Source organism: Narcine bancroftii, chromosome 7, assembly GCF_036971445.1.
Source record: "Narcine bancroftii isolate sNarBan1 chromosome 7, sNarBan1.hap1, whole genome shotgun sequence".
Taxonomy (NCBI): domain Eukaryota; kingdom Metazoa; phylum Chordata; class Chondrichthyes; order Torpediniformes; family Narcinidae; genus Narcine; species Narcine bancroftii.
Window position 1 is genome coordinate 75,102,019 of NC_091475.1, and position 144,179 is coordinate 75,246,197.

At 42.5% G+C, this 144,179-nt stretch overlaps 1 protein-coding gene across 2 annotated transcripts; it reads right to left on the bottom strand.

The window, feature by feature from the left end:
* Positions 1-3,844: 3,844 nt before the first annotated feature.
* On the bottom strand, positions 3,845-62,127 carry LOC138739015 (dTDP-D-glucose 4,6-dehydratase-like). 2 transcript variants are annotated; one of them, XM_069890345.1, is made up of 12 exons: positions 61,800-62,127; positions 58,248-58,314; positions 57,113-57,181; positions 54,353-54,443; positions 46,585-46,727; positions 42,054-42,152; positions 37,874-37,933; positions 30,428-30,471; positions 28,319-28,484; positions 18,867-18,925; positions 17,577-17,674; positions 3,845-7,816 (listed from the first exon to the last, which is right to left on the bottom strand). In XM_069890345.1, exons 1-12 carry the CDS (start codon positions 61,838-61,840, stop codon positions 7,716-7,718), a joined length of 1,038 nt encoding a protein of 345 aa, XP_069746446.1. In that variant the 5' UTR covers positions 61,841-62,127; the 3' UTR covers positions 3,845-7,715. The 2 variants fall into 2 exon arrangements, with proteins under 2 accessions (XP_069746446.1, XP_069746445.1); XM_069890344.1 differs by having other exon boundaries at positions 61,626-62,127.
* Between the last annotated feature and the right edge of the window lie 82,052 nt (positions 62,128-144,179).

A 144,179-nucleotide genomic window follows, 5' to 3' on the forward strand; every position in this document is an offset into this window, starting at 1 on the left:
GGATGGGGTAGACAGAGTGCCAAAGAGGGCATTTGGCTTCATTAGGTGAAACACAAAAGTCTGCAGACTCTGTGATTGTAGTAACAGGGCACTGAAATGCTGGAGGAGCTCAGCTGGTCTTTAGGGAGACAAAGCTATATTGCTGACATTTCGAACCTGAGCCCTTATTCAAGAGCCCTCCTCTCCTAGGAGAAGAGCTCAGGCCTGAAATGTGGGCAATATACTGTATCTTTCTCTCCTGTAGAATACATCAGCTGAGCTCCTCCAGCATTTCAGTGTGTTTTTATATTTGCCTTCATTAATCAGGGTACTGAGTAGAAGAGTTGAGATGTCATGTGACAATTGTTCTAGATGTTGATGTAAAGGTTTAAAAAGCATGTGTTTTTGATTTTTTTAAATTTTGTGCTTATCCCTTTAAGAAAAAAATGTTGTTTGTAGTGTTACCATAGTTACTATGATATCTTATGTCATAATATCTGTGTACGGAGAGTTTGCATCTAATTTTTTGAAGAATCATGACAGAGTTGTGAACTTGAGATACTTTTCTTTGAATTCATCTTAATTTGTCTTATTTTGTCTATTTTTTCTTACTTCTGTTTAAAGTTGAATATCATTATGAAAATCTCAATGCAAAGTTATGCAAAATGTTTATTCATTTTATCAATGTAATAAAGCTACTTAAAGCTTCATCTACAAAGTTTGATTTATTGGATTAAGATAGTCATTCGGAATATCATTGCTTACGTTTCCTAGATGACATGTTTTGAAATTGGGAAATACTAGAACTTGGAAAGTGTCGTCTATAGTTGGTGAGACTACATGTGGAGTTCTGGTCATTAAGCTGGGAAGGTTACAGAAAAGGTTCACAAGGTTGTTAGAGGGTGGAGGACTGAATAGGGTGGGATCTTTTGCTCCAGAGATTAAGAGTAATATTATAAAAGTTATAAAATCATGAGGGGGGTAGATAAGTTGTATGTCTTTTGCTAAGACACAATTAAAACTAAAAGTTTTAAAGAGGGGAAGGAATTAAAGGGGCCAGAGTGGCAATTTTTTTCACATTGAACGTGATGTGTACATGGAATGGGCAATGAGAGGAAGTAGTTGAGGTGGGGACAATTAAAACATTTAAAAAGTATATAAAAGGACATGTGTTAGGGTTAGAGGGATGCAAATCAAATTCAGGCAAATGAGACAGGCTATGATAAACAACTTTACAAAAAGATAATATTAAAGATGATTTGGGTGAGGGGTCTCCAAGGTGGTCAATACTGACCCCTGGGGGTTGATGGGACTATCCAAAGGGTCAAAAAATGCCTCAAAAGGTGGGGGGGGGGGTCAATTGAACTTTTGGGGTTGAAAGAATTGTAGAGCCCAAGACCCCACTCCTGTCTGGGAGCCTGAGATCCCCACTCCTGCTGGGAGCCCAAGATCCTCGCTCCTGAAGGGAGCCCAAGGACCCTGCTCCTGCTGGGAGCCCAAGGTGACTTCTTCAATGTGGATGGCACCATACCCAATGTTGAAAATGGAGTTGCCGATGCTGAAGACTTGGAATGAGCTCCGTTCGGCATCTTCCCTGCCAGAAGCAAAGTTTTTTTTTAACTGTTATTGTAATCAATTGCTTGGTTGATTTACAGATTTGTTAATTGGTGACTGGGGTGTTGTAACAAAGTTTGGGTTGTTGCCGGGAGTCCCGGACAACAAGCACATGATATGCCATTTCCCTCACTAATGCTTATGGAAACGGCATGTCTATTTATTTATTTATTGCACATGCCTGGGGGTCTATGAGAGAAGAAGGATTCCATGAAGGGGTCCTCTGATTTGGGCTGAAGGGTCGGCTTCCATGCTGTGTGACAAAACACTTGGTCTGTGTAATGTGTTGAGAATAGTGGGCCTGCCTCATAGTCCAATGGAACTGCAGAAGATGCAGCTTTACTGGCCCATTACACCTTCCCATCCCATCATTGCTCAACATTGAAGCAACAATCACTTGAAATTCTTCCATTCCAGTGTTTACGATGTGGCCTCCTCTACATTTTTGAAAACAAATGCAGATTCAATTATTGTTTTGTCGAACACACTGATTTTTCAAGAATGAACCTGAACCACTTTGTCTTCCACTTTCATTCACCCCTCTCACTCTGATTTCCTGTTTTCCAGCCTGCTTTCATTCACTGCTACAATGAAGCTCAACACCAAGGAGCACCTCGTCTTCTAACTGGGCACAGCACAGACTTCCCGCCTCAGTATTGAATTCTACATCTTTGGATAATGCATTCTTTCCTCCTTTCTCTACAAGAACTATTTGTACCTGCTATCCTTCTCCCTTTTCCTTTCTATTTCCAGTAGGATAGAGCCACAATATAAACTTAATACACATCTATTGCATTATGCCAATCTGCCATATGTCCATTCAATGAGATAAATTTCCTTTGTTCCCTCCAGCTTTATTCCAATCGAGACTAATTTGTTTCTCTCCAACACTCCATTTCCTTACATATCCCAAATTCAGACTGGGCAATAGATCAATAAGTAGCTGGCTGATAGCAGAATCAGAGTGTATGAGAAATAAATTTACAGGGGAAATGGGATTAATGAGGTTGTTCTGTAAATTGGCAGAACTTCAAGGGGCGGAATGACCTCCTTGTGGTAAAGAAACAGTTTTTTTTGTCTTGAAAAGAAAATTACCACTTGCAGAGAGATATGAGGAAGAGAATAAATGAAGAAATTTTTGACATACCATAAATACAAAGTATAGATGCGCTGCAGATCCTACGATGGATTCTCAGAAACTTAAAGCACATTAACAATCAAGTATAATTAAAACTAAAGAAAATAAAAGATAATAAGCAGAAAAAATAATGCATTTTCATGGTTGACCAGTTGTGCAAAAAATGTGCTGTCTCAGTAGTGCACAGATCTTTGGTGGTCCCAGAGTAGTTAATGGTTAAGGTTAGGGTATAATAGGAAGGTTCAAGAGCCTGACAGCTGTTGGAAAAAAAATGTTCTTGAACTTAGAAGTGTCAGAGATTTCAGGTTTCTTTTACCTTCTGCCCGAAGGTAGCAATGAGAGTAAGGCAAAGGGGATGGGATCTTTTACAAATTTGGGACTGTCTCACGTAAATATCTTCAGTGGAACGGATTCCTGAGCACTTGAGTTTCAAAACCAGGATGTGAGGCAACCGGTGTATTTTCCATAGTACACCCGTACTTCGCTGAATCTCTTCAAACAGAATGTAGATGTATTAATGTGGGGATGGTGTGGCTTTTTCACAATTGCCTCATCATGTTGGCGTCAGGAGACGTCCTCCGACTTGTGAATGCCCTGGAACTGGAAGCTACTAACCCTCTCCTCCACCATCCTATCAATGGAGAGATGTGCATGGTTCCTCTGCCTCCCCTACCCAAACTCCACAATTAGCCCGTTGGTCTTACTGCTGTTGAAAGCAAGAATGTTGTTCTGGCACCACACAACCTGATTCTTGAACTGCATCCCACATTCAGATTCATGGATTCCCGTTACTCAGCCAACAATGGTAGTGCCGTTGGTGAATTTATAGATTGTGTTGGAACCAATCTTGGCTGTGCATCATGAATATAGAAGACAATGAGCCTGTATTCATGGTCAATGATGAAATAGTGTGAAAGTATCTTCATTGAAGGAAGATGTTTGGCAAAAAAAGTCAAACATGAGGCAACATTCTGACCTCACAACTAGCCAAGGTCTCATCTGCAGTGAGGATAGTAGGGCTGCAGGTCCATGAGGGGCAATGGCATGCAGGGAACTGGCACAAACTAGATTGCACCTTCAGTGCCAGTAAGAAATCAGAGTGCACCACCCTCCTTCAGTGTTGGCAGCAGATGCACCTTTTATTAATATATTAATATTAATAATATTAATATATTACTGAAACTATTTGTATTAGCTGAGATTTAAAAAACCATTACATTTATCAAAACAATCGATCAACTAAATAAACCAGTATACTTTAATGTACAAGCAAAGACATTGATCTAAAGTTTGTCAAAAAAGCTCAGCTACAGATGTAAGCTTAAGCTGGGGAGATCCATGACAAATGAGAGATGCATAATATTCTGGTCTGGCAAACTTTCTCCTCCTCACTTGATATTAAAGCAAGTAAAAGAAAATCTGATGACCCTTTCTCAAGCAGTTAAAAAACTGAACATGGTGTTTTCTCCATCACCCAGTCCACATCAAAGTTTGGAACTGGGTACCAAATATACCTTCTGGTTTTAGATGGGTATTGTGACCAATTGAGTGCTATCAGCTCCCAGTAGATCAGAGGGAAATGCTACTTCATTTCCTGACTACTCAGAAATTGATCCAGATGTGAAATTTGATGCATCTCCTCATTGCAACAATGGAGATGCTTCATTAATTCACAAGCTCTGGACACATGTCAGAGTCTTGATAAAACTTTCTCTGCACTTTTTAAAGTTAGTTTTAAACCTAAGCTCTTATCTGCTTTATTTGGTATTGTTGGAGAGAGTGACATAACTTTAACAGCATCTGATCTGCATGTATTAGTTTTTATTTCACTTATGGCTAGGCAGGCGGTATTGCTCAAATGGAGGGACGTTAACCCGCCTAATCACGTTCAATGGCTACGCAATGTCATGTCATGTTTAAATTTAGGGAAGATTAGATGCTCAATTTCCAATTTGAATTCAAATTCAAATTGAATTCACACCGTGGGGACCCTTTTTGAGTTACTTTTATAATCTTTGATTTGTTATGAAGGTAGAACTGTTGACTAATGAGGTCATTTATCACTCTGATAGGAATTCTGTCTTCCTTTTTTTTATCTTGGCCAAATGGCTTCTTTCTAGGTAGTGGGTTTATATTTTCCTTTTTTTAAATAATAAAATAAAATAGAAAAACAATTTGTTTGATTGAAAATGTGGGTGAAATTATATGATTTAAGTGTAATGTATCTTTTTGACTTTTAACATATATCCTTATATACTCTGTATTTTTTGATGTGAAATTAAAATGTTAATAAAAATATTGAAAAAGAAAACGATGTGAAATTTGAACAACACAATGCCCTCAAGTTCTGGGTGCTTTGCCACATTTATATAACAAACAAAAACATTAATTGTGGACTGAATTATGCTTCCACATGCTTGGGTACACTAATCCATGGGTGTCTGGATCACACTCGGATTCGTACTCAATGGCATGGAATGTTCTCTGGCTGAATTCCTTTGAATAGAGCCCTTTAAAAATGTGACCATTGAAATATTACAGGTTTGAATTTGCTGAAGAACAGAATTCTCGTCGTTAAGAATTCCTTCAGTGCAGCTTTGCAGTAGAAAAATTGTGATCCTGACTCTGCCAGCGATAGAGCAGTGGAAAAGAAGAATAAATTCATTTTTAAAAAATCTGTCAGCCACCTCCCAGGAAGTCCATTTGGGAATTAACACATTACTAAAACATTGGAATGATAGGAGACTATGTACGCTAGAATGTGGAACAACAAACAATCCATTCAGTGGGTTAGGCAGCATCGTGGTTGGGGGGGGGTGGTGGTGGGAAGAGAAAGAATGGTCAATAATTTATGCCAGAACTATTCATTGTGGAAGTAATAGGAAAAGAAAGATTGGTTTGATTACTTTAGACATTAAAAATGTTTAACAGCTTTTACTAACAAAGTTAAGTAAATAGAATGGCTTCTGCAACGGGGATTAAGAGAATTGCCTGATGCTGCAAATCTAAAATAAAAACAGAAAATGCTGTTCATGCTCAGGGTTTCAGGCAGCATCTAAGGAAATAGAAACAGAATCATATTAGAGTTTTGGCAAAGTTCTTCAACCTAAAACCCTTTCTCTTTCTGGTACCGTAATTTCTGTTATTATTCTGTAGAGGGATAAATTGTTCAGAGTTACATTTGACAACATAAGAAGCCAAGTTTCAGTTATGCTTTCTTACATTTGGACATCAATCAGGTGCATGCCAAGTCACTACAGAAGAATCTCATTTATCTGATTTGTCATCTCCATTCCCCCTTGGCTCAAGATTGGATTCTCTCTCACATATCCAATACCAGCGCTGTCCTTTTGTCATTTCCCTGCAACAGGGAATAATTGAAAGCACATCTTTGAAATATGAGGAAAGAGGAACATCTACAAGAAACGTACCTGGTCGTGGACAGAAATGGCAAAATCACATCCAAAGCACCCAAAATCAACATTAAATACGGGTCCCTGGATCTTCAAGGCAGTTGTATTGACCATTGTCCACTGTGCCATTCATTGTTGAACCCTTATTACCCAGTTACAAGAAGAAGGTATGGGTAAAAGAGAACAATGACAAATACCAGCATATTTTATTCACTAATAAAGAAGTAAACACTATAATCTAAAAATTTAGTCAGTGAATAAAAAAAATAGTCTAACAATACATAGTATCACAGTGCCTTTCTTTGACAAGGTACATTTTCTCATGCTCAACGGTGACAAATCTGGCATGTTTACAACAGGCTGTTCCTTGTGGCATTCCCAGTTGGAATGATTGAAGGCCAGATGTAAGCAGAGGATATGAAAATTTTACCCACACATTTTGATATTAGGGAGAGAACAATTCTTTAAAAATTACTGGATTATTATCTTTAAAATATTGCACAGTTAGCACAGCAGTTTGGTGCAACACTATTACAGAATCAGTGACCCGCTATCAAATTCACTGCTGTCAGCAAGAGATTTTTACATTCTCCCCGTGACTACACGGTTTCCTCTGGGTGTTCCAGTTTCCTCCCATATTCCAAAGATGTACGGGGTTAGTAGGCTAACTGTTCATGTGGGTGTAATTGGGCAGTGAGAGCTCACTGTACTGTATCTCTAAATGGCAACAAAAATTAATAATGCTGTAACGCATCAAACATTAAACATGCATGTTACATTATCCTTGTCCAAAAATAATGCAACTAAAACTGTTACATAATTATATTTAGATGAAAGATGACATCCAGCATTTAAATGTTCTCTTCAAAAATTGAACAGGGGCATCACTAACCAGACTGTCATTCCTTGCCGAAGTTGATGCATGGAGTTGGACTAGTTATTGTGGTGCTGCACAGCTCCTGGAACTCAGGTTTGGGTCTGACCCCACCCCCACCAATGTTGTGTGAAATTTGCACATTCTCCCCATGATCACATGCATAACCTACCCACCAAAGACTGGTGGGTAGGTTAATTTGCTCTTTGTGGATGGCAAAAGATTTGATGAAAGCAAGAGATCAGGTTGTCAGAAAACAAGTGGTGGAAGGTTTGAGAGCTGGGATCAGGTCAATGGGCTGTATGGTCTCCTATATAGTAAGAAAAATATAATATGAAATATGTTGCATGCATATTTTCTGTTCAAAGGCATTAATATTCAACAATGCAATGGGACTGGCTCAACATAAGAGTTCATATACTGATAGGTAGTTTGCTTCCTTTGGTGAAGAACATAATTTAACTAAATTACATGATTATTTTAACTGTTGTCAACCCTCAAATCAGCAGATTATTAATGGTATGATTTGAACACTCAACCATCATTACACATTAAATCTATCCACATATCTGAAAAGGTGAATTAACCATATGCAAAGCAGATTCCTTTGCCACTAGCCAATTCTTTGCTGTGACAAAATAAATGATCCACTCGAATGATGGTAGTGAGGTAGAATTGCTGTCTTCCAAGTAAAGTATTACAGTTGTTGGCCTCCTTCGTGAAGTGGTGACGATGGAAAGGGAGCCAATGCGTTTTCTGCGTCTGACCAGTTGTGGAAGTTTGTTTCATACCATTTGACTGAAGAGAAAAATAGAAGAGTTATTGAACTGTGTAAAAAATTTGTACATGCATCTGCCAGAATACTTGGGTAAATTTTATAGCAAAGACCAAAACTGAATGGGGGTGGGGGGTGGAGGGGGGAACAAAGGGCAAGAAAGGATTTTTATTTTAAAAAAGCAACCTTGACAAATTTTCTCAGAGATCAAGTAAACTTGGTCATTTTTTCTCTCTTAAAAGAATATCTCATATGATAACAAATCTGCTGATAAATCTCAGTAATATCCACATCAAAAAACCAATCACTTCACGGTCTGCAAAGCACAGTGGGAGGGACAGTAAAGAAAAACTTGCCCTTTCTTTCATTCTCTGCATCTCAGTGAATAAATAGCAATTTTAAAAAGTGCTATTCACTTATCATTCATCAAAATTTATTTTTTTTCCAATAAATCCAATTTTATCCTTGAACTTTTTTGGTTCCTGGCATGGTTGGCTAGGTATTGCTTATCCTTGGTTAGCCTTGAAATTCTTCGTAGTGTTTTAATATGATAATGTCACTAACTGATCTTCCTTTTCATTGCAACCTTGTGCTTTATAAACTCTGTAAGCTCTTTAGCCAGCGTTGTCTCCGCTCCATCCTCAAAATTCATTGGAGCGACTTCATCCCTAACATCGAAGTACTCGAGATGGCAGAGGCTGACAGCATCGAGTCCACGCTGCTGAAGATCCAGCTGCGCTGGGTGGGTCACGTCTCCAGAATGGAGGACCATTCTGAAGAAGAAGAAGCTCTTTAGCCAGCTGTAGGTTAACCTGTTAGTTTTATTTGGAAAAGAACCTTTCTTACTATCCAAGCAATTTTGTGGAAAATACTTATATTTTATATAAGTTTTATATTCAATATTTTAATAAATAATCTCTACTATGTTTTTTTTAACATTTTGGTTGTTTTTTTTCCTTTTGGTAGTCCAGAGAAATAATATGATGAGACAGATTCAAAACCTAATGGAGTATCCATATTTCTCTAGCTTAGTAGGAGTGAATATTTGGAAGATGCTTTTGAAGTACCTACAATGAATCTTGAGATGAAACATACTTCTTCCACTGAATTGAATGATGGAGGGCATGAATGAATGTTAGTTGATGAGGTAACAGTTACAGTACGTGAACTACATTGTTCTGGATGGTGTCATGCTTCTTGTATGTTGTTGGAAAGTTGCACTCATTCACAATCATGGAGACTATTTTATCATTCTCCTGACTAATGCTTTGTAGATTTTGGAAGGCTCTGGGATAGAAGATGGGTTTAGTTTGACTCGTCCTTGCAGTCAACTACTTGAATAGCTGGGTAAATTGAGCTTCTGCTCAATGGCAATCCTCTTCAGTGTGAAAGGTAGCAGAAGTAGGATGACACAGTTAGCGTATCGGTATTACAGTGCCAACAACCCAGGTTCGAATCCACTGCTGTCTGCAAGGGGTTTGTACTTTCTCTCCGCTCCGTGACCATGAGGATTTCCTCAGATTCTCCGGTTTCTTCCCACTTTACAAAGATGTATGGAGTTAGTAGGTTCTTTGGTCGCATGGGGTATTTGGGCTCATGGGCCAGATGGTTCTGTTATTGCATTCGATCTTTAAATTAAAATGAAACATTAAAGTAGATCACTCAAGCATTCCCCATTTTTCATTATCTTAGGTCACGCCTTCTCTTCTGTGCTAACTCCCATATACTTCAGTTCGCTATCTTGCAAAAAAAATTATTTACTTCCTCTTTGACTATTCCCACTGATCCAACCTCTACAATCCTTTGGGCCAGAGAATTCTTAAGATGTTCCTATGTACCACAATTCTAAATGTCAGCCTCCTAATTTGGTATCGATGTTCCCTCATTCAAGCTTTTCCTAGTAGTTGAAATATCCTAACTCCCACTCTGAAATACCCCAAAGGATCTTAAATATTTTATTAATACAGTTAGTATTTCAGTGGCAACAATCCTGATCAAACTTCCAACAGTTTCCTTAGCTGCTTTATATGGTAAGCCTCCTATCTGGTTTTAATTTAATTCTTAATGAACTCCATTATTTTTTTCACTGCAAAGATTCTAATTGTATTTGAAGATGGCCAAATGATGATTTATTAATTTTCCAATCTAGTTCATTTAAAACAAATTCTTACTCATCATTCAACTTTGTTTCCCTCCAACCCCCTTATCCTCCTTCATAGTCAATCTTTGGTGCTTCACTACCACTATTTATTTTTCACCCGCTGACTCTAAACTTTCAATTGTTTTGGTATATACATATATTAAAAAAAACACACTATTAATCTGTAGTTGATAAGAGGTCAGAAGTATCGGAGAGAATAATTCTTTATTTGATAATTGGAATAGTAAAGGTATACAGAGAATAAAAGTTTGTTTCTTAAGGATTTTTTTTCTTAACTTTTGATCAATTAAAAGATAAAATATATAATAATACAAATTTTGCATATTATCGATTAAATATATATTTGAAAAAGAGACTGGGAGCAGATTTGAGACTCCCTAAACAAACTCAAAATGAAGGTATAATAACAGATACATTTGTTGTTAAGAAATTTATTACTAATATGTATATAAAATTACAAGGGACTGTAAAGAAAAAAGATTTATATAAATCAAAAATGTGATGGGAGAAAGATTTAAATATACAAATCCAGGAGGAGATTTGGTAAAAACTATGTTATGAAAGTGTTACGAATACTGTAAATGTTAGATATCAAATGGTTCAATATAATTTTCTTCATCAATAGTATTATACTCCATATAAGTTAAATGGACTTAATCCTAATTATTCAAATAAATGTTTTTGATGTGCATAAGAAATAGGGACTTTTTGGCATTCAGTGTGGTCTTGTGAAAAAGTGGAAAGATTTTGGAATGAACTAAGTTTTATTATTAGGGCAAATTGTGAAGATAAAGATACCGAAGGATCCAAGAATATTTTTACTTGGAGATATTTATGAAAAGGATATAAAATTGAAATTGGACAAAAACCAAGAAAATTTTTTAAGTATTGCAATAGCTACTGCAAAGAAATGTCTAGCGATAACATGGAAAGATGATGGAGAAGTGTTATTAAGTAGATGGTATAATGCGATGCTTCACTTCAAGCCAAAGCCCAGGAACAGTAAAGCGGTTGAAAGAGGTTCAATGTTGGAAACCTGCAGTCAGACGAAGTGAGAGGAAACTTCCAGGCAAACCTCAAAGCAAAGCTTGACGATACAATCCGCCTCACGGACCCGTCCCCTGAAACCCTCTGGGATCAGTTCAAGACTACCATACTGCAATCCACTGAAGAGGTACTGGGCTTCTCCTCCAGGAGAAACAAGGATAGCTCGACGAAAACAGCCAGGAAATCCAGGAGCTGCTGGCAAAGAAGCGAGCTGCCCACCAGGCTCACCTTACAAAGCCATCCTGTCCAAAGAAGAAACAAGCCTTCCGTCGCACATGCAGCCATCTTCAGCGCAAACTCCGGGAGATCCAAAATGAGTGGTGGACTAGCCTCGCCAAGCGAACCCAGCTCAGCGCGGACATTGGCGACTTCAGGGGTTTCTACGAGGCTCTAAAGGCTGTGTACGGCCCCTCAACCCAAGTCCAAAGCCCGCTGCGCAGCTCAGACGGCAAAGTCCTCCTCAGCGATAAGATCTCCATCCTCAACCGATGGTCAGAACACTTCCAATCTCTTTTCAGTGCCAACCGCTCAGTCCAAGATTCCGCCCTGCTCCAGCTCCCTCAACAGCCCCTAAGGCTAGAGCTGGATGAGGTCCTCACCCAGGATGAGACATATAAGGCAATCGAACAACTGAAAAGTGGCAAAGCAGCAGGTATGGATGGAATCCCCCCCAGAGGTCTGGAAGGCTGGTGGCAAAACTCTGCATGTCAAACTGCATGAGTTTTTCAAGCTTTGTTGGGACCAAGGAAAACTGCCTCAGGACCTTCATGATGCCACCATCATCACCCTGTACAAAAACAAAGGCGAGAAATCAGACTGCTCAAACTACAGGGGAATCACGCTGCTCTCCATTGCAGGCAAAATCTTCCCTAGGATTCTCCTAAATAGAATAATACCTAGTGACGCCGAGAATATTCTCCCAGAATCACAGTGCGGCTTTCACGCAAACAGAGGAACTACTGACATGGTCATTGCAGAGAACAAAACAAAGGACTCTACATCACCTTTGTTGACCTCACCAAAGCCTTCGACACCGTGAGCAGGAAAGGGCTTTGGCAAATACTAGAGCGCATCGGATGCCCCCCAAAGTTCCTCAACATGATTATCCAACTGCACGAAAACCAACAAGGTTGGGTCAGATACAGCAATGAGCTCTCTGAACCCTTCTCCATTAACAATGGCGTGAAGCAAGGCCATTGTGAAGATAAAGATACCAACCCTCTTTTCAATCTTCTTCAGCATGATGCTGAACCAAGCCATGAAAGACCTCAACAATGAAGACGCTGTTTACATCCGGTACCGCACGGATGGCAGTCTCTTCAATCTGAGGCGCCTGCAAGCTCACACCAAGACACAAGAGAAACTTGTCCGTGAACTACTCTTTGCAGACGATGCCGCTTTAGTTGCCCATTCAGAGCCAGCTCTTCAGCGCTTGACGTCCTGTTTTGCAGAAACTGCCAAAATGTTTGGCCTGGAAGTCAGCCTGAAGAAAACTGAGGTCCTCCATCAGCCAGCTCCCCACCATGACTATCAGCCCCCCCACATCTCCATCGGGCAAACAAAACTCAAAACGGTCAACCAGTTTACCTATCTCGGCTGCACCATTTCATCAGATGCAAGGATCGACAATGAAATAGACAACAGACTCGCCAAGGCAAATAGCGCCTTTGGAAGACTACACAAAAGAGTCTGGAAAAACAACCAACTGAAAAACCTCACAAAGATAAGCGTATACAGAGCCGTTGTCATACCCACACTCCTGTTTGGCTCCGAATCATGGGTCCTCTACCGGCATCACCTACGGCTCCTAGAACGCTTCCACCAGCGTTGTCTCCGTTCCATCCTCAACATTCATCGGAGCGCTTTCATCCCTAACCTCGAAGTACTCGAGATGGCAGAGGTCGACAGCATCGAGTCCACGCTGCTGAAGATCCAGCTGCGCTGGGTGGGTCACGTCTCCAGAATGGAGGACCATCGCCTTCCCAAGATCGTGTTATATGGTGAGCTCTCCACTGGCCACCGTGACAGAGGTGCACCAAAGAAAAGGTACAAGGACTGCCTAAAGAAATCTCTTGGTGCCTGCCACATTGACCACCGCCAGTGGGCTGATATCGCCTCAAACCGTGCATCTTGGCGCCTCACAGTTTGGCGGGCAGCAACCTCCTTTGAAGAAGACCGCAGAGCCCACCTCACTGACAAAAGGCAAAGGAGGAAAAACCCAACACCCAACCCCAGCCAACCAATTTTCCCCTGCATCCGCTGCAACCGTGTCTGCCTGTCCCGCATTGGACTTGTCAGCCACAAACGAGCCTGCAGCTGACGTGGACATTTACCACCCCATAAATCTTCGTCCATGAAGCCAAGCCAAAGAAAAAAGATAATGCGATGCAAAATTGTACACCTTGGGAAAAATTATGTAGAGTTTAAGGAATTGAGGTGAAAATTTTTATATCATTTGGAAACCTTATATGGATTTTATGGACAAATTTTCATCCACCCCTTCTATCTTATCCACTCCTCTTAATTAATATTTTTTTTATAACAATTAATGATTGTCTATGCTAATATTATTGTATATTAAATGGTAGGTGTTTCCTTACTTTTGGGAGGGAGGGGGCTGGGGAGAAAAATATAAAAGTTTTCTGTATCATTGGCGATGGATATTTGATTAATGTTTTATTCATTTTTTTCCCCTGTAATGATGCAATTAAATAATTTTTAAAAAGTATCGGGGAGAGCTGAGAATCACATGGATGGCATTATCTATGTGTGATCACAATCTGGTGTCAACTGTTCTGTGATCAAATTCAAAGATCCTGCCTGACTTCTATAAACGTGAACATTATTCTAGCAATAACACAGTGGAAAAAATAATCAAGAACAATTTCCAATTTTCCGTTTGCCTGTGTTTGGCCCTTCCCAATCAATGTTCCAGCCCAAATGTCTTTTAAACATTGACATTGTAACTGGCTCTACAGCTTTCTCCGGCAGCTTGGTCCAGATACACCACTACAAACAGTTGTTCCTCAGAACACTTTTCAATCTTTCTCCTCTCACAAGGTAGGGAATCAGAATCTAGTTCCCAAGGTGAAAACCTCATATACTATAAAACACATTGTTTAAAGTGAGGGTGGGGGAATTTTATTTTACTAGAGTGCTGCCAAGGGTAACAGTGGAGCAAATACGATAACTCATTTAGGAAGCTTCTAAATGGACACAAACATATGCAGGGAAGAGAGGGTCACGTGCAAGGGTCAGAGTTTTCAGTTTAAATTGGACATCATGAGTGCAGACACATGGGCAGAGGGCCTGTTTCTAGATGCCCTCTAATTTTAGACCCCAGTCCTGGGGAAATTACTAATTATTCATCTTATCTATGGTCCTCATGATTTTGTATATCTCTTTATGGTCATCCTCAATCTCCTCTGCTTCAGGGAAAAAGTCCCAACCTATCTAATGAAATAAGGAAGTCTGCAGATGTTGTGATTGCAGTTGATACACAATAGTGGCAGAAAAACTCAGCAGGACTTGCAGCGTCCATAGGAAGCAGAGGGATATAACCAATATTTTGTGGTTCACTTGCAGGGGTCATCTACTGCAGTTTGTTTTCAGTTGTGGCCTCCTCTACATTGGACAGACTGGATGGCCGACTGAGAGATGGCTTCGTTGAGGACCTTCGCTCTGTCTGCTGAAATAGTGGAGAATCTCCCAGCGGCCACTCATTTCAATTCCCCATCCTACTCCCATGTTGACATTTCTGTCCATGATCTCTAACATTGCCAAACTGAGGCCACCCAGAAATTGGATGAACAACATCTTATATTCTGTCTGGGCATCCTTCAATCAGATGACATTCACATATTCATTTCCAGTTTTTGTTTAGGCCTTCTCTATCTTTCTCTTTCCCCAATCACTATAATTCCTTTGCTCCAGTTGTTCTCTCTCTCCCTCCCTATCCATCTGTCTCCTTTACTCCAGTTCTACATTCATAGAGCTACCACCCTATCCCAATTAATTCTCAACTTTTCTCTCCTACCCTGCTATCCTTGTCCACTCGTGTCATTTTGCCTGTTGGCCTGTGTTACTCCCCTGGCTCCTTCTTCCCTCCTCCCTTACCTTTTTTTTCAGGTACCTGCCTGCTTTTTGTTCATACCTTGAAGGGTTCAGGCCCAAAAGTTGGTTATATATTGTTGCCTCCTATGAACGCTGTGGGACCTGCTGTGTATTTCCAGCACTCTTGTGTATTAACCAGCCTATCCAGTCTCTGCTGATAACTCAAGCCCTCCAGTCCTCGAAAAATCCTTTCTTGATCTCCTCTTTTAAATCATGTGTGCATACAGTGAAAAGCTGTGGGCCCAGCACCTGTGACACTCCACTCACCACAGATTCAGATCCAGAAACGGTGCCAACCTGTGTAAATTTACTTCACACTGCACCTTAAGTAAAGTATCCAAAATCCACCCGTTCTCCTCTATTCACTGCACTTGCGACATCCTAGAAGAACTGCAATGAATTGGTGGACATAGTGTCTGGATCGATTCCTATCCAGATGTCTCGCTATCTCTTCCTCCATGATAGCTTCAAATGTTTTTCCAAATACCACTAACTGGCCTATTAAAACCTGCCATTTGCCAACATTTTATTTTGAACAGTGGTGTTTCATTTGCTGTCTTCTAATTACCAAGACCTGTTCAGACTCCAGAGCATTTTGATAAATGACCACAAACGCCTCTACTATATTTTACATCATTTCTTTCAGTACCCTGAGATGCATTCCATCAGGACCAGGGGACTTATCTACCTTTAGACCCACTCGTTTCCTCAGCAATACTTTTGTGATATAATGGCGATATGAAAGTCCTCACCTCCTTTAACATAAATCTTTGGCCAGTTACCCGTGGCTTCCACTGTGAAGTCAGTCACAAAATACCCATTCAAAGGCTCGGCCATTCCACATTACCCATTATCAATGCCCATCACATCTTCTGGTTGGGAATAGGTCCTTCAGCTATCATCCTCGGATTTATTTACTCATTTTAAATTTACTGATTTTTATATACTGTGCTAATTTACTTTCAAAATCTATCTATCTTTCCTCTCTTCATTATTTGTTTAGTAGTCTTTTGTTGCTTTTAAAGTTTTCACAATTTTCTAGCTTCTCACTACTCTTGGCAGTAGCTTTTATTGTAATGCCTTCCTTTATTTCCTTAGTTATCCACAGCTCTCTAACCATTCCCTTACTGCCCTGTTTTTAACTGGAACATACTTTTGTTGAGCACTGTACAAAATCTCTTTGGAATTAGTCCACTGTTCCTCAACTGTCCCACCATACACCCTGCGCTCCCCATCAGCCAACTCCTCCCACATCCCTCTGTAGTCTCCTTTATTAAAGACACTGGTTTTAAATCTTACATTCCCTTTCTCAATCAGTATTAGAAGTTCAAGTGATTACTCCTTCAGAGCAGATCCCTAACCATGAGATCTATAATTTTACCTGCCTCATTAACATGACCTGATCTAAGATAGTATGGTCCCATATAGGTTTCATAACATGCTGCTCGAGAGACTACTGTGATGCATTCCGTTAATCCTCCTCAAGTCTGCCTTGACCAACTTGATTTGAAGAATTAATGCATAGGTTAAAGTCCCCCATTAGAACTACAGTTCAATTCTTCATTCCATTCAGCTATTTCTTTATTGCCTATGGCAATGGCATTTTTATTATTTTAGTGGCCTGGAAACAAACCCCATTTTTCCCCCCAACTGTTTCTAATTTCCACCCAGATCAATTCAACGTTTTGCTTCTTAAGAGTTTATATCATTTCATCAGTGTCTGATGTCATCGTTATGTAAGGGCACTATCCCACCTCTCAAACCTTACTGCTTATCCATCTGAATGATCTCATACCCCTTGATATTTACTTCCCTACCATCTCCACCCTGCAAACACAGTTCTGTAATGGCCACTGAATCATACCTATTTGCACTCATTTGGGCCAACAGCTCATTTAACCTTGTTTCAAATGCCATAGGCATTCAGATAAACTGCCCTTACACTGGTGGTTTTCTTTCGAGCTTAGTTGCAATGTGGCCCTCTTGGTTTTGAATTTCCTGTCCTCCATTTTTATTTTTTTTTTCCTAATATTTGCTTCTGTCTCCCTCTTTCCACAGAGATTTTCGTCCCCCTGTCAAGTTAGTTTTAACGATTCCCAACAGCACTGGCAAACAACACCCCCCCCCCCCCCAACAACATTGAATCTGGTCCTGCCCAGGAATAGGTGACTCTTTTCACCACTCTCCACTTGTGTCACCACTTTTAGGGAATACAGTATGGAGCTACTGTTATCCCTCAGTCTCTCAACTCTCTATGTTTTTGGATAAAGGGGGAAAAATGATGCATTATAGGATTGCTTACCTTTTGATATCCATCAAACCATCCACCATTAATAATAGAAGTAGGTTCTCCAAGTGCATTAGCCAAAATAAGGGATATAAAATACCAAACATGCTGTACTAATTACTTGATATTTGGTTTTAAAAAAAATTGGGCTTGTTAAAATATATTAAAATCATACTTGTTTTTCTAATTCCCTCTTCCCAAGGCACTTTGGGTTCCCATCCAAGTCTGTGCAATTTTTTTGAACTCATTGGATATGCCAAGTCATTGGAAGGCCTAGAGGACAACAAGAAATATAAACATAGTAAGGAGATGTAATTAGTCCACCGAGCTTTCCATTACTCACAAGTAGATAACCTGATATTGCAGGAGGGCTGGGGAAACACAGCAGGTCACGCAGCATCAAAAGGAAGCAAAGGATATCCAACATTTTAGGCCAGAGCCCTTCGTTAAGAATATGAGCAAAAAGCAGGCAGGTGCCAGAATAAAAAGGAGGAAGTTGGATCCATATCAACCCATACCTGACAGCCTGCACCTTCCCCTGTCCCTTCCTCAGTACAAGCGCAAGGTCAGCAAACAAGGAAACAATTTTGATGGAGGGCTCACCCAAAGCAGCGACCATTCTCTTTCTCCCACGAATTTAGGTGTTTTGGCCCTCTAGATTTCCTTCTCATATTTTCTTGCATGTTCTCTTCTCCTTCAGTACTTCCTTTGTCCCCTTCTGTCCATACCTGTGGTGCACCTCCTTCTCCTCAACCAGGACTCCAATATCTTTCAAAAACTAAGGTTCCCCATACCTTTAATTCTGACGGGAACGGACAAATGCTGCCCTCTCAAAATTTCCACCTTCGAAGATCTCCAAGTGCACCTTCGCCAGGAAGCAACCAGTCCCAATCCACACTTGCAGATCTTTTCAGATACAATCAAAATGGGCCTTTCATCAATTTAGAATTTCAACCCAAGGACCAGACTTATCAATTTCCATTATTATCTTGAAACTGATAGGATTATGATCACTGAACCCAAAGTGCTCCCTTACACACGCTTCCATTGGTCCATAATATTAGATCCAGAATTTCACTTTATCTAGTTGATTTAGGAAACCATCCTGAACACATTTAACAAACTCTAACCTATTCAGACCTTTTACTGTATGGAAGTTAAAACCATCTGCTATGACAACTTTACATTTCTGGTAACTGTCTGTAATCTCTGTACCAATATGCTCCTCCAATTCACACTGATAGTTGGGTGGTCTATAATATAACCCATTAACATTTTGTCATTTCCACCCATTTCGCCTCTGTCGACAGTGTGACTACTCCTTTTCAGGTCTAGATCCCCCCCTCACGCAGCAATATCCTCTCTGAAAACTGCTGTGGTGTGCTGACTTTCCTTGAGAAAATTTAAAAAACATCAAATGGTTAGTCGATAAGGAAAATCGTAGGGTTTGATTATCAACACCAACCTGTCACTGACATGATCAATCCAAAGTTTTAGTTCAGATTCTGAAGCAGTTTCTTTAATCTGCAAAATTTAAATCAAGCATAGAGAGAAAGAATGATCAGAAAGCACTAGATTACGTATGACTTACAAGTTAAAAAAAATAAGGACGAACTTGCTGGGAATTTATAGCAGATTCAATTGCATTTGTGGTCAGAATAGCCAAGTTCATACTGTAATTTGGTTGCAAGAATCACATTAAGCATTAGTCATAATCAATGGAACTGCTCAAGGGAAGTAAAGTTTGTTTAGTTAATCTTCAACCAGTTTAGTCCAATTATATAGAAATAAATACTGTTTTATTGTTGACCAATTGTTGCAACTAATCTCTGTAGACTGGAATAGGCTACAACAGATATTGATTGTGGATCGACTAAAATGCTCCACGGCAGGATCTTCAAGAATATTTTCTTTTTACATTGGAAAGTTAGCAGCTTAACCCACGTTATTGTTAATTGTTATATGTTCAAAACTCATCGAGAAAAGGTTAAGACAATGGAGTATAAATGCAGTACACAGAAGTGTTTAGGAAACTCAGCAGCAACATTTTGGGCATGAGCCCTTCATCGAGGCATGAGAAATAGCAGGAATAAAAAGGTGGGGGGGGGAGAAGGGAGGAGAGAAAAAGAGACAGTGGGAGGTCAAAGAGATAGGCCAAAATGCAAGAGGTCAAGGTGGATAAGGGTATGAGGGCAAGAGAAAAGGCTGAGAAGTGATAGCTCTCCGAAGGGAAAGAGTATGGGGCAGGGAACTGGAGGAAATGAGACAAAGAGGGATAGGGAAAGAAAGGAGCTGGGTGAGGGGCCTAAGGGAAACTGGAGAAGTCTATGCTAATGTCACCTGAGTTGAAGAGTGCCCAGATGGAATATTAGGTGTTTTTCTTCCAATTTGCAGGAAGCCTTGGTTTGGGAGTGCATGAGGACATGTCAGAGTGGGAACGCTGTGTGGAATTAAAATGGTTAGCCACTGGGAGTTCCCCATGATTGCAGCAGACAGAGCGATTGTGCTCAACGAAATTATCGCCCAGTCTGCATCCAGTCTCTCCAATGGGAGCACGAGGTGTAGTAGATAACTCCTGCAGATTCACAAGTGAAACAACACTCAGGCTCAAAATGCTGGTTGTAAGGACTCCAAAGCTCTACAATCAATGCAGATGTTCAAGATTCAATTTATTGTCATAGTAATAAAACACTGTCACATTACATGAAACTTCTTGTCCGCACAGCAGACAGATTCACCACTGGTAGGAATTGCCTAAGCGCCTCTTACAGACTGACTTAAAGCCAGAGAGAAAGAAGCAAAAGAGAGTCCCTCAAGAGTCACCAAATGTTCATAGATTTGCTTCCGCAGCCACACAGAGTCCAGTCTAAACCATTGGCAACCCGAGCTCCAGATCTGAACCTCCAACATGGTCAGGGACTCTTCAGCGCCCTCGGTACCTCCTCGCATCCCAGTTTCGATACCTGGTATCCTTCCAGCCAGTTCGAGCCAGTCTCCAGCAGTCATCAGCCCAGTGCGAGTTTCTTGACAGCTGCCTTCAGCAGCGCACAGCTTCAATGGGTTCCTCACCTCAAGTCACCGGCAGTTCACCGCATGCACTGTTCCCTCAGCTGCAAGCCCCCTCAGTGGTTCATCGGGTTGTCTCCTCTGCTTCTCCCTCTCAGACGGTGCGTGATCTTCCTGTCCTCTGGCACCCTGTTCCAGTCTTCCACTTCCCTGGAGTCTGCAGCCTCTTGTGACTGCTACCAATTAATAGAAGCCACCATCTTGGGTACAGACATGTGGTCGCGGGATTTCAACTAAAACCACATCGTCGGCTCCTTTAACGGATTGTTCAAAGTATATGCGGAGCCAACAGCAGTCGACTGGATCCCACAGGAACGCTGCATCTCCGCTCCCTCTCTCCCCGCGGGTCTGCACCAGTGGCAGCGCTGCCACTTTAGTGGCTCTGGTGGTGCCACCATCTTTGTTTATCCTGTTCAGTAAAAATGCAGACAAGCGAGAGACTGCAGACTGTAAGCAAGGCTTTGTTGTGGTGGAAAATCTCATTCAATTAAGGTCCAAACTGGAGTATCAGGCACCAAGTCAATGTAGAGGAACACAAGAACTTCAATGTCCAACTCAGAGATTCACCAGCCCTGGTAGACCCATTGTTTCTGCCTACTCCTGCTTCACCAAACTCATCATCTCATACTTCGACACCATCTTGCCCCACCCCTACCTCATTCAGTCCCTCCCACTGAAATTCAAAACAGCCTGTCTGCTCTTCCCCTCCTAAAGCTTCCAATACTTTGGCCCCCATCACATTATTTTCACCATAGAGGTGCAATCCCAGCGCAGATCTATTCTGCACTCACCTCCACCTCCTTCCATCATTAAATCTTCCTCTACGTCAGTGAGTCCAAACAGATTGGGTAACTACTTTGACAAGCACCTACACACTGTCCCAACCATTTTAATTCCCCCAGACCTTCCCTCAAAGATGTCTGTCCTCGGCCTCCTCTATTACCAGGGTGAAGACAAACTTAAAACTTGAGTAACAAGAAGTCATAAATTTTAATAAATTTTAATTTTAAATTTCGACATACAGCACGGTAACAGGCCATTTCAGCTCACCTGACTGACCTATGCCCCTGGTACGTTTTCGAAGGGTGGGAGGGAGACACGTGGAGAACATACAAACTCCCTACAGACAGCGCAGGATTCGAATCTCGCTCCCGATCGCTGGCACTGTAAAGGCGTTGCACTGACCACTACGCCAAGCATGCTGCCCTAATGTTTCTCCTCTGAGATTAAAATCCAATGACTTCAGCATTGCATTTTCCAAATTTAAGTAACTCTCAACCTTGATTCTGCTCTACTGTTTCCATCTGCCCTTTCCCTGCTCCTGATCTCAAACAGTTTTCCTTCTCTCCTCCCATATTTGTCTCCCGAACTCTCCCACCTTCATTGCATCCTATCATCTCTTGAACCCCTCCCTTCCTGCCTTTTTATGCCCGCCATCTCCACTTCCCACTTGATTAAAGGTCTCAACCAGAAACACTGACTAACCTTTTCTCTCCATGGATTGTTGCCTGACTCACGGAGACCCTCCAGTCTACAAAAGTCATTGTGCATAATTCACATGATTCCTGATTTTCTGGTGTTTAAAGACATCACTCAAAACGTATCCAATGGTGATTTCTATGTCCAATTTCTCTTTTAACTTCTTGCTATGATTGTAATTATCTTGAATTAGCCCCATTGATCTAATATTTAGTTTCATGGTTCCAGTTCTTGAAATCTGAAGTAATGAACTTCAGCTTTACAACAACATCCAAATCAGTTCAAGAACGCATAGACATTGGAACCAGATGAAATGCCACTGCAGGTGAACAGTCAAACCACATACTACTGAGATAAAATGGTTTTAACTCTAAGAGCTTATATATTGGTAGAAAAACCTGAAATGAAAGGTATGAAATGAAAAGTTCAGGTTCAAGTTTGTTCTACTACTGATGGCTTGAACCCAAATTTATGTAAAGTCTTTGCAGTTAAGTATTGCACTGTTATTATTAAACCAACTGTTAATTTCATTTGTAAGCTAATTTCTCATCTCCTCTAGAACCCATCCCTTCCTTCCAGCAAGTTTCACACAAAAAAGGCATTTGTGAAACATTAAAGTGTTCAAAATGATGGCTAGAAATTTTAATGACCAAATACAATCGTTTATGAGTCAAGTTTTAAATATTCAAAATATAAACACCAATTCCAAATGGCCCACTTCTGCTAAGGGTTGGCTGGGCTGCGTGTGTGAAGCTAATCTCCTTGCAGGGGCCAGGTTGCAATTTGTTGTTTATCTGGCAACTTTCAGATATATGATCCATTGCCTGGTGTTTTACTCAATCCAGACAACATCCTGGTAAATCTCCTCTACACCCTCTCCATAGTTTCCACATCCTTCCTATAATGAGGTGAACAGAACTTAATGCAATACTCTACATATGGTCTTACCAGAGATTTATAGCGTTGCAACATGACCTCTCTACTCCTGAACTCAATCCCCATTAATGAAGCCCAGCATCCCATAGGCTTTCTTAACTATCCTAGCAATCTGTAGGATACATGAACCCCAAGGTCCCTCTGTTCATCCACGCTCTTAAGGTTTGTCCTTCCAAAATGCATCACCTCACACTTATCTGGATTGAATTCCATCTGCTACTTTTCTGCCCAACTCTGCATCCAATCTATATCCTCTTGTAACCTTCGACAACCTTCAACTTCATCCATAACTCCTCCAACCTTCGTGTCATCTGCAAACTTACTGACCCATCCTTCCACCTCTTCATCCAGGTCATTTATAAAAATCACAAAGAGATCCCAGAACAGATCCCTGCGGCCCCTCCACTAGTCACCGACCTCTAGGCAGAATACTTTCCTTCTACTACTACTCTGCTTTCTTCCTGCAAGCCAATTTTTTATGCACACAGCCAAGGTTCCACTTTCTGGATGAGTCTTCTCATGGGGGATCTTGACAAATACCTTGCTAAAATCCATGTAAACCACAGCTGCCACCCTACCCTCATCAATTTCTTTTGTTACCTTCTCAAAAAACCCAGTTAGTCTTCTGAGGCACAATTTTCCCTTCACAAATCTATCCTTGAGTAGCCTGTACAAATGATCATAGTTTGCACACCACTGACGCAAGACTCACTGGTTTATAATTCCCAAAATTCTCCCCATTATCTTTTTTTAAACAAGGGGAGCATATTTGCCATTCTCCAATCTTCCGGCACATTTCCTGCAAACAAAGAGAATTCAAAGATCTGCCCAGCTATCTCTTCTCTCAATTCCCACAGCAACCTGCATCTGACTCCGGGGACTTCTCAATCTTGATGTTTTTAATAAGATCCAACACTTCGGCTTCCTTAATCTCTACTTTGTCCAGCACACAGGCTTGTTCAATTTCGATCTCCCCGTGATCAAGGCCATTTTCTCTTGTGAATACTAATGCAAAGTTTTCATTTAGGACCTCCCCAACCTCCTCTGCCTCCAGGCACACATTGCCTCCTTTATCCTTTCCCCACCTTCATTCTCATCTTCTTTCTGTTCTTCACAAATGCATAGAATGCCTTGGGGTTCTCCTTAATCCTACATGCCAAGACCTTCTCATGCCTGTTGAGCTTTCCCAAGTCCTTTCTTAAGTTTCTTTCTGGCTACCATATACTTCTCATGAGCCCTTCCTATTTCCTGCTTCCTATATCTATTGTATGCTTCCTTCTTCCTCGATAAGTTGCCTGACCTTTTTCGTCAGCCCATGAAAAGGTTCCCTTTACCTACCATCTTTTCCTTGTCCCAGTGGGACAAACCTATCTTGAACCTTGCACAAGTGGTCCCTAAACTTCCTCCATGTTACTTCTGTGCTTTCACCCTTAAACATCTGTTTCCAATTTACTTTCGCTAGTACCTACTGCATTCATTCATAATTAGCTCTTCCCAGCACTTTCCCATTTTGACTGTTTTTATCCTTTTCCATAACTTAAGCGAATTGTAGTCACTCTCACCAAAATGCTCCCCCACCTAGAGGTCTGCTATCTGACCAGATCCAGTATAATTCCTCCTCTCAATGGCCGGTCCACATATTGAGTCAGAAATCTTTTTGTACACACATGACAAATTCAGCCCCATCCATTCCCTCTTGCAGTCAGTAGGTGCCAGTCAATATTAGGCAAGTTAAAATGACCCACAACTACAACCCTGTATTTCCCACACCATTCCAAAATCTGCAGCATATTTCTGACTTCCATTCACATCAACTCAGTGGACCCTCCCTCTGCAGTGTCATTTCTTTCTATTAGCTGTGATACTCTCCCTGACCAGTAATGCTACTCCCCCTCCCATTCCTTCTAAACCCTGGTACCTGCATCAGCCAATCCTACCCTTCCACCAACCAAATTTCAGTAACGGCCACATGTGCTCTGTTAATCCCCATTGTTCCTAATATTCCAAGCTTTGAAATAGCCATCATTTCAAACCCTCTAACTGGTTACCTTTATGTCTTGTCCCCCTGCCTGTCCTTCCTCACCAACTCAGAAGACATGGCATCATGCTTTTTTCCTTCTACCCTATTTTCTGCACGTATTCTGATTTCCACCCCCCTGCCAAACTAGTTTAAACCCTCTCCAACAACTCTAGAAAACGTGCCCTCCAGGATATTGGAGTTCACATGCAGCCCATCCTTTTTCTACAGGTCAGACCTGGGCCGAAAAGGCCTGTTACTGAGCAGTATGTCTAAAGAAAACCTGATCCCTTGTTCCCTAACCAACTGTTCAGCCATTCATTCATCTGCCGCAACTTCCTGCTCCCGTGGCACAGACAGCAATCCCAAGATTACCACCCTTGAGCTCCTGCTTTTTAACTTCTTTCCTAACTCCCTATATTCCCTCTTCCCTACTCCTATCTATGTCATTGGTCCCTACAAGAACCATAAGATCTGGCTGTTCGCCCTCCCCCTCCAGAATGCTATGAACTCGATCAGAGATACCCCTGACCTTGGAACCTGGGAGGCAACAAGCCTTGATCTCATTCATCAAACCTCCTCTATGCTCTTCTAACCAATGAGTCCCCAATTACCATCCCACTGCTCTTCCCTATTCCCTTCTGAGCTGGGGGGGCCAGCCTCTGTGCTGGAAACGTGACCACCTTGACTTGTGTCTGATAGATCATTCCCCCCCCAACAGTATCTAATACAGCATACTTGTTGTTGAGGTGAATGGCCACAGGGGTATTCTGCACTGTCTGCCTCTCCCCCTTCTCTCTCCTAACAGTCACCCAGTTTATCTGTCTCCTGCCTTTTAGGGGTGACTGTCTCCCTGAAGCTCCTCTCTATAGCTATTTCTGCCTCCCGAATGATCCAACTCCAGCTTTCGAACACGGTCTCCCAGGAGCTGCAGCTGGATGTACCTCTTGCAGGTGTAGTCATCAGGGACAATTGTGCTGTCCCAGATTTCCCACATCTGAGAGTGGTTTTGTGGTTCTGACACCACCCACACAGGCTCTTAATCTCCATTCTGTATTTTGACTCATCATTATTTGTTGTTTAGCCAACAATGATGGTGGTGCCAGCAAAGTGATAGACTTCATCAGCGCTGAACTTGGTTATGCAATTGTGAATATAGAGGGAATAGAGCAGGGAACTAATCCCACAGCCTTGAAGTGACCCTTGGTTGATGGATAGTGAGGAGGAGGCAATGATGCTGACCCACACTGACTGGGGTCTGCCAAAGAGGAGGTGGAGGATCCAGTTGTCCCAGATCCTTCAATTTGGTCATGGGTTCGGCTGGTATGATGGTATTGAACACCAAGCTGTAGTCACTGAGCAACAGCTGGATGATGGTGTTCCTGTGGTCCAGGTGCTCTAATGCTGAGTGGAGGGCCAGCGAGATCACATCTGCCGTTGACCCATTATGATGATAGATGAACTGAAGTGGATGTAGGTCCTTCCTGAAATGGGAGTTGATCTGCTCCACAACTAATCCCTCAAAGCACTTCATGAGGATAGATACAAGTGACAGCGGCTGATAGTCATTGAAGCAGGTCACCTTGCACCTTTTGGGCACCGTAATAATGGATGCTGTCCTGTTGAAGCAGGTGGAGGACCTCAGAGTGTGGTAGTAAGAGGTTGAAATTGTCATCAAACACTTCAGCCAGTTAGATCATATGGCAAATGACTGTATTTTAAAATTGAAGTACACATCTGCAGATGAGTTAGTAAATACTGATGGGTGAATGGGATTGTGGAAGCTGATGTTTTAGGTGGTTTTGTTTGTGGTTACAAGATCGAGGGTAGGGAAGAAAGGAGTCTATTGGATTGATCACCATCGACACGATATGGAAAAATAATGATGAGTTCTTGTGTTTGTTGACTGCGATCGGGCAGACAAGATCAGGTGATCATGTCCTCACCCAGCTAGATGATGCAATGGATTAGTGTTGGACGATTATGATGTTCTATTGTAGAGGCTGAACGCATTTTAAGAAGATTGAAAAAAGCAAGTTCCCTATTGTGAATCATAATGTTGTGACTTTAATACAAGAGCCATTTTTGAACTGTCTGCACATCAATTTCTACCAGTACCTTGGAGCGTGATGTGGTAAATGAGGAAACAGGTTTGGTAGGTCTCAAAGGCAAGGACTCTGAACACAGTTTTGACAGGGAAGGATTTTATTTACAGAAGGCAAGTGTGGGAAATGGTAACTGATGCAAAAAACACAAACACACACACACTACAGCAGCTGTGGGAAAGAAATAGCGGACAATTAATAACGTACGTGGGAAAAATAGCGTGGGAACAAAATACACATACATACAATGAACTGGGACATACAATGATCAAGGAAAACTCTCTACGATGCCCCACCACCCCTTGACTCAATGCAGACATGGTTCTATGCCACAAGGGACACTAATTAAATGCTCCAACCCTTTTAACAGTGCACATCTTACCAACAGTTTCTCCAACACCCTTCTACATTCTCAGGCCTGGAGGTGAAGCAGGGTGGCCCCAAGCTGGCAAAGTGAGAGAACAAAGCACCTTTATAGTGCTGGAGGGTCCAGTCCAGGTCATTTGCAGGTTCACAATGGCTTGGTGCCAGGAGGGTTAATCCAATTACAACAGTCAATGGCCCAAGGCCAAGTACAGGCAGGCTGGAGAATCCAGTCCAGGTAATTTACATGGATCCAACAGCAAGGTGTGCACTAATGGGTGGGGTGGAACCAAACCTTGATTGGCAGCTGGTGTGTCCTCTGACTAGGTAGGGGGCAGTGATGTCACATGACAGCCACAACCCTTCCCAATACACATGGCAATAATTTTACTGAAAATGACTGATCAATGCTTTAAAACCAATGTTCTAATTTCCTGTGGAATACTCTTCTGTGCATTTTTCCAAAGCCCATACCTGGGTGTTGGAGATGTTAATCTTTTTGAGTGACTTCAATGCCAAGATCAGAATGGTTCAAATAATTTGCAAGCAGAAAAGCTTTAATTTGATTTCGACATCATGTTCAGACACATGGGCCAACAGACCTACTCCTGTACTACATTTCATTTGGTAAGGAGGGACCAAGGACAGATCATTCCAACACAATACATCTCCTGACAGAGTCGCATCAATGCTAAAATTTGAGCACAAGTCCCTTGGGCCAGCTCCACCATTTAATAACATCATGGTTGGTCCCATGACTTGTCATTTTTCAACTAGGTCTTCTCATTCTCCAAGTATCTAATATTCTACACTCAACCACTAAGTATTTAGAGCCGACAGAGGTAGACTAAGTTGGCCAATCACCATCAGATTTAAAAGTAACTACTGGAGTAAATTTGAAGAAATTCATTTCAGAGATTGTCAGGACTAATTGGTATTAATTTAACTCACCAGCCGAACTAACTCCTTGGCAAGCTGGAAAACTGACAACTCAAAGTTGGTGCCCACATTGTACACTTCACCAGGTTCCCCCTTCTCAAGGATTGTGAGGAAAGCTTCTGCAACATCTGTAGCATAGAGGAAATGGCGGGCTTGAATTCCTGTCCCATGAATACAACTAAAAGGTGAACAGAAATAAACACTGGTTTCCAAAAATGAAGTCAATATGTTTATTTCTAAATGTTAATATGTACATCACATCTATAAATAATGAGCATCCTTAAAATATTTCCCTCATTAAATTTAGAAAAAAATTTTCCTGGCAAATTTTCCTTATCTTGTTTCATCAGTTTGTCTTTTGATCACTTAAGGGTCAAAGTTGTACGCCACAGAAACAGGCCCTTCGGCCCACCAAAGCGTAAGTGATGACACACTAACTGGTTTTCTAGTGCCTTATTTTCTCTTTCCCTCTCTCAAATAATTATGGTGCATTAACAACCTTCTGGTTCTTCCCAAGACTATATCAGGATCTATATCAGGAATTTTGGAAGATCTTCGCTCACGCATCACCATCTCAACGGCCACCTCTTTTGGTATGCCAGATGTCCAGGATGTCCTTTAATTGTCACATACTCTTTGCAGATGATGCCGCTTTAGTTGCCCATTCAGAGCCAGCTCTTCAGCGCTTGACGTCCTGCTTTGCGGAAACTGCCAAAATGTTTGGCCTGGAAGTCAGCCTGAAGAAAACTGAGGTCCTCCATCAGCCAGCTCCCCACCATGACTACCAGCCCCCCCACATCTCCATCGGGCACACAAAACTCAAAACGGTCAACCAGTTTACCTATCTCGGCTGCACCATTTCATCAGATGCAAGGATCGACAATGAGATAGACAACAGACTCGCCAAGGCAAATAGCGCCTTTGGAAGACTACACAAAAGAGTCTGGAAAAACAACCAACTGAAAAACCTCACAAAGATAAGCGTATACAGAGCCGTTGTCATACCCACACTCCTGTTCGGCTCCGAATCATGGGTCCTCTACCGGCACCAACTACGGCTCCTAGAACGCTTCCACCAGCGTTGTCTCCGCTCCATCCTCAACATCCATTGGAGCGCTTTCATCCCTAACGTCGAAGTACTCGAGATGGCAGAGGTCGACAGCATCGAGTCCACGCTGCTGAAGATCCAGCTGCGCTGGGTGGGTCACGTCTCCAGAATGGAGGACCATCGCCTTCCCAAAATCGTGTTATATGGCGAGCTCTCCACTGGCCACCGTGACAGAGGTGCACCAAAGAAAAGGTACAAGGACTGCCTAAAGAAATCTCTTGGTGCCTGCCACATTGACCACCGCCAGTGGGCTGATAACGCCTCAAACCGTGCATCTTGGCGCCTCACAGTTTGGCGGGCAGCAACCTCCTTTGAAGAAGACCGCAGAGCCCACCTCACTGACAAAAGGCAAAGGAGGAAAAACCCAACACCCAACCCCAACCAACCAATTTTCCCTTGCAACCGCTGCAATCGTGTCTGCCTGTCCCGCATCGGACTTGTCAGCCACAAACGAGCCTGCAGCTGACGTGGACATTTACCCCCTCCATAAATCTTCGTCCGCGAAGCCAAGCCAAAGATTACCCATGTTTCTCACTGATAAAGACAATTTGTCTCTTTTTGTTTGACCACATTTAGTGCATCTTCTACAGTGAAGGTAGTAGAAAAAATGTTTTTTTCTAAATGTTTCAAGTATTTATTTATTCCCCATCAGAATTTCTCCTCTCTTTGCCTACACACAAAAAAAAAATCACCTACATTTATTCTTGCAACTTCCTTTTCATATTGGTGTAGAAGTTCTTGTAATTTTTATTGTTTTTTCCTATTATCAGCTGAAAATCCCATGGACAGTTTGTAGATTGGGTCCAATCCCAATTTTGTTCCCTCATCTCCCACCTTATCACACAATGAGGATGGCAATTTCTCCAAAATTATGTTGAGACTGATGGACTGTTGGATGCTTTTTCAACTGCTTTTGTTAATATTAAATCCACATGTAATATCAAAACAAAAGGAAAAATTTCAAACTAATGAATGTTTACTTACGTACAGCATTGACTATTAAATTGACTTACCATTTTCTGTTACGTTGTAATAGAGCTATGAATTTTGGAATAACCTAAACAAGATTTAAAGAAACATGGCTTCTATAAGAACTGTTCATCTACAGCCAACATAAGATTGCACATTTTTAACACCAATTGACATAACACATCATACATCAAACATGAAATATTACAGGATCAAGCACTTTGGCTGACCATGATACTAATTCAAATTAATCCCATCTGCCTGTGTAGTCTATATCCCTCCAATTTCTGCCTGTCCACATACCTGTCTAAATGCCTCTGTTGCTATTGTAGCTGGTTTCATCCCCTCCCTGGTAGCATGTTCAGGCACCTCCCATTCTCTGTCCAAAAGCAAAACTTGTCTTGTAAATCTCCTTTAAACATTCCCCCTCTCACCTTAAAGCTACACCCACTAGTATTTGACATTTAGACCCTGGGGGGAAAAGAAACAAATCTATGCCTTTCATAATTTTATACACCACTATCACGATTCCCCTCAGCCTCTGATGCTCCCGAGAAAACAATCCCAAATCTGACCTCTCTTCATAGCTGATATTCTCCCAGCCGGACAACATTCTGCTGACCATCTACTGCACCCTCCCCAAATCCTCCACATTCTTCCTGTAACACAGAAACCAAAGCTGCACAAAATATTCCAATGTGGCCAAACCAAAGTTTTATAAAGTAGTAAAATGAGTTACCAATGTTTATACTCAATGCCCAACCAATGAAGATAAGCATGCCATATGCCCTCTTTATCACTTTCAGTGAGCTATGGACTTGCACCCCAAAGTCCCTCAGTACATCATTACTCCAAATGGCCCTGTTGTTTCCATATCCAGGAAAAGGTGCCAGATGAAGACCTAGAAGTGGGTACAATTACAATGTTCAAAGGTAAATGGACAAATATATGGTAGGAAGGCCTCAGAAAGATATGGGCAAAATGCAGGCAAATGGGACTAGCTCGGAATGCCAACATGGACAAAGTTGGGCTGAAGGGCCTGATCCAAGCTGTATGATTTATTTCCACTTATAGTTGACATCTCAAGAGGCAAGAATGAGAGGACATGAGAATAGGTGAAAGGTGAGCTGTTGAGGGGGAACTTCTTCACACTGAGGATGTGGATCAATCTGCCAGCTGAAGAGGAGAACACATGCTTGATTTTGACAATGAAGAAACATTTGGATAGGTACAGGGATGGGAGGGCCATGGTCTGGATGCAGGTCAATGGGACTAGGCAGAATAGTAGTTTGGTACAGATGAAATGGGACAAAGGCCTGCATCAGGGCTGTAGTGTTCTAAGGTTCAAAGGTGCAACATCTTGCACTCGTCCTGGATAAACTCCATCAGCCATTTCGCTGCACACATTTCAAATTGGTTTATCCTGTTGGTAATTTTCCTCGCTATCCACGACCACTCTGTGGACCACCACTGGATCCATGTGCCTTGATCTTCTGGATTCAGCTTTGAATAAAAAACTTTGTCCAAGGCTTTACCAACATCCATGTGGACAACATCCACTGCCCCATCCACAGCAAACATCTTCAGCACCTCCTACAAAAAACTCAATCAAGTTTGTACCTCGTGACCTCACCTATACAAAGCTATGCTGACAATCCCAAGCAAGACCACATTTATCCTATCCCTGAGAAAGCAACTCCAATAATTTCCCTGCCTCTGAAGTGAGGGCACATGCAGCAAATTAAGTATCTGGGCCACTATTTTTGTATCTCAGTACAAAGAGTATTTCAATCTCCTGCCAGTAAGCTCCTGGAGTGTGACAATGACCCTCAATAGGGATCTCTCCATGGCAGACCAGCATCAACAACAAATGCCACCTGCTCTCTAAATTTAGGTTAAACTACCTGGAACCAACCATTTCAATTACTCCCCATTCCCACCCAAACCATCTGTCCTCAGCTTCATCCTTTCTCAGGGCGAGAGCAAATGTAAACTGGAGGAGTAACATTTCATTTTCCTCCTCGACAGTCTTCAATGCAAAGGCACGAACACTGATTTTTCCACCTTTAAATAATTCAATCTCTGCTGTTACAAGCCCAGAGGAGCCAAAAACCCAGCAGCAATAGTTATTCACCAAGACAATGGTTTCTTAAACAAAAGTTGCTTTTAATTGTCTTAAATCATGAAAAAAAGATCACACTTTAACATCACTATTGATTTAACTAACCTAAATTAACCCCCTTCTAATTCTAAGTGCATGTGTATGTAAAGTGTCTGGAAGTTCAGAAAAGTTCTTTAGTTCACAGTCCAATCTCACTTTTCATTCCTCCAAGTTCACTGGTTGCAGGCAATTCTTAAACTGTGGACAGAATTTAACATTTATAAAGTTCACCAGACTTTGGTCCTTGAAAGGTAAATGGTTACTGCTCAGGAAGGTTCTTGTCAGTTTTCAGAGAGAGATTAGTTGTACGCTGACAACCACTACTGATTCCTTTTTAAATCAGGCACTTCAGTGTCTTGCTGAAGAAACTTTCCGCCTCAGGGTTCTCCAGATGATAACCTCTTTCTTTCAGGTCACCACAGAGATCTTTTTTGTTTTCCTTATTCCAAGATAAACATTAGACAGCCAGTCCTCTCCTCTTGCGTGAACCATAAGGGCTTTGACCAGGCTGAACTAAGCATTCCAAATGGGGTTTTCCACAAGCTTGCCAGCTTGTCCTGTTCCAGTCCCAGCTGCTGCTGCTGACTGTAAAACTATAAAACTGATCTCTCTCTCTCTCTCTATGAGAGAAAGCCTGTTTGACTCTCTTTGTTTGCAAAAAGCACATGACCTTCTAAGAATAGCAAGTTCCACTCCAGACAGAATGCGGCACCGACAAACTCTTTAACCTGTTGGCTTTATGTAAACAACAATCCATTAGTGAAGTCTATTGGGCACTCTCCAAAGCTTTTGCAAAGACTGTTGGCCCCAACATGTCTAGCATGATCAGAGCTCCAGTATTTTAAATATGATCTGTTTTAAAGTGTTTGTATGTTCTTTTTTCTTTGGCTTGGCTTCGCGGACGAAGATTTATGGAGGGGGTAAAAGTCCACGTCAGCTGCAGGCTCGTTTGTGGCTGACAAGTCCGATGCGGGACAGGCAGACACGGTTGCAGCGGCTGCAGGGGAAAATTGTTTGGTTGGGGTTGGGTGTTGGGTTTTTCCTCCTTTGCCTTTTGTCAGTGAGGTGGGCTCTGCGGTCTTCTTCAAAGGAGGTTGCTGCCCGCCAAACTGTGAGGTGCCAAGATGCACGGCTTGAGGTGATATCAGCCCACTGGCGGTGGTCAATGTGGCAGGCACCAAGAGATTTCTTTAGGCAGTCCTTGTACCTTTTCTTTGGTGCACCTCTGTCACGGTGGCCAGTGGAGAGCTCGCCATATAACACGATTTTGGGAAGGCGATGGTCCTCCATTCTGGAGACGTGACCCACCCAGCGCAGCTGGATCTTCAGCAGCGTGGACTCGATGCTGTCGACCTCTGCCATCTCGAGTACTTCGACGTTAGGGATGAAAGCGCTCCAATGGATGTTGAGGATGGAGCGGAGACAACGCTGGTGGAAGCGTTCTAGGAGCCGTAGGTGATGCCAGTAGAGGACCCATGATTCGGAGCCGAACAGGAGTGTGGGTATGACAACAGTTCTGTATACGCTTATCTTTGTGAGGTTTTTCAGTTGGTTGTTTTTCCAGACCCTTTTGTGTAGTCTTCCAAAGGCGCTATTTGCCTTGGCGAGTCTGTTGTCTATCTCATTGTCGATCCTTGCATCTGATGAAATGGTGCAGCCGAGATAGGTAAACTGGTTGACCGTTTTGAGTTTTGTGTGCCCGTTGGAGATGTGGGGGGGCTGGTAGTCATGGTTGGGAGCTGGCTGATGGAGAACCTCAGTTTTCTTCAGGCTGACTTCCAGGCCAAACATTTTGGCAGTTTCCGCAAAGCAGGACGTCAAGCGCTGAAGAGCTGGCTCTGAGTGGGCAACTAAAGCAGCATCGTCTGCAAAGAGTAGTTCACGGACAAGTTTCTCTTGTGTCTTGGTGTGAGCTTGCAGGCGCCTCAGATTGAAGAGACTGCCATCCGTGTGGAACCGGATGTAAACAGCGTCTTCACTATTGAGGTCTTTCATGGCTTGGTTCAGCATCATGCTGAAGAAGATTGAAAAGAGGGTTGGTGCGAGAACACAGCCTTGCTTCACGCCATTGTTAATGGAGAAGGGTTCAGAGAGCTCATTGCTGTATCTGACCCGACCTTGTTGGTTTTCGTGCAGTTGGATAATCATGTTGAGGAACTTTGGGGGACATCCGATGCGCTCTAGTATTTGCCAAAGCCCTTTCCTGCTCACGGTGTCGAAGGCTTTGGTGAGGTCAACAAAGGTGATGTAGAGTCCTTTGTTTTGTTCTCTGCACTTTTCTTGGAGCTGTCTGAGGGCAAAGACCATGTCAGTAGTTCCTCTGTTTGCGCGAAAGCCGCACTGTGATTCTGGGAGAATATTCTCGGCGACACTAGGTATTATTCTATTTAGTAGAATCCTAGCGAAGATTTTGCCTGCAATGGAGAGCAGCGTGATTCCCCTGTAGTTTGAGCAGTCTGATTTCTCGCCTTTGTTTTTGTACAGGGTGATGATGGTGGCATCACGAAGGTCCTGAGGCAGTTTTCCTTGGTCCCAACAAAGCTTGAAAAACTCATGCAGTTTGGCATGCAGAGTTTTGCCGCCAGCCTTCCAGACCTCTGGGGGGATTCCATCCATACCTGCTGCTTTGCCACTTTTCAGTTGTTCGATTGCCTTATATGTCTCATCCTGGGTGAGGATGTAACCTACACTAAAAACCCTGTCCCAATTTATCTCCCATAACATATCTATATTCTGTTACACTGCCTGGTTCCACTCTTTACATATTCCTGCTCTGAAATTTCTCTTGAACTTGCTCCTCTTCCCAGTGTTCTCTCCCTCTATCAGTTTTTCTCCCAAATTCTTTTCAATACCCTATCACTTCTTGACCCCCCACAGTTTCTCACTAACATCACAAATATAATATCACTCCCTTTTTACTTGAGACTCAATAAAGGGCCCAGAAACTTTGACTGACCATTTCTAGCCCCGGATGCTGCTTAATTTGCCGAGTTCCTCCTGCACCTCATTGTTTGCTCAAGGTTCTAGCAAAGAGAGAAGAAACACGGGCGGAAACCAGGACCACGACCTCAGAATGTGACCCTGAAATAGTGGTGGGTGAAACGAGGTCACATGTGACCCAAGAGGCAGGTGGCTACTGCTCAAGGTTGCAAGAGGTAACATCTGCCAAGCCAAGATCAGGCTTGAGAGGTAAGAGAGCCTTCTGCTATTTTACATGCTATGAATGCAGAGTGAAACAAAGAGCATAATGACCCTTTGCAGCATTACTAGAGAGCACCATTGCCCCAAAGTATTCCAGCACATGCTTCCACAGTGACTAGAAATGGATGCAGTATTCCAAACATCTCATCAATTAATTATATTTTATTTATAAATCCCACATGCCTTTCTAATCATACACCTTAATGACACTGAAACTAGCTGCAAAGTGCACACACTCACTCTCCCACTCCCACGCATCCACTCTCTCTCCCACTCCCACGCATCCACTCTCTCTCCCACTCCCACGCATCCACTCTCTCTCCCACTCCCACGCATCCACTCTCTCTCCCACTCCCACGCATCCACTCTCTCTCCCACTCCCACGCATCCACTCTCTCTCCCACTCCCACGCATCCACTCTCTCTCCCACTCCCACGCATCCACTCTCTCTCCCACTCCCACGCATCCACTCTCTCTCCCACTCCCACGCATCCACTCTCTCTCCCACTCCCACGCATCCACTCTCTCTCCCACTCCCACGCATCCACTCTCTCTCCCACTCCCACGCATCCACTCTCTCTCCCACTCCCACGCATCCACTCTCTCTCCCACTCCCACGCATCCACTCTCTCTCCCACTCCCACGCATCCACTCTCTCTCCCACTCCCACGCATCCACTCTCTCTCCCACTCCCACGCATCCACTCTCTCTCCCACTCCCACGCATCCACTCTCTCTCCCACTCCCACGCATCCACTCTCTCTCCCACTCCCACGCATCCACTCTCTCTCCCACTCCCACGCATCCACTCCCTCCCACTCCCACGCATCCACTCCCTCCCACTCCCACGCATCCACTCCCTCACACTCCCACGCATCCACTCCCTCACACTCCCACGCATCCACTCCCTCACACTCCCACGCATCCACTCCCTCACACTCCCACGCATCCACTCCCTCACACTCCCACGCATCCACACTCTCACACTCCCACGCATCCACTCTCTCACACTCCCACGCATCCACTCTCTCACACTCCCACGCATCCACTCTCTCACACTCCCACGCATCCACTCTCTCACACTCCCACGCATCCACTCTCTCACACTCCCACGCATCCACTCTCTCACACTCCCACGCATCCACTCTCTCACACTCCCACGCATCCACTCTCTCACACTCCCACGCATCCACTCTCTCACACTCCCACGCATCCACTCTCTCACACTCCCACGCATCCACTCTCTCACACTCCCACGCATCCACTCTCTCACACTCCCACGCATCCACTCTCTCACACTCCCACGCATCCACTCTCTCACACTCCCACGCATCCACTCTCTCACACTCCCACGCATCCACTCTCTCACACTCCCACGCATCCACTCTCTCACACTCCCACGCATCCACTCTCTCACACTCCCACGCATCCACTCTCTCACACTCCCACGCATCCACTCTCTCACACTCCCACGCATCCACTCTCTCACACTCCCACGCATCCACTCTCTCACACTCCCACGCATCCACTCTCTCACACTCCCACGCATCCACTCTCTCACACTCCCACGCATCCACTCTCTCACACTCCCACGCATCCACTCTCTCACACTCCCACGCATCCACTCTCTCACACTCCCACGCATCCACTCTCTCACACTCCCACGCATCCACTCTCTCACACTCCCACGCATCCACTCTCTCACACTCCCACGCATCCACTTTCTCTCCCACACACACACACACACCCACTCCCTCTCTCCCACACATACTCACTCTCTCTCACACTCACATCCACTCTCTTTCACACACATCCACCCTTTCTCTCACACATGCCCCATCCCTACTCACTTTTATCAACTGAAACACCCACAAAATGTACACCAAAACTTACATCCACACTTATCTCTTCACTCCACACTTTAAAATAAACACAAAATAAGATCTTGTCAAATTTCAGTGTGGGCCTTTTGCAGCACATGTGTACCTCAATCAGGCATAAAACCTAAATACTTAGAATGGAATAAGAGAATTCTACCCACTGTATTTATGATTTTATTGGTGCCAAAAATTTCTCACAAGTATGTGTGTGTGTGACTGAGTGTATAATTACAGAATAATACGACTTACTTTATCTGGATACTGATGGGGCCCATAAACATTACTACTTCTGGTCACAATAACAGGGAACTGTAAAAGAAATAAGAAATAAAAATGGGCATATAAATGTACATATGTGCTCAAAGGGAATACCAATGGATTTACACAGCCCTTGTGTAACCAAGATATAGAGATTGTTTATGAGCAGATCTAGGAAAGCCTCATACAAAAGGGAGAGTACAGTTGGTATAGAACAAAGGCAACATAAATTTTCTAGTGTAGGTTCATTCATGAACCTGAAAATGGCAGGAAAAAAACTGTCCTTAAATCTGATGGTGTGTAATCTCACTCCCGAATCTTCCTATGGGGAGGGGGTGAAGAATGTGTGGCGGGTGGTGGGGTGGTGACTCTTATTATATTTACTGAAGTTAGAGATGGAGTTGGAACAGTGCAGGGGAGATGTGTATGAATGTCTGAGTCATTGGGTACCAAGCCTAAATATTCAACAGAACTCAATGAAGGTCACAGAATAATTCAAATATCTAAATTGATAAGCAAGGCATAGTTAATAATATTGCTAATATCTAACCATATAAACCATGTAACAATTACAGTACAGAAAAAGGCCATCTTGGCCCCCTAGTCTGCACCGATTTAAGTGATCTCCTCTTGTCCCACCTACCTGCTCCCTGCCCATAACCCTCCAATCCCCTCACATCCATGCACTCATCCAATCTTCTCTTAAATTACAAAACTGACCCTGCTGCAACCATCTCTTCCAGAAGGTCATTCCACTCAGCCACCCACTCTCTGAGTGAAGAAGTTTACCCTCATGTTACTTCTAAACTTTTGCCCCCAACCCTTAACTTAAGACCCCTCGTTTCAATCTCACCTACCCTCAAGGGGAAGAGCCTATTCATATCTACTCTGTCTATCCCCCTCATAATTTTATTTATATTTATATATAAATCCCCCCTCAACCTCTATGCTCCAATGAATAAAGACCCAGTCTACTCAATCTTTCTCCGTATTCTAGATTCTGCAATCCAGGCAACATTTTAGTAAATTTTCTCTGCACCCTCTCTATCTTATTGTTATCCTTCCTAAAATATAATGTTGAAACATATCAGCTCTTGTCTGAGCGGCAACATGGATACGTTCCAGTTTGCCTATTGTAGCAACACAATACGGTGGATGCCATCTCATTGTCTCTACACAAGGCCTTGGATACCTGGACAGTAAAGATGCATTCATCAGGATGCTCTTTATCGCCTACAGTTTGCCATTTAACACCATCATCCCCTCAAAACTGATGAGCAAACTCTAAGACCTGGGACTCAACACCGCTGTGTATTATTGGATCATGGATTTCCTCACCTCCAGGCCATAATCAATGAAGATTGGTAAGAACATCTCCTCTACATCTCCATCAGTATCAGAGCACCACAGGGCTGTGTTCTAGCACCCTGCTCACTTTCTACCTACAACTGTGTAGCTTAGTGCAACAATAACACCATCTACTAATTTGCTGACGATACCACGGTTGTGGCTTGTATAAACAAAGGCGATGAGTCAGTGTACAGCAGGGAGAGTGAAAATGTGGCTGAATGGTGCACCAACAGCAACCTTGTTCTCAATATCATCAAAACTAAGGAGCCGATTTCAGGGAGGGAAAATCTGAGGCAGTGATCATTGGGGGATCAGAGTTGGAGGAGGTGAGAAAATTTAAGTCCTTGTCACCATCTTGGAGGATCTTTCCTGGACCCAACACAATAATGGCACCATGAAGAAAGCACATCACCGCCTCCACTTCCTCAGGAGGTTTGCGGAGGTTTGGTATGATAGCCTGGCAAATTTCTACAGAGGTATGATGGAAAGTGTGGTGACTAGCTGCATCATGATCTGGTATGGAAACACCAATACCCTTGAGTGTAAAGTAGTGGACACTGCCTAGAACATTACAGGCAAAACCCTCCCCACTATTAAGAACATCTACAGGGAACACTTCTGTCAGACAGCAGCGGGAATCAAGGATCCACACCACCAGTACATGCTCTGTTCTCACTGCTGCCATCAAAAAAGAGGTCAAGGTGCCATAAGACTCACACCACCAAGTTTAGGAATAGTTGCTACCCTGCCACCATCAGACTTCTCAATGCCAAACTTAATCAATGACTCATTTAAGGACTCTTACTTGTGCACTTTATTGATTTATTTTTATTCTCTCTGTATTGCCGTCAGCTTGTTTACATTAGTTGTCTGTTTACAGTTCCTTATTTGTTTATGTGTATACGCTGTGAATAGTTTTTTTTGCACTACCTATTAGTGGTAATTCTGCCTGGCCAGCAGAAAAAGAATCTCAGGGTTGTATGTGATGCCATGTATGTACTCTGAAAATAAATCTGAAATATACTAAGAATTAGCAAAGAAGCCAAAGACTGCATTAACAATATAATGGTAAGGAAGAGGGAATAACAGTGAACATGAATGTTGGGTCGTAACAACAGACAGGTAAGAATGAAAAGTGCTAACACTGAATTGTGGGATAAAGGCAGGGATCGAAATGATGATGGAAGTAATTGAACAGGATAGACATATATTTAGCAGAGAAGCAGTGATTGCACTTGCCCTAATCCCTTTAAAAAAAAAATCTATGTACACAATATTACCCTTCTGAATCCATTAAGAGCCCACACTGTCCGTCATTAACATATCTAGGTTATTTGTCATTAAGTGACCACTTTGATTTTTTGACCATGAACCTTGGGACTTTTGCATCCATCTTCAAGAGCAATCAGTGCTTTTCTTTAGTGTCTAAAACAATGCCATTGAGAGAGAGTGGAATGGAAATGAAAGTGTGAATTAGGTGTTCAAACTGCCATGAGTAGGAGACAGAAGGACCTGCAGATGTTGGAATTTGGAGCAAAAATAAATCTGCTGGAGAAAATCAGTGGATCGGGTCACACCAGCAGAGGAAAGGAATAATCAACATTTTGAGTTGAGACTAAATTCACCGGGCCTATAGGGCTCAAAGAATTATAGAGGACACTACCCATCCAGCACATCCAGTATCTTTGATCCCCGACCATCAAGGAAGTACAGGAACATCAGAATCATGACAGCCAGGCTAGGAAATAGCTTCTTCCTACTGGCTTTGGAATTGATGAGCAAGTCATCCCAGAATATTTTACATATATTTGAAATTTTGTATTGAAGCTCTGATGTGATTATTATCTGTTGTGCATTGTGTATTTGTGGGCCCCGAGGTCCGGAGAAACACTCAGATAATAATATTAAAGGCGAGAGAAACAAAAGAGAATCCCTTCAGAGATGTCGAGTGACCATGGATCCCACCAGCCCCTCCGATGCCACTTTCTCCTGCGCCTCCGTAACCTCGGTTGCTGCATTGTCCCCTTGTTCAGTCCAGCAGTTAACCTGAGCTCCAGGCATCCTGTGGTTGGGAAACTGTCAGCCCCCGAGGCCTTGAGAACCCTGGCCACCATCGACGCTCTCATGAATTCATATTCCCAGAAGCCGGTCTCCAGCAGTCTGGAGTGAGTCTTTTGTCCGCCGAGTCGCTCGCTAGTCTTCTGCTGTGTTCACCTCCCCTGTAGGGTCCTCTAACCCTCGGAGGATTGTGTTCTCCCACTGATACCCGGCACTGGTCACTGCTCCCTTGGAGATTCCAACGTTCAAGATCTAGGCTGCCGAGCAGGGACGCCACCATCTGCCATGGAAACTCCATGGATTCGGTGAAGAAAACAGCACCAACCCCACTCTACAGGAAGTTCAAACCTGTATGGGACTATCAGACTGGACAGCTGGGCAGTAGGACCCCATGGAAAAGTGCTGAAGGACTTGTCTACGGTTCCCAACCCTTCCTGGCTCTCCACCCTCTTGATTTTTCTCTGACTGTCAGAGATCTTGCTGTTACATGAAGTTTCAAAATACTTTGAGTCAACCATGACAAGCCAAGTCATGACCTGGTAAGTACAGGTGTGGGAAGATTGGCTGTGAGAAGGGAATGTGTCAGCAAGGCATGACCCCATGTATGTAGCAAGTCTGTCAAAGCAGGTCAACCAGAACTCAGAAAACAAAGATCAGTTGAGAATAGTTGGCAGTAAATTGAAAACACCTGACAAAATTATTTGTAAATATAGGAGAAATCCTTGGAGCAAAGTTTGATAAGATAAAATATACGAAAACTTACCCTGTAATTTTCCCAGTAGGACATAACGATACACTCTGATACTGCCTTTGATACTGCATAGGGATTTGTGGGACATCTCGGTGACGTTTCATTGAATTCCTACATCAGAGACCAAGAGACATTTACTGGTATATTACTGATGTTAAAGCAGTTTCCAATTTCATGTTTGTTGATGATTTGCTTAGTTTATTTCAGTGTTAATTATAGGCATTAAAAGCAGATTCCTTCACTACCACACAACTCAATCTTCATTCTCACCCCCACTCAACACTAAATTTTCAATCATTGGCGCTGATATAGTTGTACTTCTGGAAACATCAGACCCAGCCATTTCAAAACAGAGTATTGTATATACAGCAAGCTGCCAGGACTGGAGGGCTTGAGTTCTAGGGAGAGACTGGATAAGCTGGGGCCTCCATATAGACTCTGAACCCCAAGGCTAATGTTATCAGGTCAAACATGGACACAGAAATCTCCTGCTGATTAATAATAGATGGCCACTTTCATCCATTGTCCTGGTTAAATGCGACTTTGAAGAAATGAAGGCTTGGAAGAGCACAGAATATTCTCTGGATGGGGATCAGAACTCAATGTCCATCCATGAAAATAGTTCAGGAAGCATCATGACTGAGCTGATCAAACCCAGAGGGATGTAACTGACAAGTTATACCTAAAATGCTAATAAAACTAATATATAAAGAAAAGTCCATTTGAATTAATTCTAACCACTGGAGATCCCTAAAAGGCAAAGACAGAATGGGTCAGAGTGATCAGTGTCTTTGTATTGAGAATATCCTCTAAAATATTGGGTGGCATTAAGTATCACATGATTATTGCATTAAACCTTTGAAGTTCCCCTTGTTACAATAATCATGGACTGCTCCACCACAAAAAGATTGTCTGCAATATTCTCATCATTTTTTGCACATGGATAAATTAATATTTAGGAAAATAAGAAATAGGAGCCTTCTGGCCCATTAAGCCTGCTCCGACATTCAATAAGATCATGGCTAATCTGACGATTTGCTCATTTCCACTGACCTGCCTTTTCTCCATGTCCCTCAATTCCTGTATTTTGTAAAACTCTATCCAACCATGTCTTACATCTATTTACTGAGGTCACCTCTACTGCTTCAATGGACAGTGAATTCCATAGATTCACCACTCTCTGGGGAAAAAACAGTTCCTCCTCATCTCCGTCCTACATCTACTACCCTGGATCTTGAGGCTACGTCCCCTAGTTCTGGTCTCACCTACCAGTGGAAACAACTTATCTACCTCTATCTTAACTATGCCTTTCATAATTTTCTGAATTCCAGGGAGCATAGTCCCAGATGACACAATCTCTCCTCATAGGCTAACCCCCCTCATCTGTGGAATCAATCTGGTAAACCTCCTCTGCACTGCCTCCAAAGCCAGTCCATCCTTCCTCACAAGACTAGAACTACATACAATAGTCCAGATTCAGCCTCACCAGAACACTGTACAGTTGCTCCATAACCTCCCTGCTCCCAAATTCAAGCCCTCTCGCAATGAAGGGCAACATTCCATTTGCTTTCTTGATAGCCTGCTGCAACTGCAAACCAACCTTTTCAATCCATGCTCAAGCACTCCCAAGTCCTTCTGCACAGCACCATCCTGCAATCACTTCCCATTTAAATAATAATCCGATCTTCCATTTTTCCTTTCGAAGTGGATAACCTCACAATTACCATTATTGTACTCCATCTGTCAGACCCGTGCCCACTCACTTAACCTATCTATCTCTGCAGACTCTCTGTATCTTCTGCACAATTTTCTTTTCCACTCATTTTAATGCCATCAGCAAACCCAGATACACTGCACTATGTTCCCTCCTCCAGATCTGTAATGTTTAGTACATCCTGAAAAGTTTCAGGCCCAGCACCAACCTCTCAGGCACACAGATCACCACTGATTGCCAACCAGAAAAACACCCATATAACCCTACTTTCTATTGGCTATCCAATCCTCTATCCATACTAAAACATCACCCCCCCCCCACCCCCACATCCCTATCCATCCTTGTCTTATGCACAAATCTTTTATCAGACACCTCTGGAATTCCAAGTAAATGAGGTCATCTGTTCCCCTCCATCTACCACACTCATTACATCATCAAATAACTCCAGTAACTTTGTCCAGCAGGACTTGCCTTTGCCAAATTCATGCTGCGTCCGCCTGATGGATCCATTTTGTTCCAGATGCCTTGCTATTTCTTTATAATGATAGTTTCCCAAATACAGACGTTAAACTAACCAGCCGAGACTCATCTGTCTTTTGCCTACATCCTTTTTTTGAACAGTGGTGTGACATTCACCATCTTCTAATCCATCAGGACCTGCCCAGAGTCCAGGGGCTTTTGGTAAATTATCATCAAAACGTCTGCCATTTCATTCAACATGCTGGGATGAATTCCATCAGGACCAGGACACTTGTTTATCTTTAAGCTTACACGTTTGCTCTCCACTGCCTCTTTAGTAATAACTATTGTATCCAGGTCAGCAACTCCCTTTGCATCCATACCTTTGTCCTTGGCACGGTAGACATGTTCAGCACAGTAAGACCGACATAACATAGTCATTCAAAGCCTCAGCCATTTCCTCATTATCTAACCTCATTCTCTTCCAAGGGCCCAGCCTTCACTTTAGTCAGCCTTTTTTACTTTATTTAATTATAAAAACTTTCACAATCCATTTTCATATTTGGTGCTCATATTTTTTTTTCCATAATCTACCTTCCCTTTCTTTCTTGCTCATTTTGTGGTTCTTTGTTGCTTTTTAAAGTTTTCTCAATCTTCCAGTTTCCTACTGACCTTGGCGACTTTGTTCGCAGAGCTTTTAGTTTGATGTCTTCCTTTATTGCCTTAGTTATCCAGGGCTGGCCATCCCTGCCCTCACTGTCCTTGCTTTTAACTGGAATATACTTTAGTTGAGCACTGTGAAAAATCTCTTTGAAAGTCTTCCACAGTTCCTCAACCATCCCTTTGTTCCCAGTCTACACTGGCCAACTCCTCCCTCATCCCCTTGTACTTGCCCTTGTTTAGGTATTATACACTGGTTTTAGACCAAACTATTGTACTTTCCATGTGTATGAGAAACTCAATCATACTGTGATCACTCTTTCCAAGAGGATCCCTAACTACAAGATTGCTCATTTTTTCTGTCTCACTGCACAGGACCAGATCCAACATGGCATGTTCCCTTGTAGGTTCAGTAACATGTTGCTCAAGAAAGCTATCATGGATGGATTCTCTGAAGGCTTCCTCAAGGTTGCCTCGAATAACCTGATTCTTCCACTTGATGTGCATGTTAAAGTCCCTGACGATAACTGCTATACCATCCTTGCATGCCTCCAATATTTATTGGTTTATGCCACTGTAATATTATTATTGAGTGGCCGAAACACACACCAGTGATTTTTTTTTCCCCTTTGCTATTCACTCCATATGCTATCAAAAATCAGTCAAATGGATTGGATAAAGGAAACATTATTGCATCCACAAATATCTCCCTTGCAGTACTGAATGCAGACTTGGTGCAGGATCCAGTCAAACAATTTCGCATGGTCAGTGTTTCTCTTTGAGACCCTGCATCAGAAGTGAGATAGGATAAGGAGGTGGGAGGGAGGACAGAGGCAAGGGCTGATAGGGGGAACCAGGTGAGGGAAAGATAGGCAGATAAAACAAGGTGGGGGAAGTTTTGGGACAGAGGAGGTAGATGACAGGTGCAATCACAAAGGGAAAAAATGGCCAGATGAAGCCAAGTGAGGAATGGAGGTAGATAGGATTAAAAGTGGTAAGCCAATGTATTTGTTTGCGAAACCTTCCACTTCCCATTCCTCATCCCTTCCTTATCACAGTTCACCTCACCTTCTAGTCTCTGTCTTTCCCATCCCATTGTCCTCCTCTCACCCGGCTTTTTTTAATCTCCCACCCTCTCCTCTTTATACCCAGCCATCTGCCCTCTAACATCGGCTATCCTATTTAACCCTCTGATGTCCTCCAGCAGTTTTTTTGTTGCTCAATTCTACAAGCAATTCATCCAGTAGTTCGAGGTTTCACTGAGTGCTCAGCACATATTAGGAGTGTCGTGCTCTCCATTGTCGAGATGAGTGAAACTCCAACGCATCACCCAGGAAAAAAGCATTTGGCATCACTAGCACCTTGTACACCTCCCTGAATACTCACCCCCTCCATCTCTGATACACCATGGGCAAGATAAATGGGCAAGCCTCTGAACTGTACCACAAAGGGACAAGGGGCATGGGAAGTTCCATCTGAAAACTTACACATTTCCCAATTCAGAAACATTATCCCACTTGGAAATATAACTGGTGTGCCTCATTTGTGAAGTCAAGATTATGGAACTCCCTCTTAACAGTGCCAGGAGTTCTCCACCAGAAGGATTTCAAGGTTCAATGCCATGGCTTACCACTGACATTTGAAGGGCAATAATGAATGGACATTAAACATCAATACAGTCCATAGCCTGAGTACAAGAAAAAAAGTTACCTCTTTAATACTTCCTCCATAGACTTCATCAGTGCTAACATGAATGAATTTTTCAACATTAGCCTGATAAGCAGCTTTTACTAGGACTTCTGTACCATAAATATTCACATTTTTGAATTCTGAAGAGCAGCAAAATGATTTATCTAGAAAAGAAGAACAGTAAAGCAAATTAATGTAGTGGCAGCACCAAACTTATTTATTTTTTTTAATTTAGATGTACAGTGCTGCAACAGGCCATTTCAGCCCTCGAGTCCGTGCCACCCAATTTACCCCCAATATGCAACCTACAACCCCTGGAACAGTGGGAGGAAACCAGAGCCCCCAGGTAAAACGTTGCGTTAATCACTTGCCACCTTGATCATGTAACAATTCTAAATGAATGCCTAACCATTGTTTTGTGAACATACCGGTAGCTATCTTTTTTTAAAAAAAATCACATGGTTGAGAACACAAATTCTTATGTTTTTTTTCCACTGTGGACCAAGAACTTCAACATTGTTCTTTCACATAGATTTTATTACTAAATCTACAATTGCAGCAGTGTTCATGGAGACAATATTACACAGTAACATCAAGACAAATTTCAGACTCATGATTAGGAATTTACGAATACTTTCAATACGAATAATGAAAGATCATCTGATTATATCAAAGCATATGAATAAGTTGGCTTCAATATTTCCTGATAAAAAGGACATTTAAAAATTTGGCTATGATGTGGGTAAAGAACAGATAAATGAAATACCAATATATGTGGATAATATTTTCAGAAGACCTGGGCATGAAAAGGTTTTAGGTTCCATGTTAAAAATCTCGGCAAAAGGGGCACAGCTCCGTAGCACCTACTCCAAATGTACCTGTCACTCTGTGACCATGCTACCTTACCTGGAAGCTTCCTGACTATTCACAGTGAAGTCCCAACAGCAGAAGTGGACATCAGCATGACTTGTAAGTCCACATCCTGGTGAAGATGTAACAGAGAACTGCATATCCTATTCCCTTGATGAAGGGTTCAAACCCAAAACATTGTTTCTGCGTTTATCTTTGCTATAGAAAGTGCATTGTTTGACCTGTTGAGTTTCTCCAGCATTGTGTTTATACCCTATCCCCTACAAGTTTATTGTAGCACTCTTACACTATTACTTTTATTTTTGTACATTGTTATTGTTTTATTGTTTCTCGATAGATGTGACAATAAACAATTTGTGGTATGGTGAGTAATCCTGAGATTACTACCCTAGAGATTCTGTCTTTTAATTTTCTGTCAAACTCTGATTTTTTTTGCAGGACCTCATGTTTTCCTTCCTAATGGAAGAAGGCAAACTTTTATGGTGTTGGACAAGAACATGGACAGAATGATTCAGAGAGGCCACTTGTAGGTAGAAGGTGACGAGCAAGTGGGAGGCTTTGAAAATAGAGAAATGGAAAGTTCAGGGAAAGCATACTTCTGTTTGAGTAAATGGCAAGGCTGACAAGATTAGGGAATATTGAATAACCAGAGATATTGGTGATCCTGTTGAGAGTATCCTTTGAAATACCTTTTCAGCAAATAAAGCTCTCTACAGCTGCTTGCAGCAAGACATGGACAATATTCACGTATTGGCTGAGAAGCAGCAAGTTGCATCCACGCGACACAAGCGCGAGGCAACAATATTTTCCAATGAGGGAGAGTCAATGCTCACTTCTGGTAGTTAGGTAGACCAGCCAATGAACTTGGAGCCAGCAGAGTTTATGGATCCTGCTGCAGGTCATTCACCTCCTGAAAACCTAAAGCATCAGCAAGGCACCATTCAGACAATCAAATATACTTGCACCTGCCCTTCAAAAGCAGTTCAAGAACCTCCCAAGAAGGTTGGCATCATCCTGTTGCAAAAAGCAAGAGAAGGACCCACCCACGAGGAGATTACCTCAGAAGCTAGCTGTAAAACTGGCGGTGACACCACGATTCAGAAAGTGACGCACGACAGGAGGCAGCCCTGACTGGTGAATAGGATTTGGGAGCATTTCCACTAAGTACCCAAATATAAAATCAAAACAAGTCATCTGAAATGAGGTCTTGTCAAAGAATTAGCAGCATTATTCAATGACAGTAGCTTAAGAACATAAAAAAATCTAACTCCACCTTACCATTCAATAGGATCCTGACTGATTAGCCCCTTTAATCACCTGTGTGCCAGTTTCCTGCAGCCCTCAGTTTTCCTATTTTCCATACTACTCCTTTAAATGTTCCCAATGATGTGGCCTCCACAAACCTCTGGGGTATTGAATTCCAGACAATCAACACCCTCTGATTGTCCTCTAATCTTTGGACGATGATAATTTAAGGACAATTCCTTTCCATTTCGATTCTGCTTGAGGTTGTATGACGTCAGGTGCTAAGGGAAAACTCAGGAGTGCATCTCCCACCAGACATTTGTTTCCAGCAATGGAAACAAGCGTTGTTGCGGTCAGTATCAAATACAGCAGAACTTGGTAAAAATACACCAAAATTGTTGCTTGCTGCAGCCAAACAGGTAAGACACACAAATAAAAATAGTTTAAATTAAATTACTAGGATTTGTCAAGACATAAAATAGAGATAAAAATATGAAAGGTCAGATAATATTCAGTTTTAATCAGTGTAAGTAAAAATAATGACATTTGAGGAGTGCAGACAGATATTTTTGAGGTCCCAGAGCAGTTCATGGTAGTGCAGGGAGGTTCAAGAGCCTATTGAATAAAAACTATTCATGAATCTAGAAGTGCTTCTATGCCTTCGGCCTGAAAGTAGCAGCGAGAAGAGATTGTGACCAGGGTGATGGGCATCCTTTATGATGTTGGCTGCCTTCTTGAGGCAGTGTCTCACATAGATGTCTGCAATGGATGGGAAGTTGGTTCCTGCAATGAACTCGGTGAGGTTTGCCAAATCTGCAGTCCTCCGTTTTCCCAGGAACTCATTTCCAAACCAATGTGTTGAGTGTTTTGTTCAGAAAAATGGGGTAGGAAGGAGTTTTAGATTTCTGGGTCATTGTGACCATATCTAGGGAAAGTGGGACCTGCCATCCATAATGTCGAATTCACATGAAGCACGTCCATTATGGAGAGAATATTTCATCAAAGAGGACAGGTGATGACTACTTGCTAATGTTGTTGGGTAGGGTTTAAATTAATTTGGCAAAGAAATGGAACAAGGAGTAGGTAACTGTGGGGGTCGAGGAACAGTCAACACACGGTGAATCCAGGTGAAGCACACACAGATTTCAGAAGCTAGGTATGCAAGGAATCTGAAGAGTCAGGCAAATGAAGTGAGGATAAGGTGTGTGATATTGTTGTCACCCACAGAAACTTTGGTGAAAGAGATGCAGCAGATGCAACTTTGCATTCCAGGGTAGAGGATCTTCAGTCATTGTGGGGCAGGGGCATTTTGGGAGAAAAGATGGCATTGCAATATTAATGAAGGAATCAGTTACTGCTCCAAAGAGGGAAGGTTTACCAATGAGGCCATTTCCACTCAGCCTCAGGTTGTCATAAACAACACTAATTTCACCTCTACTGTCCTGATATCTGTAGACATGAACACATTGAAGAATCACCATTTTCTGTATTCAGCTATTTGATTATCTGTTTTCTGGCTATTTGTGTCAGGAGGCTGCAATGACACTGCAATTGTTGTTTTAATATAAGATTAATCTTTGTTTCATAGCTGCATCTTGTGACTTCAAAACTGATTACTGCCTGTATTCACACATTCAGTAGAAGTGTTTTGAAAGCTAATTCTTGCTAATATCAATGGTTCTTTCATTAACTGTATATTCACTAATACTCCCTAACATTTTTTTAACTGATAGTCTAGTGTCAACAATGGTCCATGGAAAATGTTGTATACTTGTGGTAGTCCAGAGTAAAACTTAATTTTCTAATTTCTAAATCCTAATTTTGGCTACCACAGTTTGATCATCACTGCTTTAGGACACCAGGAGTTACTCACTACAGGATATGCAGCCTCCGATCTGCTTGTAGCTACAGTATTTTGTGTGGCTGGTCCAATTGAGTTTCTGGTTAATGGTGAGCCCTGGATGTTGTTGGTGACAGGTTCAGTAATGTCAAGGGTAGGTAGTGAGATTGTCTTATATTGGAGATGCTCATTGCCTGGCATTTTTATGGAAAAAATGTTACCTCCCATCTATAGGCACTTTCAGGTGGCCAAATACCCCGCTTGCAAAGCCACATATTTTGGCAAAATGTGGCTGTGGGAAGGCCACATGGATGTGCAGGAGGTGCCTGCAAGGCGAGTTTGGTAACCCTCTTCTGAGAGGGATAATCCCCTCAGCACAGTGGCCTCCCCAGCCGCCTAAAAGTGGCTGCATTCGGTCGACAGTCAGCTGGTCAGCACCTGACAGCTCCTCTCCCAGTCCCCACACTGTTGGGCAGCTGGCACGGGAACATCCCCACACTGTGGGGAATGATTTCGGGAGTGGGGAGAAGGGGGCTGGAGCGGCCGGCGGGGGAGAATGGGGCTGGTCGAAACAATGCCGGTACCCAACTCGAGTGCCTCCTTCTCCCCCGCCAGCCGCTCCACCCCCTGTACCCCCCCCCCCCCCCGCCGGCCGCTCCAGCCCCCGTACTCCCCCGCCGGCCGCTCCAGCCCTCGTACTCCCCCGCCGGCCGCTCCAGCCCCCGTACTCCCCCGCCGGCCGCTCCAGCCCCCGTACTCCCCCGCCGGCCGCTCCAGCCCCCGTACTCCCCCGCCGGCCGCTCCAGCCCCCGTACTCCCCCGCCGGCCGCTCCAGCCTCCTCCCCCCGCCGGCCGCTCCAGCCTCCTCCCCCCGCCGGCCGCTCCAGCCTCCTCCCCCCGCCGGCCGCTCTAGCCTCCTCCCCCCGCCGGCCGCTCCAGCCTCCTCCCCCCGCCGGCCGCTCCAGCCCCATGAGTGGGGCAGCAGGATCAGTGGGGGGACAGCCCGTGCTGGCTGTCCCAGCTGACAGCCAGCCATCCTGACTTGACAGCCCAAGGGACAGGAGCTGGAATGTGCATCCCGCTTTCAACGCTGCCACCTGAACTGCAATTTAAAAGGCCACTTCTGCTTCTTCAGGCGCATTCTTCGCAGAGAATGCACCTGAAAAAGCCTTATAATGCTGAATGCTTCCCCAGTCTTGCTGAAGCAATTAAAGCAACCCAGAAAAAGTCAATGAACATTCATTGCAAAGGACATAATTAACAGCAAACTTCCCCAACTCTCACCCTAGAAGTTCACAGAGAAGTAGCTGAAGACAGTTGTGCTCAAGACACTACCATGGATAACATCTGCAATGATACCCTGTGGCCGAGAGCACTGAATTTTTTGATGCCACACTATCAAATGCATGGGGATTTACTATTTTTGTAGGTTTCACCAGATTACAGGCATTCGCAGACTACATTCAAGTAGACGGCCCTGGCAGTTTCATAACAACAACCTCTATCCTTAGCTGGAGAGGATCTTGATGGCTTTGTCGCACAGAGAATGTTTCTCCTGTGATCAATGTTCTCCACTCTCCTGTGTAGTCTTCTGACCCTGGGAATGCTGAAAAGCTCCCAGATCCAAAAAAAAAGATTAACCAAAATATCCTAGTGCAGCTGGAATGTGATACAGCGGTTCCGTGGGAACTTAGGATTCAGTTCCTGAGCACCATCCATAAAATGAATTTTCCTTGTCGGAGATAAACAGTTCTGCCCCCTACCACCGCCCCTCCCCAAACCTTAATGGTAAATCTTTAGCCACGAAAGCCCATGGGGACTGATTTATAAAAAGTATATTAGAGAGTGGATGACAGGAGTTGTTACCAGCAAGTGAACTGTGAAATGTTTGTCTGAGTATATTCAGTTATAATAATCAGGGAGGGGCACTGGACCACAAAGAATTTGCTTCCTGAAAACTTTTGGGTGTATTTTATGCATTTTGAGCTGCTGACCATGAAAATCACTTTAAAACTTTTCTATCACACACTGTCTTTTAGGTATAACCTATTTTTGTGATTTCCTGTAGTATATTGCCCACAAAGCAAGCTGATTTGGTCAATCCAAGCCTGCATGGGCATCCATTCAGTGCCGGTACTATGCAAATGTTATCTTAGGCTTGGGCATGCCTAGCCAGGATAGATGCAGGATAGATAGATGCAGCAGCTCACATATTCAGATGCTGTGCATTTTGATAGAGATTGAATGCATGTTGAGGCACATGTTCTTCAGGCAATAGCATAGCGAGTGGTACTTAACAATAGCATTTATTGTCATCAGGAAGATTCAATACAGCAGAAATGACTCATCAATGCCACCAACACTGCAATGCTTTGTTAGATTTGTGGACAGTATACGCTTAAGGCTCAAAGGCGCATTATGACTGCACTTACTAAGAAAGTCTACGAGCTCTACTTCAGTTGTAAAATTGGTGACCAAGACAAAACCTGAGGTCCTCACATTTGTTGTGCAACGTGCGCATCATTATGCGATTAAACGTGTTAAATCCAATAAAAGTTAATTTAATCTTTCTCCAATTTCCTAGATGATACAACAAATCTGAAATTATCTTTATGTTCAGCTTGACGTGGTCTATCATAATCCTCAACTTCTTTTCAGAAAGCAAACATTTGAATAAAAATGTGAGAATAAAAATCAGTGAGAAAAATATCTGCAGTTAAATAAAGTGTGGCAACAAGAGGGTTCTCTGGATTCGGAATGTTCGATCTTACCTAATCTAGAATTGGAGAAGGCAATGGCATTTTTATGTGGGTGATCTCTACAATGGTTCCTGGTGAAGAGATTTGAGGACTATAGCCGATTTGAGGACTATACAACAAAGTCTGGGAGAATTGCATAATTCCATCTTCCATAACCTGGTGACCTCTGCATTCCATCAAATGGAACATCTTTAAAACACGCAATACTGCTCTGAAAATTGTTTACCACTCTCCAGGACAGGACGCTTCTCCCAGTCTCGGTCTTAAATTGCTTACTCTTTATCCTTATGGTTTGACTCTCAGTCCTAGATTCAGGATCATCCTTCCTGTTTGTAATCTGTCCAGTCATAATTATGTAGGCTTTTTTTTTTTAAGATCGCCTCTAAACCTTGCATGCAAAAAGTGACCATAAGCCTTAGTGACCACCTCTTCATGTGTCATTCCCACTGTTGCAGGTATCAGTCTGGTGGACCTTCCTTGAACTCCCTCCATAGCACGAATATCCTTCCTCTGCTAAAATAGCACTCAGGTACACCAGGGCTTTACACATTTGCAACAAGATATCCCTGCTCCTAGACTCAAATCATCTTACTCTGTTTTCCTTTTCAAAACTCCAAATCCACCTGATTCCTTATTTCAGCGACTTGTGTACAAGAACATCCAAGTCTTTCCTCTTTCCTGATCTATCACCATAGAAAATAGTTATGATGCATTCAATTCAAGTGGATAGAAGGAATGGAAGAAAGCAAAGGGGATGAATTTGAGAGGAGGAGGCAGAGGTATCCGAAGGACACTCTCTGTAGAAACAAAATTAATGTCCATTTTTAATTGTACAATGTTGAGAGTGTTATGCAATTAAGTATCAAAGTAATAAATTAACATATATAAAAACTTGCCTTTGTCAAGAACTTTGGAATAAATAAATTATTAAGTTTTTAAAAAAATTAACTTGGATAAAAACAAAATTAAATTTTATGCACAAAATCCTTTTACATTTTGGTTCCTCTTATATTGGGAAACATCTGCAAACAATAGCAAGCGAAACAGTGCAAAGTTAGGTAATTAAACACCTTACCAACATGAGTTTGAGCTGCAAAATGCAGAACGATGTGAATTTTTTCAGTTCCAAACAATAGCTTCATAAAATGTTCATCACAAATATCACCCTATGAATAACAAAAACAAAACATTTTAATCGTTACCATAAGAATTTAAATAAGGGCCTCAAAGATGAATAATTTAAAATGCCTCAACAAAGATTACAACTAAAAAAAATGCTCAGATAATCCTCAAATACATAAAACATCATGTGAAAAGGAATATGCAAGATCTTTTTTCTAAATATAAATACATAACTTACTGATCCTGAATTTGTGTGGCAATGGAGAGAGTTCACTAGAAAAATAACATTCTTATGTATCTCAAACTGCATCATTTATTTTTGGGTAGATGCAAACTTCCCATGGCAGTGTCCTGACTAACATTCATAACACCAAAATAAATACACTGGCCTTTTCAAAGGTAGTTAAAAGAGAGTAAATTGTTGATTTTGGAACCTTTTTTTCCTCAAAATACACCAATTACATTTGCTCAGTTGGGTGGATTCGAAAGGAGCCATGAAATTAACTGAAATGGATATGTTTCATAATATTCTGTGCAACCTTTATCTCTCAACCAACTTCACCAAAATAAATTAATTAGCTGCCTTTCTTGGTATTTACAGGACTTTACTGTGTCTGAATTGATTGCTATCTTTCACAGGTACCATTCCACAGATTGCGTGGAAGAGGACGAGTTGGTATAGTCAGCCTTTCATGAGTGAAACAAGGAAACACTTCAACAATGAAGTGAGGATGCACCAATTTACGTTAATCTTCCACGATGGGAAATTAAACTTTGCCAATAGTTAGATTTTTAATTAAATCTGAGATTGCTAAATATTTTGGTGACTGGAAATATTAAAAAATTTAGGCAGATTTTGAATTGGGCAACAGACCAACCTCAATCCCTCTGAACGGCACGATACTCTACTGCTGTTCATTAGTGTCATAAACATGTGTACTTTATGTGTTGTTTACTGATGGAGAGGTAATCATATAAATGTGTGATATCTTTCTAACTATTCTGACAATTACATAATTATTGCTGGATTTGTTGTGGTGTTTTTGTTGCATCCAACTTGCGTAACAAGATGAAGGAGATGATTGTGGACTTCAGGAGGACCAGGAACAACCACCCTCCACTACACATCAGCAACTCTGTAGTAGAGGGAATGGAGAGCACCAAGTTCCTTGGAGTTGACACTACTTGACTGGAAGGTGCAAAAGTGGCTGCACTTCCTGAGAAGACTGAAACGGGCAAGATTACCAGCTACCATTATGTCAACCTTCCATAGGAGCTCTATCAAGAATGGCTGCATCACAATGTGGCACAAGCTGCTGCAGAGAAATGGATCGGAGTCAATCTACAGAATCATGAGTGGCAGAGAGGATCACTGGAGTCTCCCTCTCTCCCAGCAACGTGATCTACCAGGATCACTGTCAAAAGAGGGTGCGCAAAATCGTTGAGGGCTCCTTCCACCCTGCACACAGCATCTTCCAGCTGCTCTTGTCAGGGAAGAGATACAGGAGGATCAGAGCCAGCACCACCAGGCTGAGGAACAGCTTCTTCCCATGGGCAGTGAGAATGCAGAATGACCAAAGAAACTGCTCCCACTAACCAACCGAGACTCTCATCTGTACAAGGCAATATTATTTATTGTGCCGATGAAATACTTGTCCTGCATATATATTATTTGTCTGTATGTGTGTGTTATGTCTGGTTATGTGTCTGCATGCTGAGGATTGGAGAAGGCTGTTTCGTCAGGTTATACTTGTACAATCAGATGACACTAAGCTGGACTTGACATGAGGTAGAAGGATTGTTGTCCCAGCATCAGAAATTCAGGTAGAACGTTCATTTATGGAAAATTTAGACAGGTCTGTTTCACCATGGTGAAAAGCACAATCCTTTTTCATTTACCAACTGTATTCCAAAAATTATTTCACACTGTGACTGGGGCAATATCATTAGGAATAAGAAAATGGCAAAGAAATAAAAAAAAAGATTTATCTTCACAGAACCTAGAGGCGCTGGTCTTCAGGCTTCTGTACCTTTTCCTCAAAGGTAGCAGCGGGAAGAGGTTGTGACCAGGGTGATAAAAATGGACAAAATTTGTTAGCTCGGAAGCCAATGAATCTTTTAAATTTTCTATCTCAAATCTTGATAGAAGCTCAGATCACTGAGGTCATTAAAAAAAAAAAGATTTTGACAGATTGGAATAAGGTTCAGGGTGTCAAGGGAGAGAAAGATAGTACAGAAATATAATATACGAGGTGAATCAGCCACAATCTTGCTGAATGACAGAGCTGACTCAAAGGGCCAGATCGCCTAACCAGTTCCAAGTTTTTATGACTTTTAAAAAATAAATCAGATCAAATACATTCCAAAGCAGTAACATCTCAATGCATTCACATTGTTGGAACAAAACAACATTGTCATTTAAATATTTTAAAATAAATTGTATAATTTATGGAATTGATGTTGAATGCTCCTTGATGTTATCTAGTCTGTTACAGAAGATCTGGCCCCTGGAAACTGTACCGTTCATTATTCAGACAACATTAAGGTTAAGGAGAGTTGGTGTTGCTCGGTGGAATTTGCTCAAAAAAAAGCTCTCTTTTCCAAATTTTATATTCAAAAGTTGTAATGTTATGAAGCTGGGCTCCCACACAAATAACTTTGAAATGATCAATCATCAATTAGCAGTTTAAGGGTGTAACAATAATTTAAATACCTGTATGAATTTGTAGTTTTTCCTGCTCGAAACCGATTTCAAGTTCTTTAGGCTTGCACAGTAATCAAGCTGCAAGAAGGATGTAATAATTAAAGAATCTGAAATAAAATATTGGACCCATTTTGTTTGGAATCACAACATTTACACTGTTGTTGTCAAGTCCGAATCGCCTCTATTTCAAGCACATCTAAACATTGATCATAACAAACACAGTCACCATGGCATCGTATCGACTTCTCCGTCATCCACTAGCCCACCAACCACCCCCTCTCTGTTTTCCTACCCTTCTGACTCCTTTCTTCCAGCTGCCCACCACCTACTCTTCTTTCTCTAATCAGAGAGCCACCCTTATTACCTCTCTCCCCATCTCCTTTCAGGTTTAACCCTCCCATCTGAATTCACCTGTTACCCCTTACCATTTTCCTTCCTCTCCTCCTTCCCTTTACCCCATCTCTCCCACCTTTTTATTCAGATGTCTATCTGTTTTACCACATTCCCGATAAAGTGCTCAGACCCAAAACGTATTGCCTTTTACTTCCTACAGATGCTGAGTTTATCCAGTTCTTTTGTATATTGCACTGGGCCCAAAGAATGTGCAGATTCACTTGTTTGATGTTCTGGTTAAATTGCTCTCAGCAGATCTGCCTAGAGCAGGGGGTGCTAGTAAGTGTAGCATATTCCTCCACATTCATCCTGTGGTATCCGATGAATCCGCTAACTGAGAGAATGGATTGCATATGGTATCTTGGGCTAACCATGCAGTGAAGCAGATGAGTGGTCAGAGTCTGTGTTGAGATTGGAAACAACAAGTGTCAGGAATCTGGGTATGTGAGAAGCTGGAACTGGAGCTCAGAGCAGCGTAGACAGAACCAGGCTTGGGAAAGGCAGGTTCAGGAACTTGTGTAGGTTTGCAGCCAATGTTGGAGACTGTTGAGGCTATCAAGCTGTAAGATACAAGCTGAACCTTGCACAGAGCTACCATGTTGACAGAAGGATGTCTGTTATATGTCATTGCAGCCTTAGAGTTATTGCCAGTGGGATCTGCATTGTTTTGTGATCTGTTGTTAGTCTATACTCTTATACCACACAAATGAGGACGTAATGTGGCACAATTTCATTGTTGTCGCAGACTCACCTTGTCCAAATTTATGATCAAACAATCTGGATATCTTTCCAGCAGGCAAATAATCACATGCGAAGCACTTCAAAAGAAAAGCACATTTGATCACTCACTTTGTTTAGAATAAATGATGCAGCTCAAGTCATTTTCTAAGTCTTTCTCAACAAATTTTCCCTCACCTATTTAATATTTCACTAGAATCCTCTGTTAAATCCTCATCCAATGCTTGACTTCAGTCAGCTTTAATGCCTTAGAAATAACCATCAGTTCCTTTTTTCTCTTGCTCTGCAGGTGATGGTTGTGACATAAATTTATCAACATCCACTGCAGCTGTTTTTCCACACACAAGCTTTAAATTAGCTTGAAAAAAAAACCTAATTAACTAATAAATCACAAAAACTCCAATTTTCAATCCGAAAGGGCGAGTCCCCATAAAATGTTACGAGCCCAGAGGATCCCAAAATCCAGCAGCAATAGATATTCACCAAGACAAATGGTTACTTAAACAAAAGTTGCTTTTAATTATCTTTAAACATGAAAATAGAATCAAACTTTAACTTATCACTATTGACTTACGCACGTGTATGTAATGTGTGCGTAAGTTCAGAAAAATTATTTGGTTCACAGTCCAATCTCACATCTCATTCCTCCAATTTCACTGGTTGCAGGCAATTCTTATACTGTGCACAGCTTTTAACATTTATAAAGTTCACCAGGCTTTGGTGCTTGAAAGGTAAATGGTACCGCTCAGGAAGGATCTTGTTGATTTTCACAGAGATTTGTTGTCCTCGGACATCCACAACTGATATACTTCCATCAGCCACTTCAGTGGCTCACTGATCAAACTTGCCACTTCAAGGTTCTCCAGATGATAACCTCTTTCTTTCAGGTCACCACAGAGTTCATTTTTGTTTCCCTTAGTCCAAGTGAAACATTAGGCAGCTGATCCTCTCCATTTGGATGAACCACAAGGGTTTGACCAGGCCATCTTCCAAATGGGGCTTTCAACAAGCTTGCCAGCTTGTCCTGTTCCACTCCCAGCTTCTGCTGGCTGTAACACTATAGAAGTGATCTGTGTGTGTGTGTCTCTCTCTCTCTACCTCTCTGAGAGAAAGCCTGTTTGACTTTCTCTGCTTGCAAAACCACATGATCCTCTTGGACATCTCCAGACAATCTGTGGCTCCAACAAGATCTTGCCTTTGTAAACAACAATCCATTAGTGATGTCTCTTGAGCACTCTTCAAAGCTCTCGCAAAAGCTGTGGATCCGATATGTCTAGCAGTAGCAATGCTCCAGTATTTAAAATAAGATTTGTTTTAAAGTGTTTGTATGTAACCTACTCTAACAAACCTTTCCCAATTTATCTCCCAAAAACATATCTATATACTCTGCCACACTAGCCATAGCTGAAGCCAATCTCAAAAAAGCAATTTGAAATCTATTTAATTTCAATTGTAAACTAATCCTCTTAATATTACCCAATGAAAACATCACAGGATCTAATAAAAATGTCACTTTCAAAATAACTTCTAGAAATTCCTGGTTTCTTCCAAAAGGGTTTCACCGCCTCACATGACCAAGTAGAATGTCAAAAAGAACCTATATCCTTCTGACATCTAAAACATATATCCGAAGAAATAAAATTTCCTTAATTTTTCTGGAGTTAAATATAATTGAAGAATAAAATTATAATGAACCAATCGATACCTTACATTTACAATTTTAGATACACTATCCCTACATAAATTCATTCCCAATCATCCTGAGAGATACATACACCAAAATCTTTCTCCCATTTCAATCTAGGTTTATGAATATCTGGCTTAAGCATTTTTTTTCTGTAATAAAGCATACATCTCAGATATAAATCCTTTCTTACCACCCTCAATAAGTAAAATTTCAAACTTAGATTGTCTAAGTAACCATAGAGTATGTCCAAAATTACCCAACAATAAGGCTTTAATTTGATAGTAAGAAAACAAAAGAGTATTTGAAGATATACCATATTTCTCTTTCATTCTTTGAAAAGAATAAAATATCCTGCTTCATAACCATCTTGCAACAATTTAATACCCTTTTGATCCCTTAACTTTAAAAGTTGATTATCAAGTGTAAAAGGGAAAAAGTTATTTTGATAGAATGGAGTTTTATCTGAAAGCTTGCCTTAAGTGCCGATGACTTCATTATTTTTATACTATAAATCCATTAAGTGTTTCAAAACAGGTAAATGATTAATTACTCAATAATTTAGGATTCCATCTATAGATAAACTGATCCATCTTCTTCTCACCAATCTGTGATAGTTCCATATCAAAGGTTTATCCACTTCAAACATCCTATTAATAAATTTCAATTGTGCTGCATCAAAATAATTTTGAAAATTAGGAAGTTGCAAGCCTCCTAATACATATTTCAGTTAATTTCTGTAATTATACCCTTAACATTTTACCTTTCCATAGAAATTTCCTCACCAAAGCATTTAAATCCTTAATTTTTTTTTTGAGGAATCTTAAAATATATATCAAATTCAAGAAAAAATATTCATTTTGATACAATTAACTCGTCCTATTAATGTAATCGGTAAATCTGTCCTTCGACTCAAATCATATTTAATTTTAAACAATAAAGGCAAATAATTCATTTCATATAAATGACTATAATTAAATTTTCGGCGACACTAGGTATTATTCTATTTAGGAGAATCCTAGCGAAGATTTTGCCTGCAATGGAGAGCAGCGTGATTCCCCTGTAGTTTGAGCAGTCTGATTTCTCGCCTTTGTTTTTGTACACTTAAATAAGGCTCAAAGAATTACCGAGGAGCCCGAACATCCACCACACGGTACCCTTGATCTACTTGAACCTAGAGATACTGGCCCTGGCCAAAGGTCGTGCGAAAACAAGTTTTTACCAGGTTAGGGTAGTCATTTTTAGCCAGAAGCTAATGAATACAACAGCTCATCGGAGGTTGTGACAACGGGATCACTGCCTACCTAGCACAGTCTTCCAGCACTGCAATTGAATGCCCTCTCCCTCCCTGGATGAGTGCACTTCCAATCTGACTTGGTCGTGCCCAAGTACTTTACCCACCACTCTCGACATTCAATAAAATCAAAAAATTCTCAATGCAGGAAAATGTGAACTAAATCTGGAAACACTCAAGCAGGTCAGAACGAGGACAAGGAGCAGCATTTCAATTTCCCAGGTCTCCTACCGAGTATCCCAAGCACTGGGCACAAATCCTGCCCGCCCTTCCGAGCAGCGACTTCCCCCTGCCCTGCAGCCGATGGGCGGCCACAGCCCTGACCCCCCTCCCCCGTGCCAACCCCCACGGCGTCCACAATAAGCAGAGGGTCCCCGTCAGATCGGCGCCCGGACCGAACATCAGACACGTACATGAAGCCGGCGCCGCCCGTCACTAGCAGCCGCTTGCCAAACGGAGCTGGGGCCACGTCGAGTCCCCAGGCCGACGCAGACATCCTCCTATCTGTAGCTGTAGCTGCCGTAAAGTACGGACACTTAGTCTTTTTTTAAAAAACAGTCTAAACGCTTCTAAAATGCCCATGTTACCAAAGGAATAACGACAGCGTTTTAGCCGTGGTGCGGATCATTATCGTTGCAGGGGCGTTGGAAGCATCTGATTGCTTTTTGCCACAGTTCTTGCTGACACTTTACTACACGTCGGAGAGTCGTGGCGAGGCGGCTGCTGCGACGGGCTGGCTGTGCCCGCTGGGCTTGAGGCTCGCGAACGGGGTCCCCTTGCGCCCCGTGGGGTCGGGACTTGGGGAACGAGACCGGTTGGTGGCGGAGAAGAGCGGAGCGACGGGGCAGGTGGGAGAGGAGAGGCTCGCGTTCGGGAGCTCAGCCTGGTGACTTTCGCAGGAGCGGTGACGGGGATTTCCCGGAGTGACGGGGTGGGGGGGGGGGGGGGGGGGCGCAGCAAGTTGCTACATTCCTCTTTCATGGGAAGTTCCCCGGTTAATGGCGTGGAATCTTTCGGTTTACGTTTTTTTGTTGCAACTTGGTTTAAAGTACGAACAGCAGCATAATATTTAACTATTCTCCAGTGACGATGTTTGTTAACGTGTACATCGACTGAAATTCGCAGCTGAACAGGAAATTTGTAAAATAAAACACCCTTATAACAACGATATACTAAAAAAAATTGAATTCAAAAGGCAAAAAATATTCAAAATAGATGGATAATTAATATTCCCAGTTCACCTCGTGCAAATAAGTTACTTAACTTTAGTGCAGACAGTCCTGCTGAGGTGTTGTCGGAGTCCCTGATTAATGTAACCCCTTAATATGCACATTGAAATGCACTGAGCAACAGTTGGTTGTTTATATTGGTTTTCTTCCTCCGTCATTATGTAATTAGGGTAAATTTATATATATATAAATAATTATATAAATAATAATACTATAGGCCTTATAAAGTGAGGGATGTCAGTAAACTCGTGAAGTTATTGCCTCTAATTGATCGTATTATCTCAGTGAAATATTTTTTGGAAATATATCTTTGATTAAACTACTGGTCATAGGCCTTCTTTGTCTCCCTAGCCAAAAATTTCATGTTTCGTATTCATTTGACCCAGTAAGATAGATGTATTCCAGAGCTGTTGAAGCATCTCTTATTATTATATATATATAATATATGGTACATGGTTTGATTCAAGATTCAATTTATTGTTATTGTCATAAAACAGTGTCAAATCACATGGAAGTGCTGTAAGGCAGACAGATTTGTCATGGTCAGAAATTGCCATATGAAGCAGAGAAAGAGAAGCAAAGGAGAGTCCCCCAGAACCGCCAAATGTCTGTAGATTCACCCCCCCCCAATGCTTCCCCAGCCACACAGTGTCCAGTCCAAACCATTGGTGACCCGAGCTCCAGATCCGAACCTCTGACCCTGTCAGGAACCCCTCAGCGCCTTCGGCACCTCCTCACATCCTGGTTCCAATACCTGGTACCTCTTCAGCCAATTTTGAGCCAGCAAGTATAGTCAGGGCCAGTTTTCGCCTATTTGATCAAATTGGGCCCCGCGCATGTGTTTGAGCCCAGGCCTTGTGACGGACTTTGTTTAAACTGGTAAGAAAATAATAATACTATAGGCCTTATAAAGTGAGGGATTTGTCAGTAAACTCGTGAAGTTATTGCCCTTAATTGGTCGTATTATCTCAGTGAAATATTTTTTGGAAATATATCTTTGATTAAACTACTGGTTATAGGCCTCCTTTGTCTCCCTAGCCAAAAATTTCATGTTTCGTATTCATTTGACCCAGTAAGATAGATGTATTCCAGAGCTGATGAAGCTTCTCTTATTATTATCAAGATCAAAACAATAAGAGAACTTGTACTTTAATACGAGATTGAGAGAGCGTCATGCGAGCCTAGGGCCTAGCCTATAGCCTAGGCTTAAGCAGTTAGCCTGAATGTAAATAGCCTAGGCCTAAGCGTAGAATTTCTGACAAGTTAGCAATTGTAGATGGAATTGGTGAGGATATTCGGGTCATGTAAAGATGAATAACCCCAAGTTAGGTTAGTTTAAGCTGATCTTTACTAGGCTAGGTCGCTGTGGGGGTTATAGTCTACATCTTTATGAGCTGGTTTACAAGGTTATTCAGCTATAGGGGCATTTACTGTACATCTCGGGGTTATTCATCTTTACAAGATCCGGATATTCTTCACAAGGCTGCCTCTGGTCATTGTTTCATAATTTTGCAGTGGCTTGATTTAGTATCAAAATAGTACTAGGCGACTGTTACTAACTATGCTATTGCACTGCCAGGGCTTAATATAGCTTACTTCATGTTTTTGGTGATTTGCGGAAATTGTTTTCTTCGGGGGCAAATTTCATCCGTTACACGCATCAGTTTTTCCGTCGATTTTTCTAGCCATATATCTAGCGACAAACTAGAGCTAGACATTCGACTAGAAAATCAGTTAAAAAAATGGCAAAATTAAAGTGCATCCCCCCATTCTGGAATGTAACCTTAATTAACATAACCTAACCTAACTAACCTAACCATTACTAAAACAAAAAGGCAATTCTTACATTATTTGAAGTTGTCGTCATTCAACAAATCCAGAATTGGTTGTTTGTTTTGCTGTTCGGTGTCGTTCTCAAGTTGAGAGTTGGGTGTGTTGTTCCAAGGTCAGCAGTTGACGTTGGAACAACGTAAAGCTAACAAACAAAATGACGAGGGATTGACGTTGGTTTCTTACGTTGTGCCAATGACGATGACAACATTGTTCCACTGTTGGAACAACGTAGACATGTTATCAGGGATATCGAGTCCAATTTTATAACAAATTGCTAAGTCGAGTTTTTTTGTGTAATTTTAAGTCTAAACATTTTAAAATATACTTTTACCTTCTTTACCTTAAAAATATAGCCCAGAGAATTAGCAGTTTAAAATTTGTATGTCATTTTACATGGGAAGCACAAGCAGAGATAGAGACAAAGGGCATAAATATTTAAGTGGCAACCAGAAACGAGCACTGGCCAAGGCTAAGGTAGCTGAAATTGAAAAACATAGAGTGGCTATCACAAAATTCCTTGTCACTCCATCTTTGAAATGCCCATGTATTGAGGATGAAGAAAACAAAAACAATTCAGAAAATGACAATAAAGCCTTGAGTCCAATTACAGTTGATGAATACAATGATGAAATCGATAACAAGTTAGAAAAGGATGACACAGCTGTGAATCAAATTGAAGACGATCTCAATACACCAGAAGACAGTGCCAAAGCAGAAAATTCACTTATAACCGAAAAAGACCATGCCCAAACATCACGTAATGATAGATCATCCATGAGTACGGTTGTAATTAACATTTATGATGACCCAGCCAACTGGCCAGCATACATAAATCAAAATGTAAGAGGTTACTTAATAATGAAAGGTCCTCCTATTCCAGTGAATAACTTTCCACAAAATGAAAAAGGATTGTGTTTTTCAAAGTTTCACTGTAAGAGGAAACTTCCAAATGGGGAGTGTGTTGAAAGACCTTGGATTATATACGCTCAGTCTGGTGATAGAATTTATTGCTTTTATTGTAAACTCTTTAGTAAGAACATAACCAGTGCATTATCAACAAGTGGATTCAACATCTGGTCTAATCTTCATACAAGGTTGTGTGAGCATGAAAATTCTAAAAACCATTTGGAAGCCACCTGGAGTTTCTGGGAGTTACACCAAGACTTTGTCGTGGACAGACAATTGACAAAGAACTTGAAATAATAGTCAATGAACATGCAAAGCACTGGCAGCAAGTATTCAAAAGGCTAGTAGCAATAGCGCAGTTTCTTGCTGAGAAAAATCTAGCATTTAGAGGAACAGAGGAAAAAGTTGGTAATGAGAGTGTACACAATGGAAACTTTTTAGGTCTTGTTGAGCTGTTTGGAAAGTTTGACCCTGTTCTTGAAGAACATTTGCAAAAAGTCAAAACCCACGAAATTCATAATCACTATTTAGGAAAAGATACTCAGAATGAACTACTAGACATGATGGCTAGAGCTGTTTTGAATGAGATACTGAAACGCGTAAAAGCAGGTAAGTACTATGCCATAATTTTAGACTACACACCTGATGAGTCACCAAGAGCAAATGTCTCTAACGATCAGGTATGTGTCTGATGGTAACTTTGCTCCTTCAGGTGTTTATGAACATTGCATAAAGTTTATGCAGGTTGAAAGTAGCACAGGAGAAGATTTATATAAAACATTATTAAAACACACTGAAGGAATTAAATTTAGAAGTGAAAGACATTCGAGGCCAAGGCTATGACAATGGTAGCAACATTAAAGGTCACACATCTGGAGTACAACCATGACTGTTGATAATTCAAGAGCTTTCTTTGTACTCTGTGCATGTCACAATTATAACCTTTTACTCGGAGATGTAGCGAAGTGTTGTCCAGATGCTATAACATTTTTTGGGATCTTGCAAAGGATCTACATATTGTTCTCTGCAACAACTAAGAGGTGGGCAGTTTTTAACAAACATGTACCTGGGTTATCAGTGAAACCCTTGAGCAACACAAGGTGGGAGTGTCGGATTGATAGTGTTAAAGCTATTCGTTATCAGGTTGGAGAAGTATATGATGCACTTGTGGAAATATTAGAGATAACAGATGAGCCCAAGGTAAAAGCAGAAGCTGAATCTTTATCAAACCAGCAAAAAGACTACAAATTTTTAGTTTCTTTGATATTTTGGCATGAATGTAAGCAAGGAACTACAAGGTGAAACAAAGGACATTGATGAAGATATAAACTCATTATGAATTGGCTGAAGCTGTTGAATTACCATTGGAGTGTAGACAATTTCAAGAAAAAAAACTACATAGAAGGAAGAGAATGTTTTCATATGAGGCAAAAAGATCAAGCTTTAGATGATCCAAAAGAAGCATACAGAGTTCAGTGCTTCAGCTTAGTGCTAGACAAAGCTATTCAATCTTTAGAGCCTAGATTTAAGCAGATTAAAAGCCATGTAAAATTATTTGGATTTTTAAATAACTTTCAGAGCTTATAAAAGGTGGAAATAAGGAAACACACAGGAGACCTTGAAACAGCTTTAACTGACACCATACTAAAACAGAGCACTGATGGAGGGGTAGTTACTGAAATAACTAAAGACGTAGATGGTTATCTGTTGGCCGAAGAACTTGAAGCTCTGAAAACTTTTCTTCCCTTCAGTGTCGTTAAGCTTCAAGCTCTGTTTGAATACCTGGTAGTAAGCAATCAATTCACAGTATTTCCTAATGTTTTTATTGCTTTGACCATTTACTTAACAATGCCCTTAACAGTTGAATCGGGTGAAAGAAGTTTTTCAAAACTGAAACTGATTAAAACGGTCAACAATTTCACAAGAGAGACTAAACAATTTGGCGATGCTATCTATAGAAAATGACATTACTAAAACCATTGACTTTGAAATTATTTTGAAAGATTTTGCAAATAAAAAATTCAGAAAAGTCTGTTTCTAAAAGACCTGTGCATAAACAGTATGTCTGTAATTGTCTTAACTTGTATTAAAAAATAAAAACTTTCATATTGTCTTTCAATATTTAGTATATCAAGCATTTAATGCTTTTTGGCTAAGACTGGCATACTACACGAAATATAAAACATCAATTTCGACTTTTGTAGAGTAGAGGCCCCGCTATCTATTTTCTAAGTGGGCCCCGCAATTCCTAGCACCGGCCCTGAGTATAGTAAGTAATCAATTGAGTAATGGCTGCAGCAAGTAAGAATTCTGGTGTGTCCGTGCATTGTCTGTGTATGTGGCAATGAACTCACTTTATTCATTGTTTATTTAACTGCATTTCATCTGCTGGGGTCTAACTAGTTGAATAACATGGGCCATGAAAATGTAAAAGGTTACTTGTTAGTTGATGAGAGAATTCTCTTTAATGATGTAACTATGGTCGACAACATTGCAAGGGAACTGAGAGGTGAGTGAGGGAGGGGGTGTGGAATCTGTCTGTTGGGAGCATGGTGCTGCCAATAAATTATAACTCCAGGACAAATCGTGCCACAACGTTGTTCATCTCTGAACAAGCTGAGAACACGAATGTCATAGACCAAGATGCTGGGTTTAGAAAGTAGGCCAAAACAAGCAACTAATACAGTCTGTCTTGATGAAGGATGGACCGTTCCTTTCTTCCACTGATGCTGCCCGACCCCGCTAGGTTCCTCCAGCAGGCTGTTTATTGCTCATTACCTATTATGTAAGGCAGCACATTGACCAACCTCACCAGGTGTAAGTACACACTACAGGCATTATTTAGAATGATGCTCCAACCCTGATACCTGCAGGTTTGAGTGCAATGTTGAATCATACAAAATGGGGCTTTAAAGACTGGGAACTGCACACTTTTCTACAGACAGGCGCAAAGAAGTCGACTAGTGGATAAATGGGCACTTTGTGAGGCTGTGCACTCAATGAATGAAGTTCAAAATGGTCCTTCGTCACTTGGAGCAACCATCTTCAGTGATTCCCATGATTCAGTAGGAATGTTGGATTTCAAGGAGGTTTTAAGCACAATTTCCTCTGTTTACTGGATAATAGCTTACCATGAATTCAAATTCAAGTTCATTCTCACACGTAGTTTATTGTCACATGCAGTGATAGAGATTGTTTTGCGAGCAGACCAGTTAGGCATCTCATACTTAGTACAACAGTCGAAAAGTGCAGAGTTACAGGGAGAGATTAGTTGGTACTGAGGAAAGGCAACATAATTTTACTATTTTGGGGTTCATTCAAGAGTCTGATAACAGCAGCGAAGAATTTGGTGGAGCAGGATCTCACACTCGCGAATCTTCTTCCTAATGAGAGGGAGGTGAAGAGAATGTGGTTGGGGTATGGTGAGTATTTTAATACGTTGGCTGCTTTTCCAGGGCAGCAGGAGTTATAGATGGAGTTGACAGCAGGAAAAGGGGTATGTGTGATGGCTTGAACTTCATTCACAACCTATGCAGCTTCTTCCTGTCTTCGGTGAAGCACTTTCCACCTCACACAGTGATGCACGTTGACAGGAAGCTTTCAATGGTGCACCTGTAGAAGTTATTAATGAATGCAGATGATGTACTGAATTTCCTCTGAGCCAGTTGGCTGCTTCGTCAGATCTATCAGAGTCTTTGGTACTGGATGAGGGAAAATTTGCTCCCAACTAAATATTGGGAAGTTTGGAGAAGTTGCCTACAATCTCTGCTATTTGTTTCTCATACCACGATCCTGTTTATCTCTCCAGAAACTTTCAAACACTGCAAGTTTTTAGCTAAGTCACTTTTTATTTTAAATGAGCTTCAGATCATAAATCTGCACCATTGCTAACATCTATTGGTAAGATTATCACAGTCTCCTCTTACTTCAGCTTCTCTGCCTCTGAATCCCACATCTGTGCCTTCATTAGTACCAGATTTGATTACAATTGATGTGTGGACATCCTTCCTTTTATGACTCAATGTAATAATCATCCAAAATATTGATATCTGTGAATTAAGTCTGCCAAATCCTTTTCACCCAATGCCTTTCCTACCTCCAAAGGTAATCACTCTACGAGTGGCTCCTATGCCTTCATCTTCTGGACCCATAATGTTTGGAGTTAATTAGAACAATGCAGAAGGCCAAAAACTGAGTGAGAGCTTGATGGAGAATTAAAAGGACAGATACCTGGAAGTTCAGGATCACCCTTTCAGATTGCATTAATGTGTTTTGCAAAGTCATCATCCGATCTGAGCTTAATTTTCTCCAATGTAGACAAGACCTATCTATATTGGAGGTTGGCTAATCATAGTCTCAGTGAAGTCCACACACTTGCTGTCTAAGTTGAAGGGTTTGAGGAAAGAAGCTCAATATTCTTTTTTCAGCAGAATCTCGGGAATTTTTCTCGAGTGACTGGACATCTTGCAGAGAAATACCTAGGGATCAGTGATTCGTGAGCCATTGGGAAATTATTGGGTCAATGGAAGGCGATCAGCCCTCACTAGAATGCTGGTTTGGATGGGAGAACTGAGAGTTGAATGTGGCAGATGTATGGAGCCACAGCCACAGTGACTCATCAAACATCAGATTCAAAGGACCTAACCTCTAGTAGCCTTCCAATTTCAAAGTTCTTTTAAACAATTGCAGGTAGAGATTTTGCATTTCCCTTCTGCACTTAATTTTTGGTTCCTATATCCATTTTGGCTTGCACTGTCATTTTGTCATTTACTCTCTCCTGACCTATCCTGTCATGTCATGGACCATTCCTTTTATCCTCTTTCTCTTAAACCTTGTCTTGAATTTAATTTTTACCTGCTCTGGAAAAAAAGATGATTAAACTGATCCGTCAGCCATATTTATTGCTTGCTGCGTTTTTCCAACATGTTCTGCTGCTTTTATTTCAAATGTTGTTATTCATGTTGCATTGCCCCACATGCATGAAGGTCTCTCTGGTTCCCTGCTGAAATGGCTTTTAATGCTGCTGTGTTTCCAAAGTAGGTAGCTTAGGGTTGAGAATAACTTGCTTCGATTTCAGTTAGGGAGTGGCTATTGTGGCCAATATAGGATCTGTAGATCTGCACATGTGCCAACCCATAATTGAAAAGGAGACAGGTTATCTCCAACCCTGACTGATTGTCTGACAACCTACTGTAGGTGGGTAAAAGGTGACATACAGAGCAGATGAGTGGGTAATTAGAAGGTGGTGTATTCTGCTACGGGTTTTGCTAAGCTTCCATGTGGACCTAATGAAGCGACTCAAGTTCTTGGTCCCTTCACAGATGTTGCCCGACCCTGGCCCTGGCTCGGTAGCCTGACTTGCTTCAGTCTTTTCAACAAGTGCAGTCACTGTCGTGCCTTCTGGACCAGTGAGGAGATCTGGGTCTATGATAGATCACTTGTTAAGTGGACTCCAAGGAAATTGGTGCTCTCTACTCTCTCCACGACAGAGTTATTGATGTGGTTGCCCCTGATCCTCCTGAATTTCACAATCATTTCCTTCATCTTGTCCATTTTGAGACTCAGGTTGTTACTCTCGCACCATATCACGAGATTTTCCACCTTCTCTCTTGTAGTGCGACTCATCGTTGTTGCTGATGAGGCTGACTACAGTTAGTGTTATTTGCAAACCTGATGACTCTGTGGGAACTGGATCTAATGATGCAGTCGTGGGGCAGTCATGTGAATAGGAGCAGGCTGAGCACCCAACCCCAAGGCGCGCTAATGCTCAGCATAACAGTGCTTGACATTTTGCTCCTGTTCTGGACGGACTGTGCTCTTTCCGTCAGGAAGTCGAGAATCCAGTTACAGAGAGGGGTGTTGAGTCCCAGCGAGGACAGCTTCTTCTCCAGTCTCTGGGGAATGATCGTATTAAATGCTAAGCTGGTCAATGAACAGCACCCTGGCATATGAGGTGTTGTTCTCCAGGTGGGTGAGGACCTGTTAAGCACTCATCTTGTAAAGCAGCCGCATGTGTAGCACCTTGTCAAGGGCCTTTTGATGGTCCAAACACACAAAATCCCCTGCCTATCCTTCAAATAAAGAGTGAACTGATTTAAATTCCTGAAGGTCACTCTCGGAGGACCTTTCCTGGACCTGTCATCGTGAAGAAAGCACATCAGCACCTCTACAATCTTGGGAGTGTGTGGATGTTTGCAATGTCATTGGGAACTTTGGCAAGCTTCTACAAATTTGTAGTGCAAAGTGCGCTGATTGCTGTATCATAGCCTTGTATGGGGGCACCAATATGTCAGAGTAGAAAGCCCTGCAAAAGGTAGTGGGTAAAGCCCAGTACATCACAGGCAAAACTCTCCCACTCATCAAGAAAATCTACTTGGAACATTGCCGCCAGAGAGCAGCAACGAGCCACACCACCCTGGATGTGCTCTGTTCTCGCTGCTGCCCTCAAGAAAGAGGTACAGGTGGCAGAGGACTAGTACCTCCAGGTTCAGGGACAGTTGCTACCCCCAACCCACTACCATCAAACTCCTGAACAACTGACTCATTCAAGAACTCATTGAAGGGCACCTACTTTGCTCATTATTTATTATTTAATATTTTTTTTTGCATTCTCACTTTCAATTTGTTTATTTTCCCTTTTTTTGGTTTTCATTTCCTTCTTCTTGAGAACAGTTTAGTTACCGATGATTAGAAATTCTGCCTGGCTCACTGGGAAATGAATCTCAGGGTTGGGTGTGATGTAATGTATATACTCTTAGAATAAATTTGGACTTAAGAACTTTGCAGAATAGTTTGCAGCTCCCACACGGACCTTGTATATTTAGCCTCATCAAAACCCAGGAAACTAGAATGTAAACAAGTTTCATCATTGTTCCTGGGGAGTGTGAAGAAGAAATTAGCTCTATTTTGGCAGGAAATGTATTATAATCAAACTGTAATATTCTGACAATGAAGAAAAAGAGATTTGGAGCTCTGAAGGGCTTGATCTTTGACCACTAACCTTTGACCACTGGGGTTTTACCTTTCTTGGGCCTATTTAAGTCATGTAGCAGACATAATGTGGCAAAAGATATAAACTAAGCACATCAATGAGCATCAAGCCCTGCCCTTTTCTGTCTGATGAATGATCTTGTGTATTGTTAACAGTTAATATATTTTGTCATGTTTAATTATTTTAATTTGTTATCCTTTCCTTTATCTCCTTTTGTCACTTTTCTATCTTATTTCACTCATCCCACTTGGTCATTTTTAAAATGTATAAAATCTCTACTAATGGTATGGTATGAATTCTCCAGGTATAAATGGTTTATTAAGCTGTCAAATATATGACAGAACAGTGGCCATTGACAAGGTGCCAAGCTTTAACTCTTCTATAAACATGCTTGGATAAAGCTACAGGAGAAAACTGAAGAGATGAACTGTTCACTGAAGTTCTCTGATGCCCAAGCGACAAGTAAGAGACTATAAATTTGTACAGGTCTTTATCCCTTTATCTGTGATTCTGAAATCTGAAAACCAAATTTTTTTTTAACTGTATGTACAGTATATTTTCAGGTGTTTTAGAGAGAGCGAGAATAGAACGTGTCCCGGGAGGCAAGTGAGGAGAGAGCAAGGAGAGAACGCAGCTTGGGTGGGTGAGCAGGGAGAGAGCAGCAGCGTGACTCATGCGGGAGAGCGGGGTGAGAGCAAAGAGAGAACGCAGCTCGGGGTGGGGTGGGGGGCGAGCAGGGAGAGAGCAGCAACGCGATTCAGACGGGAGACTGAGGAGAGCACGTAGCTCGGGTGAGCGAGTAGGGAGAAAACAGCAGTCCAATATTCTCCCCATGTTCCCACCAACTCCCCATAGATTCTACCTGTTACCTGCACATTAGGGGATAGAATAATACCTAGTGTCGCCGAGAATATTCTCCCAGAATCACAGTGCGGCTTTCGCGCAAACAGAGGAACCACTGACATGGTCTTTGCCCTCAGACAGCTCCAAGAAAAGTGCAGAGAATAAAACAAAGGACTCTACATCACCTTTGTTGACCTCACCAAAGCCTTCGACACTGTGAGCAGGAAAGGGCTTTGGCAAATACTAGAGCGCATCGGATGTCCCCCAAAGTTCCTCAACATGATTATCCAACTGCACGAAAACCAACAAGGTCAGGTCAGATACAGCAATGAGCTCTCTGAACCCTTCTCCATTAACAATGGCGTGAAGCAAGGCTGTGTTCTCGCACCAACCCTCTTTTCAATCTTCTTCAGCATGATGCTGAACCAAGCCATGAAAGACCCCAACAATGAAGACGCTGTTTACATCCGGTACCGCACGGATGGCAGTCTCTTCAATCTGAGGCGCCTGCAAGCTCACACCAAGACACAAGAGAAACTTGTCCGTGAACCACTCTTTGCAGATGATGCCGCTTTAGTTGCCCATTCAGAGCCAGCTCTTCAGCGCTTGACGTCCTGCTTTGCGGAAACTGCCAAAATGTTTGGCCTGGAAGTCAGCCTGAAGAAAACTGAGGTCCTCCATCAGCCAGCTCCCCACCATGACTACCAGCCCCCCCACATCTCCATCGGGCACACAAAACTCAAAACGGTCAACCAGTTTACCTATCTCGGCTGCACCATTTCATCAGATGCAAGGATCGACAATGAGATAGACAACAGACTCGCCAAGGCAAATAGCGCCTTTGGAAGACTACACAAAAGAGTCTGGAAAAACAACCAACTGAAAAACCTCACAAAGATAAGCGTATACAGAGCTGTTGTCATACCCACACTCCTGTTCGGCTCCGAATCATGGGTCCTCTACCGGCATCACCTACGGCTCCTAGAACGCTTCCACCAGCGTTGTCTCCGCTCCATCCTCAACATCCATTGGAGCGCTTACACCCCTAACGTCGAAGTACTCGAGATGGCAGAGGTCGACAGCATCGAGTCCACGCTGCTGAAGATCCAGCTGCGCTGGATGGGTCACGTCTCCAGAATGGAGGACCATCGCCTTCCCAAGATCGTGTTATATGGCGAGCTCTCCACTGGCCACCGTGACAGAGGTGCACCAAAGAAAATGTACAAGGACTGCCTAAAGAAATCTCTTGGTGCCTGCCACATTGACCACCGCCAGTGGGCTGATAACGCCTCAAACCGTGCATCTTGGCGCCTCACAGTTTGGCGGGCAGCAGCCTCCTTTGAAGAAGACCGCAGAGCCCACCTCACTGACAAAAGGCAAAGGAGGAAAAACCCAACACCCAACCCCAACCAACCAATTTTCCCTTGCAACCGCTGCAATCGTGTCTGCCTGTCCCGCATCGGACTTGTCAGCCACAAACGAGCCTGCAGCTGACGTGGACTTTTTACCCCCTCCATAAATCTTCGTCCGCGAAGCCAAGCCAAAGAAAAGGGGCATTTACAGTGACCAGTTAATCTGCCAACACTTTGGGAAGTGGGAGTAACCCTGACGCAACCCACAGAGTCAGAGATGGAACATGCAAACTCGGCACAGACATTACGAGAGTCCAGGACTGAAATGGAGACACAAAAGACTGAGCATGTAGAAACTCAAATCTGTAGTAAAAAAAACTGTTGGAGGAAATCAGACAGTCAGGCAGTTTCTGTGGAGGAAAAATATGGTTACGTTTTGGATCAAGACCCTGGGTTATGGCTGGTTCTTTTTAATATACAGCAGAGCTCATCAGTGCAAGCCCCTAATGCAGTACAGGAGCCTCCTCACTGTCTTGCCATCTTCCAGGCCCCAGTGATGCACAGTGGCCTCGTTGCCCTCACCAGTCTCTAGGCCCAGGCTCCTGATGCTCCACTGGGACCTCTCTCCATTCTCCCACCCATCTCTAGGCCTCATTCTGCCATCCATCTCCAGGTTCAAGCTCCTGTCCACCTCAATCTCCCTTACCTGCCTCCAGGCCCTATTGTCTCCTATCCATTCTCCAAGCCCCATTCACCCACCCATCTCTAAGCCCAGGTACCCCCTGTCCTCCCACCCCTCCCCATTCTGGGCCCTCTTTCCCAACTCCAGGCCATTTTCTCTCCCACCATCCTGAGCACAACGTAATTCCTCCCTTTCCATTTCTCTGAGCTTCCCCTGCTGTGTTACCCTTCTAACGCCACACCTTGCCTTAGCTCAATTTTCAATGTTCCATTGGAACCTAATGCCTATACTTCAAAAGTTTCCATTGTTAAGCTTTTTCCTCCATACTTTCACCTTGAATGTTTCTTTGACAGTAGGTCTCCACTCATCCCCACTGATGACCCATTTAAAGCAGTCCTGTGCAGGGCCTCGACCTGATACGTTGACCATTTCTTTGTCTCCACAGATGTTTTCTGACTTGATGAGTTCTCCCAGCCATTTTTTTTTGGCATGCAATTTGAAACTCTGGGTCACTGGAGCAGTGAGGAAGCTGTTCCACTAACTGTGACAACATGCTGCCCTTAAGAGCAGAGAAGATAGAAATAGAATACAGATAAAGAAAATAAATCTATTTAATGAAATATTTATGCTTAAAATATACTAATTTCTGAGTAAAACATAAAACAGTATTTTAAATAAATTAATATTCAACTTTAAGAAAACCTTTTATATCAATCACACAATTAACTTCAAATGCCGTTTATTTTTCTCAAGCTCCTTTATTTGATCAGCATTGTCTGAGCTTCATGTTTGCAATTATTGGTTAAGTGTATTAAGTTCAATTTCCTTTGGACCCCTGATTATGAAATTAATTTTCAACACTGAATTGTTGTTGTTCATGAGCTGTTGTGAACGACTAATTGCTCCAACGTGGAAAATGCATGCTGCAGTCTCTTTCATTTTCCCACGATAATACTTGGCTATTTGTAATGGCATTGTCTATAATGTTACAATAGAAAATAAAAGGCTAACATGAAGCAAAAGATAATCAGTCTTTGATGTTTGGAAACTTAGAGTCCTATTTAACAGCATTTCAAAGCTATTGATTGAGGTAATTCATAATTAAATATAATTAAATATCAAGTTGTTATTACTATTTTTATAATAAAAATCTACTTGCACTGAGCAAAGCAAAATCCTTGAATTCTGAAATGTAAATAAAGCTCTCACAATGTTCTGAAATTAAATTATTGCTATGTAGCGGCGGCTACACTGCTAACTGAAGGATCGCACAACCAGACGGGTTGAGTTCAGTGAGCAAAAACTGATTTATTGCAGGCGGCCTGGCTGGTCTTGTACTCCCAGCCTGGACCTGGCTGAGAACCGCGCTGGGGGGGCCCCGACGTCACTCGGGCGTCACGTGGGTCCCCAAGCATGGGCTTCTGAGCCCGGTGCTGAGGTCGGGAGGAAACCCCCGACAGCACCATTTTGGCCGGCTGCCCCACCGTGTGCGTGAAAAATGGGGCCGGTTCACCTGCTTAATGGTGTACTGCCACACAGCCCCCCGCAGAACTGGCGCCAATGTCCTTTTTTGCCGGACGGCCTCGCTACTTGGGGTTGGGCCACAACTACTGGTTCAGTGGGGTTGAGGTGGGCTGGCTTTAACCTGTCCACCGTAAACAGTTCCCTCTTACCACCGATGTCCAGTGTGAAAGTGGATCCTGAACGCTGGACGACTTTGTACGGCCCTTTGTTATGGTCTTTGTAGAGATGCTGATAAAAATGTACTCTGCGGGGTACAGCTTGCTGGGGACATAAGAGGCTCGTGTGCTGTGTCTGGGCGTGTGAGTGAAGGAGTCCAACTGGGCCCTGAAGTGGGGGAAGTAGACCGTGCGGTGACTGCTGGGGGTTGTGAGGTGCATTGACGAACTCACCGGGTATGGCTAGTGGTGCACGGTAAACCAGCTCGTCTGATGACACCTGTAGTCCTTCTTTGGGTGTCGAGCAGATGCCCAGGGGCACCCAAGGCAGCTCGTCCACCCAGTCAGGGCTGGTGAGGCAGGCCATAAGAGCCGACTTAAGGTGGTGGTGCAATCGCTCGACTAGCCCATTGGCCTTTGGGTGATAGGCCGTGGTGTGATGTAGCTCGATTCCCCAGCCTGTTGGTGAACTGTACCCAGAGCGCAGAGGTGAACTGGGTGCCTCAATCACTAGTGAGGTGGTTCTGGATGCCGAACCGGGCAACCCAACCGTTCAAAAGTGCTCGAGAGCAGGAGTTTGTGGAAGCATCTGGCATCAGGATCACCATGGACCAATGAGTGGTACAGTCTACCACTGTGAAAAGGTAACATTACCTCGGGAAACGGGTAAGGGACCAACGATTTCCACATGTATGTGGCTGAACCGTTCCCGGACGTGTTCGAAATCTTGTACTGGCGCTCTGGTATGACTGTGTACCTTGGAAAGCAGGCAATGGGTTCAGGTTCTGGACCAGTCCGCAATCTGCTTCCGAACCCCATGCCAGACGAAACGTTCTGCCACCATATGGACCATGGACTTGATGGAAGGGTGGGAAAGGTCATGGATATGGTGGAAGACTTGCCTGTGCCACTGCTGGGGAACCACTGGTCGTGGGCTGCCTATGAAGACATTGCACAGGACGGTGCCCTGAGTCGGGAGGTCCTGGAACTGCAGGCCCGTGATGGCAGTCTTGAAGGCCCGCTTCTCCTTGTCGGACTTCTGGTCCCAGGCGAGCTGGTCGAAGTCGAAGCCGGGTGTCAGCGTGCAAATGGCTGGTCCTGAGAGTGCGTCGGCGACCGTGTTGTCTTTCCCCGCCTTTGCTGAATGTCGGTGGTGAACTCCAGCATGAAGGAGAGGTGATGCTGTTGGCGGGCCGACCAGGGATCTCTTGCCATAGCGAGCACCTGAGTGAGGGGTTTGTGGTCGGTAAAAATGGTGAAAGACCTCCCCTTCAAGAAATAGCGGAAATGACGCACCGCCAGGTTCATGCTCAGCAACTCACGATCGAAAACGCTATACTTGAGCTCTTGCGGGCCAAGAAGTCGGCTAAAGAATGCCAGTGGTTTCTACTGTCCTATTCACCTGCTGCTCCACGACGGCACCGACGGCTGTGGCAGAGGCATCGTCGGAGAGCGCCATATGTAGGTCGATGCGTGGGTAGACGAGCAGGCTAGCCTTTGCGAGGGCATCTTTTGTGGCTTCGAATGCCCTGCTGGCCTCTGGAGTCCAGGCGAGTGTCTTGTCTTTGGCTGAGATTAGGGCAAAGGGTGGCTGCATGATGCGCGCAGTGCTTGGAATGAAGCAGTTATTGAAATTGACCACGAACTCCTGTACCCCCTTGAGGTTGTCCGGGCATGGGAACTCCTGATTGCAGCAACCTTAGTAGCGGCAGGTGTGGCTCCTTCAGCCGTGATGGTATGGCCCGAACTGGCACTCGGCCGGATTGATCATTAGGCTGAAGTCGGCCAGTCAAGAGAAGAGGGTGCACAGGTGAGACTTGTGTTGTGCCTGGTCTCTGCTGGCGACAAGGATGTCGTCCAGGTAAATGAATACAAAATTCAAATCCCTGCCCACTGTGTCCATAAGGCGCTGGAAGGTCTGGGTGGCGTTCTTGAGCCCGAATGGCATGTGTAGGAACTCGAACAAGCCGAAGGGGGTGATGATGACCATTTTGGGTATGTCCTCGGGGTGCACCGGGATTTGGTGATACCCACACACCAGGTCGACCTTGGAGAATACCTTCATGCCTTGCAGGTTGGCCGTAAAGTCCTGGGTGTGAGGGATCGGGTAATGGTCAGGTACTGTCGCGTCATTAAGCCGTCGATAATCTTCGCAGGGGCGCCAGCCGCCGGAGGCTTTCGAGACCAGGAGAGTGGTGAGGCCCAAGGATTGTCGGAGCATCGAATGATCCCCAGCTCTTGCAAATGCGAGAACTCTTCCTTCGCTATCTGGTCCTTATCCGGCGGGAGCTGGCGTGCCTTGGCGTGGACTGGCGGGCCTTGGGTGGGGATGTAATGAAACACCCTGGCCATTTTGGCTGGCTGCCCTGCCGCGTGTGTGACAAGCGGGGCCGTTTCGCCTGCCTAATGGTCTACTGCCGCAGCTAGCTAATTAAGGCTCTGTCTTGTATGAAATGTGGGCCTGTGATTTGATTGCTTAAATCATGTTGCTTTACATCACTTTTAATTTAAAAAAAAAGAGTCTATACCAAAGTTTAACTGTGAAGCTATTTTGCAGCATCCTGTCAAGTTAATAGTTATATATCCAGCATTTCAGAACAGAATATCGAACACTGCTGCTCAGGAACAGTCCCTCCATCCCCCAATGTCAATACTGGCTGTGAAGTCAATTTCACACCTACCTGCACACTGTCTATATCCAACCACCCCCTGCCTAAAAGCCTCTGAAATGTTGCTGTCGTCGAGGCACTATCCTTTGAACATTTCCTCTCGCCTTCGAATTGTCACCTCTGGAATTTGACATTTCTACTCTTATGGTAAATGATTCCATCTAATCTTTCTAATTTGTACATTTCTTTCAGTTCACCCTTTCAGCCTCCGACGCTCCAGAGAAAGCGATCTAAATTTGCCCAATCCCTCTGAGTAGCTAATACTCGCTAATCCAGCGACATTCTCGTGATGAAGGATTTGCAGTGAACTAAGATTCACTGGTCATGTGTTATACTGATGGCTGGCTCCGCCCCCATCTACCCATATATAATCCTGATTTCCTGCCTAAACCCCAAGCCTCTCTGAAGATCACAGTTATAAGCTAATAAAAGCATGTGTTCTCCCTCCAGTCATGAGAGCTTTTATTCGCGTTACAATTTTATGACCTTATTCCCTAACGATGGAAGTGCTACTCAAGCCAAATATGCTGCTGACAGACCCTCTGTCCCCCGATGCGACTGGATAGTCCAGGCCTACCTGAATGTGATCAGAGACGTCTTCCACACCAATGAACTCAGGAGGACCACTCTCGTTTTGAGGGAAGGAATGAAAGGGTTTGTGGTCATCAGGAACTGCACTACATATGACGCTGCCATCGAGGCCTCGAAGGCTCGGTACCTGAAGTGAAGCACATCGCCAATAGTCAGGAGAGACCATCGATGATTACCTGCTGGATCTATGGACGCTTGCTAAGAAGAGCAGGTACAAAGTGGTTATGGGCCGTGTTCGTGAGGAAGAACAGATCCGGGTCACTCTAGTCACAAGGGTCCTTTTGAGGTACATGTGGCAACGACTGCTTGAGTCGAGTAAGAAGGACCTGGTTAGCTATCTTGAACTGGCCAAATTGTTGGAACAGGCCAAGTTCGAGAACAACAACCTCAAAGCCAATGAGCTCGCTCACCCAGTGACCCCTTCATAGGACTGGCTGCTCCCGCTACCCCAGCCCTAATGGCTGCGCTTCCTGTGCTAGGGAGTGCTTTTTCTGCGGCAAGAGCCAGCATCCCTGATTGTGTTGCCCGGTTAAAGACTGGGCATTGGGCGAGGGTTTGCCTCGTGAGGGAAGTCCACGGCCTGCACCGCTCCCAGATCTGATTGCAGCCCCAAGCTGTCTGCCCCCAATTTACCTGAGTCCACTTGCTGCACTACACGCCGACGGAGGGTGGCAGTGAAGAAATGGCGCAAAAAGGCTCAGTGGCCATCTTGTCGCGACCCAAATTAAATTCGGCACCATCCTCATCAGAGGAAGAAGGAGGACAGCCATCTTGCCGCACCACAAATTTGACTCCATCTTACCCATGCAAGGCAACCCAGGACGGTGGGGGCCACTCAAGTGAGGAGTATGGAGTCTCCAGGGTCCTAGCCTCGATGGTCCTAGATAAGGACAGACTTCACCAGCTCAGCAACTCTATAGTGATTGTGAAGATAAACTGACATTCCACTAAATGCCTATTGACACAGGCTCTACTGAGAGCTTCATAGACTCATGGACTGTGCAAGAATACAACCTAAAGATGTATCCTTTCAATTATCATGTATTCCTTGCATCCCATTTGCATTCTACACATATTCAACAACATTGAATAGTGCATCTGTTGTTTGAAGGGGGGGAAATTCTGTAAGATTTGCCTGTATATTCTTGATGAATTGTGTGCTCCTGTGTTGATGGGTCCAGACTTCCTGTGTCACCTTAAAAGCGTGATCTTTGAGTATTCTGGTACCCTACCCCACCCCCATAATGGTTCGGAATGGAGGGCCCATAAAATCAAAACTCGCATGCTGCCTCTCCACAGTGAATATCGACCTCCGCCCCCCCCACCCCCCCACCTCTCTTCCTGAATCTGTCCTCGGACTGCAATTCTATTGCTACCAAGAGTAGGAGGTACAGCACAGCAGACAGAGATTACATAAAGTCTGAGACAACGTCTGCACGACAAAGGTACCATCAAACCTAGCACCAGCCTGTGGAGAGTGCAAGTGGTGGTGGTAAAAGGGGAAAATCAGTCCAGGCTAGTAATTGACTTTAGCCACTCCTGGATGCATACCCGCTCCCTCAAATTTTGGACATGGTGATGATATTGCACAGTATTGGGACTATTTGTCCATCGACCTGAAAGCTGCCTATCACTAGCTGCCAATCCATTCTGAGGACCATCCATATATGCTATTTGAGGCTAACTGTTGTCTCAATCAATTCCAGAGGGTCCCTTTTAGTATTACTAATGCGGTTTCTATCTTCTAGAGGCAGATGGACAGAATGGTGGATGAGTATGGATTGAAGGCTACCTTCCCCTACTTCGATAATGTCACCATCTCTGGCCATACCTTGGAAGACAATGACTCCAACCTCCAGAGTTTTCTCCACGTGGAAAAAGCCCTGAACCTCCCTTATAACTCAGACAACTGCGTGTTCAGGACTAAATGTCTGGCTATCCTTGACTGCGTGGTGGAGAATGGCATAATTGGCCCCGACCCAGATAGGATGCCCCCGCTGTTAGAGCTCACCATTCCCAGAACCATAAAGACTTTGAGGAGATGCCTGGGTTTTTCTCATATTACGCCCAGTGGATCCTTCATTTTGCTGATAAGGTTCACCCTCTCTTAAAAGCCACTATTTTCCCCCTCTCAGCTGAAGCCAAAACAGCTTTTAACTACCTCCAGAATCACATTGCAAACGTCGCCAGCACACGACGGATGAGAATGTGCTTTTCCAAGTGATATTGCTGGACATTAAACATTGCTGGATGGCATATTGTGTTTACATTTTTTAATTAAATGATTTTTTAAATTAAAAAAATTAGATATACAGCACAGTAACAGGCCATTCTGGCCCATGATCCCATGACATCCAATTGACCTACAACCCCCGGTACATTTTGTATGAAACCGGAGTTGCCGGGGAAAACCCATGCAGTCATGGGGAGAATGTACAAACTCCTTACAGACAGCCCTGGATTCGAACCCTGGTCCTGATCGCTGGCACTGTAACAGCATTACACCAGCTATGCTAACTTTTGTATTGATAGAACAAAAAGTGTGCAAAGAATAGGGAAAGGTTAACTGAGTGGGCAAGCGGTTGGAAAATATAATGTAGATAATAAACAAGCAAATTATCATTTAAATACAATATCTCTACAAAGGTATAGATGCATAGGAAGACAGCATCCAGGTGTAACAAGTACTTAAGAAAGCTAATGGAATGTTACCTTTACATGTGGAATGGAGTATAAAGCAGGAAAGTTTTGATACAACTTTCTAGGCCATGATTGGATCTCTGGTCCTCCCATCTAAGTGGTTGCATATTGGCATTGGTGGCAAGGCAGAAAAGGTTTGTGGAATTCTTGAAGTAAGATGCTTTTATAAAAAGTATGTCTTCATAAGAAGAAAACTTAAGAATGTTGGGCTTCTACTCAGTGGATTTTAGAAGAATGAAGGATAATTAATTCCAGAGGAATTGATCAGGTTGTACCTGAGAGAGTGTTTCCGTTCGTGGAGGTATCTAGAGGTAGGGGGGAACAGCTTTTAGAAAAAAGGGATGCCCATTCAAGATGGAAATTATAATGTATTTCCTAAGTTGGTCAAGACTCTTTGGAATTCTCCATCACCGAGGGATGTGGAGGCAGTTGTTGAATATGTTCAAAAGCAGAGTTTAACAAATATTTGATCAAAAAGAGTTGAGCGATAGTGGGGTCAAGGTCAATAATGGAACAGCCATAACCTTGTTGAATGGCAGACTAGGCCTGAGGTGGCCTGTTGCATTCCTGCTTCCCTTTCTGATATACTTATGCTCGTTGTACATGTCCATGCACCTTGTGTGTGGGAGGTTTGGTAAGACTTTCCCATGCTCCATGAAGTTTGCAGGATGTTGTCAATGCATGAATTAAAACTGCTTTACTATTCCACAATGTTTCAAGCATGACTGTTTCTAAAGCACAGAGCACAAAAACTAAGAAGTTAGGCTGAATAGTTGAGCTGGACACCATACTTTGCAAAGGATCAATAGGCTCTAGACAGCATACAGCATACTAGAATGGTTCCAGCAATTGGATTGTTATATGATGATAAAAACTGGGACCTTTCTCTTTACAGCATTGAAGTTGGGTCTAATTTTGTACATTACTCAGATAACAATAAAGATAAATTGTTCCAATGACTGAAGGATTGACATTGAGATGGCATGATCTAACAGTATTGCCAAAACCACTAGAGGAATAAATTTACATACAGTACATACATGTTCATTTGTAGGTAACAGAGGTGACAGAGGTGCACCAAAGAAAAGGTACAAGGACTGCCTAAAGAAATCTCTTGGTGCCTGCCACATTGACCACCGCCAGTGGGCTGATAACGCCTCAAACCGTGCATCTTGGCGCCTCACAGTTTGGCGGGCAGCAACCTCCTTTGAAGAAGACCGCAGAGCCCACCTCACTGACAAAAGGCAAAGGAGGAAAAACCCAACACCCAACCCCAACCAACCAATTTTCCCTTGCAACCGCTGCAATCGTGTCTGCCTGTCCCGCATCGGACTTGTCAGCCACAAACGAGCCTGCAGCTGACGTGGACTTTTTACCCCCTCCATAAATCTTCGTCCGCGAAGCCAAGCCAAAGAAGAATTAAATATGTGAAGGTAAAACTGCAGGGATATGGGAAAAGTGTTAGGGTGTGGGAAACCCCTCCCTGACCCCACTTCTGTTCCTTTGCCCCCTCTCCCCTCCTCCCTATTTTAAATACAATAAATGATGAATGCAAGGTGAATGCGTCATACAAAAATATGGATTAGACCTTTTTGATATTGTTAGAATGAGTAGAATCAGCTTTATACTGTATACATTTTAATGCAATCTGTTTGCATCCTTGATTCTCAACACTGGCCTGAAAGTGCATATCACTAAGGGTTCCAAAACATTACCATCATGCCTGGAACGTAATCGGACTTCTGAAAACAGGGTGAAGACAGGTAGAGGTCAAAGGTTGGTGCTTCCAAATGCCTGTACTGCCACAAAGCTGTCTGTTGATTGCCTGAGTGGAGTAGTAACTTGCTGCACAGAATATATCTGAATGCACTCTCTTTCTAGTCCTTTGTTTTGTACCAGGGAAAGCAGACATTCAAATTGAGGCCCAGTTCAAGGGATCACTAACCCTGTAGGAAAAGGTATGGACTTGACTGATAGTACTTTTGGAAAAAAATATTACGAAGTGATTCGATATTTCTTGAATCAAATTCGTCTACTTTAAAAATTATTTGCATTTTATCTATTTTGTTTTAAATGTATCAGGTTATTGGAAATATTTAAAAACTGAAATTCCTTCTGATTACCGTGTTTAGTTGGTTTTGGGATCAGAGCCTTGGAATTCAATGCCTGAGACCTACTTGCTATCTGAGCTAATCCGTTTTCACCTGGTGTTAGAAAAGCATATCAGCTTATTGAGCCTTCCATGTGAAAAGCTCGAGGGTGGGTTTGGGCATCAGGGGTGGCGATTCCATGCACCTGAGGAGGTCATTGGCCACAGCTTGCTAAGAAATGGCAGTGACACGAAATTGCATTTCGAAATGAGGAGTTGAAGACCAATGAATGATCCACTTAAAACTTCTTGAGAGGAAATTGAGGAATAAAGTACAATTGAAGGAAGTGTGGTATTTTGGTCCAATATATATGGTAATTCACGGCAGACTGCAGGAGCATCAGCAGGTCGAGCAGCATCCATGGGAGAAAAGGAATTTTCTTGATGAAAGATTTTGACCCAAAACATAAATCATTCTTTCTCCCTCACTGCTCAACCCACTTGAGTTCTTCCAACAGGTTTCTTGATGCTATAATTCATATTTAATTGTTGTCATGCACATATTAGTTGAGTGAAAATTACTGTTTTTATTTCTCCCCCAAACCCAGTTTTATTGGACGATGTGGATAACAATCAAACCCTTTCTGGGTTTCCACACCCTCAGGCTCATTATATTGTGTATGCTGATAAATACACGTGCTTAGAAAATGAAACCCGAAGGGATGATGCCAGCTTTGCTGCACAGGCAATCAAGTTTAAACTTGTGTTGCTGAACCCAGACGCAGCCAACAACCCGCTCGATCACTTTAGTGCTGAGGAATCTGGTGAGTAGCCGAACCCTCCTACTTTTCAGCGAGGGGTAAAGCACAGGATTCTGTTGACACCATGGTAAAGTGGAAGAAAAACACACCAAATGCTGGAGAAACTCAGCAAGTCAAACAGGGCCTTTATGTAGCAAAGGTGAAGATACATCACCCACGTTTCAGGCCTGAGGTTCCCCCAGTCATCATTTTCTTGTGCTCCATTCAACCTCAATGAATTCTTTGCCTTCCCTCCCCCTCCTCCTTCCTTCCACCCCTCCTCCTCCCCTTCCCGTACCCCCTTTCCGTCCCCCCCTCCTTCCCACAGAGGATGATGGATATCTGGAAGAAACTGCAAGCCAGGGTGGAGGAGGCACTGTTTGGGTAGGTACTTGGGTAGGAAATGTGTAGAGGGGTCTCAATGTGGGAAAATGGAATTCATACTGATGGGCTTTAAGATTAGTGTCGGTTGATAGTGCTTGTATCTGCGCTGTCCATTTCTACAGCTCTTTGTGCTTGAAACTGTAAAATCTGGCCATTTGCTGTAATTTCTACAGCTGCTGAATCTATTGCAGTGTGTTGTTGCAGAGTGAATTTCTAACACAAGGTGGCTCTGTAGCACTGAGTAGTGGCAAAATGTTAATTATGGATGAAAATCTAGGCGTTAGCAGGAATTGCTCACAGTCCCACTTTTCACCCTACTTTCCTTATTGAGAAAGAAATAATGTCTGATGATTTTGATATGGGATGGCAGCCTTCCTGTGTGGCTAGCAAGAGAGGCTGGACATCACCAAGTTCGGCGTCTTCAGACTTTCTTGTTTAACACCTTCGAGTTCAAATGCGTGGTCGCATGTACCAAAATAGAGTGATATGGTGGTTTTGCAACTAGACCAGTGGACAACTCATGCATAGTAAAACAAGTAAGGCACAGTACGACGAAGGCTACGTAACTTCACTCTTCTGGGGTTCATTCAGGTGCCTGATAACAGTGGGAAAGAAGTGGTCCTTGAATCTAATGATGTGCGATCTCACACTGATAAATGTTCTTCTTGATGGGAAGTGGGTGAGGAGAGTGTAGCCAGGGTGGAATGAGTCTTTTAATATGGTGACTGTTTTTCCAAGACAGTGGGCGTTACTGATGAAGTTGATGGGGGGTGGAAGAGGAGGGAGGTGGGGAATATTTGTGGTGGCCTAAGTTTCTTACAGTCTCTTGTGATCTTGGATGGAGCAGTTCACATACTACCCAGCAATGCACCCTGACAGGATGTTTTTAATGGTGTACTTGTAGAGGATGCAAGTGACATGCCAAATTTTTGTGGCCTCTTCAGGACATAGAGGCAGAGATATGCTTTTTTGGCCATTGCTTCAATGTGGGTGGAGCAGGACCTGTCACTGGAGATGTTTACATGTAGGGACTTGAAGCTGTCTATGACCTCCAGCCCGGTACTGTTGATGTGGACCAGGGAATGAAGTCTGCTCTTCTTACGAAAGTCTATGACCAGCAGCTTGATCTTGTTGCCATTGTGGTGGAGGTAGTAATTCTGGCACCACAAGTCCTTCTGTATTCTGGCTCATTGTTGGAGATTCTACTTATGACTGTGGTATCATGAGTGAATTTAAAAATGCAGTTGGAGCAACGTTTGGCCATACAGTCAGTCATGGGTGTATGGGGAGTACAGTGGAAGGGTTTCCGATGTCATCATTACAGAACTATTGGCACAATGGACCAGGATTGCTTGCGTGGTGCAAGACGATGGTTAGTGGCCTAATCATCCTAACTGCTTGTCTCCACCCTGAATTCTCCTTGCTATAGTGTTGACAATATCCCAATCTCTCCCCCCCCCCCCCACCCCGTGTCGGGGTTGGGCAGCACATGTGTAGAGTTAGCCTCAGAGGAGAAGGACAGGTGAAGGAGTGGCAGGTCCAAGAACAGTTAAACCTTTTTTTTAACTGCCTCGCCTGGCATTGATGTGCCCTGCCCTGCTCAGACTTTTGTATCTGTATTAGCCAAAAAAAAACCTCCTCCAACACTGAGGGACTTGAACCCTCGTAACTCCTCAAGTGCACGTCCACTTGCCTTTTTTGACCCCCCAATAGGACAAGTACATCCACCTCTCTCTTGGGCACTGAAGTCCAGCCCACTTCCAAGCATGGGTGAAAAAGTTTATCTCGAGTTGCCTTGCATCTCTGCCCCTGGAATTTGCCTCTAATATCTACCCACCTATTTTCTCACCTTCTCATAATTTTGCACCTTAATTATGTCTCCCCCCCTCAGTCTCGTCTCTTCTATGAAAACAACCTCAATTGATCCAATCTTTCCTCACACCTCCAATTTTCCAGTTCTGATAACATCCACATAAATTTCTGCATCTACTTCAGTGCATCGAATCTTCCTTGTTATGTCATCCACCTTGTTTTGTACACAGTTCTGGCACAACCTGTCTGCATGATTTGTTTCACTTTGGATAATAAAGAAAGCATCCCATACTGTCCACCCTATCGAAGCTCCTCCCCTAATCTTGTGTCACCTCATCCTTCGCCACTCCAAAACGAAAAGCCTTCACTCTGTCAGCTTTGCTTCATACGACATGTTTACCAATCCTGGCAACATTCCGGTAAATCTGCTTTGCATGCTCTCCAAAGCATCTACCTCCTTCCTGCAATGAGGTGACGAGAAATGAACACAATACTCCGTGCTTTATAGAGCTGCAAAGTTACCTTGCGCCTCTTGAACTCAATCCCCTCACTTATGAAGGCCAACATAACATACTTTTTCTTAACCACCTTAACTGTGCATGGCAACCTTGAGGGATCTATGGACCCGGCCTTCTCAATATCCTCCCATTTATCATCTTGATGCACCTCTGCAGAGACGTTGACTCACATTTCTCTATATGACATTCCTTTTGCCATTTTTCTACCCAACTGATCGGACCATCTACGTATATCCTCCTGCAATCTGAAGCTCTCCTCTTTTGAATCACTTCACTGGACCAATTTTTGTACACGAAAATCAGAAGAAAAAGTTGGTCAATCAGCTTCTCGTTCATGCTCTACTTTTGACCAAGACCGAGTTTGCATCACCTTTCTGAGATTCCCTGAATATCCCCCAAATCAAAACATTGGTCTCTGCCTTGAATATACTGCAAGCATGGGCCTCTGCGACAACTTTCTCATGCCCCTAACATGTAAGCCTACATCATAAATATTTAAAAAAATGAACATAATGCAGAAAATCACAAAAGTGAAAATAACCAGTAATTAACGCAGAAGGAAATGAGGACAAATTCATTAGCCTTTCTGTTTCAGTTTAACTGCTAAATCAATTTCCTCTTGTGCGATGAGTAGTGTCTGGTGAAACAGGAGATGCACACCTAATTAGGTGAAGTACAGAAAATGCAAGGTTTAAGAACTCTAAAACAACATGCTGACATATATATACACAATTAAAACTGAATCTTAATTTTTACATGTACACCAAAATACAAGAAACACTGTAGATTCCAACTGGCATCTTATTGAACATCTGTCTAAATTTTCCTTTGCATTGACTTTAATCAGTTGAATTTGTATCCCATGACAGGTCTGCATAAATACTTAAAATATTACATTGTTACCATATATACATTTTTGTTCATTTCTGGATTATGGTTTTACTGCCAAGGCCAGCATTTAACCACCGTCCAAATTGTCACTGTTGATGATGACCTTCTGCTACAATTATTTTAGTAAAACTATGCCCACCATGCTGTTGGGGAGGGATTTTTAGGTCTTGGAAATGGAGCAACCTTCCTTCATTGCCACTGAGTCCAAGTTAGGATGGTGTGAAACCTGGGGAAACATGTAAAGATAATCTAGTTCACCATCTGGTCTTCTTGTGGTAAAGATCACTGGTATGGAAATACTATTATGGTTGCCCTGGTAACTGCAATGAATTTTGCAGCCGCAAAATGCATCAGTGATGGGGAGAGTAAATTTTTGAAGGTGATTGGGGGAACAAATCAAGCTGGTTATTGTGTCGTGGATCATATTGAGCTGCTTGAGTTTTGATGGAACTGCACCGTCCAGACAAGTGGAGAATACTCCATCACATTTATGATAGGCAGCTTGTCGATGGGTGGGGATGGGGGGCTGGGTAGATATCAGGAGGTGACTTCTTGTAGCCACAGAATGTAAATGAATAATCCAATTGGGTTTCACTTCGTTAACTATCCCTAATTATATTAATTGGTCATTACAATGGCATTAAATGTGAAGAGTAGTTTGGTTGGTGTACTTTCGATGGTGATGATCGTAGCCTGGTACTTGCATGGTTTAAGTTTTGTTTGTCACTTGTTCACCTATGTCTTAGAATTGCTCGGATTCTGCTGCATTCCAACAAGGACTGCTTCATTTTTTTCTGCAGAGTTGCAAAAAGCGAACATTGTATGATCATCAATGAGCATTCCCTTTCCGACCTTGTGATTATAAATAATGTTATTGATGAACATCTGAACATGGTCAGGCCTAGAACACTGGCCTGAAGAATGCTAGTGTTTGCCTAACTCAGCTTCAACAGGCTGAGACAGTACCTACTGAACTCACAACTTCCACCAGCTAAGAAGACCAGGGCAGCAAAACCATGGGAATACCACTTGGAAGTTGCTCTCCAAGCCACACACCATTCTGAATTGGAAATGTGTAGGTGTTCCTTCACCTACATTGGGTTAAAGTCCAAGAAACCCCTCCCTAGGAATAATATAACCATATAACAATTACAGCACAGAATCAGGCCATTTTGGCTCTTCTAATCCACACCGAACTCTCCTCTAGTCCCACCGACCTGCACCCTGCCCGTAACCCTCCCATCCATATACCTATCCAATTTTTCTATCAATGAGAAAATGGACCCTGCTGCCACTTCTTCTCCCAGAAGCTCATTCCACACAGCCACCACTCTCTGAGTTCCCACTCATGTTACTTCTAAATGTTTGCCACATAACTCTTAATTCATGACCTCTTGTTTCAATCTCTCCTTCCTCAATGGAAACAGCCTATCCACATTATCTATTCCTCTCATAATTTTAAATGCCTATATCAAATCCACTCTCAACCTTCTATGCCCCAAATAAAGACCTAATTTGCTCAATCTTTCCTTGTAATCTAGATGCTGAAACCCAGGTAACATTTTGTATATATTCTCTCTACCTTGTTGATATTCTTCCTATAATTCGTTGACCAGAACTGTACACAGAACTCTAAATTTGGTCTCGCCAATGCCTTGAACAGTCTCAACATCACTTCCCAACTCCTGTATTCTATGCATTGATTTATAAAGGCCAGCATACTAAAAACCTTCTTCACCACTTTATTCCTAAATCTTTCTGCTCCACTGCATTCCTCAATGTCCTCCCATTTACTACGTACGTCCTGTTTTGATTATTCCTTCCAAAATGAAGCACTTTGCACTTCTCAGCATTAAACTTCATCTGCCATCTCTCAGCCCATTCTTCTAAGCAGTCCAAATCCCTTTGCAATCTTTGAAAACCTTCGTAATTCTCAATTCCACCTATTTTTGTATTGTCTGCATATTTACTAATCCATTTTACCACCCCATCATCCAGATCATTAATGTATATGACAAATAGCAAGGGACCCAATACAGATCCCTGAGGCACATTGGTTGTCACCAGCCTCCGGCCAGACATCTGGCATCTCCCTTCCAGCCACTTGACTATCTCAAAATTAATACTGATCGACTGAACCTTCCTAACTAACCTTCCATGCAGAACCTTATCGCAGCCTTACTGAGTCCATATAGACAACATCCACTGCTTTACCTCATCAACATTCTTGGTCACCTCTTCAAAACAATTCAAGAAGATTGGTCAAACATGACCTTCCACACACAAATCTGTGTTGAGTGTTTCTGAATAATATTATGGGTACACCCACACCTCCAAGGCTGCATTAATTCAAGGCAGTTCACTACCAGCTATTTGAGGACAATCAGGGATGAACAATTAAATGCTGACTCAGCCTGACAAGTCTACATCCCTTGCATGAATAAAACAACAACCCACATACCATCGCCTGCTGTGCAAGATGTAGCTTCATCTCGAGGAGAGTTTTCAACTTGATTCACCTTAACTTTTATCGGAACTTCCTGATATTATATTTGATCAATTGGTCTCCCAGTGTCAAGACATTCATTTTGGCCTTGTCTCTCTGTTGTAGCCAGGTTTAGATGCCCTTGGCACGTTGCACAGTCTGAAAATTCTGAGAAGGTGAGCAAGACTTGCTGCAATGCTCTGGTGGCAAATCTCCGGCCATCTTTGCCTGCTTGGGCATTTTAATTGATCTCGCCTGTTTCTCTGTACCCCATCGCACCATAGCATGAATGATGCTACAAACCCACTATGCTCTAGAAGGCTTTTAGGGTTTTTAAAAAATGTAATGTGAAGGGGATCCCATTTTGCGAGCAATGTTCAGGGTATAGTTGACTGCCATTGGCAATATGGATGACCTGAAACTTCATGAATGAAAACAGCTCTCACTGCTAAATATCCAAATTATCATGGATCATGAGGGCATTTTCTACCAGCATTCATGCATCTTGGAAACCACTGACATCTTCAGTTTCATGGAGCCAATTTTGCAAGAAATATTTAATGAATAGGCCCTGCATGGAGAGCTAAATCTTAAGCAATGAAGTCAATCTGGTACTTCTACAGTTCTCACACTTCAAGAAAGTCTGTTCTATTTCTGAACATTGATACAAAGAAAGCTACAAAACAATGAAAATCCTTGTGGAGAATTCCATGAGCTTTCTTAAAGAGAGATCCTGCTACTTTCCTGCAGTTAATACCCAAACACCTTCAATCTCCCGAGATCTGTTGATCACTAAATAAGACAAAGACGTGACAGTTTGATACCGTCAGTTGGCTCGCCGCAGGAGGGAGGTTCTTTCCACTTGTACTGCTAGGGACAATTTAATATCTGGACCCAGCAGGGTTAGAGGACCATCAATTCTTTGCTTAAAAATCTCCACTTCTGTCCACAGAGCAAAAGAATGGAAAAGAAACCACTACCTCTATGTATAGTGCAGCAAAAAAAAAACCACAGAAGAAATGTGGTTTGATGAGGGTATGGTTGAGCTGGCAATGGGGAAGGAAAGAGATCCTTGAACAGAAAATGGACCAATCTTCCCAATAGGGAGATTGATCATGAGAGCCAGCCCTGAAGACAGGCCTGAAAATGTGGTAGAGGGATATGAAATGGACAGTTTAGAGAAAAAAGTACATGCAGGAGACTGCAGGCGCTGGATTCTGAAGCGAAACACAATCTGCTGGAGGAATAGAGGGCTAGCACCATCAGGGTGGGGGGTGGGGGGTGGGGGGGGTGAAGAATGTTGCAGGCCACAACCTTACATCAAGATTTGATTAGACTAGGTTAAGTCTTTGGTTAACAGAGCACTGGTAAGTGGAGAATGATGCTTTAAGATCTGATGTGCTTGGAGGTAATTATCCCATTTGGAGCAGGCAAGATTATATAATTCAACAGAGAAGAACAATCAGTCATAGCTGTCTTTTTATTTGATTATTTTGCTTCCAGCTCAATTTCTTTTTGTTATGACAGGATGTTGTTCAGGATTAACATTTTGCTTCCCTTTTGAAACTCAGTTATTCATTATTTTCCTAGGGTTGCATGACTTCTACTTCCTCCTGATATTGACTTACTTCATAGTCACATGCATCTATGCTCAACCAATCTGGCAATCGATTAAGAAAGGTGGACCAGTGCATTCAATCCTGAAGGTCTTGTCTGTTGGATTGTTGCTGCAGGCCACTGCAGGATTCACAAACTACATGCGTCTGTCTAGGTAACGCAATTTTAATTTCTGATTCACATAACCAGCATCTTCTTGCTTCAATAAGTTTTTAAGCTGCACTAGAAAGTGTGGGTAGCGGACTAAATTGTTTCTCCATTCAAACAAATTATAAATTAAAACTGTGTTGGAGGACATTGAGCTAAAATATGAAGAAATTTCATGTTATAATTTTAAGAGAACGCTGTGACTTTGATTGAAATGAATAAAGCATATAAAACCAAACACTTTAGTTCAATATCTAGGCTAATGTTTTTTTTAAGTTTCAAGGGAAAGATATCTTTCTGAAACCTTCCTACAAAATGTAGGCACAGTTAAAATGAAATATCATTATTGCTCCTCAGATCAACAATATAATATTATCTATTTTCTTTCAGATATTCAGTGGATGGAATTGGAGCTCCTCTGCTGGGAAGTTTGGCTGAATGTAAGATGTGAAACTTCCTTTAAACATTTTAAATATTCTGCATCATTTGGCTCTTACTAAACATGGACTGATCTTGTAATAGAATTTGAAAGTGCCAAATGATTAATTGCCAAAAGCGTAATGCTTAACATACATCTTTGTGTAGGTACATTATATATAAAGTACATATTTTAAACATTAAATGCCAACATTTTGATTTGATCATGGAATGAGCATATTAAATAGGAAGAATTACAGGCCAATGAACTTTGGTCAGAATATCACTGGAAAGGATTCTGAGGACAGGTTTTATTTGCACCTCAAATGAAGCAGACTAATTTGGGATAGTCAGTGTTCCTTTGTTCTTGGGAGATCAACTCTCACAAATTTGATTTGAGTTTTTTTAATGAGGTCTACAAGAAGACTGACATGGACAGGCTAATGGACATCATCCATGTGGACTTTAGCAAGGCTCAGATCCCATGCAGCAGACTGGTCCAGAAGGTTAGAATACATGGGATTCAGAGAGATGTAGCCAATTAAATCAGCGGGAGGAGTCAGAGGATGATAGTGGAGGGTTGCTTTGCCAATTGGTATCCTGTAAACTGGGCAGTGCCACAATGATTGGTGCTGAGTACTTTATTGTTCATCGTGTATATGAATGATTTTGAAGAGAATATATTTGGCATGATGCAGATGATACCAAAATTAGTGGCATAGTGGACAGTGAAAATCATCTAGGGTTCGAGCAGGATCTAGGTCAATTGGGAAAGTGGGCAAAAGAATGACTAAAGGAGTTTAACTCAGCAAATGGGATATGATGCTTTTTGGGAGGTTAAACTGGGCCAGGATGCGTGTGATGAGTCTCATTAACTAGTTTGAGACCCTGGGTACATGTCCATTGTTTCCTGAAAGTGAACGTTGAAGAGGTATTTGTTATGTTGGTCTTCATTTACTGAGGCATTGAAATAAGAATTGAGATGTCATGATTAAGTCATGGGTTGGGCCATTGGTGTTCAGTTCTGCTCACCATATGATTAGGATAAAGTGGGTGCAGAATATTTGTGTTCAGTTCTGCTCACCATGTGATTAGGATAAAGAGGCAGAACAATTCACAGAAATGTTGCTTGGACTGGAGGCATTGTTACATATATGCTTCTCCCAGAGAGTAGTGAATCTGGAATTCTCTGCCCAATGAAACATTAGAGGCTACCTCAATAAATGTATTTAAGATGCAGGTTTTTGAAGAATGGGGAATTAAGATTTATATGGAATGGGTGGTTAAGTGACCTAAGCCCATGATCTTAGTGAATGGTAGAGCAGGCTTGATGGGCCAGATGGCCAACACCGGACCCTATTTCGTATGTTCTAAGAGTTTGATTTGCTTCCCAAGTGTGAAAGAAAATAAAAGGTGCCTTACAGAGGTTTATAAAATTATGAGGAGCATAGATTATATGGTCATGGTCTTTTTCCAGTCGAGGAGGGGAATCTAAAGTTAGACAGCATAGGTGAAGTTGAGAGGGGAAAGATTGAAAAAAGAATCTGAGGGCTAGGCTTTTGCACAGAGGGTGATGGATATATGGAATTCAAGGAGCTGATAAAGGCAGATACATTTGTCATGTCTGAAATGCACAGGTACATGGATTGAAAGTTTTGGAGGGTTACGGGCTTAATGCCAGCAAATGGCATTAGCATAGATATGCACATTTCTCAGCATGGATGCGTTGGGCTAAAAGGCCTGTTTCTGTGCTGTACAATTCTGTGAATCCCAGTGAATCTAAATAAAATAGAATAAAAGATATTCAATGATTCTATCTGTCTGTCCTAGTCAGAAAATAACAATCCTGTCTTTTCCGACACTTCTTTTGTGATCTGTCTCCCTCTGTCTCAGGAGACAAGTTATATATTGACATAAACTGCAACTCTACAGACTCCCACAGCTAACTCAACTCCTCTTCCACCCACCAGGTTTCCTGTAAGCATGTCATCCCCTCCTCCCAGGTTTTTCTTTGCCTCTGCCACATCTGCCTTCCATTCCTGGACATTGGGAAACTCTTCCTTTTTCAGGGAATGTAACTTTCCCCTCTACTGTGGTCAGTAGAACCTTTGCCCACATTTTCTTTATTTTTCGGACTTCCGCTCTCACCCATCCTACTTCCCAACAGGACAGGGATGGGGTTCCTCTTATCTTCACCTTTCACCCCACCAACCTCCTCTGTCCTCTCTGCCAGATGTGACTAACCCCTACGACCAGGCACGCCTACCCCCCCCACCCCCATCCCTTTCCACCTTTAGTAGGGGTCGTTCCCTCTGTGATGTCTGCAGTTTCTCGTGTATCCCAAGAACTTCATCCTACCTCCTTAGATTTTGTCCTGCAGACCACAGTTCTTCAAACAAGTACTCATTGTTGCAAAGATCCTCCGAACGAAAAACCTTCACTTTTTTTGTGAGGGAAGGCTGTAGAAATAATACTTCAAAGATAACATGGTAGTTTTAGAGCCAGATGGGCTTGGAATTGGTGGGTTTTATATTGAGGAATCAGTAGTGTATAAGGAAGCAGGCTCTAACTAACATTTACAACTCCAAAATATTTGACTGTGCAAGCAGTCCACTCGGAAAATGGGTTGTCAATCTTAATACAGCAGTGAGTCAATTCCAGCAATGTTAAACTGCCTTTTCAAACTTGATGGTGATTCCATAGGGTTCCCACGCCTCTTGGGGCTTGTCAGTGAAATCAATTCAAGAACACAGTGGCAATTGAGGGGCTGAAGAATTGTCAGGGAAGTATGCCAGTGAGTTGTGAAAGCCAAAGCCCGCAGCTGTGAAAGGCTTTGTTCACAGTTGTCATGCTGAGAGTGTACACTGACCACTTTGGAGTTACACTGACAACTTCAGAGATAACCTTGACAGATTTGAAGCCTGCTTGACAACTTCGGAAAATTGTACGTCCACTGTGAATCCCAAATGCGTCGGAACGTTCAGGGGGCCATTTGTGCTCTGCTATGTTGTTGGACCTTTGAGGAAGAAGATGATTAGCAGCAGTGATGAGAACACAAGAACGGCATCAAACTCCCATATTCAGAGCTGCTGCTCCATCGGTGTGCGTGGATCAGCAAAAGTTGTGCTTCACAGAAGCTGCTTACATGACATGGGATAACATTCCTCAGTTTGTCCTCGCATTAAAGACAGCAGAGGTCTCATTCTAGATGATGGCAACTTGATGGCACCATGCCTGCTTCAAATGATTCTCAGGCTGTACTTTATCAGTGACTGTGTGATCATTACCGTTCCCTCTCCTCCTCTGCTGTGTCACTGTTACTCTCTGAGAAAATGCCACTCAGAGCAAGTGGGGCTCAGGTGAGCATGACAACCTGGCCTCAATCAATGACATTTATTCATCAATGACAAGGTGTGGAACGATAATTAATTATGTCATGAAGTTCCCGTTTCAAACTTCATTGAGATCCAACACCTCTGATCATTGTGAGGTGGCTAGAGAGAACCCTTTTGCTTCTTTCCCCTCTTGCATGTTCTGTTCTTCAATTACAGGGAGAAACTAAAAGAGGAACCAAAGTGTATGAGACAGCTTCCCCCCCTTGCCCCCCACAAGCCGTGATGCTTCTGAACTCTGGGGACACAGGGCTAGCATGTGTAACATGATATTTAATGAGTGATACCTTATTTATGATAAGCTATTTACAAAAAATGTTTCTAAGCTAAATTATCCTTGTAAATAACCAGCTCTACAGTCCAGAGAAACACTATCCCGTTTTTCACTGCACACTCCAAGGTTTATGGTATGACCGACAAATAAACCCGACTCAACTTCATTAAAAGACGCAAGACTGGCCAGGAAAGCTGTTGACTGGGGGAAAGGCACTATACTGCAGAGAGACAAAAGTGCATGGCAGGATTGGAGGACATTTAAGGGAGAAGAGTGGGCAAACGTCGCAGAAAGGTGGTGGGAAAAGTGTAGAGTTGTAGTGAGATTGAAAGTCTTTTAGTGACAGGATTAACAAAGTGTAAAATGACCTTTCCTGTTCTGCTTAGGTTATTAAAGTGCTTTTGGTGTTGACTCCATGAGTATGGCATGACAGCTGTGGCAACATTCAGCAGCGTTTCACTGGCAGTCGGCAGTTTTCTCTCTATTAATAGTGTCTCCCTGCATCCTTCACCTTGCATCAAGTGAGGTGCCACAGACACAGGCTTTGCTGAGAATGGGGTATTCAGTGGTGCTTAGTTAATGCGATGGACTCTACATCACCTTTGTTGACCTCACCAAAGCCTTCGACACCGTGAGCAGGAAAGGGCTTTGGCAAATACTAGAGCGCATCGGATGTCCCCCAAAGTTCCTCAACATGATTATCCAACTGCACGAAAACCAACAAGGTCGGGTCAGATACAGCAATGAGCTCTCTGAACCCTTCTCCATTAACAATGGCGTGAAGCAAGGCTGTGTTCTCGCACCAACCCTCTTTTCAATCTTCTTCAGCATGATGCTGAACCAAGCCATGAAAGACCCCAACAATGAAGACGCTGTTTACATCCGGTACCGCACGGATGGCAGTCTCTTCAATCTGAGGCGCCTGCAAGCTCACACCAAGACACAAGAGAAACTTGTCCGTGAACTACTCTTTGCAGATGATGCCGCTTTAGTTGCCCATTCAGAGCCAGCTCTTCAGCGCTTGACGTCCTGCTTTGCGGAAACTGCCAAAATGTTTGGCCTGGAAGTCAGCCTGAAGAAAACTGAGGTCCTCCATCAGCCAGCTCCCCACCATGACTACCAGCCCCCCCACATCTCCATCGGGCACACAAAACTCAAAACGGTCAACCAGTTTACCTATCTTGGCTGCACCATTTCATCAGATGCAAGGATCGACAATGAGATAGACAACAGACTCGCCAAGGCAAATAGCGCCTTTGGAAGACTACACAAAAGAGTCTGGAAAAACAACCAACTGAAAAACCTCACAAAGATAAGCGTATACAGAGCCGTTGTCATACCCACACTCCTGTTCGGCTCCGAATCATGGGTCCTCTACCGGCACCACCTACGGCTCCTAGAACGCTTCCACCAGCGTTGTCTCCGCTCCATCCTCAACATCCATTGGAGCGCTCACACCCCTAACGTCGAGGTACTCGAGATGGCAGAGGTCGACAGCATCGAGTCCACGCTGCTGAAGATCCAGCTGCGCTGGATGGGTCACGTCTCCAGAATGGAGGACCATCGCCTTCCCAAGATCGTATTATATGGCGAGCTCTCCACTGGCCACCGTGACAGAGGTGCACCAAAGAAAAGGTACAAGGACTGCCTAAAGAAATCTCTTGGTGCCTGCCACATTGACCACCGCCAGTGGGCTGATAACGCCTCAAACCGTGCATCTTGGCGCCTCACAGTTTGGCGGGCAGCAGCCTCCTTTGAAGAAGACCGCAGAGCCCACCTCACTGACAAAAGGCAAAGGAGGAAAAACCCAACACCCAACCCCAACCAACCAATTTTCCCTTGCAACCGCTGCAATCGTGTCTGCCTGTCCCGCATCGGACTGGTCAGCCACAAACGAGCCTGCAGCTGACGTGGACTTTTTTACCCCCTCCATAAATCTTCGTCCGCGAAGCCAAGCCAAAGAAAGAAGTTAATGCGATGAAAGTCTTGACAATCTCACCCCCAGGCTATGAAGGTAATCTGAATCCACATTTAAGAGAGATTTGCTAGCAATTGATTAGTGAGTTAAACAAGAAAGTCTGCAGATGCTGGGCTCAAGTATAATACACTAATGTGCTGGAGAAACTCAGTAAGTCGCGCAGCAGCAATAGGAAATGAAGGGTAACCAACGTTTCGGGGCCTGGGCCCTTTGTCAAGGTATGAGCAAAAGCAGACAGGTGCCTCAATAAAAAGGTGAGGGAAGGGGTGGGGAGGGGGGGAAATGTGGGGAAGGAGCACAGGCTAACAGGTAGGAGATCATGGGTAGAAGGCTGTGGTTGAAGTGTCCGAAACAGGTATTTATGTCACTTGCACAAGTGTTGTTGACCATGTGAGATTATTAAACATCTTGCAGTTGCAGTCAGGTTGTCTGGGCTTAATTCCTGCCTTTGACCTCTGGGAAAATAATATTTGTCAACTGCTTCCTGATTGTGTGGCTGGAGAGTCTCCTGCAGCTGTAGAATGCCCCTCCTACTTTCCAGCTCCCTTCCCAAAGTCTCCAGCGCAGAACCAGAAAATATTGCAAGAGGCTGTCAAATGCTGCATTCTTGAAGGCACCATAGGTCAGATTCAAGTGTAATCCCCAGATACAATATGTCTTCATGGCAAGAGGTCTGCAATTTGGAAATAGGGATTTATATGGGGTATTAGTGAAGCCACAACTGCAGCTGGAACATAGAATGTAGAACAGTATAGCACAGGAACAGGTCCTTTTCCCCAAGTGTCTGCTTCAAAAATGTTACCCAAGTTAAATTAAAACTTTCCCGCTTGTACACGAAATTATCCCTCATGCCTATCTAAAAGCTTCTAAAGCAGTATTATTGATCTGCTTCCACCACTATCACTGGCAGCCTGTTTCCAGGCGCCAACCACCTCCGCCTCGCCTTAAATGAATTTCCTCCGGTATATGCCAATTTCACCTGGGGGAGAAAGATGTTGACTGTCTACTCTATTCGTGCCTCTCATCAATTTGTGTCTCCCCTCAGCCCCTGATGCTCCAGAGAAAAGAATCCAAATTTGTCCAACCTCTCCCCATAGCTCATTACCTTCTTATCCTGGTAAAATTTCTATGCCCATACCAAACCTCCAAATCCTTCCTGTAATGGGGTGACCAGGAAAGCCCATAGTACAGTCTAATCAAAGTTTTATCTAGTTGCAACATTACTTTGTCGTCAATGCCCAGCCAATGAATATCATTTGCTTTTTTTACCACCTTGTCAACCTGTGTGCCAGTTTATTAGACCTGAGCCCTAACATCCCTCTGCACATCAATGCTTTTAAGAGTTCTGCCGCTTTGCACTTGACTGGGTTAAACTCCATCTGACATTTCTCAGCCCATAAGTGTAACCGATCTTTTTCATGATGTATTCTTTGATAGCCTTCTATCCTGTCCACAACTACAACTTTAGTAATCTTGGGGTCATCTGCAAATGTGCCTGCTTTTCCATCCAAGCAGCTTGAATATCTCAAAAGTAGCTTGTATTATCACATAAGCGACAGGGGTCCCAATACTAAGCCCTGCTGAACACCGTTGGTCACAGGCTTCCAGGAAGAATAAAGCCCTTCGATCACTATCCTATCTTCTATGGACCAGCCATAGAAACTATCAATTCACCACAGATACCTGCACCTTCTGAATCAGCCTGGGTCCTTGGGCATAATTTTGGTCCTCTTGTTTAGGAAAGAATATTCTGGCATGGGGGAAGTCCAGAGGGATTCAGTAAGTTACTTCCTGGGATGAGAGGGTGACATATCATTAAAACATTAACTATCTATTCTTTGCATTTTAGAAAGAAGCAGGGAGATCTTTTGAAACCTATATATTCATTGGGAGCATGAGAGGGTAATGTTGACACATTTCCACAAGTGGGCAAATCGTCAATGCAAGGACAAATTATGAAATTAGAGAGTGGTTGTTTAAACTCGGGTGCATTAGACAGCGCCCTTCTCACAGATGCTGGAGAATTTCTGGAATTCTTGATCTGGAGGGTTGTGGAGGCTTGCTCATAGATGAATTTTTGAAGGGTCAGGGAATTGAGGGTTACAGCAATCTGTCAGAGTATTTAAATTTTTTTTTAAAATTTAGACTTTTGGTGCTGCAACAGGCCAATTCGGCCGGACGAGTCTATGCTTCCTAATTTATACCCCATTAACCTACACCCCAGGTACCTTTTTTGAAGGCTGGGAGGAAACGGGAGACCCCTGGAGAAAACCCACGCAGACATGGGGAGAACATAAAAACTCTTTACAGACAGTGTGGGATTCAAACCCGGGTTCAGTCCCGATCATTGGCGAATGGAGATGAGGCCGGATCAAGTGTCTGGAGAGGCTGAGAGACCTACTCCTGCTCCTACTTTCATGTTTTCTCCTGTGGGAAATTCAGGCTGGTTTTTAAACTAGAGTTGAACCTTCGTTCGTGAAACCAATAAAGCCAATGAATAATACTGAGTGCAAATGGAAAAACAGAGGTCTGGGACATTTTTAAAAACTTACAGAGAATGACAAAGAAAGTCATTACAAAAGAAAAGATAAATTATGAAAGGAAATTGGCAAATAACATACAAAATGATACTACGGGTTTCTTCAAATATATAAAAAGTAAAAGAGACTAGGGCCGATTGAAAATGAAGCTGGAGAAATTATAATGGGTAACAAAGAGATGGCAGAGGAACTAAATAGATATTTTTGTGTCAATCTTCACTATGAAGGACAGTAGCAATATACCCAATATTCAAAGGTCTCTGGGAATAGAATTAAGTACAGTCAGGATTACTAGAGAGTTACTTAGTAAGCTGAATGGTCTAAAAGCAGATAAGTCTCCGGGACCGGATGAGATGCACCCACGGGTTCCGAAGGAGGTAGAGATTGTCATGGCATTGGAATTGATTTTCCAGAAAGGAGGGAGGCAGAAATAAGGAAATTATAGGCCTATTAGACTGTCTTTGGTAATTGGAAAAATATTGGAATCGATCCTCAAGGGCGAGATTATAGCATACCTCGAGGTGTATGGCATGATGGGTCCAAGCCAGCATGGGTTCATGAAGGGAAGATCTTGCCTGACCAACATATTGGAATTTTTTGAGGAAATCTCAAGGAGGGTGGACAAGGGAGAGGCTGTGGATATAGTGTATATAGATTTTCAAAAGGCCTTCGATAAGGTGCCACATAAGAAGCTGCTTAATAGAATGAGAGCCCATGGAATTATCAGAAAGATATTAGATTGGGTGGAGCATTGGCTGATAGGCAGGAAGCAAAGGGTGAGAATAAATGGATCCTATTCTGGTTGGTTGCTGGTTACTAGTGGTGTTCGCAGGGGTCAGTGTTGGGGGCCGCTTCTTTTTACAATGTATAGTGATGATTTAGATTGTGGATTAAATGGTTTTGTGGCAAAGTTTGCAGATGACACCAAGATAGGTGGTAGAGTATGAAGTGTAGAAGAAATCAAAAGCTTGCAGAGAGACTCGGACAGCTGAGGAGAATGGGTGAAGAAATGGCAGATGAGATATAATGTTGAGAAATGTACGGTTGTGCATTTTGGTTGAGGAAATAAATGGTCAGATTATTATTTAGATGGGGAGAAAATTCAAACTTCAGAAGTACAAGGGGGTCCTCGTGGACCTGAAAGTTGACCAGCAGGTTGGATCAGCGGTAAAGAAGGCGAATGCTATGTTGGCATTCATTTCAAAGGGATTGTGTATAAGAATAAAGAGGTGTTGATGAGACTCTATGGGGTACTGGTGTGACCTCATTTGGAGTAGCTGTGTGCAGTTTTGGGCCCTATATCTTAGAAAGGATATAGCAAGGTTGGAGAGGGTACAGAGGAGGTTTACTAGAATGATTCCAGGAATGAGAAGGCTGACATATGAAGAATATTTAGAAGCTCTTGGACTCTATTCATTAGAATATAGAAGAATGAGGAGGGATCTCATAGAAACATCTTGAATAATGAATGGATTGGACAGAGTTGATGTAAATAAGATGATTCCCCTGTTGGGTGAATCCAGGACAAGAGGGCGTGGTCTTAGAATTAAAAAGTACCAATTTGCAACAGAGATGAGGAGAAATGTCTTTAGCCAGAGGGTCATGGATTTGTGGAATTTGTTGCTACATCCAGCTGTGGAGGCAGGATCATTGGGGGAATTTAAAGAGGAAATTGATAGGTATATAATTAGTCATATGGGATATGGGGACAAGGCTGGACTTGGACCAAGATGCGAGAACAATTTAGCTCACGGACGTTTCACAGAGCAGACTCGATGGGCCAAATCCTTTTTCTTGTGATCTTGTGGATGTTACCTGACACTTTGATGCTGCCTGGAATCCTATTGTGATCCATGAGGCTGCCCCCTGGGTTATCAAATTTATCCAAACCCACCCCCTGCTGAACATCTGTTACCAAATTGTAATTCCCACAGATTTTTTCTTTACTTTTTCTCTTTATTAGGTGTAATAAACAATGCTATAAATTAATTGTTGTCATTAGAGCAAAAAATAAATTTTCAGTCAAGTGCAGTACTATGTGATGCAGGTTAAAAAGAGTATGGTGTGATAGGAATGCATTTTTCTCCCTCCATCTGATTGGACGTTATTGTATTGTATTTCAGATTTTTAATTTTAAGATTTATTCTAACTGTAGACCATGAAATTCATAATTTTGATTAAATTGTCAGAGAGGATACAAGAGTGATAAGATTAACAGCTCTGTTGATGCACTCTTTCCCTCAACAGTATGTGATATGATCTCACAGAATCAGATGCTGTACATGCTTCTGAGTTTGTGTATTGGATAGACTCTGAGTAGAATGGGAAGAACCCAGAGTAGGCATCTGGTGTGGGACTCGATGCCAATATCAACTGCCCTAGCGATTGCAGTAGTTGTTACTCAGGTCAGTGCTGTTGCCACATCTCTGCTCCTTTAACAAGTAATTTTGCAACTTTTCTATGTTTCCAAATATCTTTCCACTTTAAAGTAGTTTTTATTGAGTTTAACTTAAGTAGCAAATATCTACAGCTCTATCAGCCATAAATAGGGAATATTGCCATCATGATTGTTTTTCTTTCCTTTGGCTTGGCTTCGCAGACGAAGATTTATGGAGGGGTAATGTACACGTCAGCTGCAGGCTCGTTTGTGGCTGACAAGTCCGATGTGGGACAGGCAGACATGGTTGCAGCGGTTGCAAGGGAAAATTGGTTGGTTGGGGTTGGGTGTTGGGTTTTTCCTCCTTTGTCTTTTGTTTTTAACAGCTAATCAAACTAATCAATAAATCTCCAGAAAGAAACTGCAAAAATCTGATAAGATTGTTGGATCCAGTTCCAAGCCAATGAAAATCTATTTGTATGATTGTATGATTGTATGTTTGGATTGTGCGGATTGTACAAATCTATGATTGTATGTTTGGTCCTCTGAAGTTGATCTGTTACTCTTTTAATGGTAATGGAGTTTAATGGAGACAGGTGATGCATTTTGGAAAAGCAAACCAAGGTAGTGTGGAGGAGCAGAGAGATCTGGGGACACAGATACATTGTTCCCTGAGGGTGGTGTCGCATGTGGACAGGGTTGTTTAAAAAAAAGCTTTTGGCATCTTAGCCTTTATAAATCAAAGTATTGATTATAGGAATTGGAATCTTATGTGAAGTTGTTTAAGACATTGGTGAGGTTAAATTTGGATATTTTGTACATGTCTGGACACCTAACTATGCGAAGGATATCAAAAAGATTGAAAGAGTGCAGAGATAATTTACTAGGATGTTGCCGGGTCTTCAGGAGTTGAGTTACAAGGAATTATCGAACAGGTTAGGACTTTATTCCTTGGAGCGAAGAAGAATGCGGGGAGATTTGACTGAGGTTTACAAGATTACGAGAGGTATAGACAGAGTGGATACGAGTAGGCTTTTTCCACTGAGATTGGGGGAGATAAATACGAGAGGTTATATTTTTAAGTTGAAAGGGGAAAGGTTTAGGGGCAACATTAGGGGGAAGTTCTTCACCCAGAGAGTGGTGGAAGTGCAGAATGATCTGCCATGTGATGTGGTGAATGCAGGCTCGTTCTTGTTTTTTGGATAGATACATGGATGGGAGAGGTCTGGAAGTTTATGGAATGGGAGCAGGTAGGTGGGACGAGTGTAATGATGGTCAGTACAGTCCGGAGTGGGCGAATGGCCTGTTTCTGTGCTGTAGCATTCTGTGGTCATACACCCAAGTACAATGTACAGATGCACTGAGATTCTTACTTGCTGATATGGCCACAACAATAGCATACATTATCTTACTCCTGTACAGCGTGCAGTAACTTTCCACTGCCTGTTACTTCCTATGGATGTTGCGTGACCTGCTGAGTTTCTTCAGCACTTTTTGTGACCCCAATCTCTGCCAACTATCTTGTTCACCTGCTCCTTTATCCTCCTTGCACTCTTTCAAGAGATCTGCTGTTATTGAGTGGTAGGCACTGCATTAATGCCAACTGGTTATCAATGCAATCTATGCAGCCTCATTGAAAGGGGTGGTTCTAGATGGACAATGGCAGACATTCAACAAATGTATGCAGGAACTGAACAGCTATTCATTCCTCAGTGAGTGGCATAGAAACACAAGCAGTAAATCAATCCAAACAACAGTAATCAAATGTTAGGGGTAGTATTAGCCCCCATTCTCATAAAGTTGACTGGAAAAACAAACGTCTGATAATTTGAGCAGTTTAAAATGCAGCAAAAATGGAACAAGCCTTTGATGGAGAGCAAAAATAAGAGGATAAACTTGTAAGAAACAGTCGAGTCAAACTCGAGTCCCAGATGGATTATACAGACACCCATTGATTGTAGCAAGGCACATGTGATATCCCGGGCTACAGACTGAAACCAGGCAGAAGAGCTCAGTGCATTTAATGCTTGTTTTGAACAGTTCAGTGAAATAACATCACCCACCACAATAGTCTCAGGTGCGGACGTACAACACTTACTGTTGCAGACTGTAAATTAACCTTACTCAGAGTGAACCCTGTTGTGTTCAAGAATGGATTCAATGGGTTCAAAGAGAATCGAGGCTGGACACGTGTTATCAACAAACAGAGGGCTTTATTTACGTACAAGGGAATTCACAAAAGGGCACACCCTCACTCAGACAATGTACACAGCACACAAGCACAATATACCAAGGAAAGAGGATTTAACCTTTAGCACCCACTACCCATAGGCACAGTATACCACGTAAATAACGAGTATATACACATGAACCTGATCTCCAGTGCTGCCGTCGTTCGGGACCCATTGAGTTGGCCTTCCGGAACTGCCCTTGGCTCATAGCCTGGAGTTCAGTAATAGTCACAACTAAAGAACACATGCAAAGCAATAATTTTTTTTCTTTTCTTTGGCTTGGCTTCGCGGACGAAGATTTATGGAGGGGGTAAAAAGTCCACGTCAGCTGCAGGCTCGTTTGTGGCTGACCAGTCCGATGCGGGACAGGCAGACACGATTGCAGCGGTTGCAAGGGAAAATTGGTTGGTTGGGGTTGGGTGTTGGGTTTTTCCTCCTTTGCCTTTTGTCAGTGAGGTGGGCTCTGCGGTCTTCTTCAAAGGAGGCTGCTGCCCGCCAAACTGTGAGGCGCCAAGATGCACGGTTTGAGGCGTTATCAGCCCACTGGCGGTGGTCAATTTGGCAGGCACCAAGAGATTTCTTTAGGCAGTCCTTGTACCTTTTCTTTGGTGCACCTCTGTCACGGTGGCCAGTGGAGAGCTCGCCATATAATACGATCTTGGGAAGGCGATGGTCCTCCATTCTGGAGACGTGACCCATCCAGCGCAGCTGGATCTTCAGCAGCGTGGACTCGATGCTGTCGACCTCTGCCATCTCGAGTACCTCGACGTTAGGGGTGTGAGCGCTCCAATGGATGTTGAGGATGGAGCGGAGACAACGCTGGTGGAAGCGTTCTAGGAGCCGTAGGTGGTGCCGGTAGAGGACCCATGATTCGGAGCCGAACAGGAGTGTGGGTATGACAACGGCTCTGTATACGCTTATCTTTGTGAGGTTTTTCAGTTGGTTGTTTTTCCAGACTCTTTTGTGTAGTCTTCCAAAGGCGCTATTTGCCTTGGCGAGTCTGTTGTCTATCTCATTGTCGATCCTTGCATCTGATGAAATGGTGCAGCCGAGATAGGTAAACTGGTTGACCGTTTTGAGTTTTGTGTGCCCGATGGAGATGTGGGGGGGCTGGTAGTCATGGTGGGGAGCTGGCTGATGGAGGACCTCAGTTTTCTTCAGGCTGACTTCCAGGCCAAACATTTTGGCAGTTTCCGCAAAGCAGGACGTCAAGCGCTGAAGAGCTGGCTCTGAATGGGCAACTAAAGCGGCATCATCTGCAAAGAGTAGTTCACGGACAAGTTTCTCTTGTGTCTTGGTGTGAGCTTGCAGGCGCCTCAGATTGAAGAGACTGCCATCCGTGCGGTACCGGATGTAAACAGCGTCTTCATTGTTGGGGTCTTTCATGGCTTGGTTCAGCATCATGCTGAAGAAGATTGAAAAGAGGGTTGGTGCGAGAACACAGCCTTGCTTCACGCCATTGTTAATGGAGAAGGGTTCAGAGAGCTCATTGCTGTATCTGACCCGACCTTGTTGGTTTTCGTGCAGTTGGATAATCATGTTGAGGAACTTTGGGGGACATCCGATGCGCTCTAGTATTTGCCAAAGCCCTTTCCTGCTCACGGTGTCGAAGGCTTTGGTGAGGTCAACAAAGGTGATGTAGAGTCCTTTGTTTTGTTCTCTGCACTTTTCTTGGAGCTGTCTGAGGGCAAAGACCATGTCAGTGGTTCCTCTGTTTGCGCGAAAGCCGCACTGTGATTCTGGGAGAATATTCTCAGCGACACTAGGTATTATTCTATTTAGTAGAATCCTAGCGAAGATTTTGCCTGCAATGGAGAGCAACGTGATTCCCCTGTAGTTTGAGCAGTCTGATTTCTCGCCTTTGTTTTTGTACAGGGTGATGATGGTGGCATCACGAAGATCCTGAGGCAGTTTACCTTGGTCCCAACAAAGCTTGAAAAACTCATGCAGTTTGGCATGCAGAGTTTTGCCGCCAGCCTTCCAGACTTCTGGGGGGATTCCATCCATACCAATAATACACAAATAAGTACACAGCGGGTGTTAATATTCTCAACTCCCAAAAGGGAACGTGAGGGTTAAATACACATTACCATCAACTCTCTCTATCTCTAGCAAGCACAGCACACTAACAAATAGTAAATTAATTACAACTGGCAAGTATATCAAATGAACCCGGTCTCCAACATTGCGCACCGCTCAGGATCCAGGACGGGCCCACTGTATTCGGCCCTCCGGAACTGCCTGTAGCCTTCAGCCTGGAGTTCAGTGATGGTCTCCATGCAGCAACAGCAAACAAAGAGAGAGGAGAGCCTGCAGTTGCTAGGCTTTTTCAATGCAAAGCCCATCGACATGACCTGCGAGGACCAATTGTGTGTCAGCCTAATCTACGGGCAACCCTTGATTGGCAGGTGAGGCGACTTCGACTAGGCTCCAGTAGAGAGGTCACATGGCTCTCTGCAATCCACACGTGCACCAGCTTTCAGAAGAAGAGGCTAAATGACCCTCCACAATCCACATTACAAACCCATGGGCAATGACTGGCTCACAATGTGTGTGGACCAGCAGGTTCTTGAACATTTTTTTTCCTCTCCATATTCCAATCTTAAGTTATCACCTGCTTGAAGTATACCAATATATCCTCAAGATAAACGTAAATAAAAGTGAAGCAATGCCTATGAATAACGCGGATTTCTCAAAATTTAAGAAGGAATCCCCATTCAGATGGCAAATGCAGGCAATAAGATACCTAGGTGTACAAATAAACAAAAATCTAGGCCAATTATATAAACTCAATTACAATCCACTAATGAAAAAATTACAGGACGATTTAGAGCATTGGAAAGAGCTACCACTAACACTGATAGGAAGGATAAACTGTATTAAAATGAACATTTTTCCAAGGATACTATACTTATTTCAGGCATTGCCAATACAACTGACAGAAAAATTCTTGAAAGAGTTAAAGAAAATAATAAGGAAATTTTTATGGAGAGGGGGGAAACCGAGGATAGCACTAGATAAATTAACAGAATGGTATAAACAAGGAGGCTTACAATTGCCAAACTTCAAAAATTATTATAGAGCCGCACAATTAAGATACCTATCAGATTTTTATCAAACAAGGGAAAAACCAGACTGGATGAGACTAGAATTAGATAAAATAGGGGAAAAGATACCTGAACACATATTATATAAATGGGATGAAAAATTGGTACAACATAGAACTTCTCCAGTATTACATCATCTCCTCAATATTTGGAAGAAGATTCATGTAGAAAGAAATAAAACAAATTATCAATTACCAAAACTAATATTGACGCAAAATAAGCTACTCCCTTTTACAATAGACAACCTTTCCTTTAGAAAATGGGAAAAAAAAGGGATTAAAAGAATAGAAAATTGTTTTTCAGGAAGTAGATTCTTATCCTTTGAACAAATGAGAGATAAGTACAATATAACTGGAGATACAGCGCTGGCATATTACCAACTGAGATCCTACTTGAAAGAGAAATTAGGAAGCAATTTGAGTTTACCAGAGGGAAGTAACCTTGAATATGTGATTACAGATACAATGTTAATCAAAAGATTTATAACAAATATGTATATTAAACTGCAAGAAAAAGAGAATGAGGAAACAAATGGTAAAACTAAACAAAAATGGGAACAAGATTTAAATATAAAGATAAAAAAGGAAACATGGGAGAAATTATGTTCTGGAACGATGAGAAATACAATAAATACGAGGCTACGTATGATACAATATAATTGGTTACACAGACTATACATTACACCGCAAAAGTTAAATAAATGGGACCCAACAGTATCTGATAGATGTTTTCGATGTAAAAAAGAAAGGGGAACAACAATTCATGCAATCTGGACATGTGAGAGAGTAGAAAAATTTTGGGAAGATCTCAATCAGATATTAAATAAAATAACAGAAAACAATATACCAAAGAATCCAGAGATCTTTCTCCTAAGTAACATAAAAAATAAAGAATTTGGAATTGACTTGGAGGATGCACAAAAAAGATTTGTTAAGATAGCCCTAGCCGTAGCAAAAAAAATGTATTATGTCAACCTGGAAATTGGAAGATAATTTGAAAATACAACAATGGTATATAGAAATGAATAAATGTATTCCATTAGAAAAAATAACATATAGTTTAAGAAATAATATTGAAATATTCGAACAAGTATGGGAGCCTTACATTAAATACAATAGCGAAAACCTACCGGGAACAAACATTACCTAAGTTGATGGAAGGAGAAGAAAAGAAAAGAATGGACTCAGTAGAATTTCTGGTGTAATTTTGTTGAATGACAACATTGTCTGACTGGCTTAATGCAACCTAGATTGTATACCTAAAATGGATGAGAGGGGGGGGTGGGGGGGTGGCTTGGGAGAAGGGAGGGGGGGGGAGAAAAAGACACTGTATATGTGTGAAAAAGAAAAAGTGTATATCATGGCTAACGTGATTTATGGTGTGAAAAATAAAAAATTTAAAAAAAAAGAATACCAATATATCCCATTGCCAAAGGAAAACAAGATAAAGTTCTTTAACAACTGTTGCCCAGTCCATCGAGAGGCTGGTCATGGCTCACATCAGTCTCCCAGACAGCCTTGATCCATTACTGCTGCATATGGCCCACAACGGACATTGCTTTCCTGTCCTTGTCCTTTCCTCTGGAACATCTGGACAACAAGAACACCTACGTCAGACACTTATTTATTGACTATACCACCCAAACTCCTCTCAAAAAACCGGATCTAGGTCTCCACACCCCACTCTGCAACTGGATCCCTGACTTTCTGAGCTGCAGAGCAGAATCGGTGAGGATTCGAGACACCTCCTCCAGAACGATCCTCAACATTGGTGCCTGGTACTCGGCCACTGACTACAAGTTCTCCCCTACTTACGATGGTCCAATTTAACAATTTTTAAAAGTTACAATGTTTTGAATCCATACTTTCAATTTCGAATTCCGGTCTGTTCCCGCGCTTGAGTTATGTGGTAAGCTACTCTGTCGCAATGCTGGGCGATCGCCTAAAATGATCCTACAGCATAATCTCTCACGATGCTGACTCAATCACACTTGCTGTCTCTAGCAATCACACAAACAAGTCCACTGTAAACAACCCATCATGTCTACAAAACGCCCATGTGTGTCTCCTGCTTCTAATGAGAAGAGAGAGGAAACAATTACTTGAGAGACAAAACTCAAGATACTTGCATCCAGCAATTAACTTTAGTTCAATGCTTCAAACATTCTTCATGCCCAGCATGCTTTCAGCTGTGTACTTTAATGGCTTTTATTTCAGTGTAGAATAAAGGTGTTCAAAATTTAATTATTAAAAAATAGTAGGTACGGTTTTCTTTTTTGACTTACAGTGGCTTTGCCGGAATGTAACCCCATCGTAAGTTGAGGAATACCTGTACTCCTTTCACACACGCGACTGAGTGGGAAATTTATTCTTTAACTCCATTAACAAGTTTGTAGACGACTGCACTGTGGCAGACTAGATCTCACACAATGATGAGACATGGAGTACTGGAAGGAGGTGGAGAGCTTAGCAGCATGTTGTCAAGACAACAACCTCTCCCTTGACGTCAGAAAAAGGAAAAAGCTGGGCATCAGCTTTAGGAAGCACAGTGAATTACACATCCATGCGTAGGTGGTAGAACTTAAAGTTTCTAGGAGTAAATAAATCGGGAATTTTTCCTCATCGAACCACATTGACATCACGCCCCAAGAAAGCCCACCAGTGCCTTTACTTCCTCAGAAAGCTATGGAAACATCCTCAATGCCTCTGACCAATTTTTACAAATGGACCATTAAGGAATCCTGCCCAGATGCATCACAGCTTGGTGCAGGAACTACTCTGTCCATCGTCCCCTCCAATGACTCAGCATACATTCGTCCTCTGGGGAAGCAGCCAATGTGTGAAAGGGCCTATCCCACCCCCAGTCACACTCTTCTTCCCTCTATTGTCAAGCAGAAGATACAGGAGCTTGAAAACCTCATATCAAGGACACAATATTTGGAGTTATCAGGCTCTTGAATGACACTCTAGTACATTAAAGCTGATCTCTTAACTAACATCCATGCTGTTTGATCTGCTTTCTTCTCAGTATCATTATATCCTGCATTTCTGCTTTATTTTGTTTTACCTGCATTACAATAACAGGCAAAATAAAAGTTTTTAAATGTATCCAGGTACATCTAACAATAATAAAAAAAATCAGTATAATTCAAAGGAGCTGTAAAAGCCATTACAAGCATGCAAACAGTTAAAATTAAAGGCAAATGTTTTGTTCCATCACAAAGTGAATTTATAATGAGAAAACCAAGGTAACATAATATGGCAGCATATAGGTCAACTCTATATAGGATGATCCTTGGAATTTTCACCTATGATGTTGGTTTTGAGCAATACCCTTCGCGTAAGACGACCACCCCCTCCCCCCCCACCCCCACAAAATCTGACACTTACCGCTGACTAATGGATGCTGTTAAAAGCAAATCATCATACTTTAATAACTAATTATCATTTAAAGTTTGCATTTTGTTTGAACATTATAAAATGCACCACTGTCGGATCCTGTAACAGGCCATTGAAAGCCTGTACATAGCCGACAGTGGTTGGACTGGGTAGACGGACCCCGCGGAGGAGTGCTGAGACTAACTAATGGGGCATAAGCGTGAGATTGTATAGGAGCCGGCAGGAAGATGGCGGTGGTGTTGAGACTTTGCTGACAAGGTAAGAATTTTAAACCCTTTGCATTGGACGATCCCAATTTTAAGGAGAAATTTTAAAGTTTTGAATATCGTCCTACACAGCGGCATATATGGTAATTAAACAAATTATTTAGTTCTGCCTTCATAGAAGAGGACTGAGTAACTTCCCACAAGGAGTCCAAATAAAGGAAGCAAAGAAAGGAAATCTGGATTGTTGTTAAAAAGTGCAGGGAAACTGTTTGAGAATTTACCTCCTTGAGCATCAAAGGAGGCAGTCGTGGAAATGGTGAATGTGTGTGTTGCCATCTGTTAACATTCTGCAGTTTACAGCATGTTAAGCGTAGCACCACTGTTTGAAAAATCAAAATTTACAACACCAGAGAGGCTCTTCAGCCCACAGTGCTGAGCCGATGATAATAACCTAACACCTTAGAATTTCCCCACTCCATTTCTCTCTGTTCCATGAACCTACCCAATAGTTTCTGAAAAGATCATTGCCAAAAGTGTATTCCCTGCACTCACTACTCTCTCTGTGAAGAACTTGCATCCCACATTCCAGCACCCACCTCCCCCTCCCCTTTCCCCCCCTCCGCTCCGTACTAACTCCGAAGCACCTTGGTGTTGGCCATTTCAGCTCTAAGATAAAGCCTCTGGCCATCCACACAATCAATGCCTCTCGTCACAATGAAAAAAAAAGTCCCTAAATGTATGTCTGACAGATCGGAAACACTCTTCAGGAGGTAGGTGTCAATGGCTACTGTCCTCTGAGGCCTTCATGAACAGAAATACACAGGCAACACTGCAAGATGCAAACTACTAGTTAGCCATAGAAAGGATGGCTAGATTACAGATTGCCAAGAAGTATTTAAAAAAGCTTGCTGAATTCTGGAAAAAGGACTTGTGGACAGATGAGACCAAGATTAACCTGCATCAGAGAGATGACAAGAGCAAAGTGTGGAGTGGTAAAGGAACAGTCCAATATTCAAATCATACCATCTTTGCCATGGTTTGCCTCTTTGTTTTTCTGTTCATGAAATCTTCTGCAGATTGTAGACATTGACACATCCAGACCTGCCTCCTGCAAAGCGTTTCTGATCTGTCAGACATACATTTGGGGATTTTTCTTCATTTTGCTGAGAATTCTTCTGTCGTCAGCAGTGGAGGTCCTCCTTGGAATGCCAGCCCCTTTGTGATTACTGAACTCACCAGTACACTCTTTCTTCTTAATGATGTTCCAAGCTGTTGATTTTGGTAATCCTCAGGGTTGGGTGACATCTCTTACTGTTTCATTCTTGTTTTTCAGTCTCATAATGGCTCCTTTGATTTTCATTGGCACAACTCTGCTGGAAAATAGCAATTACAGATTCCAAAGGTGATCAAAAACTTAGAAGCAAGCCTAGCTCTCTTATACCTGCACCAATGAACCAATTAAACATACCTGAGTAATCACAAACATCATTATAGTGCCCTGGAATGAGGGGAATGTGTATAAAAAGTGCTGTAATTTCTACATGGTCAAACCAAAATGTTTGCAAATAACCTTGAATAAAATCTGGATTGTGCACTTTAATCACATGTGAATTGTTTGATTACAAATTTAAAGTTTGAAGCAAGGGCAAATAAAGAAAAAAAATGGCTTTGTCCCAAACATTATGGAGGGAACTGTATAGCATTTGTCTGGTTGTGTGTTTGCATGTTTTGCACCGAGGATTGGAGAACGCTGTTTTATTGCATTGTATCTAGATGATCAAGGAACTTGATATTTCCCACCCTGGGAAAAAGACTTTTGTCTGTCTAGCACAATGGTTCCTAACCTCCTTCTGTCCACTCACATACCACTTTAAGTAATCCCTATGCCATAGGTGCTCTGTGATTAGTAAGGGATTTCTTAAGGTGGTATGTGGGTGGAAAGAAAAACTTTGAACACTGTTTTAATTGTACCTAATTGACTCGTTATGTGCCCGGTTTCATAACTCCAAAGGAAATGGGCCAATGACAATTTTTCTCAAGCAAAATATTTCAGAAACAATTGGGTCTAGAGCAGTGATTCTCAACCTTCCCTTCCCATCCACATCCCACCTTAAGCAATCCCTTACTAATCACAGAGCACTGATGACATAGGGATTACTTAAAGTGGGATGTGAGTGGAAAGAAAAAGGTTGAGAACCTCTTGTCTCCTGGTGGACTAAAGCACAAGATTAACATTTTGAACACAAAGAGCCATCTCTAATCCAACGCCATAGTTGAGAAAGAGATTTAAAAGAGAGTTCTTTCAGAGACATTGAGTGTCCATGTATCCTGCCACCCCCTCCGATGCCACACGGCCTCCTGTCTATTCCAGCAGCGAACCAAAGCATGATGTATCCACATCATCCACCTCGGCCCCTTAGTTCTGAACCCCCAATGTGATTGTTAGTGCCAGAGGTCCTTCAGGAACCCCCATTCACCATCGGCACCCGCACAGATCCCAGTCCCGACACCTGGTTCTTCTGGTGCTCATGGTCTGGGCTGTTAAGCGTGGGTGCATTGTCAAAAAGAACGCAATTGGCCTCATTCTACAAACAGTAAAGTGTTCAGGACCTTCAGTTAGGACCCTGCTGATGAGTGCTGGGAGATGTCTCGATCTCTCTTCTGCCTGAATCAACGCCATTGGCAGTGCTGCTATCTTGAGTGAGTACAGGGAATACACTTTCTCCAGACCTGCATGGAGAAAGACATGAATGATTCACATTGCATCATTGTCCAAAAATGACCCGGCTAAAATTCCATGCTGTGTTTAACCCAGTGGTTCTCAACCTTTTTCTTTCCACTCACATCCCACTTTAAGTAATCCCTATGCCATCAGTGCTCTGTGATTAGTAAGGGATTGCCTAAGGTGGGATGTGGGTGGGAAGGGAAGGTTGAGAATCTCTGGTCTCCTGGTGATCTCTAGACCCAATTGTTTCTGAAATATTTTGCTTGAGAAAAATTGTCATTGGCCCATTTCCTTTGGAGCTATGAAACAGTGTGCATAACAAGTCCATTAGGTATGATTAAAACAGTGGTTTTCAAACTTTTTTGTTCCACCCACATATCAACTTAAGCAATTCCTTACTAATCACAGAGCACTGATGGCAGAGAGAATACTTAAAATGATATGTGAGTGGAAAGAAAGAGATTGAGAACCACTGCTGTAGAGTATATCTATTCAGTGTCTAAAATTTGCTACTCCTTTTAAAAGTTATGGTCAGTTGAAAGTGTTGTAAGAACAATACTTATAAAAGATGGACATAATATGCCTTTTATTCAGGATAAAAAAAAATTGAACTTACTGAACATTCATAATGTATCTAACAGGTCAAGTACCTCATCCTTGTACTACTTTCCAGTTAGATTTAACAGTCCCATGGGATAGTTATTGGAAGGTAATTTATCTTTCCATGGTGGATCCCCATGAAGAGCTTCTAGATGGGTCAAGTCCCACCCACTCGTATGTAAAAGAAATGAGGATAGTTTTGCAATGTTTAGGGAACTGGTGAAGCATCACCTGGGAATAAATAATTGGGGGGAAAAAAAAATCCTGACATCCTGATAAAACTTCCAGATGCCACTGGGACTGTGGCAGGCAACAGCACAGACAAGCCAAAAGTAGGGCACGAAAGTATGGATTGCCTGCAAACCCTTGTGAAAACAGGTGAATACCTCCAAGAAGCTGATGTCTTCTGCCTGAGGGCTGCAGCTTTTAGCCTCCTCTGTTCACATCTGATTCTTCTGAACAACATGGAATTACCCTCCAGTAAACTAACATAGTTGTTCTTTCCCTTCTGCCTGACCACGACCAGAGCAGTGCACCACATATTTAATTTTCTATGTACTCTGTCTGCATAGTATCTGAATGGATGATCAGTGGGGCCTATACACAATGATAAAATCTGCTCTTCCTCCTCCATTTCTTCACAGTAAGTTCCACCTCCTCATCCACCTCTGAATACATCCCCCTTGGGATGGATTCTACCCTGTCTTGAAAAGTCAATATCTCGAAATGTGTTCATGTGATAAGTGCTCACTGCATATTTTAGCCAGAGAGGTCATTTCAACAGATGGCTGAGTATTCTTTCAATAGTCCTCACTATAGTCCTCACTATAGAACAATAGTCCTCACTATAGAACAAGGAGCATTATAACACAGTACAGGCCCTTCAACTCACAGTATTGTATCATCTTGTGTAAACCTACTCCATGATCAATCTAACCCTTCCTTCCCTCATAACCCGTAACCCCCAATTTTTCTTCCATACAATGTCAGAAGTGGAATTGAAGCCCACCCCTCCAGTTGGAGACCAGAACACCTGCTTTACCACTTATTCCTTGAGTCTGACACCTTGGCCATCTTGACCCAACATGGCCTATCAGGTTTCAGTGATGACCAACTCAGCACTGTTGTGTGAGATGAGGTATCTGCCATCATCAGATTTCATTCTAGTCCAAAATTATTTACTTGATTGGAAGAGTTTCCTTAATCTTGAACTCATTGATTGGAATTGCTTTAGTAGGGAAGGTTTAAAGGGCATGGAATTTTTAGAAAGGTTCTTGGAGAGCTCTCTAAGCTGTAATGGAGCCCAACCAGAAAAGGGGAAATCATAGGGGATGTAGCATAGTTTAGGACAAGTGATAAGAAATCTGATGAAGACGTTTCTCACCCAAGGTGTGTTCAGAATCTGGAGCTCTGCCTGAGTGGGAGGTCAAGGCAGGTACTCTCACATCAACGAATAAACATGCAAGGAAGTTCATGTATAGAATACAGTCGAATATGCCTCACGCCATGATTATAGCATCTGTTGTACCTAAGGAGGTATTTCTGTCCTGCCCAACAGTTAGTACATTTCCTGGTCAGCCACCAGCCATGGTCAATGAGCTCCTCTATAAATTACAGTGTGGATTCTGTCCATTGATAGGCACAGAGATAATCTTCCTCATATGACAGTTCCAAGGGACCAACTTCAGCCTTTTGACCTATTCCTTTTCAACCTGTACAACTCCTTCACTCCATCCATCCAGAGGGACTATGGAACAACGCTGCTGGACGAACTCGGAGATTTATTATTTGTAAAAGCTAAATACAATAGGTTTCTTATATTTCAAATAAAAGTGACCAAATGGAGAGTTAAAATAGGCATGCATCATTGGAGAGGGACAACTGAAGAGAACAACCACCCTCAGCAAACAGGCCATCTGGTAGTTGTATCCACTTTGAGAATCCTCTGTTCCAAAATCCACTGTGGAAAACAAAGCATGCTATGGTTTTCCTGCTTCCTTTTCTATGTTCTCTCTCTATAATACCCTGACTTGTCTCTCTTTGGGATTAGTGATTTTTACATTTCAACAAATCCCAATACTTCCTCCTTTATATACTGGTTCTTCCCAAATTTTCATACTCTCCTTCTGTATTGTGCCATTCAAGGGTACCTCACTAAATATTATTGAAGACACAGGTTATAGCAAAAAGGCAGGTGGGTGGAGCTGAGTCCGAGGCCAGCTCTTATTGAATGGCAGAGCAGACTTGATGGCCAGGTGGCAGATTCCTGTTCCTGTTTGTTATGTTTGTATGTGTGGCAATGGATTCATTTACAACTATACAATTGAATTCCACCTCCACCCTCAGCCTGCCATTGTAATCTACAATTAAGCTGACTCTCCCCTTTGGTCTCTCAGTAATTTTCGCATTCCGACAAATTGTCTTGGCTTGCATTGATCAGACACTGCCAGCATTTTTTCATGCAGCACTTTCACCTGTCTGTCTGCTTATGCATTCTCACCCTCTGTAATCCAAACCTTCTGCGGTGTGGTCTTATGAGAATTTCTCAGCATCTTGTGATTTCGGTAAGCCCATAATGTTTCCTTGACATCGACGGTGAACCAGCACTAGGAGTTGGTTGTTTTCTTCTTCATACCATATTTGATGTGAATCATCTCCAACTGCACCTCAGAAGAATCCTACAGTGCCCACATCAATTTATTTCAAGACCCTACTTTCATTTCACTTTGGGAAATGCACAACATTGCCTGGTAAAGTTAACCTTTCCACAGTGGAGATCATGGATCATGCTCGATGTTGGTTATTTCTCACCAAATCCTAAAGTATTGTCACTACCACCAAATTTCCTTGTATTGTTGCCCTTGTCAATTGTCCAGGTTAGCTCCCTAAGATAGGTTGTTAGGTTCCTAGTGTCACAATGTTCACGCATCTTTTGAAGTGGATATGCAGGTTTCATCATCTTAGGTCATTTTTACTCAGCCACTTTTTGAATTTATGTAGGTATAAAAGTATAAAATACAATTCTTATCTTGTATCTGTATAATTTGTATATAAAATGTGTGTGCCATGCTTACATTCATTGGATGGGGCATCCAAGTTAGGATGTCATGTTACACAGCCGATGACATGTGGGTTGAACCAGGTAATTTACTGGGTCCATACCTGGTAATTGCGCGGTGTGAAACATCCTATCCTGGCAAGGCAAGTTGAATTCAACCAGGCTCTGATACTTAATGGGGGCAAGTGTTGGAATATTGAAAGCAAATCTGGTTGCCATGTGAAAAGGATGTAATTAAGCTAGAGAAGGTGCAGGGAAAATACACAAGGATATTTCCATTGACTGGAGGTCTTGAGTTATAAGGAGAGACTGGTTAGGCTGGAACTATTTTGTTGCCATGATCGTCAGTGAGGTTTATAAAATGAAATGATTGAGAGGCGTGGAAGGTTTGGAAGGTTGAACTTGAAGACAGAGTACGTGGTTAATGACTATATTCTGAGAACTGTTGAGGAACAGAAGGATTATGGGGTCCAGGTCCATAGATTCCTCGAAGTTGCTGCGGTGGTTATGAAGACATATGGTGTGTTTACCTTCACAGGTCAGGGTATTGAGTTCAAGATCCATAAGGTAATGTAGTTCTTTATAACTAGTTTGACCACACTTCAGTTCTCATCTCCTCATCATAGGAAGTGGAAGCTTTAGACAAGGTGAAGTGGACTTACCAAGATGCTGACCAGGGAACATGTCTAATGAATAAAGGTTGACCAAGCTTGACCTTTTCTCTTCAGAGTGACAAAGGTTCAGAGGTGACTTAATAGAGGTGTATAAGATTATGCGAGGTATAGATTGGGTGGACATCCAGCACCATTTTCCCGGGGTAGCAATGACCAAAACCAGAGGAAATGGAGGAAAGTTTTGGGAGGACATCCAAGGTAAGTTTTTTTTTCCCCTACAGAGAATGATGGGTGCTTGGAATGCGTTGCCAGTGGGGAGCAGGTGGGGTGGTGGAGGCTGGTATAATTGGAACATTTAAAGATTTAGATAGGCACACAGATGTAATAAAAATAAAGGGTTAGATTGATATAGGTTGGCACAACATTGTGAGTCTAAGGGCCCCTACTGTGCTGTACGGTTCTCTATTCTAGAAAGAGTAGATAGTCAGAATCTTTACACCACCGTAAACGTGTGAAATACTTGAGTACACACATTTAAGGTGAGAGGGGGAAAGTTTAAAAGAGGTTTTTCAGAGTGGTAGGTGCCAGGAACAGGATATCAGGAGCGGTATTGGAAGACGATTCAATGGTAACATTTATGAGGTTTTAGATAGACATGTGGGTATGTAGGGAATGGGTGGGTGTGTATCATGCGAAGGTGGCAGAGATTTATCATGTTCAGCGCAGGAAAGTCACGCTGAGGATGACGCCAAATTAAATTAAATCCCTGCCTTGGTTGGCATGGGCAAGTTTGGCAGAAGGGTCTGTTTCCATGTTGTCTGATTCTAACACATCAATCAAACTTGTCAACTTTCTCAGCTCCAAGAAGGGCCTCTTATGCCCATGTACTAAATTCGTATCTGGAACTGAACCAGAAGTTTCTGTTTCTGCCATGTTATTACTGCGTTTTCAGTAAAGATCACACTATTCTCCCTGCCTATTTTTTTAAGGGCATTATATTGCTTCGGGAGCAGTTTGAAAATGTTGATTACCATAGCTACCATGCATACAATAGCATGGCAGGTCTACTGCTCATTGCTTTACGGGTGGGTCTGGCCTTGCTCTTAACCTCCAGTCTTTTACCAAATCATCACTGTGGAAAGAAGCTCATTGAAGAAAGATTTGCTAAAGTAAGTCAGAGTTCTTGGAATCAGCAACTGGCCAAATTTGTGCACATCATGTTCCATTTCAGACACCCAAAGTAATCATGCATTTGTGAGGGATTCATTAACATATATATAATATTGTTTATGATAATGATAATGTTTATCATCCATATACATTGTACAATCTACATAGGAGACAACTGCAATAGTATACATTACATTAAAGAGATTATGAATGCAAAAATATACATGGTATTCACTGTTACCATTGTGCAAGAAAAGAAAGTGGTGCTATAATAATTTAGGCAGTCCTTTTTGTGATATTGAGTAGTTTATGATGAGTGTAATAAAGGGAAGTTCAAGGGCCTGGTAGCTGTTGGAAAGAAGCTGTTTTTGAACCAGGCATCTGTACCTTCTGCTGAAGGCAGCAGTGAGAAGTGATTGTGGCCAGGGTGATGGGCGTCCTTTATGATTTTGGTTGCCTTGTTGAGGCAGTGCCTCAACTTTGCTCATCACCATTCTCTTGATGGCGTATAACAACCTCAGCTGCATAAATTAATAAATTAAGAAAAGCTGGGAGAAGGGTGAGATGGCACTATTGCCTCTCTGATTATAGGAAGAAGGAGCTGAGGTTGGGTTAATTAGAAGAATATTGTCAGACTTGCACAGGATATTTTTAAGAACATGGTTTTTATCCATAATGACTCACGATGAAACGATACAGTGGCTGGGACCCTTTAAATGAGTGCAAGAGGGTTCACCTGAGAGTTTTATGGAGTCAGTGGTACCATTAAAAATCTAATGTGAATATAACCTGTATCAGAAAATTAGATATGTAAGATTTGCTTTATTCTTATTATCCAGATAGTTCCAACTATCTGTATGCAGATAGTTGATTCTGTCAATGCATAATAAATTGAAAGTATCATGCCAGCCCTTCAATCAGAGCTAAGCCAAAATACCATCTTCTTCAGCAAGTATGTATGCAATCCTAAAAGCCACGTCAGGGAAAATTTGGAGACTATGAGGAAACATTAAAGTAATGTTTCTGCCATCTATACTTTGTTTTCTGAACATGCTAAACAAGTTGAAACAGCAATATGACTTTTTTTAAAAATCTGTGCAACACTTCAGCATTAAAAACAAATCCATGAATTTTTGTCCTATTAAAGGTAAAACTTCAAATTGCCCCGCCTCAACTTATCTCAGTGATGCCGTTTCTGATTTGAGACACGCTGACTCAAATAATACTACAGTTTTACAAAATGAGGGCAGGTAGCTCTAAATTGGGTTAAAAGCTCTGTTTCTGTTTTGCAGATCCTGTAATTCTAGTAAAGTTGAATGTTATCCTGAAACACTCCAGTCATCGTCTAATCATGATAAAAATCTGCCATTGGTTTTGGGTATCTCTATCAGAAACAATATGCTGGGATATGGCTGTATTGATATTTTAAATACATTTTGTATTCCTACTGCAGCTGTTGACATTTGTCCTGTAGGCTAGCAACAATTGGAACCGTATATGTTCTTTTTGCAATATGATATAGCAGGATGCTGATGCCCCGATAAGAAATCTCAACATTTTTTCAAGCAATTTTTTAAAAACATAACAATTCCTCTCTGATATGCATTCTGTTGCAAAATAAATAATGGCTCAAGAGGAGAGTTTGCCACTATTTCTCAGAGACTGACAATTTTTCAAATAATAAAGGGCTGAAATGTCATAGAATTATCCAGGATAGTGTCACTGAAGTAGAAGATCAACTCTGTTCCCACTGAAAGGCAGACAAGCCAGCTGGTCTACTCCTGATTATCTTTTCTGTTGGTTAAGGACATTTTTGGATAGGCAGTGCCTGTGTCCCACAAATGAATACGAGAAAGGAAAAGGCAGCAAACACCTGGCAAAGCCCATTTCAGAGAGACACTTCAGTACAGTATGACAAGAACAGAATAAATCAGAATCCGAATCCAACATTTTCAAACACCAAAATGCTGCCTTATTTAAGTTGTTTACCCATCCCGTCCATGTACCTGTTTCTTGATGTTAAAATTGAGTCCGCATTCACCATTTCATCTGTCATCTTGTTCCATACTCCCACCACTCTATGTGCAGAAATTCCTCCAAATTCTTACCCTAAATGTTTCTCTCCTTTTACCCTTAACCCATGTCCTCTGGTTTGTATCTCACCTGGCATTCATTTCAAGAGGAATAGTGTACAAGAGTAAAGATGTGTTGATGAGACTCTATGGGGCACTGGTGAGACCTCATTTGGAGTACTGTGTGCAGTTTTGGGCCCCTTATCATAGAAAGGATGTGATGTTGTTGGAGAGGGTGCAGAGGAGATTTACTAGGATGATTCCCGGAATGCAAGGAATGTGTGGCAGCTCTTGGGTTGTATTTATTGGAGTATAGGAGAATGAGAGGAGATCTCATAGAGGCATTTCGTATTTTGAAAGGTTTAGATAGGGTGGATATGGGTAAGATGTTTCCCCTTGGTGGGTGAATCAAGAAGAAGGGGGTCATAGTCTGAAAATTAGAGGTTATCCATATAAAACAGAGATTAGGAAGAACTTCTTTAGCCAGAGGGTCGTGGATCTGTGGAACTCACTGCCATGTACAGCAGTGGAAGCCAGATCACTGGGAGTATTTAAATAAGAAATAGACAAGTACTTCATTAGTGAGGTAAGAAAAGGCTGGAAATTGGAACTAGTGTAGAGTAGCTTAATGTAGATTTACGGAACAGACTCAATGGGCCTAGTGGCCTCCTTCTGTTCCTTTGTCTTGTGATCTATCCACAGTGGAAAAAGCCTATCTACATTTACTCTATCTATGCCCCTCATAATTCTGTATGCCTCCAGAAAATCTCTCCTCATTCTTCTCTACTCCAGGGAATAAAGTTCTAATCTATTTATCCTTTCCTTGTAACTCAGTTCCTCATGATCTGCCAACATCTGAGTAAATCTCTGTGCACTTTCAATTTTATTGATCTTTCTCCAAAACTGCACACAACACTCCAAATTTGGCCTCACCAATGTCTTGTACAAATTTACTATAACAACTCTTATGCTCAATACTTTGATTTATGAAGGCCAATATACTAAAAGCTCTCTTTCTGACCCTATCTAATGGTGACACCACTATGAATGAGTTATGTATCTGTGTTCCTAGATCTCTCTGCTCTACTATACTCCTCAGTGCCCTATGGCTTACCCTTCCTCATTGTCAACTACACTTACAATCTTCGCGTCATCTGCAAACATGTTGATCAAATTTACCACATTATCATCTAGATCAGTGGTCCTCAACCTTTTTCTTTTCCTCTCACATACCACTTTAAGTAATCCCTATGCCATAGCTGCTCTGTGATTAGTAAGCGATTGCTTAAGGTGGTATGTGATGGAAAGGAAAAAAATTAAAAACTACTGTTTTAATCGTACCTAATTGACTCATTATGTTCCCGGTTTCATAACTCCAAAGGAAATGAGCCAATGACAATTTTTCTCAAGCAAAATATTTCAGTAACAATTGAGTCTAGAGCAGTGATTCTCAACCTTCACTTCCCACCCACAGACCACCTTAAGCAATCCCTTAGTTACGACACAGCATCGATGGCATAGAGATTACTTAAAATGGTATGAGTGGAAAGAAAAAGGTTGAGAACCACTGATCTAGATCATTGGTATAGATGACAAACAACATTGGACCCAGCATCCAACCTTGAGGCACACCATTCAGTCAGAGAGGCAATTATCCATTACCATTCTATGGCTCTTCCATGAAGCCAATGTCAAATTCAGTTTCAAACTCACCATGAATACTGAGCCTTCCTGACTAACCTCCTATGTGGGATCTTGTCAAAGGCAGTGCTAAAGTCCATGTAGACAACATCTACAGCCTTTCCTTCATCCACTTTCTTCGTAACCTCCTGGAAAAAATTCTAAAAGGGTTGTTAAACATGACCTATCACGCACAAAGCCATATTGACTCTCCAAATACTTGTATATCCAATCTCTTATAACTCCTAATAACTTACCTACTGATCACCAGGGCTACTTTTGGAGCCTCTTTAAAAAAAAACAGTGAAACAATATGAGCTCCCCTCTAATCCTCCAGCATCTCACCCGTGGCTAAGGACATTTTAAATATTTCTGCCAGGGCCCCTGCAATTTCTACACTAGCCTCCCTCAAGGTCCAAGGGAATACCTTGTCAGGCCCTGGGGACATTCAACTTTATTTGCCTTAAGACAGCAAACACCTCCTCTTTTGTAATCTGTTTATGTTCCATGACCTCACTGCATGCTTACCTGTCTTCACTGTGCCAGTTTACTGAGTAAATACAGATGCAAAATGAACCATTTAACATCTCCCACATCTCTTCTGGCTCCATGCAGAGCCAACCGCTCTGATCTTCAAGAGGACCAATTTTGTCCCTGACTATCCTTTTGCTCTTATTATACTGCACTTGAAGAAGCCCTTCAGATTTTCTTCACCTTGTCTGCCAAAGCAGCCTCATGTCTTTTAGCCCTCCTGATCTCCCTCTTAATTTTTATCTGCATATTTTATACTCCTCAAGTACCTAATTTGCTCCTTGTTGCCTATTCATACATACACCTCTTTTCTTCATAACCAGATCCCCAATATCCCTTGAAAGATATGGAGACACTTCCAGAGCTGTGACACGAGTGCTGTACTGGGTGGACCCGGAAAGAGCGGGGCGCAGAGACACAATGTTTCTCTGCAGGGTTCTTCTGCCAAATCCAATGTTAAATGGCTGATTAAAAGAGCCAGTGGTGCTTTATTTTAAAATCCTGTGACAGCAGGGTCTGGGCCCAAGATGGCGCGCCTCTGCTGACAGTGGCCTCGAGGGGTTGCAGAATCTGGGGAAGCAGAGGACTAGCCCAGATCAGCAGAAAATAGGGAGAACCCCCACCCCCGCCCATTTGAAAAGGAGAAGCAGAGGAGATGACCCAATAGGACGGTGACCACAGCGGTGGGCTGCTGGCGCCTTGAGATGAGGAACATATGCAAGTGGCGAGTTACTCAAAGGACTCGCACCAGGCTCTGGAGTGCTGGAGACTAGCTGAAGGGCTACCAGGGATCGGAGAGGGTACCCGAGGGCGGAATAGGCTCCAGAGGGGCTTCAGGCACTGAAGGTTTCCTGATCGTGTCAGAGATTTTGATCTGGAGCTCAGCTTGCTGATGGTTTGGACGGAATTCTGTGACTGCAAAGGCTACAGGAGCGTTGGAGGCCAATCCATGGACACTCAGTGACTCTGAAGGGACTCACTGTGATAATACAGATCTATCACCAATGTATTAGTGTATATAGTTACAGTATTTAGACTGTGCTTACAGCGATTGGCTGAGAGCTTAGCCACGCCTACTGTCTGGGCCTTAAAGGGTTATGTCCGTAGCCAGGTTGGATCATTCCGGACTGGTCGGCCACCTGTGAAGAGCTCCTGTCTTTTGCTAATAAAAGCCTTGGTTTGGATCAACAAGTCTGATTCTTTCGACGAGCTCTACACTCACTTTAGCTTCTCTTTCTCTGGACGTAAGGGACACCAGGCAATTTCTGCTGATGGCAATTCTTTGACCATCTTTCAGCCAACTAAATGCAATTTCATGTAATGTTACCATATATGTCGGTTTATAAGATGGTATATGAATCTTAAAAATGTCATCTTATAGGCCAGCTATAAAATCCGAACAGCAAAGTCTCAGCTATCTCCCATGGGGTCCATCCACCTAGTCCAACAGCTGTCAGCTCTGTAAAGGCTTTAAACGGCCTGTTAAAGAAGCTGACCGTGGTTTATTTTAAAATATGCCAATAAAATTTAACCTTTACTGGGTAATTTGCATTTAAAATATTGTGACAACATCACTCCACTGGTCAGTTGCATAGTTGTTAAAGGACTATTGGGACAGTATGTCTTCAGGTAGTCTTATACAGTGAGTACAGCTCAAAACCTACATGTTAGATGGAAATTCAGGGGGGTCATCTTATATGAGTCGACTTGTACGCCAGCATATATGGTACATCTGTTTTATTACATGTCAATAAAAGAATCTTGAATTTTATACTCTCAAAATTTCACCTTTGAAGGCCTTCTACTCAGCGACAACAATCCTTGCCAGAAAACAACCGAGCCCAATCCACATTTGTTGGACTTTCTCCAATTTAGAAATTTAATCTGAGGACCATTCCTGTCCTTCTCCATAATTATCTTGAAACTATTGGCATTATGATCACTGGACTCAGAATGTTCCCCTACACGAACCTCCATCACCTGTTCTGTCTTGCTCCTTAATAAGGAGATCCAGTATTGCATTCTCTCTAGTTGGTAACTTAATATATTGATTTAGAAAACATACCTGATGAACATTTGACAAACTCCAAGCCATCCAGCCCTTTTACAGTATGGGAGTCCCAGTCAATTTGTGGAAAGTTAAAATCACTTACAATAGCAAGTTTATGTTTCCTGCAGCAATCTGCTATCTCTCTGCAGATTTTGTCCTCCAATTCCCATTGAGTATTGAGTAATGCAATCCCATTAATGTGGTCATACCTTTCTCATTCCTCAGCTTCACCCTCAGTAAAGGAGCCCTCTTGTTTGTCCTGTCTGAGCACAGCTGTGATATTTTCCTTGATGATCAATGCCACCACTCTCCATTTCATCCCTTCCACTTTATCATGTCTAAAACAGCAAAACTCTGGAACTGAGCTGCCAGTCCTGCCACTCCTGCAACCATTTCACGAATGGCCACAATGTCAAATTGCATGTGCCAATCCACACTCTAAACTTGTATGCCTTTCCTATAATACAATTCCTTCAAAGACAGGAAATGATAGGCCAATAGCCTAACGTCAATGTTTGGCAAGATTCTAGTCTATTCTTAAGGACAATGTTTTGGGGTGCATTGAAAGCACAAGGTAAATTTGAGTCGTCAGCATGGTTTCCTTCAGAGGAGATTTTGTTTGACAAATCTGTTGAAATTCTTTGAGGAAGTAATGGGCAGAACAGACAATGTCGAGTCAGTGGATGTTGTTCACTTGAATATTCAGAGGTCCTTGGACAAGGTGCAGCACCTGAAATTGTTGAACAAAAATGGGAATCCCATGGAATTTCTTCTTTCTCTTTGGCTTGGCTTCGCGGACGAAGATTTATGGAGGGGGTAAAAGTCCACGTCAGCTGCAGGCTCGTTTGTGGCTGACAAGTCCGATGCGGGACAGGCAGACACGGTTGCAGCGGCTGCAGGGGAAAAATGGTGGGTTGGGGTTGGGTGTTGGGTTTTTCCTCCTTTGCCTTTTGTCAGTGAGGTGGGCTCTGCGGTCTTTTTCAAAGGAGGTTGCTGCCCGCCAAACTGTGAGGCGCCAAGATGCACGGTTTGAGGCGATATCAGCCCACTGGCGGTGGTCAATGTGGCAGGCACCAAGAGATTTCTTTTTATTTATTTATTTATTTTTAAAAAAATTTTATTTTTCACACCATAAATCACATTAGCCATGATATACACTATTTCTTTTTCACACATATACAGTGACTTTTTCTCCCCCCCCCCACCTCCTCCCAAGCCACCCCCCCCACCCCCCCACTCTCATCCATTTTAGGTATACAATCTAGGTTGCATTAAGCCAGTCAGACAATGTTGTCATTCAACAAAAATACACCAGAAATTCTACTGAGTCCATTCTTTTCTTTCCTTCTCCTTCCATCAACTTAGGTAATGTTTATCCCCGGTAGGTTTTCGCTATTGTATTTAATGTAAGGCTCCTATACTTGTTCGAATATTTCAATATTATTTCTTAACCTATATGTTATTTTTTCTAATGGAATACATTTATTCATTTAAATTTAGTAGTTTCTTCCTTTTAATTTGGTTATGTATTCCATTAATATTTAAAGTCATATAGTTCAGCGTAGCCCTTTTATATTTTGTTTATCTTCTCTTTCCGTTTTTCCATCATTACCTTTCCTCCTTTTCCATTTCTGTTTTCTTATTTTCAACTCTTTATAAGACAACATTCCTACAACATCCAACATTTTCCTTATTCTCCTATTTCTATCTTATTTATCCCCAATCTCCCCTTCCCCTCCTGAGTTGTCCTTTATCCCTTGTCGGACAACCACATCTCCCCTCTCCATTTGGATTTACGAATCCACTCGCAAGCGTCAACTGATTTTGCAGTGACCGCTATTTCCCCCCACCCCGCCCCCCCAGAAAAGATTTCACTTTTCATATGTCACAAAGGTCACTCTTTTAATTCCCTCCTTATTCTCTCTATTCCATTACCTTCCCTTATTAATTCTTGTCTATACTATCTATATTTTCCTCTAAGTACAGATACATTCACGTATGCACATTGTCTCTATTCACTCTTATACCTCTTTACCCGCATACATATCAATCGTGATCATTTTTACTCTCATTACCCGTCTTCATCCCTCAGTCTATTTTTGTCTTTACCCACATACATATCAATCGTGATCATTTTTACTCTCATTACCCGTCTTCCTCCCTCAGTCTATTTTTGTAATTGTTCTGCAAATTTTCGTGCTTCTTCTGGATCCGAGAATAGTCTGTTTTGTTGTCCTGGAATAAATATTTTCAATACCGCTGGATGCTTTAGTATAAATTTATACCCTTTCTTCCATAAAATCGCCTTTGCTGTATTGAACTCTTTTCTCTTCTTTAGGAGTTCAAAACTTATATCTGGATAAATGAAGATTTTTTGCCCTCCAGTGGTTTGTTGCCCTCTCTTACTTTTTCCATTGTCTTCTCCAGTACCTTTTCTCTTGTAGTATATCTTAGGAATTTTACTACAATAGATCTTGGTTTTTGTTGTGGTTGTGGTTTAGAGGCCAATACTCTATGTGCCCTTTCTATTTCCATTTCTTGCTGTAGTTCTGGACATCCTAGGGTTTTAGGGATCCACTCTTTTATAAACTCCCTCATATTCTTGCCTTCTTCATCTTCCTTAAAGCCCACTATCTTTATGTTATTTCTTCTGTTATAATTTTCCATTGTATCTATTTTTTGAGCTAGTAGTTCTTGTGTCTCTTTAGTTTTTTTTATTAGATTCCTCCAATTTCTTTTTTAAGTCTTCTACCTCCATTTCTGCTGCTACTGCCCGCTCTTCCATCTTGTCCATTTTCTTTCCCATTTCTGTTAAGGTCATCTCTATTTTATTCATTTTCTCTTCTGTGTTGTTTATTCTTTTTCTTAAATCCTTAAATTCCTGTGTTTGCCATTCTTTAAATGACTCCATGTATCCTTTAATAAGAGAAAGTACCTTCTTTATCTTGCCTTTCTTTTCTTCTTCTATTTCACTGTACTCTTCCTCTTCCTCTTCTTCCTCTGGGTTGGCCATCTGTTGTTTCTTTGTTGCCCTTTCCTTCTCTTCTTTCTTGTTTCTATTGTCTTCTGTGGTCTCTTCTTGCTGCAGGTGTTCTGCAGCTGTCGTTGCAGGCTGTGGAGATCGACTCCCCAGCTGGTCCCCCCTCCCGTCGGTGTGTTTTTTTTCATTCGCATCGCGCATGCGCGGTTGCGCACTTTTACTCGGCTCAGCGAGCCATTTTTGTAGTCCATTATTTACCGACCTGAGGGAGCGGGTTTCTCTCTCCGCAGCGGGCCTCTTCGGACAGGTAAGGCCTTCACCTTTTTCCTCCTTTGTCTTCTCTTCCTCTCTTCTTACCGTTGCTTTCGATTTTTCTTTTTTTGTCGCCATCTTCTTTCCACCTTTATACTCACTTTTCTGTAACTTTTATTTCTGTGCCTTTGTGGTTTCCTTTGTTTTTCCTGACTTTTCTGGAGAGGGCTGGAGTTCACCGTCCGGCCACTACTCCATCACGTGACTCCTGCACCAAGAGATTTCTTTAGGCAGTCCTTGTACCTTTTCTTTGGTGCACCTCTGTCACGGTGGCCAGTGGAGAGCTCGCCATATAACACGATCTTGGGAAGGCGATGGTCCTCCATTCTGGAGACGTGACCCACCCAGCGCAGCTGGATCTTCAGCAGCGTGGACTCGATGCTGTCGACCTCTGCCATCTCGAGTACTTCGACGTTAGGGATGAAATTATGGGCAAGTTATTAGCATGAAGAGAAGATGGGCTAATTGGCAGAATGCAAAGTGTGGGAAGAAAGGGAGATTTACTGGCTGGCTGCCAGTGACTAGTGGCGGTCCACATGGGACAGGTTGGGCCTGCTACTTTCACGCTGAAAGCAAGTGATTCAGATGATGGAATTGATGGCCAAGTTTGCGGATGATGTGAAGATAAATGGAGGGGTGATTAGCGTTAAAGAAGCAAGGAGAATGGATGAAGAAGTGTCAGATGAAATACAATGTGGGGAAGCAAGCACATCAGTAGAAGGAATAAAGAAGTAGACTATTTTCTAAATGGGAGACAGTTCAAAAAGCAGATGTCCAACAAGACTGAGGAGGCCTGTTGGAAGATTCCCTACATGTTAATTTGCAGGCTGAGTCAATAGTAAGGAAAACAAATACATTTTGAGCATTCATTATGAGAGGACAAGAATATAAAAGCAAAGGTGTAATGCTAAGGCTTTATAAGGCATTAGTCAGTCCACATTTGGAATATTGTTAGCAGTTTTTAAATTTTGCCATTTCAGCCCACAAGTCCATGCTGCCCCATTTACACCCAATTAACCAACACCCCCGGTACATTACAAACAATGGGAGGAAACCGGAGCCCCGTGGAAAATCCACACAGACATGGAAAGAATATACAAACTCCTTAAGAAACAGCGCAGGATTTGAACCCCGATCCCGATCGCTGGCACTGTAAAGATGTTGTGCCAACCATGCTGCCCCATTTTGGGTCCAATATCTAAGGAAGGATGTTCTGGCACTTGAGAGGGTTGCGAGGAGGTTGATGAGAATGATCCCAGGGATGAGAGTGTTAACTTGTAAGGGAGGTTTGATGGCTCTGGGCTTGTACTCACTGGAATTCAGAAGAATGAGGGTATATCTCCTCAAATCAATCTGAATATTGAAAGGACCAGATAGAGTGGATGATAAGTAGATGTTTACAGTAGTGGGAGCATCTGGGGTCAGAGGGCAGAGCCTCAGAATAAAAGGACATCCCTTTAGAATAGAGACGTGACAACATTTCTTCAGCTAGATGGTGGTGAATCTGTAGAATTCAATGCAATTGACAGCCGCTGAGGCCAAGTCTTTGGGAATATTTAAAACCGAGGTTTTCTTGATTAATAAGTGTGCCAACATTTATTGGTGGGGGGTGGGGGGGGGCGGGAAAGAGGCTTGAGAGGTTGAAAGGAAAGGTATCTCGGCCATGATTCAAATGATAGAGCAGATTTAATGTGCCAAATGGACTAATTCTGCTCTTGCTTCTTGTGGTTAAGTCTTCTCAGACAGTAGGTAGTGCAATAATAGCAAATAAGCAACAGAATAGAGAGAAGTGTTATAGTTAGTAAAATTGTGCAGGGCTCAGAGAAAATTACAAAACATCATGCAGTCTATAGAGAAGAGTACAGTTAAAAGTACAAGGACATCATCTATTTCCAGTCAGAAATCCATTTAAAAGTCTGATAAAGCAAGGAATTGTCCTTGAACCTGGAGATTTGGGTCTTCAAGCACATGGATCTGCCCAACTGAAGTGGGGAAAAAGGATGCGAGTGGGGTGGGGTGGGCCCTTTACTATGTTGGCAGCTTTCATGAGACAGGTATCGAAAGTGTGGATGGAAGGTAGGCCAGTTTGGATGACAGCCTGAGTTGTGTTCTCAACTTATGATCTCATCCTGTCCGTATCTGAGGATGAATGAGTATATATCTCATAGAAGAATGCAGAGTATGCCTCATCAGAAGAATGTGGGTAAAAAAGGACCAGATAGAGTGGATGAGAAGTAGATGCTTACAGTAATGGGAGAGTCTGGGGCCAGAGGGCAGAGCCTCAGAATTAAAGGACATACTGGGCATTTGGGTTTTCAAGCACATGGATCTTCTGCCCAACAGGATTGGGGAAAAATGGGTGGGGGGGGGGGTCTGTTAATATGGTAGCGGCTTTCATGAGACAGGACTATGGAAGTATGGCCAGTTTAGGTGACAGCCTGAGCTGCGTTCGCAACTGATTATCCCATCCTGTCCGTATCTGGGGATGACGTGCATGCTGCCTTCAGGAGAGTGAATCGGAGGAAAGCATCTGGCCCGGATGGAGTATCTGGCCGAGTATTAAAAATCTGCACTGGGAAACTTCAGAATCAGAATTTATTGTCATAAACAAGTCACGAAATTCGGTGTTATTGTGGCAGAATGTGCAAATATTCATATTATGAACCCTATTATTATAATAATATATAATAATTAAAATAACAGTGCACAAAAAGTAAGGCAGTGTCTTTGGTTCATTGATTATTCAGAAATCTGATGACAGCAGGGAAGAAGCTGTCCTTGAGCCACTGAGTCCTTTTCCCTTTTCCCTAATGGTAACAGAGTGAAGAGGGCATGGTCTGGGTGGTGGGGTCTTTGAGGATAGATGCTGATTTTTAAAAAAATATTGCCTCATGTAGATGTCCTCAGTGGAGTGATGTCGCAGGCCGAGTTAACAACCCTCTCGAGTTTATTCTTGTTCCGAGATTTAGCACCTCCATACCTGGCAATGATGCAACCAACCAGAGTGCTCTCCACAGTCCACCTGTAGAAGTTTTCGAGAGTTTTCGGTGACATACCAAATCTCCTCAAACACCTCATAAGTACAGCTGCTAGTGAACCTTCTTTGTGATTGCATCAACATGGAGGCTCCAAGACAGATCCTTAGAGGTGCTGACTCCCAGAAACTTGCAGTTCTTGACACTCTCCACGACTGAGTCCTTGATGAGGACTGGGTCAAGTTCCTCTGACTTCGTCCTGATGTCCACAATCTTCTCCTTGGTTTTCCTAACTTTGAGTGCAAGGTTGTTGATGAAACACCACTCAAAGAACTGATCTATCTCCCTCCTGTACATTTCCTCATTGCAGTTTGTGATTCTGCCAACAACTGTGGTGTCACCAGCAAACAAAACAATATTGAAATTGTGCCTGGGTGGATAATGAGTAGAGCAGTGGGCTAAGCATGCATCCTTAGGGTGCACCTGTGTTGATAATCAGTGAGTAGGAGACCTTACCAAGGTATTCATGGATATCTTTAATATCTCACTCCAGCAGGGTGTGATACCCATCTGTTTCAAACAGATGTCAATCATACCATTGCCCAAGAAGACTGTGGAAACCTGCCTTAATGACTATCGACCAGTAGCACTTACATGAACAGTGATGAAGTGTTTTGAAAGGTTGGTGATGAAGCGGTGACTTGGATACATTCCTGTTCGTTTATCCTGGTAACAGGACTATGGTGAATGTCATCTCACTGGTTCCACACAAAGCCCTGGAACACCTGACAGCAAATATGTGAACATCAGGATGCTCTTTATCGACTACAGATCAACATTTAGCACCATCATCCCCTCAAAACTGATCGGCAAACTCCCAAGGCCTGGGACTTAACGCCCCACTGTGTAATTGGATCATGGATTTCCTCATCTCCATACCACAATCAGTGAAGATTGGTAAGAACTTCTCCTCCACAATCTCCATCAGTATTTGAGGACCACAGAGCTGTATTCTTAGCCCCCTGCTCTACTCACTTTACACCTTCGGCAGTACAGGAATAACACCATCTACAAATTTACCGACGATACAATGGTAGTGGATTGTATAAAGGATGGGGACGAGTCAGCAAATAGGATGGAGATTGAAAACGTGGCTGAATGGTGCACCAACATCAACCTTGCACTCAATGTCACCAAAACTAAGGAGCTGATTGTCCATTTCAGAAAAGGAAAGCCAGAGATATACAATCCAGTGATTATTGGGGGATCAGAGGTGGAAAGGGTGAGAAAATTTAAGATCTCAGAGGATATTTCCTAGACCCAACACACCAATGGCATTGTAAAGAAAGCACGTCAGCACCTCTACTTCTTCAGAGGCAGAGGTTTGGAATGACACCAGAAACTTTGGCAAATTTCTACCTAGATGTGGTGGAAAGTGTGCTGATCGGCTGCATCATGGACTGGTATAGAAACACCCAATACCCCTAAGCGTAAAGCCCCCCAAAAGATGGTGGGTGCAGCCCAGGACATCACTGACTATTGAGTACATCTACAGGGAACATTGCCATCGGAGAGCAGCAGGAATCATCAAAGACATATGTTCTGTTCTCGCTGCTGCCATCAGGAAAGAGGTGTCGGTGCCACATGACTCGCACCACCAGGTTCAGGAACAGCTGCTCCCCCTCCACCATCAGAGGACAAACTCAATCAGGGACTCTTACATGTGCACTTTATTGATTTTTCCTTTTGTTCTCTCTGTATTACACAGTCAATTTGTTTACATTCATTATCTGTTTACAGTTTGTTTGTTTACAGTTTACTTTTTGCACTACCAATTAGTGGTAATTCTGCCGCGTCCACAGGAAAAAGGAATTTCATGGTTGTATGTGATGTCATGTGTGTACACTGACAATAAATCTGAACTCTCTGTAGTTTCTCACAGACTCTGGCTCCCATATCAATCTGTGATGCATCTGGACAGGATACATTCTGTGAAGCATCTGTAAAAGATAGTCAGAGACATTAGAAGTATGCTGATTATCCTCCAGATTTTGCTTAGTTGTAACATTGGCATGGGTTGACCAAGCAGGTTACTGATGATATGTTCTCTTCAGATCTTGGAAGTTGTCCACCACACCACCTCAGCACCATTGATATGTCTGGGATGTGTGATCCTTTCCGTTAGCTAAATAAATTTTCATATAAATTATAATGAAAGAAATGTGTAACAATTTGTTGATCATTGATCTTCAAAGTGTGTAGTTAAAGGCTATTGATGGACCAATGACCAACACAAGGACCTCTTTCTTTTTATTATATTAGGGCTACATTCTTTGGTTGCTGTGCCATCTGGTTTTGGTATCTACATCTGTCATGTTTGCTGAATACCAACAGGAGAAGGTAAGTATTTGAAATATGCATTGTTGGTTAATAACCATGGTTGGGCTCCCCCATCCATAATGCCAACCACACCTTTGCCTCCACACATGATACTAGACCCACTGTTTTCCTCCAGCGGTTTGTGTTTTTTTTTTGCTCTGTGTTAACTAAACTCAGTTGAGAAAGCACCTTGATTCATGTTAATGTTCATATGGTAAAGCAAAAATGTTGGACAGGATTCCTGGCTAAATTTGCCAAACCTTAAAACATCAGTATTCCATCAAGGTAGGATTCATTTGGCATGTGCAGCTAGCTGGAACTTTGAACTTGGGCTTGTGCATCATTATTTGGATGAATTAACAGCAAAAGCAAGAGTTAAGGGCAACAAGAAAATATGTTTTTAGACATGTTATCTCTAGCATCTGCAGTATTTTGAATTCACAGATTTTCGGTCTCATAATTGGTAAGGGTCATTCATAAAGTTTAAGCAGATGACAGCATACAATTCATTATTTTATCAAGTACCTGCCTTCGCTAACTCTATTTTCCATTGAAATAGAAGAGAAGTTGGTTTGTGTGATGGCCTGAGGTGCATTTACAACTCTCTGCATTTTGGGGAGAGATGGGTCTTGGGCAGAGCAGTTCATGTACCATTGTCTTCAATGTCATAGAATTTCTGTAATTTAAAAATATAGATATCAAATTAAATGTGAATATTTTCAACCCTTCCTCCCACTTCCCTCCCTAACCTTCCCCCTTTCTAATCTAATAACTATAAAGATAAAGGATAGAAAAAAACATATGTAGATAATATAAATCTAAATATAAATTGATGTGAAATGTGGTGAAGATAACGTAGACCAAAGAACATGTCAGTAGTTCCTCTGTTTGCGCGAAAGCCGCACTGTGATTCTGGGAGAATATTCTCGGCGACACTAGGTATTATTCTATTTAGTAGAATCCTAGCGAAGATTTTGCCTGCAATGGAGAGCAGCGTGATTCCCCTGTAGTTTGAGCAGTCTGATTTCTCGCCTTTGTTTTTGTACAGGGTGATGATGGTGGCATCACGAAGGTCCTGAGGCAGTTTTCCTTGGTCCCAACAAAGCTTGAAAAACTCATGCAGTTTGGCATGCAGAGTTTTGCCGCCAGCCTTCCAGACCTCTGGGGGGATTCCATCCATACCTGCTGCTTTGCCACTTTTCAGTTGTTCGATTGCCTTATATGCCTTACCTCATCCAGCTCTAGCCTTAGGGGCTGTTGAGGGAGCTGGAGCAGGGCGGAATCTTGGACTGAGCGGTTGGCACTGAAAAGAGATTGGAAGTGTTCTGACCATCGGTTGAGGATGGAGATCTTGTCGCTGAGGAGGACTTTGCCTTCTGAGCTGCGCAGCGGGCTTTGGACTTGGGGTGAGGGGCCGTACACAGCCTTTAGAGCCTCGTAGAAACCCCTGAAGTCGCCAATGTCCACGCTGAGCTGGGTTTGTTTGGCGAGGCTAGTCCACCACTCATTTTGGATCTCCCGGAGTTTGCGCTGAAGATGGCTGCATGTGCGACGGAAGGCTTGTTTCTTCTCTGGACAGGACGGCTTTGTAAGGTGAGCCTGGTGGGCAGCTCGCTTCTTTGCCAGCAGCTCCTGGAATTCCTGGCTGTTTTCGTCTGCCCTCAGACAGCTCCAAGAAAAGTGCAGAGAACAAAACAAAGGACTCTACATCACCTTTGTTGACCTCACCAAAGCCTTCGACACCGTGAGCAGGAAAGGGCTTTGGCAAATACTAGAGCGCATCGGATGTCCCCCAAAGTTCCTCAACATGATTATCCAACTGCACGAAAACCAACAAGGTCAGGTCAGATACAGCAATGAGCTCTCTGAACCCTTCTCCATTAACAATGGCATAAAGCAAGGCTGTGTTCTTGCACCAACCCTCTTTTCAATCTTCTTCAGCATGATGCTGAACCAAGCCATGAAAGACCCCAACAATGAAGACGCTGTTTACATCCGGTACCGCACGGATGGCAGTCTCTTCAATCTGAGGCCCCTGCAAGCTCACACCAAGACACAAGAGAAACTTGTCCGTGAACTACTCTTTGCAGACGGTGCCGCTTTAGTTGCCCATTCAGAGCCAGCTCTTCAGCGCTTGACGTCCTGCTTTGCGGAAACTGCCAAAATGTTTGGCCTGGAAGTCAGCCTGAAGAAAACTGAGGTCCTCCATCAGCCAGCTCCCCACCATGACTACCATCCCCCCCACATCTCCATCGGGCACACAAAACTCAAAACGGTCAACCAGTTTACCTATCTCGGCTGCACCATTTCATCAGATGCAAGGATCGACAATGAGATAGACAACAGACTCGCCAAGGCAAATAGCGCCTTTGGAAGACTACACAAAAGAGTCTGGAAAAACAACCAACTGAAAAACCTCACAAAGATAAGCGTATACAGAGCCGTTGTCATACCCACACTCATGTTCGGCTCCGAATCATGGGTCCTCTACCGGCATCACCTACGGCTCCTAGAACGCTTCCACCAGCGTTGTCTCCGCTCCATCCTCAACATCCATTGGAGCGCTTTCATCCCTAACGTCGAAGTACTCGAGATGGCAGAGGTCGACAGCATCGAGTCCACGCTGCTGAAGATCCAGCTGCGCTGGGTGGGTCACGTCTCCAGAATGGAGGACCATCGCCTTCCCAAGATCGTGTTATATGGTGAGCTCTCCACTGGCCACCGTGACAGAGGTGCACCAAAGAAAAGGTACAAGGACTGCCTAAAGAAATCTCTTGGTGCCTGCCACATTGACCACCGCCAGTGGGCTGATATCGCCTCAAACCGTGCATCTTGGCGCCTCACAGTTTGGCGGGCAGCAACCTCCTTTGAAGAAGACCACAGAGCCCACCTCACTGTCAAAAGGCAAAGGAGGAAAAACCCAACACCCAACCCCAACCAACCAATTTTCCCCTGCAGCCGCTGCAACCGTGTCTGCCTGTCCCGCATCGGACTTGTCAGCCACAAACGAGCCTGCAGCTGACGTGGACTTTTATCCCCTCCATAAATCTTCGTCCGCGAAGCCAAGCCAAAGGATGTAGACCAGATATTGAGAGATCATTAAATTTTTAAACCTACACTGTTTACGGGCTCAATATTTTCAAAAAGGAATGATACTTATTGTGTAATTTTTTTCAAGTGGAGTACATGAACGCAATTCTGCGTGCCATCCCTCTAATGCAAAATCTACATTAGATTTCCATGTAATAGCAATACATTTCTTTGAAACACCTAAAGCAATTTGTAAAAATTCTATTTAATGCATGGTTAATCCCAATTTAATACAAATATTTTTAATCTCTCCTAACAAAATTATCATAGGATCCATTGGGACTGTAACTCCTAATACTTTATTCAAAATGTTTTAAATTTCAGACCAAAATGTATATACTTTTGGACAAAACCAAGTCGAATATATAAAAGAACTTACTTCTTTGTTACATTCAAAGCATAAATATGATAATGTCCAATAAAATTTGTTTAACTTGGGGTGTTAAATATAATTGATGTAAAAAATTATATTGTACTAACCTATATCTAACAGTAATAATTTTAGTCATACTTTGTTTACATTTCTCTTTCCAATGATTCTCATTTATTTTAACATTTCTGTTATGTTCAATGGAACCATTTTTTTTGCCTAGTTCACTGACCTGCACCCAGTCCACAGCCCTCCATACCTCTCCTATCCATGAACCTGTCCAAATTCCTCTTAACTGTTAAAATTGAGTCCTCATTCACCCACTTTAGCTAGCACCTCATTTCACACTCCCACCATTCTCTGTGTGAAGAAGTTCCCCCTAAACCTTTCCCATTTCACCCTTAACTCATGTCCTCTGGTTTGTATTTCACCTACCCTCAGTGGAAAAAGCCTATCTACATTTACTCTGTCTATCCCCCTAATAATTTTAAATATCTCTTCAAATCTCCCCTCATCCTTCTACGCTTTGGGGAATAAAGACCTAACCTGTTTAACTTTTCCCTGTAACTCAGCTCCTGTAGTCTGGACAACATCCTAGTAAATCTTCTCTGCACTCTTTCTATCTTATTGACATCTTTCCTGTAGTTAGGTGACCAAAACTGCACACAATATTCCAAATATGGCCTCACCAATGTCTTATACAACTTTATCATAACCTAGTTAAAACAGATGAGAAGTATTAACCTACTGGCTTGGTGATAGGAGGCAGGAGGCAGTGCTGGGTGAGTGTCTTTTTGACTAGTAGCCTGCAACACATGGTGTACCGCAAGGTTGGTGCTGGAACCTTTCTTGCTTCTAATGCACAGAAATTACTCAAGTAAAAATGTAGATGATTTGTTTAGCAAGAAGGCCGATGGACAAGAATTGGTGGACTCTTAAGTAGTGAAGAAGGATGACCAAGAAGCAGGTCATAGATCATATGGAAAGTAAGGCGGAGAAGATGAAATTTCATGCAGACAAGTGTAGGGTAATACACCTTGAGATGTCACATTAGAACATAGAACAATACAACTCTTCAGCCCTTGATGTTATACTGACTATATATTCCTACCATGAAATACTAAACCCACCCTACACATAACCCTCTATTTTTCATTCATCCATGTGCCTTTCTAAGAGTCTCTTAAATACCCCTAATGTTTCAGCCTCCACCATCATCCCTGGCAAAGCACCCACAACTCTCTGTAAAAAAAAAAAAAAAAAACTTACCCTTACCTAAAGTTTACTTTCTTCAGTTTGTTCCGATATCCTCTGGTGTTTGCTATTCCTGCCCTGGGAAAAAGACATTGGTGTCCACCTTATCTATGCCTCTCAGGCCATCATATACCTCCAAGTCTCTGCTCATCTTTCTTTGCTCCAAATAGAAAATTCCAAGCTCTGCTAACCTTGCTTCGTAGGACTTATTTTCCAATCCAGACAAAATCCTGGTTAATCTCCTCTGTACTCTCTCCATACCTTCCACATCCTTCCTATAATGAGGTGACCAGAAATGAACACAATAATCCAAGTGAGGTCTCACCAGAGATTTGAAGAGTTGTAACGTGACCTCTCGACTCTTGAACTCAATTCCCCATAAATGAAGCCCAGCATCCTATAGGCTTTTTTAACTATCCTATCAACCTGCACAGAAACCTGGAGAGATCTATTGATTTAGATGGCAAGGTCCCTCGGTTCTTCCACACTGTTAAGTATCCTACCATTAACCCTGTGCTCAGCCTTCTGGTTTGATCTTCCAAAATGCATCACCTCGCACTTACCGGGATTGAACTCCATCTGCCACTTTTCTGCCCATCTCTGCATCCCATCTATACCTTTCTGTAACCTATGACAACTTTCAGCACTATTCACAACTCCTCCAATTTTTGTATCATCTGCAAACTTACTGACCCATCCTGCTCCTTCAGCCAGGTAATATATGAAAATCACAAGGAGCAGGGGTCTCAGAACAGATCCCTGTGGAACTCCACTAGCCACTGACCTCCAGGCATAATACTTTCCATCCACTACTACTTTCTGCTTTCTATATGCAAGTCAATTTTAATCTACACAGACAAGGTTCCATGGATCTCATGCTTCATGACTTTTTGAACTTCTCATGGGGAACCTTATCAAATGCCTTACTAAAATCCATATAGACCACATCTACCACTCTACCTTCATCAATTATTTAGTAACCTCCTCAAAAATCTTAATTATGCTCGTGAGGAATGACCTTCCCCTCACAAAGCCATGCTGATTGTACTTCTCCAAATGCATATAAATCCTTTCCTAAAGAATCCACTCCAGTAGTTTGCACACCATTGATGTAAAACTCACTGGTCCATAATTCCCAGGATTCTCACTATTACCTTTTTTTTTAAACAAGGGGACTACATTTGCTATTCTCAAGTATTTTATTTTCGATTTTCCAAGACTCTTACAAATCCAGAACAACAAGACAATCTTTTTCAACTATGATACATTACATTGAGAGCCTTTTTTCTCCCTTGCCCACCCCCTCCCTTCCCTCCCAAACCCTAATATCACAAGGAAAACACCACTTGTCAGATAGTCAGATGGGTTCAACGGTGGCTAGAATGTAGATGCCAGAGAGTCATGGTGGATAACTGTCTGTCAGGATGGAGGCTGGTGACTAGTGGTGTGCCTCATGGATTGGTGTTGGGTTAGGTCCCTTGTTGTTTGTCATTTACATTCATGATTTGGATGATGGAATAGTAAAATGGGTTAGTAAATATGCAGACGATACAAAAGTAGGGGGAGTTGTGGAGAGTGCAGATGGTTTTCAGGGACTGAAGAAGGATTTGGACTGCTTAGGAGAGTGGGCTGAAAGATGGCAGAGCAGGGTTGATTGAACCTGGGGTGATAAAATAAACTCAGATTAAAATCTAAGATTCAAAATTACGAGCAAATTAGCAAATAGTCAGTCTGTACAAATTCTGCCATAAATTTTAAAATTCAATGCAAGCAAAGGGAATTTTGAAATATTAGGTTGTATTTGATGAAACACTTGTAGACTCCGTTCATCCTCAAAATGTTTCGCTGTCCATAGTTGCTGCCTGATTTGCATTTTCTGCTCATTATTGCCAATTTCCAGAAACAGCAACTTTTATTTCCAGAAAATGTGTTAAATGCACCATAACAGGTCCATCCAAGAATGCCTGAGTGTTTCTTGAAAGGTGGGAGGAAGCCCGGTGGAAACCGACGTAGGCACAGGGAGATCGTAAAAGCTCTTCACAGTCAGTGGTAGATTCGAACCCTGGTTGCCGGGTCTGTAATAGTGTTGTCCTGACCGTTACACTAACTGTGCTGCCCAGAGCTTTAGTAAATAAATATACATCTTGTGAAGCTGCAATCGCAGTACCAGACTTGAGTAAAATGATTGTCATTTCTTCCCAGGATATTGTTATTTCTGTCATTCTCTGTCGGTCTGTCTCCATGGTCAGTCTTCATTTCTCAGAGTCTTTACTGGGAGGTTTCATCACTTTCTTCAGTTACATTACCTCTCACGATGTGGTCTGGACACAGAAGTCCCTACCAGTCCTCATGATGAAAACACGGCCAAAGAAAGATTTGCTACTTACTTTATATATAGCAAAGCTGTTGTTTTTAGTAACATTTTAATTCTAGTTGATATTTACCAAAACAATTATGGCTAAGTTAACTGAAAACACTATGTCAAATGCAATGAATTTAACATATGGATACTGCTTTTGCAGAACATGCCACATTGTCATTTATGTTGTAAACAGAATCCTCCATGTGGTTTTTGCTTTGGAAGGAACTCTTAATGATGTTTACATAAAAAAATTTGTTTCTGATCAAGGGTTAGTAAAATGCAAACAAAAAAATAATGCAGAAATATAACTGATTTGTTTCCAGTTTGGCATTTTTGTGATGGTTTCATTGTAACTTCATACATTACATCTATTTCATTGTGGGTTACACCACATATGTTGTCATTTTAGTCCAACAGAAAACTAAAACGTACAAGAAAAAAGAACAAAATATGATAAAAATGTTTCAAAAATCATATTTTTGAGATTGTATTCAGTGCTGTATTACAGAAAAAGTAATCTCTTTTATTGGTTGATTCTCCTGGAAGCCACAATATAACTTTTACCGGAAAAAAACACAGCAAACTCCTAGAGTGTGGCTATGTGGTC

Bases quoted from the DNA above. Each gene is read 5' to 3' on its own strand.
- LOC138739015 (XM_069890344.1), bottom strand. From the start codon at position 61,708: ATGTCTGCGTCGGCCTGGGGACTCGACGTGGCCCCAGCTCCGTTTGGC. The intron at 58,315-61,625 runs GTACGTGTCTGA...TTTCTTTTGAAG, and splicing joins ACGGGCGGCGCCGGCTTCAT to TGCTTCGCATGTGATTATTT. The intron at 57,182-58,247 runs GTGAGTCTGCGA...TCCTTCTTGCAG, and splicing joins TGATCATAAATTTGGACAAG to CTTGATTACTGTGCAAGCCT.